We start from the raw sequence: 144,179 nt of genomic DNA on the forward strand, positions 1-144,179 counted from the left end.
TCGGATACTGTTGAGAGTAAGTGAGAGTGATAATTCGGTCGGCTGAGGGCACGTGTCAGCAGGAGAAGGGTTAGCAGACGGTTGAAAAAGAGGCGTTGTAACCGTTCGGGCGACGATTTTCAGTACCGTTTCTGAAGAGTATTTAGGGATTAAAATTTGCAACTGACAGGGCATCTTCAATCATCTTCAAATGACATCAAAGTCAAGGGATTCGGGGATCATCATTTAGATTTCCAGCATTTTAATTTTCCAGTTTATTTTCTGTACCGTACAGTGTTTAGAGATTCCTAATCCCAGGCGCTAAATATATCAAATTCGAAGATATTTCCTATTTTCGGATTTTACTTTTTGTTTGTTGAAAAAAAACATTCAACAATAACAACTTCTTCTTTATAAAAAAATGAAACAAACAAACGACTGGCGCGGCGTAGCGCGATGTATATGTATGTATGAATGTGTATGCGTGTGTATGATGATGATGATGGTTGATATTATATATATTGTTATATAGTGTGCATAATACATTTACTAGAGAAATAAGACACCAGAGCATAGAGAAAAATTGACATTACCAAATAAATAGTTTTCTACTACGGCCGGAAATTCGTAACAAAAAGCCAATTTTTGTGTAATTTGCGTATTTGCTACGCCTTAGTGACGACTTTTATCCGTAATGTGTACTCGCGTAACGAATGTTTTTTGCCACGCATATTTTCGTAACTACTACTGTTGGTCAACGTTCCTTATGGCAAGGTTTTTGTTACGATATTTGTTAAGAATATTCTCTAGTAATAAAAAGTCGAGCTTCCCACGCGTGTGCCAGGACTTTTAGTCACGATATTTGTTACAAAAGTTCCTCGCGTTACCAAAAAATTTTCTATGACCACTTGTCAGAGAACTCTTTTTGTTACGATTTTTTGTTACGTCATTGAAGCTGTAATAAACAATATATTTTCTTATGGTCACGAAACCAGCCGCAAGAAAATTATCCCTTCATATTTGTTACATCCAAAAACCACTTTTTGTTACGTCATTTCATTTTTTTGTTACGTCATTTATTTTTTTGTTATGTCATTAAACCCTTAACAAAACTATCCATTCTTATGGTCACAGAAGTGGTCATAACAACAACCATCCAAAACAACATTTTGTTACGTCATTTCTTTCTTTTGTTACGAAAAAATAGCGTCTCATAAAAAAAGTAGGTGTGGTACAGTTGAAATTGGGCGTAACAAATTAACTTGTTGTGATCTTTCTTACACCAAAGAAAATTTTGTATACAACCATTCTATAAATATAACGATTGGCCATAATTGCAAACAATAAACACTATAAAGGAATCCCAACATAAGATATTAACATAACAATATTTACTAGTCGATTTCCACCACCAAACAACAAAATTAAGTAACCCATCAAACAAGCCTAGCAACATTTTCACTTCGACATTATGTTCCACAAAACGCAAGCATTTTAAACATCCAACCTAGTAATAAGCAAGTGGGGAAATCCATCAATCCATAGCAAAAATTCTCACAGCACAAAAGATAACTCCAAATGTCTATGCATCTATTCCATAGGTATTTCACATAGCTGTAACAACCTACCATCCAAACACATCTACGACATCCAATCCATAAGGCAACCAGGGGCGAAACATTAAGGAATCGGTTGATATGCTTCAGGGGTGACGCATGAGCTGCAATTACCAACAAAAGGAGGTTTAGTTTAAGTAATATTTCTTTTAAGTTTTGGAATTAAATAAATGAAAGGTATTAAAGTATATCTGAACATCCTTGTAGTTCCACTCAATAGGATCTTCACCGACAACGTCGCGAATGGTAGTCGCCCCAGCAATTGTCGAAAAAATAAGTGATGTGTCCGGGACTGAGGCGAATGTAATGAAGACCTTGACAAGGAAAAATGTGTCACCTACAACATTCACAAGTACAATTGTTGAGTATGTAGTCCACCGTAAATATCAACACACAATCAAACTGTATATATAACATGCCATAACACATTTGAAGTATAAAATTCCCAACTCATACAACATGAGTATGTACATTCAGACATGTACTACAATACATGGTATTCGACCCGTGAATTAGGCACCAAAACACGCTACTTTCTAATTTCCTGTGTGATTGCAACTCAAACTGTAAACAACTCATCCACCAATAAAACCTAAGTAAAGCAGCAGATCATGTACAACATTAAAATAATAATTTCAATAAGTAATAACTCCATATGGTTACCCCCAAATGGGACTACTCCATATATGCGTCGTATTATCATGTCCCATGGAGATTAATTACCATTTATGCATTAAATATGAGCATACCCGCTGATGAGTTCAAGTTTAGAGTACTGATGACTAATAAATCAAGTTATATGTTAGTGATCCTCATCACATAAATAGCTGTTGTAGGCAGCTCAGAACTACAAGATACTCAATAATAAGGCCAACATTTAACAATTTTGGCACTGCAATGTGCACTTAAATAGTGTAATAGGAACATAGCCATAAACAATGTCATGTGAACGATAAAAAATATAAGATCAGCACATAATTGGCATAATACCAACATAGCCACTGCCCCTATATTAACAGCCTACGTATAGATAATATTCTAACTACCACGTATGTCAAACTGAATATGCGCAGACTCAATAAAACCATGATCATCTTCACTATGAGACCTGAATGGCCACAACATCGACGATGCGGTATGAACATCATATTAAAGGATTTAAAAGAAAAAACTCAAGGCACAATGCCACGAACCAGGCACGGGAGGCAGAGCACAAGTCCCTTAGCAAAAAATTTCTTTTATCTGGTACAAGATAATATAAGCACACGGGTACCGACCTACAATAGACATTACAAATGAGTTAGAAACATAGTTGGCCAAGAGAATTGGCCTAAAGTTGACACTGCACGGATTACTAGTTAACTTCAGGTTTAGAAGACATCAGACCGTCATAGGTGATTCGGAAACAGGTCTGAGAAGCTCAGAGACCGTATCAATACGAGTTGTGGCCTATCAAGTATAAGCAGATCATAGTGAATTTCTTAGCCATCCAAAGCACATAGGATACAATTATGCAAAGTACGGATATTATGACTACTTCAAATGGGCCAGTAACTGCTATAGAGTTTTCGTGCATGAATGGATACACATCAGCCTTGATATTTTTGAACTCAGTCATTGTTGTCATCAACTCTGCAATTCCATTATGCATTTTTTCCCACCCTTGCTGGAATGCTACAATATCTATTAAACTAGTTGCTTCATTGAGGGGTGACCTGAACTCGTAGCACTGTCAACCTTTGAGCGCTTCTTGCTTTTCCCCCAAGAGCCCGTCGGTATAGAGTCTCCCGAACAGCCGGAGTCTGCCCTTCATGGGGAATCTCGTTTAGCTCATTTTGTAAATATGTCTACAGCAAAGGAATCAAGTGAGGCCAACCTTGCACATATTGTTATAGAGGTACTTAATGTCTAAATTGTATCAACATAGGGAATAAACTCAAATCTGGTTATCGTGGATTCACACAGCACGCCTTCGTTGACACGCGGCCACTTCCTATAAAAAAAAAAACATTACTTAAACTCAAATATGGTTATCCTGAATTCACAGAGCATGCCTTCATTGACACACAGCCACTTCCTATCAAAGAAACATAAGTTAAACATGCACTAATTTTCCATAAAAATAGGGCAAACTTCTACATAAGTTAAACGCGCACTAGTTCACAATATGCACTCTATTTTAGGATTGAATTAGAAGCATATATATCACTTTTAGTATTATATGATGATGGAGGGACTGAAACTGTTGAACAAACCTTTGAATTGGTTCCTTCATAAATTTATCATAAGTGGTTGTCGTTGACACTATACAGTACAAGCATAAGAAGCTTTCAACTAACATTAATGAATCACCCCAGACTTTTAAGCATTTTCTTGAAAAGAAATTTACAACCACACTATAAGACGAGAATATTGACGTGCCTAGTTGATAAATTTTGGCACACTATTGCACCACACAAACACCCAAATTCTGAATTTCTCTTGAAACTGCACCTTGGGGATCAGCCATGACTTCTGGTATTCCACCATCACCAGAAGCTGAAAAAAAGGAAAAAAGTTGTTTTATATTTGGTTAACGCATAAAATTTTCTTGTCTTGGTTGTCATCAATCATCTTTTGTTATTTTATTTCCGTTTGTCCTTATCAATTCTTATTCTTGTTCTTAAATCACATGTATTGTAATACACTATCAAAATTTTGATCACATGAAAATTGATAGTTGAAAAAAAACTCGAACTGTGTAAGGGTTTCACATAACTAGCTTGAAGACAAAGAAGAACTTTAGACATAACTTAACTAATAAAAAAAATGCAGACCTATCCTTATAGCCATTGATTAAAGACCTGTAAAAACAAGTAAAATCAGACCCAAGAGCTGATGATGAGCAGAGATAAAGTCCAAATGCGTAAAAGTGAAATCCATCAGATTTTTCATTCTTCACGTGGTATGGCTTTTGCAGGAAACAAAATTTAATTGCAAATGGAACAGTACATCAATAGCATGAAGAACATGCAGAAACTTGACATTGGACTTAAAACTGTGCAGAAAATCTGGATGTTGGTAACTTTTATTCTTTATCACTAACATACGATCTCGAAGGAAAGCATAACAAATCATGTTGACCTCTCTTCACAGGGGAGAAACTGTGAACTTCAAATTAAAGTAAAAACACCAAAAAAAAGGGATGCAACATGAAAAATTTAAAACGGAATGCTGCAAAAAAACAACTCAAAGTACAATAGTACTAGAAAAATGAGGAATTGGCGCGGAATGAACTGCGCCAAAACCGCAACTTTTATGCTCAAATGGCACGGCATGTGTCACGGTTTTACTCCGGTACAGAATTACAATTCCAATTTCCTTTGCGCCTGATTTTCGGACCAAAAATAAAACTCTTGGTGCTATTATAGGAACCATAAATAAGGAAAAAGAAAAGGCATCGAAGCTGGTGCCACAACTAAGTAAAAAAAAATAAATTATTGATGTCGAAAGTGAACCAAAATAAAATAAAAATAAAAATAAAATATGTGTTGGCGCCACCTTTAGCGTCACACCATATACATATATTTTTTTATTTTCTGGCGTCGACTTCCGCCCAAAATATCATAATAATATTTTATATTTTTGCAATATTTTGTTCAAATAATAATAACAAATAGTGATTAATTAATACAAAAAAATTCATTCAATTTATTTCATTAGTCACAAAATGTCATAATCTTTAACAAGCAAAACACATATTGATATTTTCCAAATTAATCCTTCAAACTGACTGGAGACTAAATAGGCTCAAACAAGTGTAGCAGCCTAAGAGCAGATGGTTAGTTACTTAAAAGATATAATTGAGGATATATTTTCACCTAATTTTGCAAACTAATTTAACAATCATTACCTTATTTCATCTATGCTCCACAAACTAATTTAACAATCATTACCTTATTAGCCACCAGATCCAAAAATGCACCAAACTGAGTAAGCAATTTCATCTGTAAAAGGAAGTTTATAATGTAACATTGACATTATGTTAACGGTAATTTTTATTTTTTAAAAAATATTAGGCAAGAAAAAAGAAAAATGAATATACTGAAAAGCTCCCGAGAGCAAGTTATTCATCAGGCCAATTTTTTGCAGCAACTGATCCCCACCAGCTCTCAAGATTAAAAGCTGGTCACAATATATTCACGTCAATTTCATCATTCTAAAGGCTCCAATCTTAGAAACGTCCAATAGAACATACAAGTGTGATGAAAGCATTGAAATAAATAGAAGGATCTCAAACACTAACAAGTTTTTTTTAAGAAAGCATTGAATAAAAAGGGAGAGATTGGAGCACCGGCGATGGAGACCACCCAGATACTGCATAAATAAATAAATAAATAATATCATCTCAACCTCTATTTTTGAATATACACACAGACGATTAATTATAACTCTTCCTCATCATCTAATTAATATTTATACACATATATATATACACATTCAAACTCATCAGCATCCGTCCATCCATCACCAACCTCATTGAATATAACCTACAAATTACCTCACTGATCTCCAATACTTTAAATAATTGAAATCTTGTGATGTTTGTCTCCTTAATTGGATACCTGGCACTATTCTTTTTTTGGCCATATTTAATTTAAGCTACAACACCCAAAATGTGATATCTATATTAATTACAACAACACTATAAACATGCACTAAGTCACAATATGCATTCTCACTTTTGGGATTGAATTAGAACCAACCTTCTGTAATAAATACCTTATAAAAGGGCAATCACAACATAGCATAACCTATTGAAAACATACTAGCAACTCTCATCCTGACTTGAAAATATATTGGGGTAACCACAACAAAACAATTTCAAATCTAAATCACTTAATTCCCATGTCGGTATGGGAATAAGCCTAAGACATCAGCCTCCATGTATCCCAATTTTATTTTAATGAAAAGGTATTTTGAAGATGCACTAGACAAAAATGTTTGATGCAACCTTGATTTCGCCATAAGTTTGGATATCAATTATTTTCAATTTTTTTTTCTATTTTCTCGCAACAAGTGAACCACCTAAAATGAGGACAAAAACTAGAAGCAACATACACCCACTCATTTTCACTACCATACCAGTAAAACATTGACATTTATATAAATATATAAAAATATTTATAGAGCTGGGTTTAGCAAATCCCTAATTCTCCTCATCTACTGCTACTTAAACAACCAACAACAAGATCGATTAAGAAGAAATTGAAAAACTATATACCCACTTACATAATAGCCTTTACAATCATAGAAATGAACCCGTAAGCCAATCTTCTTTCAAACCGGATTTCCTAGCAATAAATGAGTAAAGAATTAGTTTTGTTTGACCCAAAAACTACTAAATCACCGAAGCCCTAGTGGCTCGATAGAAGAATCATTTTCTTACACAAACCCGAAGATCGAATGGGCCTTTGAGAACCAGAACATACACACGGTTTTAGATAGGGGAAATCATCAAAATTCTTACCTAAACGCCGGCGCCGGAGTAGCTTGTCACCGATAGAAGGATGAGGCGATGTTGGCCCTCTCGAACGGCGGAAGAAGGGAACGAGACGAAAAAGGGAGAAAATTTATTTGCCCTAACGTTTTGTAGTGTTGAAAGTGATCCATCGCAATGGTGTCTAAGGATATAAAAAACGCTCCCAACCCATTATGTTGAAAGCTTAAAAATGCGTTCAACAATTTATTTTTTTTTTGTTATTTAAGAGGAAAAAAAATATACTTAATTGAAAATATTACGAAAATTAATTGTAACTAATGTTATTTTTATGAAATGTTACCATATTTGTAATTGTTACGGAAAATTTTGCGTAACAATTGAAACTCAGGCGTTGACCAGAAAAAATCTTTTTGTCACGGATAAGATTGTAACAAAAATAGTCATTTGTATCGATGTTATTGTTACGCCCCCTCGTACCGTAAGGATAGCCCCTTTGTTTGGTAGTGTGATTAATGTAGGAAATGAATGAAGTATGTTTATTTCATTTAATTCAACTTTATATTTATATAGAAGAAAACCTCAATACGAAAGAAAATAAAATTATACAAATGACTATGTTGTGCTTTTGTGTATGCAACGTGTATAATACTATTATAATTTTATCATAGTCTTTTATTAAAGTTTTATTATAATACATTTTCAATTAATTTTCAATCAATCTCTTATTGTAAGCAATTTCATAATTATGATTGCAAATAAAACACTCTGTTACAGATCTTACTTTAAATGATAGTAGACACAAAAACAATAATATCGTACCGATCCAACATAAAATAGTTAACACAAAACTACTAGTGAGTCTTGCAATTCGAAAAGACCTAGCTACCAACAAGAATGCCAACAATCTGTGTATCTTCTTATTACTCCCTCTGTCCAATTGATTATGTCACATTCTTTTTGGCATAGTAATTAACACTACTAAAAAAATTGTTTTCTACTACGGCCGAAAAATCGTAACAACAAGCCATTTTTCGTGCAATTTGCGTATTTGCTACGCCTTTGTTACGACTTTTTTCCGTAATGTGTACTCGCGTAACGAATGTTTTTTGCCACGCAGTTTTTCGTAACTATTACTGTCGGTCAACGCTCCCTAATGCAGGGTTTTTGTTACAATATTTGGTACGAATTTCCTCTCGTAACCAAAGGTCGATCCTTCCACGCATGTGTCAGAGCTTTTTGTTACGATATTTTTTACGAAAGGTCGGCGCGTTACAAAAACGTTCCAGTAATCGCTTGTCAGATTTCGTTTTTGTTACGAATATTTGTAACGACATTGAACCCGTAATTAAAAATATACTTATCATTAGCCACGGAACAACAAACATCCAATGACCACTTTTTGTCACGGTATTTCATCCTTTTGTTACGCAGAAATATCATGGTACGAAAAATAGGTGATACACGGCAATTGAAATTGTGCGTAACAAAAAGACCTGCTGTGACCTCCCCAATACCGAAAGAAATTTCGTTTACACATAATGCTATAAACATCATCATTGGCAATACTTGCAAACATTAATTCATAGTATGCATAAGAATCCCGACATTAAGGGACATGGACACCACAATTTTTACTCGACAATCTCCATACCTAGCAACGAAGTAAAACAACCCATAAAACAAGCCTAGCAATCACAACACAACAACAACCTGTTCCGGAAAATCAGCTTAACAGTTCAAACACCAAACCTAACAATAAGCAAGTACGGATATCCATCAATCGATAACCACATCGTTCACCACACGAATTAAAACTCCAATGGTCTATGCATGCATTCCATATATTGTTCACACAGCCTCAACACAATCCAACGAAAAACAGGTACGACATACATTTCATAAGACAAACGGGGCAACTAACACGGGTGAATCGGTAGATACGCTTCAGGGGCGGCGCATGAGCTGCAATAGCCAACACAACAATTAGTTTAAGTCGTATCTCTTATAAAATTCGGAAGGCAATACAAGAAAGGTATGAAAGTAGATCCGTACGTCCTTGTAGTTCCACTCAATAGGATCTTCACCAACGACATTGCGAAGGGTAGTCACCCCAGCAATGGTCGGCAAAATAAGGGGTGTGTCCGGGACTGAGGCGGATGTCACGAAGACCTTGACCAGGGAAAGTGTGTCACCTACAGCATGCACAAGTGCAATTTTTGAGTATATTGAGCCATATATATCAACAGACGTTCAAACTGTATGTATAACATGCCACAACACAGACATTAGAAGTGTAAAGCTTTGCAACTAGAACAATACGAGTATGTATATCCAGACATGTCGTACAATACATGGTATTATATCCACGAATTAGGTACCAAAGTACATTATATCCTAATTTCCTATGTGATTGCAGCTCGATCTATAAACCAATCATCCTCCAATAAACAAATGTAAACCAGCAATATCATGTACAATATCCAAATAAAAATTAGTATTTCGAATTTCTATATCCATATGGCAACCCCCAAATGGGATGGCTCCATGTATGTTTCGTAGTACTATGCCTCAATGAGAATAACTACCATTTATACACTACATACGAGCAGACATCCGCAGATGCAGTTCCAAGTTTAGAGTACCGACCACTGATATATCATGTTTTATGTACCAAACTCATGACTAACACGAGGTACACCTTGGCAGCAAGGGACTACATAGGATTTCAATAATAAAGTCAACTTCCAACATCTTTGGGGAAAGTCATAGTGTACCCAAATGGTGTAATATCATCGTAGCCATAAACAATGTGATGTAAAAGATAAAAAAGACCAGACCAACACAGGAGTCGGCTTAATACCACTGAGTTTACTGCCCCTATAAAAACAGTGTACATAACACAAGCAAATCCACATATCGTAACATTGTATATGTCTAGGCTCAAGAAAACCATGATCATTAGCAATATGAGGCCCGAACGGTCACAAAACCTACGATCCCATAGCCGAGGCATAATAAAAGTTCCCAAAAAAACCTTAAAGACAATGGCACAAACCTGGCGCAGGGGGGCAGAGCAGAAGTCCCTCCGCAACAACTTTTTTCTCACCGGTGCGGGATAATAGAAGCACACGCGTGCCGACCTACAACAAAATATTACAGATGAGTTGGAAACGTAGTAGACTATCAAGAGTAGCCTAAAATAGGCATTGCACTGATTACTAAGAAACTTCAAGGTTTGACGGAATCATACCGTCAGACCTGGCTCGGACACAAGCCTGGGAAGCTCAGATACTGAATAAATACGAGATGTGCCCTGTCATTTATGCGCATATCATGGTAAATTCCCATATTAGCCATCCCAATCTCATGGGATACTCATATGAAATGTACAGATATTATGAATACTTACTGCCTGGCCAGTAACTGTTCCGGAGTTTCTGTGCATGAATGCATACACATCAGACTTGATAGTTTTGAACTCAACCATCATTGCCCTCAACTCTGCAACTCCATTCTGTATTTGTTCCCACCCTTGCTCGAATGCTACACTATCTGTTAAACTAGTTGCATCACTGCGGGGATGGGCTGAACTTGTCGCACTATCGACCTTTGACCGCTTCTTAATCTTTCCCCCAAGGGCCCGTCGGTACAGAGTCTCCCGAACAGAGGGAGTCCGCCCTTCAGGGGGAATCTTGTTTAGCACATTCTGTAAATATGTCTACAAGAAAAGATTTAAGTGAGGCCGAACTCGCTTTTATTGTCAGAGAGGTACAGAATGTCTGAATTGTCACTTAATTGGTACAATAAATTTATTATACCCAAATCTCCTCGGTTTTTTGGTCGTCCTTCCCCTTCCCTTGTGTCCGACTGGATATCAAAATCTCCAAATTGTCGGGGTCCTTCCCCTTTGCTTTGATCTGCAGCAACACAAGGCCTTATGTCATTGCAAAACACAAGCAACTATGTTTCGAGGAATGTAGGGATGAAGCATAGCATGACTAATTACTTAAACATAATGAAAGGTACCTCCTCGGCGAGAGTAGTGAAGGACTTTCGCCCCGTACAATGCGAAATCTAAGAAAGCCCTGACCCCATCCAAATATTGAGCCGAGATATGGTTCGCATTGTCTATCCAACTCCTATCCATCTAACAAGGTAATGCATGCGATTGTATTAACGTAACATGCAACCAAAAACCTAATATTTAAGTCCTATCACGGACGTAGACCCCAAATTTAAAAGAATAAATTTATCTTATTGGTTTGCATAAAATGCATTTACGTCTCTAGAAGTCCATGTTCTCTACATATAAACATAAAATAACCTTCACCAATATACTAGGAAACACGGATGCTATATATGACACTAGCATTATACTTTATCGTAGCATTAAGCCACATGGTTTAAGATAAGCAGTCCTCCCCACTTCAAACCCTTATATGGATGCCCCCTAAATAGTAATAAATGGATTTCGACTCCCCATCATAATTTCTGATCAGCCATTTGTAGACACAAGACAAATTTCTCACTATTCTAACTTTATTACAGTGAAACTAAGAAGAAAAAACAACGATGTCGATGCTAGAGATGAAGGATATGTAATGCTAGTACGTCAAATTTAATATAATTAAGAAAATAATTACTTAATTATGAACAAATAAGAGATTACATGCAGTTCTTGCCTTATGTCCACAAAAATATTAGAAGTGGCAAGCATATGTTTTACCATTGTAATTGTGAAAGGCAAAGCTCATGCAAAGTCATTAAGCATGCAATTTGAGTAAATTGTCAATGCATAGATGTGTTATGAAATGATGAAATTGAATATGTTATTCAGCTGGTGCACATCGATGATCATCTGTAGGATAGAATTCATGGTGATGATGATTTTCAATCTTGCCCACAAGGATCATGGGTCCTTTATATGTTGGTTACGCCCCATGTAGAAACCCTTTAAAAAACAAATATGAAATAATTCTGAAATCTGATGGGAAAAAATGTTTCAGAGTAATGGGAATGCACTTAACACTTCATGGCACCACCCACCCAATAAACAAACATCACAGAAAAGTTTCTGCACAGTGGCATAGCGTCAAAAAGAAAGCAGACCTTTCGGTAAACTCAAGGCTGCGTATCCTGGATGAGCACAGCACGCCTGCGTTGACACACGGTCACTTCCTATAAAAAAACAGAAGTTAAAGATGCACTAATTTTCAATGAAAACAGAACAAGTACTACATTAGTTAAACATGCACTAATTCACATTCTGCATTTTCTCTTTTAGGACTGAATTAGAACCATATATACCAGTTTTAGGATTCCATAGAAGCTTTCATAGAACCAGTAAGTGGCGGTGATGCAAGTATTGACAATTTAACAGATCAAATCGGTGCTATCAAATTTCTCATAAGTCAATCGTTCACATAGTAAGCAAAGATAACAAGTATGCAAACAACACCTACTTATGAATATTCTGCAGGTTTCAACAAAACTCTACTGTTGTTTATGCAACTCTAGATTGAATAAAATAAGGGAGATGGGATCAATTATATTCTGAGGCATCGAGAGTATTTAAAGAACCCACAGACAGGGCCATTAATAAGTATAGAGAACCAACAATTATCCACAACAGCACGGATGTGGTTCATGGATGAATCCCTAAACCCCATCTTGGAAAGCACATCGCGTAGGAAACTTCAATTAACTCTGTCATAAGCCTTTTCCATGTCAAGTTTCATGATGAGGCTATGTGCTTTTTGGCGTCTGATTGTTGCTGCTCAAAAGTTCTTTCACTTTTGAGAACATCCTGCTCAGCCTTGATCAACAAGTGGAAAACAATGGCAAAGATGTTCTTATTCCACCATTTTAGACGTTGTTTCAAGCTGATAAGTTTCTGTTGGAACTTGATAAGGTCGTGAGTTCCAGATCAACTTCTATTCTTTTATGTTGCCTTCAGATCAACTTCTATTCTTTTCCCTTTCTTTTATGTATTTAAGAGGTGCCGAAGATCCCGTTTTTTAAACCCATTGGAGCAGTTTGAGTCTTCATTAGTATCAACATTGTCCTGAACCCAAGTAGGGTTGACCTTATCCATTCAAGTAAGGTCCTCCTCAGTGAAGCCTTCCTTATGTTGGGATTTATCTCTTGGAATCTGATCTTCTTTTTTTCATTGCAAGAAGCTTCTTAGATCCTTTTGTTTATGTCCAAAATTCTCCTTATTACTTGGATTAGAGACAAAATTAGTCGATGAAGCAAGACATCCTTCCAAATTATGTCCCAGATGCTTACAAGAGACAATATTTCGGCACTTTCTCATTTTCCACTTGCTGTTCCATTTCAACACCATTAATGAGCAAATAGATTTTGTCGATCAGAGGGCGAGAAACATCAATTTCAATACAGCCTCGGGCAGCTGAAATTCTAGCCTTGGGAGTTGTTGGTGTATCCACTTTCAGAGGGTACCAATCAGTGAGGCAATGGAAAAAAGAGCATCCCTCTGGCATAATTGGGCAGGAAGCACTGGGGACTGAACCCAAAATGGTACTGCTGCAGATTCGATTCCAGATTTAAAAGAAGGATTCCATTTCAAAACTCTCATAGGGAAGCCTCTGCTGAACCAAATTACTCGAGTCCAAATTCGAGTGTAATCCTCCTCATTGGCAAGGCGAATCAAAATATGTTTAAAAATGATTTGTAATAACTTGAATTCCCCAACTAACTTGAGATGATTGAACGTATCCCAACAATGCTTTCCATGAGGAATATCCTTGAGTGTATTTTCCCACCAATGAGAACTTGAAATCAATTGCCGGAAGAGCAGTCTCCTCATTTGAAAATTCCAGCGCAGGGCCATTGTTGTGTTCAGTAGTAGAACCAATGGTTTTCGGGTAGGGAATGGAAAAGAAAAGAATTGGTTGAAGGGGATGTTCTTTGTCCAGAGGGTTCGGAGGATGGTTGGCAACGACTCCAGCGAAGGAGTGACGAGCAGGAGGCTCATCACCCATCTTAAACAACAAGCCAGAAACACATACACCTCAACCCATACTGATCCCAGGGTAGAGTCGAACATGTGCAGGTTGAGATTCTTCCATTTCCAACCAGCAGACCAAAACCGAATTTCCAGAACCAAAATAATCATGTGATAAAATCACACCATTAATAAATCAAACTTCACAGGGCACTTAAACAATCTGCCTACTCGTTCTCTAACACAAGAATATGTTATCCTACCAACTAATCAAGTTCTGTTTATCACACACAAGACATACAATTCCCAATACCACCTGAGAAAGAAGAAGAATATTACGACGCCCCCTATTTCGATTTCTCCTTACAGAGGACGCGATGAAGAACCGTGGATCGATCCTCATACTACTCGAGATAACTTAAAAACATTACCTGGATGCCGGTGCCGATTAACCTCCTCGATCCCACCTTCGCCCAGTACGTCGCGTAAGCCCCTCCGAATCGCGTCGAAGGATGAGGTCTGCCCTAGCTTTCTGAAATTCGCTAAGTGTGGAATGGATTTGCCACCGAGGAGGGGAAGAAGAAAGCCCGCGCCCTAAAATCGTTCTTACAATTTTCCAAAAGCGCTATAGCGTTTTTACCCTTTTTAAAATCCAAAATATCTTTTAAATTTTAAAAATAAATTTAAACGCCATTTGTTACGAAGCACAATCGTAACTAATGTTATTTTGAACAAATTATACCAACTTCGTTTTTGTTACGGCTTATTTTGTGTAATTAAAGAACCTGAAACGTTGACCAAAAAAATATTTTTTGGTCACGGAACTTGTCGTAACAATAACCATTATTTGTTACGATGTTATTGTAACGAACCGTCGAGCCGTGGTGAAAGACCATTTTTTTGGTAGTGTAAAATAAAAGTGTATTAAAAAATTAATTGTTTTGAGTTTAACTGATATGATAATTATAATAGAAGTATATATGTTTGTTTATTTATTTAATATTTTATAAATAAAATAGATATAAATTAATTTTAACTTAATATTAAGATAAATTATTTGTGTAAGTATTTGTAATAATACAAAAAATAAAAAATATAGATGTAAATTTGAATAATTTATAATAAATTATTATCGTAATTATTTAAATATAAATTAAATATTTTGGTATTTGGTTAATATTTTTTTCCCAAATTTTTTACTATGTATCAATTTTTTTTTCTTACCAATATTAAATCAAACTTCTATTTTTTTATTTTTATATTATACGATTAATTATACATTCAAAACGTCAATATTTAGTTATAGAGAAAATTGCAAAAAATACCCGGTGTGTAGGTCCAATAATCATTTGTGAACATTTTTTTCCACTTTCGCAATTTAAGACATTATGTGTACTCAGGACATTATGTTTGCCCTCCGGTGCCAGAAAAACGCACGTGACTATCACATGCGTCTTCGTGGCATGGCCGGTGCATACGTGGATGTCGCCATTGTTGTGTTGTCGTCCACGTGGTCATCGGACATTACGTGGAATTATTTTTTTTCACTTTCATAATTTAGGACATTATGTGTACTCTAAATATTATTTTTGTCCTTCGGCGTCGCAAAAACAATTTGTTCTAAGATTTTATTTTATTTCAATTTGGTCCAATTCGACCAAATTGCAAATATGTTATTTATACCAAATTAAAATTTTCAAAAATATATATATTTTTAAAATAATTCCACGTCACCTGTCCGACGACCCTAGAACAAATTATTTTTTTGGCAGAGGGCAAAAACAATACTTGAGGTACATATAATGTCCTAAATTGTGAAAGTGAAAAAATATAATAATTCCACGTCACCTGTTCGACGACCACATGGACGACAACACAGCAACGGAGACGTCCACATATGCGCCGCCATGCCATGAAGGCATACGTGACATTCACGTGCATTTTTTCAGCGCCGGAGGGAAAAAATAATGCCCAGAGTACACATAATGTCTTAAATTGCGAAAGTAGAAAAAAAAATATTCGAAAATGATTATTGGACCTACATAAAGGGCATTTTTTGCGATGTTCCCTTATTTATATTGCACTCTCAAATAACTACTCAACATTCAAACTCAAAATCCAAACTTTGAACCAAACACATTGTTAGGGTTTATTAATTATGAAATATTATTTAAATGTTCAAAATTAAAGTTATTTTTATTTTAAAAAGAATTTGCTTGGCCCAACCCCACTTGAGTCTTATTTTTCATATTTTGTTTTTGTTTGATTCGAATTTTTGAATCATACTCACTTTTATCTATTCTAATTAAATATAACTAAAAGTATGGATGGTTCAGTATGACGTAATGAAAATACCGAGTCATATTGTATACTTTTTTGAAACTTTTTTATATTAAAAAATATACCGAAATTGTATCGAAAAAGCAGTATGCTAAAAATTCGGCACCAAATATATACTTTACCATACAATAATTCAGTATACTGAAAGTATCGGTATATACTATTTCGAAATATCAAAATTCAAAATAATTTTATAATTTAGAAAAAATAAAAAAAAAACAATAACTTTTGTATCAATATACCGAATTATCGATATATACCGATAAATCGAATGCCAAAATATAAACACAATATATGGTAATTTCACTATATATCGAAGTAATTTTGGTATTTTGATATATATATATCGATAATATCAAACTATAATATGTTGATATTGTATTGTAAAAATTCGATACAATATCATAACACATTAAAAAATTTTGGTACACCGAAAGTTTGAAATTTTTTATATTTTTTTGGTACGATATGCTTTGATATTTTGAACATTTGATATTTTTTACCTCCTATTAAAAATAAATTGTTGAAATAATTATGGGTACACTACAAAAAAATTGCATTTTACTTACGGAAATTATTCATGGAATTAATTCCGTGAGTAATTACGGATGAGTACTCACAAAATTACTCACGAAATCGATTCTGCGTGTAATTATTCATAGAATACCCACTGTTGATGTAGTTTTTAACAATAAAAAGTAAAATCCGAAAATAGGAAATTATTTTTGAATTTGTATATTTAGCGCATGAGATTAGGAATCTCTAAACACTGTATGGTACAGAAAATAAACTGGAAAATAAAAGACTGAAAATTTAAATGATGATCCCCGAATCACTGACTTTGCTTTCGTTTGAAGATGATTGAAGATGTCCTAGTCAGTTGAAAATCCCAATCCTTAAATATTCTTCAGAAACAGTACTTGTAACCGTCGCCCGAACGGTTACAACGCCTCATCTCAACCGTCTGCTAACTCCACTTTTGCTGACACGTGTTCTCAACCGACCAAGCTATTACTCTCACTCGCTCCTCACAGCATCCGACCTCCACAACAACCAACAATTCGCTCATCCAACTGTGGATCAACCGACTTGTTGGTCCGACCGCAGACCTTTCGACTTGTTGGTCCAGCCGCAAACCTCCCGACTTGCAGACCATCCGACTTGTTGGTCCGACCATAGAGCTTCCGACTCATTGGTCCGACAGCAAACCTCCCGACTTGCAGACCATCCGACTTGTTGGTCCGATCACAGACCTTCCGACTCATTGGTCCGACCGCAAACCTCCCGACTTGCAAACCATCTGACTTGTTGGTCCGACCACAGACCTGCGGACCGTCCGACCTGTAGACTGTCCGACCTGTAGACCGTCCGACCTGCGGACTTTCCGACCTGCGGACCTTCCAACCTGCAGACTGTCCGACCTGTGGACTTTCCGACCTGTCTATTTCCTTAGAAATACGTCTAGTTCACTCGATTATCTCGAAACACTCCTTGATCAATCTAACAGACCCAATTATAGGCCCATCTCTTTTTCTAACTTAGGCTTTTTAACCTAATTATAAATTTCATATGTAACAACTTGTCCGCCACCATCGGACTTTCAAACGCTATTCCTCAATCGCCGTTTGGAAGTTCGTAATCTATATATAGCAATACCCCTTCTGTGGAACTGTTTTCTGCAACTACGGCCAGTTACTGCAACACATTGTGTGCCACAAAACTCTTCATCTTCCCTATTGGCTTTCGTTGTTTCTCAATCTTTGCAACTCCAAAATCATGGTGAATCAATACATACCTGCACTCCCCTTCGACGGATCAGTTCCTGAAACAGCTTTTGTGGCAACGAAAATGCTCATTCCAACCATTCGTCCATACTGCACTACTCCCGAAGACTCCAATCATATGAGAGAGGTCTTGGAGGCAGGAAATCCACTAGCCGTCAACAATCCCAACTACAACGCTATCCGTCTCCTTGATAGCATCATAACCCATCTGACGGATCCCAAAGATCCCTACCGCACCCGGTACAAAAGGGTAGCAAAACACTTTCATGATCAATGGAAAAGCCAACAAATTGACCAGGCCATACTTCTGTCTACTCTCCCATATCATTTACATGAGAAAGTCCTTTTAGGAATGTTGGCGTTCTGGCACCCTGAGATTTGTGCCTTCCTTCTTCCTACAGCCCCCATCGGCCCCACACTCATGGATGTGGCCATGATTGCACATCTACCAATTGAGGGAGAAGACCCTGTAATGGGTGCCCTAGATGGGCAAGAGCCCAATGCAGACCATTTGGGCTGGTCTCTGGCTGGCGTTAAGGAATGGGGATGGACCAAATTTTTAAACGATCAGCAAGGAGCAGACGGGACCCCTATGACCGACTGTGAGCATACTGCCTTCCTGCTCTTTTGGCTCTGTAGGTATGTCATCATTTCTCCTTCGAAATGCGTCATTCCCTCTCATCTTGACTTGGCCACACATATAGCCTCTGGCCGTTTCTTTTCTCTGGGTACACTTTTCCTTGCCAATCTTTTTGAAGGGTTATCCATGGTTAGCACCCGCCTTACAGATAAGGACGGTAAAAAATTAGATACCGCCGCGTCAGGCCCTTTTTGGTTCTTGGAATTATGGTTCCGTCTCTATTTTCCCGACGCATTTCAACTTGGTCACCCCCTGTTGCTCCAACACCTGATAAATCTCTGGGAATAGCCCTCAACCGACTCTGCTTAGGTCGTAATAACCTCCAAGCATCCGACCCTATCATCACTGCTATTCTAGCCGATGACCGTAGTAACTCCCGATTTTACATGTACAGAAAGTACATTGGTTACGCGTCCAGCCTTTTTTGGCCATTCCCTGTATCTTCACCTTTGTCTGAACCAGACCCACTCCCTCATCCAACTTACTCTTTTCCTTGGGATGCTGCTCTTAAACCAAGGTCTTTATTTATTAGTAAGAAAATTGATAAGAAAGGCCCAAAAGCATTTTATACCTCCAGCTACCAGCCTCAGTTTTTGGCACGCCAATTCGGATGCCATCAAGTCTTACCTGGCCCCATCGCCTGTCCACATTTAATAATTCAAAGTCCAGATGGGAGAGTCATTCCTGAATTGATCGCTCCTTATGTATCCCAGCTTACCAATTACATAACCTCCAACTCCTACATTCCTTTCCGAGCTTCTTCAGCTTCAAACGAATCCTTTCGCGAATGGTGGTCGGTCACATGGGCCTTAATTGCTCCCGACAAGGATCGCCTGCTGGGCATTCTCCTACCCCAACCTGCGTTGATATTAGGGATGACCCCATTAACCAACACCCGGAGGAAATTAGTCACCCACGGCACTGGATCGGGCGCTCCACAGAGGAAAAGAAGAGCTTCTCAAGCTATCCCCTTCTCTGGAGACGATCAACAGACTTTGAGAAACCGCTCATCAGGTCGGGCACCCGTAATGACCCGACATCATCCAGGTATGTTTCAATAATCCTGATTTAATATGACTTTTGTCCTTAACATTTTATTAATCATCATTCTTATATTCAGGTCCGACCCCGGCTAGGGTGATCGTCCAGGCTGCTTCTAACCCAAACACATCACCAGAGTCACCAACCGACCAACTTCACAAACCTGAACCCCCGACCAAACGACGGACCTCAATGAGAGCGCCTTCATCAGCCGAATTGGCAATAGCAAGGACTTCATCCAACAGTGAGGCGACTGCTTCAGAGATGGGTAGGTTACCTTATGTCGCTTCAGACCCATCTCTTCCTAATATGGCACCAATGGCCATGCCTGCATCCGCCTCTGCTGCAGTTGCCTCTGGTGACAGAAATGTCTCTGATGCGGCCGTCCATGTCGCTCCCGACAAACCGGCCGCAGCTGCCCCAGATGTATCAGACCAAAGAGCAGCTGACCTGAGGGCAGCCGACTTAAGGGCAGCCGACCTAGGAGTAGCAAACCCTCCTCCAGAAGTAGACAGACGGGTAGAAGAACCCACAGCTGCTCAACCTAAGGGTCTTTTACAAGAGTTACGAGAAATCCCCTCCTTTGATTCAGAGACCTCTGTTAACCTGGTAGACGCTTGAAACTCTCTTTTCCAAACTACCAGCTAGTGTTTACATGATATTAAATATAGTATATTCCCATCATTCAGAAACCCAGATCCAAACCACAACGTCCTTTTGAAGAAGCCGATGAGTCGGCCATTGAAATACCAGTCGCCCATCCTTCCAGACCTATGGCAATCCTGGCACCTTCAGCTACCACGTCCATCCAGAGGTAAGTACAATCTTCACAACTAATTCTCGATATTTGTGCTTCATGTAATCTGAAATAAACATCCATTCTCCCAGGGATATCCTGATTTAGCCCCTTCGTCGGCTGTTCCACTTCCGACAGACGTCCGAACCAAAATTGTACAGGCTGTTGATCGATCTTTCCCCGACTTGGGATCAGACTTGCTTGACAGTCTCCTTCAAGCCATTGGTGGCCTTCTATTTCAAATTTCTCCAGAATCAGCTGCTACCCCCATTCTTCATCGGCTGATGGAGCGACTGTCTGAACTTCGAAATGACATCTTATTCGCTCAAATACTGTCAGTCGAGTTGCCCTTACCCGACTTGGAACAAATAAGCCTGGAGGCTTCTTTGACTAAAACTACGGAATCAATTCAATAGGCGACTGGAAGACTGGAAGGCCTCTCTAACGCCAAAACACAAATAGAATAATCAATTCAACAGAAGGAGGCAGAATTGAGAGCACTTCATCAAGAAAAATCTATCCTGGAAGGCCACATAAGCGACGAACAACGCCTGATTGAGCGGTACAAAAAAAATGAAGCCGACTTGGACCAAGAATTAAAGATTCACGCCCGATCCCAACTTATAAGGCGATATCAGTCGGCTGCTAACAACAGACGACTCTCCAGGACAGAAGATAAATGGTCCCAGATTAAAATTGCTTTAGGATCTCTTCTGTAAAATTTTGGAAACCTTGACTTAGTGAAAAAAATTTTCTCCTATTGTTAAGGATCACTTTCCAAAATTCCGACCCTACAGGGCACAAATCCAACTCATCTCCTTTTTAAACACTTGTAGTCCCTTGAAAATCAACAAACAAACGCTTAACCACAAACTGAAATTTGAGCACGCCTGCAAATATTTATTAAAATGCCACACGATCGTCCTCATGTTCCTGTAAACAACTGGCAAGGCGTTATTCAACCCTTCTTCGTGGGTAACCATCCAGTTGGGGGCCATGCCGAGGACTTGCTATGCATACTTAAGCAATTAGATTTCAAATTCAGATTTTCCCAACGAGGCAGAAAAACCATTCATCGTGTTATTCGTCTGATGGAAAATGTACTTGAAGGATATGAGACTTTTCGGGATATACAGAATCGCCTTCCTGACATTGATCATCATATGGATCTGATTGAACACCATGTGACAGCCATACTCCCAAACCTCGGCTGGGATCATACATTCTCCAATCAACGTGCAGTCTTTTCAAGATTACGCACTCTTGTTGATCGTGAGCGTCAAGCCGTGACAGACATGAAAGCTCGCACCGAGTATGATATAGAGAAGATGCAAGATCAATGGGAAAAGTACCGACCCAATTTAGAAGACCTTATTGATGAAGAACCGGAACTAATCCCTAATCACTGGAATGAAGATTCTGACTCAGAAGAAAGTAATCCTCTGCACGACTTACATTCGATAATGAGTGAACCCTTGGTAATCGGGTTCTGCATAAAATTACTGTTTCATGCTTTCTTGTTATCTGAAAAGGCAGGAAAATACCTCTTCAGATATTTAGCATTAATACAGTCGTGTACCCTTTTACCTTCTTGATTTATAATAATAAATGCACCATTTCCGATCTCCTTCTGAACTATGAATGGTCCATCCCAATTCGGAGACCACTTCCTTAATTGATCAATCTTCTTATATGTAAGAAGGATAGTTTCCAGACCAGGTCTTCTTCTTTGAATGTTCTATTAAAAACTTTCTTTCCATAAGTCTTAGCCCTGATTTCACTCTGCTTCACATTTGATCAATTGCATGAAGTCGATTGACATCCAAATCTTTTAATTGCTGTAACATACTTTGTTGATATTCCTCAGTAAAATCATCAGTAGTGAGGCTCGTACGTCCAGATAAAACTTGAACTTCGGCTGGCAACACACCATCTTGTCCAAAGGTTAGCTGATATGGTGAAAACCCTGTGGCAGAATTTATGTTATTCCTATGCGCCCATAAGGCTCGAGATAACAACAAATGCCATTTTCTTGGGTTCCTTTCAATCGTTTTCTTTATTATCCCAATGATAATCTTATTAGCTGCCTCTACCTGCCCATTAGCTTGGGGATAATAAGGTGAAGAATGATTCAAATGAATAGCAAATTCTTCCAGAAAGCTTAGAAACTTCTCCCCAGTAAAGACCAGACCTTGGTCGGTTGTTATTGAATGAGGAATACCATACCTATAGATGATCTGATTCAGCACAAAGTCTATCACCTCTTTCTGATCCATGTTTTTCAAAGCAACCGCCTCGACCCATTTGGTAAAATAATCTGTTGCAACCAGAATGAATCAATGATTTTTAGATGATGGAGGATGAATTTTACCAATGATATCCATAGCCCAAGATTTAAAGGGCCATGGTTTTACCATAGCTTGCAATTCTGTGACTGGCAAGTGATTCAACTGCCCATGCTTTTGACATTCTTGGCAACCTTTGGCGAATTGTATGCAATCTTCAAAAATCTTTGGCCAAAAGAAACCCAAACGATGAATAGCCCATCTCATATTTAAACTTGTCCAATGAGCTCCACAAATTCCACTGTGCACTTCTATCATCACCTCCAAAGCCTGCTCGGAACCCAAACATTTCAGGAGTAATCCTTCGAATGTTCTTTTGTATAATACTCCTTCTAACAATTGAAATTGCAACGCTTTCAACCGTATTCCAATCGGTACATTCGCTTATGGATCTTGTAGATACATGATAATTTCCGTCCTCCAGTCGGTTCCACTTTTTGTTTCAGGGCCGACCTCTGCACACATATCTTTTGGGATTCCCTTACAAGCTTTTTGAGCTAATTCATCTGCAAATTGATTTTCCTTTCTAGGGATGAACTCAATTATCACTTCGGAGATCTTTAATAGCAACCGACCTACCACATCTCTGTATCTGCGTAGATGGGGATAATTGCAAACATATTGTTTGTTTACTTGGTTGATTACCAATTGAGAATCCCCTCTTATGATCACCAATTGAACTTTCCTGGCTATCAAGGCTTTCAATCCCAAGATTAAAGCCTCATATTTTGCTGAATTATAGGTCATGGGTTATAATTGCAACTGCAACTTGACCCTTTGACCATCTGGTCCTTTCAACAAAACACCTACACCCGATCTGTTTCCTGAGGTAGAACCATAAAAAAACATTAACCAATTCCGAGTACTTACATAAGACACACATTCGGTCGGTTCCTTAAAGGAGAATGACATAAATCAAAAGGAGTAATGGCCCACTTCATAAGTCTGCCCTGCATGGTAGGTCTTTGCACAATTAATTTGATGAGATCAATCTTTGAAATAACCTCAATTCTCCTGGGCAACATGTAATGTTCAAGTTAGGTGCATGCAAACACCAATGAATAACACATCTTCTCTGGCATAGAATAATTTAATTCTAGTCCTGTAAGAGTCTTGATCAAGTAGTAAATTGCCCTCTCCTTTCCATCATTTCCATCTTGTGCTAATAAACAACTGACCACTTCATACGTATTTTCCAAATAAAGTTTGAGGGGCCGACCTTCTTTGGGAGGCATCAACACAGGTGGTTGAGCCAATGATTTCTTTATAGCCTCTAAAGTTGTCTGTTGGTTTGGTCCCCACTCAAAAAAACTTCCTCCTGCCTTCAATAATTTAGTTGATTGGTCTGACCTTGCCAGCAGCATTGGAAATAAATCGTCTGAGATAATTTACTTTCCCCAAAAGACTTTGTATTTCCTTAACCGTCTTGGGTGATCGGCTGGCAAGAATTGCTTTGGCTTTATTAGCATCGATCTCAATTCCCCTCTCATGTACCAAAAATCCCAAGAAGCTCCCGGCTGAGATACCGAAAGCACACTTAGTTGGATTCATCTTCAACTTGTACTTCTTCATCCGACTGAAAGCATCTTTAAGATCCCTCAAATGTTCCTCAAAACTGGAGGATTTGACTATAACATCATCTATATACATTTCCATGGATTTACCAATGAGATCATAAAAAATTGAATTCCTGGCCCACTGATAATTCGCCCTTGCATTCTTCAAACCAAAAGGCATAACAGTCCACTCATATACGCCTAAAGCTCCCAGACATCTGAATGTTGTCTTGTGAATGTCTTCTTCCGCCAAAAAGATTTGGTTATATCCTGCATAACCATCCATCAAACTGAGAATTTTGTGTCCTGCTGCTGAGTTATTTAGCATGTCAGCCATAGGCATCACACATTCATCCTTAGGAGTGGCCATATTAAGATATCTGAAATCCATGCATATCCTGATCTTACCATTCTTTTTAACCACTAGTACAATATTGGCCAACCAATCTGCATAACGGCAAGGCCGGATGAAACCTACTTTAAGAAGTTTCTGAATTTTCTCTTTAATTTGAGGCATCAAATCAGGACTCATACGCCTTGGAGGCTGCTTGTAGGGCTTAAAACCTTCTTTAATAGGTAACCGATGCTCTATCAGATGTCTCTCTAAACCAGGAATTTCCAAATAATCCCAAGCTAAACAATCAATATTGTTTCTTATAACTTCGAGCAACAATATATGTTGCTCTTCAGACAAGTAACCACTCATCCTGATTATTTTTGGAACCAGGTCGGTTCCCAAGTAAAATTCCAGTAAAGGATCTTGTGCTGAAAAAGCTGGCTTTGTTTTCTCTAATAAATCAGGCCAACGGAATTGCTCATCTTCTTGAAAATGAACATCATGAGTCTTTTTGATTTTTTTCTACTTTTTTCAAAAGCTGATCTAAATGAAACTGATAAATAAGTACACTACAATCTTGTAAATTTGCACCTTCCATAAACGATATATTATAAAAAGTAGGTTTGGCTTCCTCAAGAGCCATACAGTACAACTGTTCTTTTAAAAGAATATTGAATTCTGGCCGATGAATTTAAAATCCTTCTTTGGGTATTCATTACCCATAAAAAACTGAGATATTGGAGGTACATGACCGGAATAAAAAACTGATTCTTCAACTTGTTCTGATGCTTCAAACGGGTTGTCATTTGCTTCCATTTTGAAGACCTGATTGCCTTCCCAGAACATTAATTGTTGATGCAGTGTTGATGGTACACATGTAGATGCATGAATCTAGTCTCGTCCCAGTAAGATTGAGTATGTAGTATCTGCATCCACCACAAAGAAAACAGAAGAGATCTTTTTAGGACCGACTTCAATTGAGGCAGCCACATGAGATAAATCATGAATCCCCTTCCCTAACTTCTTGAGAGTTTTTAATGGCATCACATTGAAGACGGCTCCGTTGTCTATAAAAACCTTTGTGATTGGTTTTCCGCAAATATGAGCATTAACATACAGAGGCTTTAAATGAGACGCCGTGCCTTCTGGAATGGGAGGGAAGACTATTGGAGGAACCTCTGACTGAAAATCAGGATCTGAAATCTTTGTCCATTCTGGCTCTTCTATATAATTATCCACCAGACTTGCCCACAAGGGTTCTTCTTCAATCCAATTAATTCCTGTCATTCTGCAGGGAACTCGTGGCCCAAGTCGAGACTTGACAGACCTTGAATCAGCTTCTGTAATTTCGTCCCTGGTATCAGTTTCAGGTTGAACTGTTAGAGATTCCAAACGAAACTCTTCTTTAATCCGCTCACAATACTGACATCTGAAACCTTCAATTCCTTCATCTGATCCCCCTTTACCTCTTTTTTGTATGGACCGACCTCCATCATCGCACTCAAAGACGCCTTGCACATATTTAAGCTGCCTTGACGAGGAGACTTTTATAGATCGACCTCCCTCATGATAATTAGCAGCACTTCGCAAGCTGGTCGGCTGCTTTGACGAGGCGACCCCTATGGACCGACCTCCTTCCGGAGAATCAATAGCACCTTGCGCATCATTCAGCTGCTCAAATGCGACAACCCTGATGGACCGACCTCCTTCATTATATTTAGTAGCGCCTCGGATTTCGTTCGGCTGCTTCGATGAGGCGACCCGTATGGACCGACCTCCTTCGGGTGAATTAATAGCACCATGCATATCATTCGGCTGTTTCGATGAAGAGACCTTATCCCTGTATCTCGCAGCATACCTGCGCTTGGCATTCCGAATCTGAGTACGATTCATGCCTGGAAAATGAGGATCCACATCAATTGGTAAAGGTTTTTTATTTCGAGTCCATTTGCTTCCGACCAAGCCCGTCCTTCTAGTCGGGTGGTCCCGAACCAAAACTTGCTCCTTTAATTCCACATTAAAATAACCATCTTGGTTATCCTATTTTTTAGCCACTGTTTTTTCACAGACCTTGAGTTTTTCTTCTGGTCGGCCACTGTTTGATGAGTTTCTTTTTCATGATCTAGGACTTGCATGTATTTTGGAAAAGGTTGCTGCTCTACACCCAAAGTAATATATTTGAGCCGACCTGCCTTAATGGTCTTCTGGATCTCATTTGGAAAATGAGTGCATTGCCTTGTATTGTGTGTGAAAGAGTTATGCCACTTACAATATGGTCTTCTTTTGATTTCTTCTTTAGTAGCCAACCTTTGCCCCTTTGAAATTCGAATCTGGCCGTCAGTTAGCAAAATATCAAAAATTTCACCAGTCTTTGAATTGTCAAACGTAGGTTGCTCTTTTCCTTCAGTTCCTGGCACTGGCTTTAACTTAGAGCACACATAAGGCTTTCCTGAAATGATTTCGGCCGCCATTTCTTCTGTCTGATCATAATCAAAGTCGTATGCTTCTGTTTCCATACTCGCCATATGCTGAACTTTATTGCGCCTAAAATTCAGATCCTTTTCTCTAAAAAGAGACTCTAAATGTCCAGCCTTGGAAGCAAGACTTGCCAAATCTTCCACATCATGAGCAGTGAGTGCCTCTCTTAGGCGGCCATGCATATTCCTGACCACTAAATTGGTCATTTCTTTTTCATTGATTATAGTAGGACAACGTCCTTTCATCAAGCGCACCCTTTCAATAAACTGTGAGGCTGACTCTTCTGGATATTGCTTCAATTCCAATAAATCGGTAAGAGAAATAGTTGGTAAAGGATTGAAGAATCTAGCATGAACGCCATTTCCAACCCTTCCCAAGTTTGTATTTGCCCAGGTGGCAGGTTTACAAACCATGAGAAAGCTGTTATGGTGAGAGATAATCCAAATAATTGCATTTTATAAAAAGGATTATTTCCAACTTCCCCTAACTGTGCTGTAAAGCGACCCACATGCTCCATGGTGAAGGATCCATCTTTCCCTGAAAAAGCATGGAAATCAGGTGGTTGATAATTCCTTGGCAGTGGATAGTCGTTAATGATCCTTTCGGGGAAAGGCCTTTGATAAGCAGGGCGATTGGCCATTTGAGGATTCAGGCCGAAATGCACTCTTAACACTTGCGCAATCTCTTCAGGATTCACCCGAGGGTGTTGATGATCAGGGATGAATATGGGATCTTGCACATGTGCTCATTGCCTCTCTTCCCTGACAACGTTTGGCTGCAGATTGTCAACTCTTGGTCCCAAAGGAACATTATTATGGAAAGTTAGAGGAGTCTTTCCCCTATCTGTTCGGTTGAACGTTGTGGCGTTTGGATGTGTGTTGTCAACGTATGATGGCCCTGCAAAATTTGCTTGCATTCTTGATGGTGATATTCCTGGCGGCGTCTGAGTGGGTTGAAGAGTAACCGTTGATAAAGCTTGATCTAACATGTTCTGCATGAGATTTTGTTGCTCGCGCAACATATTCTGCATCGCCGAAGCTTGCTGATTGTTCAATTGTTGAACATAAGACAACCAATCGGTAGGTGGTTGGGGAATCTCCCCTGGATTTGGCATGACGGGTGGTGAAATATTTTCTCCCACCGGTGCTGATGATGATTGAGGTTGTGAGCCTGCCATACTGATTTTTCTGATGATTCGGCCAGACCTAAGTCATATAAAATTCTCTGTTGATGTAGGATCAACAATCTTGCCTTTCTCCCACTATGGTCGCCAATTTGTTGATGTATTTCTTCAACAATAAAAAAGTAAAATCTGAAAATAGGAAATTATCTTCGAATTTGATATATTTAGCGCCTGAGATTAGGAATCTCTAAACACTGTATGGTACAGAAAATAAACTGGAAAATAAAAGACTGAAAACTTAAATGATGATCCCTGAATCACTGACTTTGCTGTCATTTGAAGATGATTGAAGATGTCCTAGTCAGTTGCAAATCTCAATCCTTAAATATTCTTCAGAAACAGTACTTGAAACCGTCTCCCGAACGGTTACAACGCGTCCTCTCAACCGTCTGCTAACTCCTCTTTTGCTGACACGTGTTCTCAACCGACCAAGCTATCACTCTCACTCGCTCCCCGCAACATCCGACCTCCACAACAACCAACAATTCGCTCATCCAACTGTGGATCAACCGACTTGTTGGTCCGACCGCAGACCTTCCGACTTGTTGATCCAGCCGCAAACCTCCCGACTTGCAGACCATCCGACTGGTTGGTCCGACCATAGACCTTCCGACTCATTGGTCCGACCGCAAACCTCTCGACTTGCAGACCATCCGATTTGTTGGTCCGACCACAGACCTTCCTACTCATTGGTCCGACCGCAAACCTCTCGACTTGCAGACCATCCGACTTGTTGGTCCAACCACAGACCTGCGGACCGTCCGACCTGTAGACTGTCCGACCTGCGGACCGTCCAACCTGCAAACCGTCCGAACTGCGGACTTTCCGACCTGCGGACCTTCCGACCTGCAGACTTTCCGACTTGCGGACTTTCCGACCTGTCTATTTCCTTAGAAATACGTCTAGTTCACTCGATTATCTCGAAACACTCCTTGATCAATCTAACAGACCCAATTATAGGTCCACCTCTTTTTCTAACTTGTGTTTTTCAACCTAATTATAAATTTCATACGTAACACCCACAAAATTACTCATAGAATTAATATCATAAGTAATTACTCAAAAAATTGAAATTTACTCACAAAATTCCTTCCAAATTTAATTCCATGAGCAATTCCTAAAAAATTAAAATTTACTCACGAAATTACTCATGGAATTAAATTAGGTGATAAATTCGAAAATTAAAAGCACAAATTTTTCGATTTGAACTGTCAATTTATATATATATATATTCATTTTTAATTTTTTTAATTTTTTCTAAGTTTGAATTTTATTCAAAAATAAATAATTTTAATTTTAATTTTATTGAGATATATTTATTATTTATGTGTCTAATAAATGAGAGAATTAGTGACTACTTAATAATATGACTCCCCGAATTTCTTTTATAATTCTATTTCTACATCTTCTATCTCCAAAACCCTAGCACCCGTTCATTTTGTTATTTTGTAAATTATTTTTAATTATTTTTATTTAAAAAAATAAAATAGATTTCAACCCTTATCTAATATTGCAAATTGATTTACCATATCAAAAAATGCCAAATATAACAAAAAATTTTTGTACAATTTTAGTAATGTACATTCTTTTTATTATTAGAGTTCAATATATTCCTTTAAAACTTTAAATATTTTTATCTTATATTTACTGATCATATTTTATAAATAATTTATTTATTAAAAATAAATAATTAAAATTGTTTTTTTTTTAATTTTATATTAAACTAAACTAAAGTTACTAGCCCTAAATCTTAATTGCAACCCGCTTCACAACAAACACGATTCTCATATCATCACTTCGATTTCAATCCTCTGAGATTGTCGCCAGCCAGGCTTCTTCATCAATATATCGAAAAATGCCCTCCCTCACCAACATCTCGACTGTGACCGCCGCTAGTCATAAATGGGAGCTGGCCGTAAGAAGCCATGGATTGTGGGAAGCTCTGGCCGAGAGTGTCCGGGCTGAAGGTTTGGATCCACTCCAGACGCTTGGGTGGATGAAAACTGGTAAAAAATGATTTCGATTCGATTTTTCCAAATTCTTCAATCGATTTTTGCACTGTCTCAAATACGCTAATGGAACGGTGATACAAATTTGGTGTGCTTTTCATGTAATCATTGTGCTTTAGGGTGTTCTATGATTTGGAGATTTTATTCACTAAAATTTGATGCTTAACTTGCTATTTTGTATAGTCAACTTTGTTTATGAATCTTATAGGATTCTCTGAGATTCCAAAGGTGTTGCATAACATTGTCTTATACCTTTCATTAGGAAGATTCTTCGTTGAATTCTCTATTTGTGACGGCTTCGATACCACTTGTTTATGACAAATTCGATATGAAAGTAATCAAGGATAACATAAATCTGCAAACTCTATGAGAACACCCCTCAAGTGTTTTATATCTTTACAACTAATGGTAGATAGAGACCAATAGTCAAATCCGATTGAAATTTACTTTGAAAAAGCTTCGGATTTTAACTAAGACTCGTAAAACCTTTTAACAGGAAGCATGTTGGTTGGTAGAACTTCAGATGATTGTGCTGATTTCAAGAAGACGGTGTATAAGCTAGTAGAGTTTGGTGTGAGTGCAATTTATTTAAATTGTGATGATTTGGGAATACTACTTAACTTGGTAGTTAATGTTGTTGTTTACTTTGCCAAAAAGCTCCTAATTTGAGTCGGTTGTTTAACGCTCAAGTAATTATAATGTTATCTGCAAGAGAAAATAAAATTGTTGGCATCTCATTGTTTCTAGATATGTTGAATTTTACAGTATTTTTGTTAATCTTCATCTAATTTGCTACATTATGGTGGCGGTCACGCCATTCAAAACAATTATTATGCATCTTTATGCTTAAAAGTAGTAAATATAAACATAAGTGGATCTTGGAATATATACATAAATCAATTCCACCATTTAGTAAGAACGCAATTAGTTTTACTATTAGTTTTATACTTTTTTTTATTACAATAAACATATTAGTTTGTAAGTGTGTGTACATATAAATTAACGTACATTGAACATGTGTGATAAAATTTAATCGTAGCCATAACTGTAAGACTTACATAAAGTTAGAGCAGATTGCCTGTAGATCATAAGTCAATAAATGATTGTGGAACATAGATAAAAGTTTAATATTTCAGTTGTTGTATATGGATAATTTGGGGAAGGAATTCTAAATGAGCATTATATCGATCTTTTTTTTTTCTATCTTTATCTTGTTATTACATCTTGTTTTATTTGTATCACATCAATTATTAGAAGTAAACTAGACTGCAATAAGTAATTATAGGTTCTTTTTGTCTAGATATATTATGTATGGTATTTATTTATATAAAACCTAATATTAGAACTCATCATTTTTGTCTTGAAGTTAATAATGTAATTAGTTCGATATTGTTGTTTTAATGATCCAGCATAGAAACTTTCTTTGGTGGGATTGATTCTATTCAGTTGCTGGCAATGATTGGAGAGCAATTTCATCATAGAGATCAGATATGTAGAGCCGTTGTCAATGTACGAAATAGGCAAGATAAAAGTTCACTTGTCTGAGGAATGACTTGAACGATTCACTATCCACATTTTATAGCCTCACACTATGTCAATTCATGTTGTTATTATGAAATCAACATTTTTAGGTGAGCATTGGAAAACAATGGAAAGAGTTACTGAATTACAATGACAATATCGGTTTAATATTCCATGTAAGTTTCTTGTCAATCATGTTTAGTACCTCTTTCATTCTACATATTTACTAAGAGATAATTTACCTACTCTTCTAACACAAGAGGATGCGAAGAAGCTTGACAAGTGTGCCAAGAACCAATACAATGTGTAACTTCTTCATCTGCCGAATGCTGTAGAGGTCTTGTTAGCTTCACATATATCTGTGATATGTCCATCACAATTAACAAACTAAATTTCCTTTCTTGAATCCAACTAACTTGTGATTATCACCATCCCTGCTTTATGATCTTCAGACAGCTCGACGTAGTTGAATTGAATATTAAAATTTTGTTTTGCAGTCATGGCATAATTTTAGGCTAGTACCAAGTCTCTTCAAACTTTTCAGTATCTAAAATTCTCTTCTGCCTTAGTCTTGCATACATTAAAAGTTGAGATTGGGTTATTAGAGCAGTATTTCATAATTCATAAACACATGCTTCTTCTTGTTCATGTCTTAGGTCGAACACATCATATTACTTCAACATGTGAGCATAGGGGCAGAAGCTCCTATCGTCCGGGTCTTACATCAAGCAATGTCTCCGGAAAGTTATATATTGTAATTACAATCTCGAAAACAATTGTCTGGGTCTTACATCGAGCAATGTCTCAGGAAAGTTATATGTTGTAATTACAATCTCAAAAACAATGAGCGATGTATTTTATATATCAATTCTAGAGTTGGTGCAAACTTGATTTTTCATGAATCGATACCTCTGATCAATAATTTAAAAGTAATTGTTCTTTACTGTAGGGCTAACCAATGGAATGGCAACACATTGGCATGCGAAGAGACTCCAAAAGTTGTTAATAAAGGGGAAGAATGCATTATTTGGTTAAAGGATACGACAATGGTGCTTTACTGACACTAGGGTTCATCTCAGCTCACCTTAATGATTTGTGTTAATTTAAAAATTGTCTTCTATCTGTAAATAGGTGAACTCTATACTCGGGCGTTTCTTAAAGAGGGAGAGCCACATCCAGTGGAACCCGTGATCGATAGCAACAGGTTGGAATGTCCATTGTGAATTGATATATCTTGTTTCTTTTTTATATATACTTTAAGATCCAGACACATATATGTACACACACATGCATATACCTTAGTATTATCACATCCTTTATCCACATTTAATTCTTTTACGAATTTGTTATCATAATTTTCAAGATTTATACTATTGGCGGTAAGTTTGTAAATAACTAGTAGTCTATTTGCCCATGACAACTTTCTTTTTGGAAGTGCGGAAGTGCGAAAGTCTTGGTCTGCATTACCTTTTTTTACAGTCGAACCTGCATTTAAGCAATTTAAGTATTTAATAATTATATTCTGTTTCTTTGCCAGGTCAAACAAGAGACCAATATATCTTATATCTGCTCCAGCTATTATAGAGCTCCTGAGCTGATTTTCGCAGCCACATAATATACTACTAGCATCGGGATTTGGTCGGTTGGATGTGTGTTTGCTGAGTCACTTTTTGAACAGGTAGTTAATGTTATTGTTGTAGGTTTTTTTTACCATTTTCAGAGCATTACACCTTTGCACAGAAAGCTATACAGACTTTATATTGCTTATATATGTTTTCTTGCCGTTAGCCTTTGCGTTTGCCTTTGCAGCCTTTGTACGGTTATGTTTCTATTTTTTGTGGTATCTATCGATTACGGAATTATGCTTATAAATATCGTGTGATTCGCTCGTATTTTGTTTATTAGATATTTGGTTTGGTGGAATTTACTTTATAGTTTGGATTTGTGTAGTCGTAATATATGGTTTGAGACAGGTATAGATAAATCGAAATATAAATTATTTTGGGGGTCGGGAAAATTATTCATGGAAATTAGTCCATTTCAAACATCATGTTGACATGTTGCAAGGGAAAATTATGTGAGTAATTCTGTGAGTAAATTATTCATGAAATTACTCATGGAATCATTCCGTCGCAAATGAAAAAAGTTTGTTAATTTTTACTCACGGAATTACTCACATAATTTGTTATGTGAGCAAATTTACTTACGGACAAAGTTCGTGAGTAATTACGTGAGTAAATTACTCATGGACAGAATTTCGCGAATAATGTCGTGAGTAATTTATTTACAAAATTATTCATAGATTTTTCTTGTGAGAAATTACTTACGAGGTATTTACTAACAGAACAAAATTTCATGAGTAATTCTGTGAGTAATCAATTTACTAATGGATTTTCATGATTACTCACAGAATTCCGTGAGTAATTTTCATGAGTAAAACACTGTTTTTTTTGTAGTGGTAAAAAAACTTAATGTGTTCACCCAAAAAAAAAAAAAACGTCTAATGCGTTTCACAATTAATATTATAGAAAAAAATAATATGGCACACATTCACGTAATATATAATATCTATTTTACACACTTATAAAAAATAACAATTCAACACAAAATATTATTATTTATCTTATTGATATATTTTTATATATCTAACATAAAAATACTTTAAACTAAAAAAATAATAATAATAAACAAATACACCTCAATAGATAATTTTAATTGGTTAAGATTTAATTGTTATTAAATTTGTTAAATTTTTCTTTTTATAGAAAGTTGTATAATTGGGTGGGGACCAAAAAAAGGTTGGCATACTTTGGTCGGACAGGGGGAGTATTATTTTATATATACATATGTATATATATTTCTCACAACATGAAGAATTAAGGAGATATCAAAGGTATTATGTAGGATCATCAGGGCATATGACCAAATGGAAAATACAACCTTCCTACTAGATTAGTCTATACAAACTTGTGTGCATTGTGCATGCAGAGTGTGTGTAAATTTATTTTCAAAAAATTTTAATTAATTAATTTTTTTTGTTTATTTATTTATTTTTATTATTGTAATTTGTAACTTATAAGTTGTAAGTGAGTTGATTGTTGATTTGATAATGATTTTAACTTTTGATTATATATTGTTGATTTGTTTCATGTTTGTAGAAGAAGTCGTTAATTATACATGGAAAATTGCAGCTGAGCTATTCTTCTACTTCTTGGCTTCTTCTAAGGTATTTAAATCTTATGAATATTAAGGTGATATTGTTATTTATTTGTTTTTATATATATCTCATTATTTGTTTTCTAAAATTGTTGTTTGATAAGATGTTGTCTATAAAATATTTATCGGATAGTGAAAAAAAAAAAGAAGCAAGAGAAACAATTTATAGAATAACAAATAGGAGCTATTGATAGATTTTTAAATAAGAACATAGATTATTCTAGAAATTTAGATCAATTAGATACAAATAGTATTGAACAACTTGAACACAATAAAAACTTAAATGAAGAAAATAATGCCAATAAATATGTTAACAATTTAAATGAAGATAATCAATCATGCATATAAATCTAATACATCAAATTTAAGAATTAATGATACTATAGTTTCTCCATTAGATATTTATGATCCAAAAAATTGGAATAATCTTACAAATAAAGAAAAATGTATTTTAATTGAAAAATAACCAGCAAGAGAATTAGATGTTACTTTTCCATTAGATAACACTTATAGGCACTTCTCATATGCTTATTATTCTAGAAAATTAAATAATTGATAAAATAGTGATTGACAATAATTAGTTTATTCTAAAAATATCGATAAAGTATTTTATTTTTGTTGCAATTTATTTAAGACTAGCATTAACAAAAAAAATTATTGACAAATGATGGATTTAATGATTGGAAACATTTAGAAGAAAGACTTAAACAACATGATGAGAATAGTATTGAACATATAACACACATGAATACTTGGAATGAATTAAAAGTTAGATTAAAAAATAAATCAAACAATTGATAGAGATATGCAACAAGAAATTACAAAGAAAAAGAACGTTGGAGACAAATTTTAATGAATATAATCTCTGTTATAAAATATCTTTCTAAGAATAATTTATCTTTTCGATGATGCAATAAAATTTTCATCAAGATAGTAATAGTAACTTTTTGGAAATTATTGAAATGATTGTCGAATTTGATTTAATAATGTAATATCATTTTAAACGTATTCAAAATCATGAAATTTATTATTATTATCTCAGACAGAAAATTCAAAATGAGTTGATTTATTTATTGGCTAATAGTGTTAGAAATTCAAATGTAAATATTATTAAAAATTCAATTGATAATTCTTTATTATACTCCAAATGTTAGTCATCGAGAACAAATGACATTGATTGTATGGCGTGTAAATACATCAATTAACAAAATTAAAATAGAACAGTATTTCTTAGAATTTTTAAAAGTGAATGATACAAGTGGATTAAGATTTTTTAATGAATTAGTATGTGCACTCTAAGTTTTTTATTTTAATATTGATCATATAAGGGGTCAAGGCTATATATGGCAATGGTTCTAATATGAAAGGTAAACATCTAAGAATTCAAAAAAGATTGCTAGATATCATAGAGCATTCTATATGCCTTGTACTTATCATAATCTTAATCTCACTTTTGTGATATGACACATTCTTGTGTAAAAATAATATCATTTTTTGGGGTTATGCAACGCATATATACATTATTTTCAAGTTATACGAAAAGATGGAAAGTTTTACTTGATAATATTTAAAATTTAATTTTAAAATCTTTATTAAATGCTCGTTGGAAAAGTCAAATTGAAAGTGTTAAATTTATTACATTTCAAGGTCCTCTGACACAGCTCTGAATTACCCGAACCCGACCTTAGATGGACCAATGCAACCCGGACGCGGTCGAAGTTACTTGTTTGCTTGGAAGTTATGATCCTGTGATCTTAATTAAGATGTATGACTTAAATTAACTTGTCACTCAAAATATGTGGTTAGATTAACTTGCCACTCAGTATATATAGTGTCTTGTATTTTCTTCTTCAGCACACAAGCTAGAATTGAGAGATAATTAGAGAGGGTTTTCTCTATCTTACTACGGAAAAATTTTTTAGGGTTTGAGTGATTCCAGCAGTTGAGAGGGCAAATTGATTATTTAAACTTTCGATGCAATTTTGTGAGAGATGGAAGATGCATCGACAACCTCAAACAGTTTGTGGGTTCTCGACAGTGTTTTCTTGAGAGGAGTGATTGCTTTTGGAAATCGATTTACTCTATTTTTCATTCGATTATTTAATTGTAAGTTTGATTTACTATTTTCTAAATATATTAGATATTTTATTTCGAGTTTGATTTATGGAGATGATCCTAATCCATGTCATAAATTGGTATCAGAGCGATTGCTGATTTTTTTCATAAGATTTGAAGTATTCTATTCACAACATATTCGATCATATATCTCTATGTCTTGTTTGATCCAATTTGTGTTGAAAGATAGGTTGAATTCATATTGTTTGGAGATAGTTCATCATAGTTACTGGACAAAGCCAATTTTTTTTTGCAAAATTTCCTCTCTAGTGTCAGTCCATTGTTAGTTGTTAAATATGAGTTGTGCTGTTGAATTTGTCTCTCAAGAAAACACAAATAGTAGTAGTGATTTTTGGCCAGCATTAACAAGCCTTGTTCGTAATTTTCTAAGCTTTCTTAGATCTTAATTGAATAATATAGTTGATTTTGAGTCTAAAAACATCAAATGATCAAGAAATCGAGTGAATTGGGGGATCGGAAGAGTGAAATTGTGCATTTTGTCGGTAAATCGTAGTTTGGCCATAACTTTTGCGTCCGAACTCCAATTTGATATTTTGAGGAGGTTTTGGAATTTGAATCAATTGATCCATGCAATTTGCACATATTTTTTGATACTATGATCTCAGAATCTTTAGAAAAAGGCCGGGAGATAGTTTTTGGTGAGTTTGAAAATTTATGGTCTAACATTCTATTTTCTATTTTGAGCAGTTTGTTTGTTCGAATAATTGCTCTTAACTGGTTGAAAATTTTTAAGTAATTCTTTTTTTTCCCAATTAGGTAACTCCTTGAGGTTGATTTCAGTGCTTGGAATGAGATTTGAAGTTGAATAGCCCTCTGGAACTGCATTTAAAATTGACTACTGTGCACTAAGTTCTATTTTGAGGAGTGTGGCAGAAGTGCAGTAAAAGAGCTAAGATAGCAATGTGATTTTGAAAAAGGTGAGCTCTAATAATTAAGTAAAAATCTAGAGAATCAAAATAAATAAAAATATTGATTGAACAAAAGAAAAACGAATATTGAGCAACACATTTCATCTTTCTGTTATAATGCATATTTCGATATTTTGGGTAGTCACATTTTGGAGTAGTTCTATACTTCTTAGAGGTTTATTAAGTTTTGAGAGATTTTCATGATCAAATGATGTGCTAAGGATTTGTTTCTAGCTTTTTGATTAATTTTGGAATAAGCACTTGTGTCAAACTTTCTTTTACATTTTGCGATTATACTTTGGCATCGAATCCTCTAGTTTATTTTCTAGTTGATGTGTCTTACTTTTGTTTGATATTAATTATCCTTGAGTATTGAATTTGAAGGAATATTTATGTACTATTTGAGATAATTGCAAAATGCTTCTTCTCTTTTGATCGTAGTTGCTTCTTATTTTCCCTTTTTGAGAGTTGTGAGAGAGTGTGAGAGAACTTACCTTTCGATATACATATATATAGTTTGTCTTTTATTGAAAGGTGACCATTTTTGAATAATTGAAGGAGTTGTTAGAATCAAGTTTGCAACAGTTGTAGGCCAAAATACAACAAAGGGCAACTTGCAATCATGTTTAGTACGTCATGAATAAAAATACAGAGGACCTCAATCATAGGTTTTCATCGTTGGAGACGGCACGAATTGAGGTTTCTTCTGGAGTAGCTGATATTAGGGGTAGATATGATGCAGCTGAGGCTTTTCATCATCGTGATGTGAGTTCTTCAATGAGGTCAGACGCACACAATAGTCTTAACTCAAAGCGCTCCTTCCATGAACGAGACCAAACTTACCATCGACGTGGCGAAGTGGATGATGATCTTTCTACCATTAGGATTAACCTTCCTAACTTTGGAGGATTAGGAGGGGCAGAGGAATTTTTGGATTGGACAGCAAAGTGCAATATGACATTTGACTACCGTAATTACTTGGATGGCAAGAAATTCCGAATTGCAATTTTTGAATTCAGGGGTTATGCATTAACTTGGTGGGAGAAGGAAATGCGTTATAGAGAGTGGCATTAAAAAAATCCAATTAATACCTAGCCCCAGCTGAAGGAGATTATGGAGTTGTTTTGTCCCGGAAAGTTATAAACGAGTTATGAATATCAAGTTGCAGTACTTGGTGCAAGGTTTGAAATCGGTGTAAGAATATTTTAAAGAATTAGAGATTTTGATGATGCGTCTGGATATTGATGAGTGCGAGTCATTGACAGAAGCTCGATTTATTAAAATTTTAAGGCGTGAGATAGTTGATACGGTTGAGCTGCATTGTTTTTGTTCTCTTCGGGAAGCTATGAGTTTGGCTATCAAACAAGAGGAGCAGCTCAAGAGACTAGCCTCAACCGGATTTTTGTATCAAAAGTTCCTAATGAGTTTTGTAGCTCCGGTCGTGTCTTCCGCTGGATCTGGGGAAGTTGTTTTCGTAAGTCTTTTGATAAAAATATGGATAAAAACAAATCTAAAGTAGTTGATAAGAATTATAAGGCTGCAAAGTTCAAAGGAAAGAAGTTTGGGAAATGAAAGGAAAAAATTGTTACATGTTATAAGTGTCATGGACAGGGATACTATGTCGGTCAATGCCCCAATAAACGAACCATTATGATTTTAGAGAATGGCGAATGTGGGTATGTCAATGATGGTGATGGTGATGGTGATGAGGTAGTAGAGGATGAAGAAGAGGCTGGAAACGGTGATAACGTTGAAGAAGTTTGCGATGAGGACCCATTAAGTTTAGTAGTAATGCGTGCCTTAACACCTATGCCACATGGAGATACACACCATAAGGATGAAGAACAATGAGAAAATTTGTTCTATTGTCATTGCAAAGTAGAAGGGCACACCATATCCATGATAATGGATTCAGGAACTGCACCGGCATTATAAGTTCATATATGGTAGAGAAACTATGTCTAAACACTACCCCTTATCTAAAGCCATATAATTACATTGGATGAGTGACAAAGGGGTTGTTTGTGTTGATAAACGAGCAAGAGTCACCTTACCATTGGTGGGTTCAACGATGATATGCTTTGTGATGTGTGTCCAATGGCTGCATGCCATCTTCTCTTCAGACGTCCTTGGCAATTTGATCGGCGTGTCTTGTACAATGGGTATAAGAATCAAATATTGTTTACTAAGGATGGTAAAAAGTTGAACATTTCATCTCTACCACCTGAGGCCGTACGTCGTGATTCTGAACACTTGCGTAGGTCTATGCATGATATAGTGAAAACAAATGGTTGCCACTACAATTTTGGCAAAGTCTTCGGGAGAAGACAAAGTCAACCTAATGCTTAGTCTCAAAGATTTCAATAAAGAAATTCGCCAAAATAGTATCCAAGATGAGGAAAACTACTTTTATATTATTTTACTTGAAGATATATTTGTTATAGATGTTGATTCTTTTTCTCACTTGTATTCTCCTTTTATAGACTTTCTTAAGGAGTTTGAGGATGTCTTTCCGGATGATATACCATCTGAATTACCACCGTTGTGAGGCATTGAACATCGTGTTAATTTTGTACTGGGTGCACCAGCTTATAAGTGTAGTGTAATCCAAAGAAAAGTGAGAAAATTCAAAGACAAGTCCAAAAGCTTCTTACTAAGTGATGGGTTCGAGAATTCTTATCTCTTTGTACGGTACCTGTTATACTTGTCCCTAAAAAAGATCACTCATAGAATATGTGTGTTAATTACAAGGTTATCAATGCAATTACTGTAAAGTACCAACATCCAATTCCTATATGATATGCTTGAAGAATTACATAGAGCACAGATGTTCACGAATATTGACTTAAGAAGTGGTTATCACCAGATTTGTATGCAGCCGGGAGGCGAATGGAAAACAACATTTAAAATCAAGTTTAGGTTGTACGAGTGGCTAGTTATGCCATTCGGGTTAACAAACGCACCCAACACTTTTGTGCGATTGATGAACTACGTGTTAAGAGAATTTATTAAAAAGTTTGTGGTAGTTTATTTTGATGACATATTCATTTATAGTAGGTGTTTGGAGGATCATTTTGAACATATTGAGCAAATTTTTTATGCTTTAAGAAATGCTAAATTGTATGGTACTTTAAAGAAATACATATTTTTCACTAAACAAATTATTTTCTTGGTTTTTTTGTAGGTACAGATGGACTTAAAATTGATAAAGCTAAAATTGCTACAATTTGGGAATGAAAAAAAATGTACAAGTGCAGCCGAAGTTTGGAGGTTCCTTGGAATATGTAGATTTTTTAGGAAATTTATACCATATTTTAGTGTGATAGCAACCCCATTGACCTCTATTTTGAGGAAGAATGTTTTATTTAAGTGAGAGGCAAGTCACGTAACAGCCTTTGAGAAGCTTCAGAATAGTTTGACGCATGCTCCAGTTTTGGCACTACCTGTTTTGATCGAGCTTTCTAAGTCCGATATGATACTAGTGGAGCTGGTATAAGCGCAATACTATTGCAAGAAGGGCAACCAATTGCTTATTATAGTGAGAAGTTCTATGGAGCAGCCCTGAACTATATAATGTATGATAAAGAATTATATGTGGTGGTGCAAGCTTGAGAGTGTGGCAACACTACTTGCTACCAAAGGAGTTCGTAATTCATTCAAATCATGAGACTCTCAAGTATTTGTGCGGGCAATAGCAGCTCAGTCAGGTTTATGCTCGGTGAATAAGTTTTATTGAGCAATTTCCTTTTGAGATTAAATATAAATAAGGCAATGAGAACGTAGTTGCCGATGCACTTTCACAAAGGTATACTTTACTTAATCATACTCGTATGCATTTAGTTGGTTTTTCTCATATTTTTTAATTGCATAATCATGATGTAGACTTTGGTGATATATTTAGGAGTTGTGAGAAGCGTAGTTTTGATGATTACTATAAGCATTATGGGTATTTGTTTCGTGGTGATAAATTGTGCATTCTTAGATGTAGCATTAGAGATGTTTGATTGAGGAGAATCATGATAGTTATATGATTGTGCATTTTGGTAGACATGCTACTCTTGATGTGTTTAGCATTCACTTTTATTGGCCTTATGTGTGTAAACATATTGATAAGTGTCTTGCATGTAGAGTGACGAAGAGTACTTTGAAGCGTCATGGTATTATACTCCTCTTCCCATTTCGAAAGGCCCTTGGTTGTTCTTGGTTTTTTTTTCCTTTTTTTTTGTGGTCAAATAGTTAGAAATCGGGTGAAGGTTTAGGAAAATGGTTTGTGTGTTGTTTTTAAGGAATATTGTTGCTTTGTAGATCGTACTAATTTTGCAGAATTCGAATGAGAGGGCACAATCTCTATCGAATTTGGATTTTTACATTTATCGGGAATCCCTTTCTTGTGTGGACATCGGTGCATTTGTATGTGGTGAGAAGCAATTATTTTTGTTGCCCAATATGTTTTGGGTGGACATATTCTTGGTTGGTTGACTTCTCTTGTGCACGTGGTGGTATTGCGTCCAAAACGCTAAACAAGATTCCGAACATGAACATATACATGCGGGTGGGTGGGTACATAGAGTACAAGGGTCCTTGTATGCGATACAAATTTAGACAATGTGTGTTATTTCCGAATTTCGATAAGGATCGTGTTTATTATGAAACTTTTCTCCAGATGTACGGGATGGCAGGGGCCGAGCACCGGTCGTGCAATTGTACTACACCTGATAAGTCCGGCTCATTAACACTCATGGATAGGAGCTGCCGATATTAGAGGCTGACGAGGACATAGTGGCTATGTTTAGGGGTTGGTCCATCAAAATGAACCGTTCTAGTAGTATGGTGATATATTAGGTATTAAATTGCTTTTGGCAGCTACTTGCATGTTAATCTATTGAAACTATTGTGTGGTTTATCAATAGTATGTTGCATGTCGCAGCCGCAAGTCAATGGGGGGAATATAACTTTTTTTTTTTTTTTTGGTGATAATCTCAAAGCTTATGAACCTGCATTATGTGATGTGGTGGCGAATTTTTTTGTTAATGTACACTGCGTGCAATTTGCTAATGAACAAGTTAATTCATTTTTTTGTTGATTGCTCATATTCCTTATATTCATATTTGTGTTCATTGCTCATTGTGTATTTGGTATTATGTTCATTTCTGTATAATCATGTTTGCGGCTCCTCGTACATAATTGTACCCAAATAGGTTAATTCATATTTATGTTGATTGTTTCTTTGTTTCATTATAGATTAATTCTTATTTAGATTATTGTTTGTGCTTTCTGTCAAATACCCATACACGTCGGGAACGATGAATTCCTACAAAGAGACACAAAATTTCATAACAAACGAAGTTTCTAGACACACTTCGTCAATACAACTTCATCAAATAGACATAACAACTACAATAAGTAGATTTTAAATTTCAAAGTTAACACATTACGTCAATATGACTACATCAAATAGACATTAAAACTAATGGTGGGACTATTAGGGTTTTATAAAATAATGTCCTAAGTCAAAACTATTTAAAAAAGTAGACCTCAAAGTATTTCTAAAAACTACTTAATTTTGATAAATTGAGAAGTTTTGAAGTAAAGGAGTTCTCGTAACTCCTTGGATGTCAATTTAAGGAGTTTTGGGAACTCCTTAATTCATTTAACTAATTACCTTCTTCTTTCCTTCATCCATTATATCACAATATATATATTTTCACACGATAAGTATTTTCTCAACAACTTCACCCTCCTCGGTAAGTTTTCTTTTTCTTTTTTTTTATTTTTATTTTCTTGAATATTTATTATATGTATTCATGTAAAGTTTACGTATTATTAAAATAAATTTTTTGATAGATTTATAATATTTTGTTAGTTTTATAAAATGTTAGAAAATTTTCCATATATTTATACAATATTATGCATTATATATTTATTGTATTTTATTATTTTCTATTTATTTATTTTAATATTGATAATTTTAATATGAAATTTATATTTTTTTTATTTTTATATAATTTTATGTGTTTGTTTATGAATGTAGCATTAATATTTTATTATTATTATTTTTGAACAGATGTCTGGTGCCAATAGTAATATTGATATTTTATTATATTGGGATGATAATATTATTCGAAATTCTAAAGTAATAGAAAATGACTATGATCCCAAATATATGACTTTTATTGGACGTAATAGTATGCTTGAAGATTTAGAAGGTATTATTTTTTATGCGACCGGAAAAGATTGACATCAATATTCTATTATTTTGAAAATGCCATTTAGTTGGACACATGGCTATGGTATTTAAAAATCGAGGTTAATTACGATCACTATGGTTAATCTCGAGCATTTCTTGAATTCAACTATTGATTACAAGTGTTTAGAATTATTTGTTAAATTCCAAAGAAATTCTGAAAATGCAATTGTTGATGCTCCTAGTGTGGATTACAACAGAATACATGATCCAACAAGTGATGATTTAGTAATATTAGATGATGATTGTGAGGGAATCGGTGAAGATGAATTTAGTGAACCAGAATCACTGTCAGAATTAGATGATAAAATAGTAAGGGAAAAAAATATGATAGAGAAAATGCTGTGGCCAAATCTAGGGTCATCGAGATGTCAAAAAACACGCACCATACCACTTTCAAATTATAACCGATTTGTATTCCTTATCCATTCTGTAAATAAATATCATTAGTTCACATTACCCAAATCTCGAATTTATTTAAAAGTTTATCAGAATCCATCAGGAGTACATAACAACACATTTTGAGTACACAGTAATCCCCTAAATGTATATTACTTAGCAAACTAGACCTAAAAAATGCAACTCGATGTACCTAACAATACTACATTTGCAAACCCACAAGCATGACTAATTACCGAACAATCAAACATAAAACTAAAATATAAAACTCTGGGTAATTATACAAAATGGATATTTGCAAAATTTAAAAAAAAATCACAGATTAAACAAATAAAATTATCCAAAATTGGTGCCAAGATAAAACACCCAACTCGGTCTACGTGGGCAAATATACAAACAATTTCAAACACAGTTAACAAACACAAATACATCGATCACCCAAGGCTCCTCAACACCGAACCTATCGAGGCATACAAACACGGGACCAAGACTTATATCCCAAACAATAGAACAAACTACAATATAAAATACAATAACGTCAACAAAAAAAATAAAAAAATGTCTTACTTTTTCGAGCTTGTCCTAGGAGATGGGAGTAGGTCAGCTATTTTCTTCAGTAGTTTTGCACAGATCTTTCGCTACTTGATTGCCGGAGGTTGGAGAACGTCGATTCACCTGAAGATGGAAGAGGTAGGGTTTAAAATCGGGGTGAGGGGAGTTGTGGGTGGTTTTCCTACCTCAACTCCTGGTAAATCGTGAGTAACTATTTTTTTTTTACTATTTTTTTAATTCACAAAAAAGGTACGCGATATTTAACAGTATATAAGGTTATAATGGGAGTAGAGCGGGAAGTATTGTAGGTATATATTACAACATTAGAAGAATTAATCAACCTATTTCGAGTATCTTTTGCATATACAACGGTGAATGAGAGAGAAATGCAAATTGGGGAGCTATAATAAACCTAATCCATAAATTAGGGACTGCAGTCTAATTGATTTTTAATAGGGACTTAATTACAATTGGGTTTCTCTGACAGAGATTTTAATACAACTTTCCCATTAATATTATTATTATTATTATTATTATTATTATTATTATTATTATTATTATTATTATTATTATTATTATTGTCACCCCATCCTCTTTATTCTTCAAGAACAATCGGCCAATTTGATAATGGATGCAAAACCAGCAAATAAGAAAATAAAAACAATGAAAAAATCTATGCCTTCTGACACAAATAGAAACTTGAAACCATAGACAATACGTGTACATATTATTATGCCCATAACACCAAACTACATTCTCCTCTGATAATAAAATCTCCAACTAAATTAAACAACATTCCTAATAAAATCTCCAAGAACATCTGGAACTATTGCATCAGAAGAGAAACCTAAACCGTTTTCATTCTCATCATTCCTAATAAAATCAATACAAGAGTACTTATACAAACAAACATTCCTGATAATAACAATACAGTATGTACAAATGTAATATCCAACTAAATTAAACAACATTCCAACTAGAAATATAATATCCAACTACATTAAACAAATATCCAAGCCTGTCTGCATTCACATACTAATCAAGACACACATACAGACAAATATTTACATTCATGTCAATGTCCTTTGTGGCATCCAGTACCACAATTTGGCAGGTGACTTTCACGAGTGCTTCTACGAAGTACTCATTGAATTTCACTACAAAAAAAGTAGTATATTTGTAATGGAATTCCGTTCCTAAAGTTCACGTAGCTAACGTAATTCCATCTCTAATTCCGTCTCTAATATCATTAGTAACGAAAAAAGTGAATTTAGGAACGAAAAAATCTCGTTACAAAATTGATAATGTCTTGTAGTGTTTGAGGACATAGAGATTCAACAATATTACATTCAATATGTGAGTTATCAAGTACACATCCTTGATATTACACACGGTGACATTGCAAAAGTGGTGATGGTGGTGAATGATCAAAATTAGCCATCTTACCCACAAAGTTCAATAGAACAAATGGATTAAGAATATGTATAAAAGAAAAGAGAAGGAAGAAGAAAGATAGTGCGGAGAATGTGAATTAGTATAGATGATAACCAAGCACGAGAATAAGTCTCGGACCTAAAATCAATCCATAGGTAAAACACAAACAATAGGCTAAATCCCACTGCAAAGGATTGGAAGCCACGAACCGATGGAATCACTCCAAAGACCCGATTTGAGATTCTAAATGCGAGGAAATCACTCCCTAACACTAGAAAATTATAAAAGTGAAATTCAATTCAAGATGTAAAAAAAAAAGTTCCTATTACAATGATAGGCAAGGACCTTATATAGAGGTCCTTGAGGAAAATAAAAGGCAACAAATAATAAAGGAAACAAACCAAAATGTAAATCTAACTATAAGGAAATAAATAATTAGGGAAGTTTTAGATATGGAATTATACTATATGGAAACTTATAATAAAAGGAAATATATATTAAGGTACTTCTAAAAGCCTCCATAATAAGTGATGATTCCCTTGATATACTTCCATGATTAGTGATTCTCTCCATAAGTGATGATTTCCTTTATATACTTCCATAATTAGTGATTCTCTCCATAAGTGATGATTCCCTTGATAATCTTCCATGATTAGCGATTCTCTTGATCTTTCAATTGGGATTCTTGCAGGTCCCATTGAAGTAGCGTCAGGTGAGGGCTAAGTGGTCTCCAAGCATCATCCTTAAATTAATTCTCCATAAAAAATCGTCTGATCAATGCAGTGACGGATTTTTGAAACTGACGAGCTCGGCTTCGAGTGATGGGTCCCACGGGCATTTTAATGCTTGAAGCTTGGACGTCCTCGTCATTCCCTCCTTCTTGAAAAGCTTTCTTGTTCTTCCGAACAAGATATTCATCCGCTGCATCAAAAAGGCTTAAGTCAGAAACATTAAAAGTAGCTTGAACTTGGTACTCACCTGGGAGTTCAAGTTTGTAGGCATTATCATTAATACGTTCCAACACTCGAAAAGGCCCATCGCCACGGGGGGGGGGGGGGGGGGGGGTAAGTTTTGACTTTCGCAATTCTGGAAATCTTTCCTTCCTTAAGTGTAGCCAAACCGAATCTCCTATCTCAAATACAACTTTCTTGCGCCCACGGTTAGCTTGTTTTGCGTAATTGTCAACTGCCTTTCATAGGTTATCCCGAACTTGAGAATGAAGTTGTTGTACAAATTCCGCCCTTTTTCTGCCATCAAAACTAACGTGCTCATATCGTGGCAATGGCATAAGATCAAGAGGAGTTAATGGGTTAAAACTGTAAACAACCTCAAATGGAGAACAATTTGTAAAGCTATGAACCGTACGGTTATATGCAAATTCAGCATGAGCTAAACATTCTTCCCAACTCTTCAAATTCTCATTAACTAAGGCACGTAACAAGCTACCCACAGTTCAATTAACAACTTCTGTTTGACCATCAGTTTGTGGGTGGTGTGATGTGGAAAACATTAATTTTGTACCTAATTTAGCCCAAAATGTTTTCCAAAAATAACTTAAAAATCGAGAAACCCTATCAGAAACAATGGATCTTGGAACACCATGCAATCCAAGAACCTCTTTGAAAGATAATGAAGTAACATACGAAGCATCAGTGGTTTTTGTGCATGGAATAAAATGTGCCATATTTTAAAATTGATCAACCACAAAAAATATTGAATCTTTATACCTACTCCTAGGCAAACCTAATATGAAATCCATAGAAATATCAAGCCAAAGGGATTCAGGAATAGGTAGCGGAATATACAAACCATGTGGATGAACAGTAGACTTCGACGAGAGGCACGTTGTACACCGACGAATTGAGGCTTCAACTTCAGCTTTCATTCGTGGCCAAAAAAAATGTCCCTTACTTTGGGATTCGATATGGTTGAGGGACTCATGATCAGTGTACACAACAAACTCACAATGATGTAAGTAATGTTGCCATGTTTGTAGGGCCCGCACTAAGGAGTACAATTCCTTATCGTAGGTTGAGTAATTCAACGCAACGCCATGTAGCTTTTCACTAAAAAATGCAACGGGTCTCTTTTCTTGCGAGAGGACGGCGCCAATACCTACACCAGAGGCATCACAATCAAGTTCAAACGGTTTAGAGAAATCACGTAAAGCAAGTACGGGTGCACATGTAAGTTTTGATTTCAAAGTATCAAAAGCATTTTGTTGTTCACTTTCCCACTCAAACTTATCTTCTTTTTTGGTAATTGCTGTTAAGGGTGCTGCAATAGTGCTGAAATTCCGCACAAATCGACGGTAGAAACTTGCAAGGCCATGGAAACTGCGGACATCACGTACGTTAGTAGGTGTAGGCCACTCTTGGATGGCTGCAACCTTCATAGGATCTACACATACTCCATCTTTTCCTACAATAAAACCCAAAAAGTTGCACTTGTCGACACAAAAGTTGCATTTTTTCAAGTTAGCATATAACTTCTCAGCCCGTAAAACATCTAAAACTACTTGCAAATGTTCAACATGTGTTTCAAAAGAAGTACTATAAACAAGTATGTCATCAAAGTATACTACAACAAACTTATTTATAAAATTCCTTAAAACATGATTCATCAATCGCATGAATGTGCTTGGGGCATTAGTACGTCCAAATGGCATATCTAACCACTCATATAGACCAAAAGAAGTCTTGAAGGCAGTTTTCCATTCATCACCTTGATTCATCCGAATTTGGTGATAACCACTTTTTAAATCAATTTTTGAAAAAATTACAGAACCACACAAATTATCAAGCATGTCATCTAATCTAGGAAAAGGATGACGATACTTAACTGTTATAGCGTTTAAGGCTCGGCAATCTACACACATGCGCTAACCTCTATCTTTTTTTGGCACCAATAGGACAGGTATAGCACAAGGACTTAGACTTTCACGAATCCAACCTTTGCTCAGTAGATCCTCCACTTGCCTTTGTATTTCTTTTACCTCATCCAGGTTGGCTCGATAGGCTGGCCTATTAGGAATTGATGCTCCCGAGACAAAATCAATTTGGTGCTCAATTCCACGAGTGGGTGGTAAACCACGGGGTACTTCATCAGAAAAAATATCATTATACGCCTGCAATAAGTTAGAAAAACTAGATGGAAGTTTGTTAGAGTCATTCATGGAAAAATAAGAAGGTTTAGAAAGTAATAGTAGACAATGAACTCCATGTTCTGAGCGTAAAGCTTCCTTCCTACACATAAAAAGATTAGACCTCTCACTCTCGTGTTTAAGATTCCAGTTGGTTTCACCCTGAATCACTACACTCGTGTTTGATTTTTTAGTAGAAGGGTAGAGTATTTGAGAGTGGCTCGGGGCAGGTGTATTTATTGGTGAGGATGAAGATTTGAGAGGTTATGGAGTAGTTAGGCTATATGAAAGAGTAGATGCACTTATATGCACAGTACCTTTTGCTGCGGGTGATTCTAAGGAGGGCTTCAAATTGGACTCCTCTTTTCCTTTGTTGATATGTTGTGGAAGCGGCGCTTTAGGTAACCCTACAATTGGAGCAAGTTTAAACGGATTACCTTGCATCCTCTTTGATTTTAGTTGCTTCTCCACCTTTATGGCCAAGTGTACCATCTCCTTGAGGTCCACGTATTGGTACATCTCTACCGCATCAGCAATATCCCTTTGAAGCCCATTCAAAAATCTAGACATCGTTTGCTCCTGCTCTTCATGGATATCGGCTTGTAGAAGAAGTGTTTCAAGCTCCTCATAGTACTCCTTCACAGACCGAGACCCTTGTTGTATGCTCTGTAATCTCCGCAATACTTCACGATGGTAATGAGGAGGAACAAACCTCTTTCGCATGAGTGTACGAAGTTCTGTCCAAGTACACACTGTAGCCTCCCTATTTCTGCGGCAGTTGATGCTCAATTGGTCCCACCATGCAAGGGCATAATTTGAAAACTCCATTACGGCCACACGGAGTTTTTGTTGGTCAGTTAATTGTTGAACATCAAAGATTAGTTCTAACCTTCGTTCCCATTGCAAAAATACTTCAGGGTTGGATTTTCCTTAGAACGGTGGCACTTGAAACTTGATCGAGTTGATAGCCTCATCTCCATCCCGTGGGTGATAGTTATTATGATGCCTACGTCGTTCCCAATTTTCTTCAAACTCTTCATCATTGGGTTCGTCAAAGTTGTGTGGGGTGGGGACCAGATGTTGCGTCTTGGCCTCAAATGCGGTTGAACATCATTTCACCTCTGAGCTTCCGGTAACAGTCGGATATTCTCCCGTAACTTTTGTTGATTCTCTTCCAGTTCATCCATCCTATTATTCATCAATTCCAATCTAGAATAGTGAACAATTTTGAACTCTTTTAGAATAGTATTGAGAAGACCTTGTACATCAACTTGTTGAGAATTGGATCCTACATCCCCTGCCATTAGAAGAAGAAAGAAAAAAAAAATAAAAAAATAACCTCACTAGAACTCTCGTGTATCACTCCACACCTTATGTACCTCTCCGTCTCGCAAAAAGGACTCAAATCAAATCGATAGAATTCTCCCAAAGACGATAGCCAAAAAATCCAAAACAGTAGGGAAACCAAAAGAAATATAAGTTCAGAATGAATGTAGAAGACAAATAATCTAACACTAGAAAATTATAAAAGTGAAATTCAATTCAAGATGTAAAAAAAAAAATTTCTTATTACAATGATAGGCAAGGACCTTATATAGAGGTCCTTGAGGAAAATAAAAGGCAACAAATAATAAAGGAAACAAACCAAAATGTAAGTCTAACTATAAGGAAATAAATAATTAGGGAAGTTTTAGATATGGAATTATACTATATGGAAACTTATAATAAAAGGAAATATATATTAAGGTACTTCTAAAAGCCTCCATAATAAGTGATGATTCCCTTGATATACTTCCATGATTAGTGATTTTCTCCATAAGTGATGATTCCTTTGATATACTTCCATGATTAGTGATTCTCTCCATAAGTGATGATTCCCTTGATAATCTTCCATGATTAGCGATTCTCTTGATCTTTCAATTGGGATTCTTGCGGGTCCCATTGAAGTAGCGTCAGGTGAGGGCTAAGTGGTCTTCAAGCATCATCCTTAAATTGATTCTCCATAAAAAATCATCTGATCAATGCAGTGACGGATTTTTGAAACTGACGAGCTCGGCTTCGAGTGATGGGTCCCACGGGCATTTGAATGCTTGAAGATTGGACGTCCTCGTCAAAGTACACTATCTAAGTGAAGATGCTTGATGCAGCGGTCGTAAACTAAAGGTCCTTTGTACCGAAACAAGGTTGAAGGACAAGAATGCGGTAAGGAATTGTCCAAGTTAGGTTCATAAGGCCGCCAATTAAACTGTATGGAAAATAAATACAACATTACATAAATATATTGATTAAAATGATTATACCATAAAAAAAAAGTTTGCACTATTAATAAAAATACATGTCCATCTCCTTCATGATCAAGAATATCTCGAATAGCATATACACAATTATGCACAGTTAGTGAAAAATTATGTTTACTCCATCTACAAAAAAAAATGGATATTATACATTATATTAAGAACTACACACATAATAAAATTTCAATATAATGATGAGCGTAATAAAATATAAATAATTTACATACTTAGCTCCATAAGGAGCAGCCGATAGTACTAGACCATTAGAAAGTATCGGAGGGTCAAGATCAATAGATTTAACAGATTTAATTCAAGGAACTAGCATGTATAATCTAGACCATGCCCAAACCTGAAATAAAAAAGTATATCGTGAGTAAAATACTTAACATGTTATAATAATATATTTAAACATATAGTCATAACATTTTTTTTTAACATATTATACCTGCAATAATGTGAGTGGGTCACTAAGTTTCCTTCTATCTTGTCCAATACAGCCGAACAAAGATTATGATATAAGCATACAAGACAAGCGATGCCCCAACTATATTTCTCAGAGAGGTCAAGTGTTCGTATACATGATAAGTAAGTTAATTAGTTTAACCTTAGTACCATCTGAAGAGGGAAGTATGCTACCCATAATCATAAGTGGCATAAACCCACGAGTCCAACACTCTGCTACCTTTTCAGGACTATCATTATCAATTTGAAAATTTTTCAAATGATTTTTTAAAGTAGAATGTAAAATCCAAGCTCCATGTTTGAAGTATTCCGGTGTAAGAGGCAAGTGTAACAACTCTATACATAGGGCAGAAGCTTCTTCTCTAGTTTGCCGAGACGTGGCAGCACTAACAACGGGTTTACCATATCAATGGGTAATTGATATATCATAGCAACATCCTCTAATGCAATTGTAGCCTCACCGAATGTAAAATAAAAAGTGTGTATTTCAGGATGCTAACACTCGACTAATGTTGTAAGAACATCAAGATCGTGCTTGACATGTGCAACTCTATATACCCCATAAAATCCAATTCGATGCAATATTTCAAGAACCTTAGGATGACATAATGATGATATACTAGTCCAATATCTTTCAGGACAAACAAGACTAAACTTATGATCGATCAACTCACCATTTCAAATACGTCCAGAACGATGTGTCGATTGACGATGAAGCTATCGATCATTAGTAGGGCTGGACAATCCATCTCGATATGAAAACATGATATGAAAATAATATAATTGAAATGGAAAAAATAACAATACACAAATTTATTATCCTTATAAAACCATAATATTTATGCAGCAAATCGAGATCTTTTTATGTGGGAGGAGTTAATTGTAGATTCTTAAACAAGTTCAACTAGATATAATATATGGTAGTTCTCAATACCAACTACATATTTTAGCATGATGATATTACATACAAATTTTCAAATATTAAAGAGAAAAAAAATGAAAAATTAATATGCTGGCAGCATTATCTTCCAACCGCCAATAATATTATAAAACTAATCCTATAATGTTAGAATTTTAAATTTTCTCTGACAATTGAACCAATATAGCAGATTACAGAATAAACTAATCAAATAAACATGCATATAAAATAGAAATAATGATTTGTATTTTCTTAACCCTACATCTATTACCCACAAAAAATCAAATGACATCAACAGTGAAGAAATTAGAACCCTAACAAAAAAAATCAAAATCAAAGAAATTATCTCAAATACTTTTTTAGGAATGAAAGGAAGAAGAAAGGGGAGGAAGAAGGGGATCGACACGGCGGCAGAGTAGCATAAATTTTAGAAGCAGCGGCGGCAGTATTCGGGCTGGGCTTGGATGCGAAGCTGTCAATAATGGCTGACCACGGCGGTCGACGGCGGTGGGAAGGCAGTGACAGAGTGAAAAAAAAAGAAGTGTGATTCGCTTCATCGGTAAAGAAAATGGGGAAATTAGGAATTATGGTAGAATTTTTCTATTTCAATTCTTACTAAAATATTACAATCAGCGGGAGAACTCCTTGATTGTAGATTTATCAAAATTAAGTAGTTTTTAAAACTACTTTGAGGTTTATTTTTTTAACAATAGTTTTGACTTAGGACAATTATTTAAAAACCCCGACTATTAGAATATAACTATCAAGACTCTGATAACGTCTAATGCAAATAGTAGAGTATTTATTTTTAGAGGCCTCACCTTTTGATGCAATGCATGAATGTCCTTCACGGTGTCATCCTAACTAGCATTAAACTCCTTCAATATCTTAACATATGGCATGCTTGAATCATATTCTTCGTCGAAGTTTTCCTTTATTGATTTTATCGGCTTAGCACAGTGCACACTCACAAGGACTAACCAACGGAAGAAATTACAAACACCGGTACGAAAATTATAGACCAACTTTCCTTTTGTTTTTTTTATCGGTACGACAATGTGTATTACTGCCAGAGTTCAACACTTGCACCGTGGGCATTTGTACTACAAATCAAATTTCTTTTTTCTCGTATTCTTCGTCATGCTACCAGTGGATGACAGCTTCACAAACCATATTTTCTACACAACACACATCAATATCTAAAAATAGGATTCACCCAACAAAATGTAAATATTATTCAATTAACCACACATGGAACTAAGCTCTAAATTTCGGATCAAGTTATAATGAAATAAATGAGTGAAACAAATTCTTCATGGATTTGGATATAAACTTCATAAATTCATAAGTACCTCACCAAGTATTGATGACTACAGGATCTGAAAATAAAATTCATAAATTCATAAGAAAAAGCTAGTAGAGTGAGACTTGGATTTGGAGTAAAACCACAAAAACAATGAATAGAAAATTCCACCGAACATCAAGGACTATAAGATTCTCAAATAAAATTCATAAATTAACACCTCGAAGAGTTTTGGAACATCAAAAGTTATTGAATACATGTTTATCAACGGACGCTTTTCTTCATCGCCAATAAACCATTGAATCGAAGCCGGCGTTTGTTCGTTTTTGGACATGAGTTAATTGGGATTTGGTGGAATAAATGTATATCAATGTAATAGAAAGGTAGAATTAATATGTACATTATTTGGTTAATATTTCATTTTTCCACTGAAAATCATACTTACTGGTGGATGTTTTGCACGGCCTGTTAAGTATATATAATGGGGATATTAATGCAACGTCTTCGAAAACATATGAGGGAGTGTCACATAATTCTCGCCCTAAAGTATTTTTTTAATTTTAATAAAAATAATAATATATTAATACTAAAATATCATAACTTTTGCTCAGTATAAAATAAAAAATCAAAAGGACAAAAATATAAAATCTAAAACACATTTGTCACACATTTCTAGTTGAGTAATAAAATATTATTATGTTTTAATTTAATACAAAAGTTATTTGAAGACCCGTGGGTCTAATGAAATACATCTAAATTTTAAAACTCAACAATACCATCCCTGCCTATCCCAGACCCGTAACTGAGGATGTCCCTGAGTCCCTAACCAGACCAATAGATAAAACTAAAATAAGCCAATATTCAAAACATAGTTTCACCGAAGCGACGACGTCTGTCTCGCCGGCTGCAGCAAAGTAAACCGCCAACAAGCAATCGCTGGCAATGGAGCCGGGGCAAACTCCAAAGCTATCGTCTTTGCGATGGCAAATTCTTCGTCGTGCCCTCCGCCAACGCCCCTCCTCTGCACCCGGTCAGCGCGCTACAAACATGCAACTGTTGTATCTCATCAGTATATTTCTATTTACAAGTTCATTATTTGCAGATAATCAGTGTGATGGATTCCGTTTGGAATCAATTTCTCGAAGAGCGAGATATGGATTTGATTTGATACCGTGGCATGTGGTGGGTGAAGGCAGGGGTGTTTCAGATTCATTCTCTGACAGGGAAGCTTGTTTGTGCTACACTTTACCCCTCCCTAATTCACCCATGCTTTTCCTACGGTTAGGGCTCTGGCTATTGATTCCGAGTAGATATATATGTATATGTATATATATGTTTATTTCCTTCTCATGGGCTAGGTTTCTCTCTTCATTCTCTTGTTTTAAATTTGTAGCATTTGAGATTAGTTCTGGAATTTAAAGCTTGATTTGATATAAATGGTAGATGTGGTGATAAGTCAGGATTTCAGATCAATACATTAAACAGAAAACTATTACCAATTTGTCTTCTTACATATACAAATTTGATTCATTTTTCTTCTCTTTGTTCAGATTTATTTGATTAATCAAGCACCACAAAACCACCGCCATTTTTCATTCTCAATCACCTAGGTTTTCTCCAATAAACTAGAGATCTATATTTTTTCTGCAAGGAGTGTTGGATCATGAGGAACTTATTTGTGTTTTAAGTCTATATTGGTTTATATACATACCTTTTTTACTGTTACATATTTCTTCAGTCAGACGTTCAGGCTTTTCAAGTAATGCTGCATTTTTGGTTAACTTTTCTATTCAGCAAGATAAGTATGGATGCATAGCAGCGATAACATTTCAAAAACATTAATTTTGTTTCAAACTGCACTAGAATGATTTTAGGCTTTCCACCTAAACATGGGTTCATTCTGGGTAAAATAATATAGTTATTGCTCATGTTCTTTTAATGTGCCTGTTTTCTCATTACATACAGTTATAACATCAGTATTGTACGATATTCTGTGTTTTAATTGTCTCTTTCTTTTTCGGAAAATTTTATTTTGGAAGGATGTTGCATTAAGCCGAAGTTTGTGTTTTGATTTGTCCATATCGCGAAATTGTAGCTTATTTTTTAAGTGTAACAATGTGTGGAACTCATGCAGCCAAAGATGGGAGGCTTCTGTTGATCTCCATGATTTTGAAGTCTGTAATCAATATGACATTGACAACACAGGACTTGTCTGTAAGTAGAGACTTATTCCATGATGAATTTGTTGATATGTTAATATGGTAATCTGACCAGAATTTTTCAATGTGACAATTTTATTTCCTATGATGTTTTGAGCATTATGGTTATCATTGGTGTTACAATATGTTATTAAGTGCATTAAGTTCTTCACAATATTAGTGTAACTCCAATATGCATTCATCTACATGGGTACGTGTTATCATTAATCTCACGTAAACTATCTTGGCATCATGTGATATTTACACACTGTGTAGGTTCAGTGCTGAACTCTTGCATGATGACAATTGTTAAATATGGCACGTGGCATAGTTTAAAGCATATCTAATACTAATTAATTTCTTATGAATGTTGAGTATCCCACATTGGATTTTGATGTTGGGACTCCCCTATCTTATAAGGGGTGAAGAGCTACTTCACTTACAACCAATTGATTTTAAGTTGGAATCCCGGATCCCCTCTTAACATAGTATCAGAACCATAGTGCCCGTATTGGGTATTGATCATGTTTAGATTTTTCAGATTATCATATGGAGGGGGAGTGTAAATGTAAACAAATTTTCTTTATCTTTCTAAGTTAGATGCATTTGACATTTACTAAAGAAATAAAAGAAATTTCTTGCAATAAGTTAACTAATTCAAAATCAAATAGGTAAACAGAAGAAAACCATGAAGAAACTTACCTGGTGTTGCAAAGGAGACAAATATAAAGAAGAGAAGAAATCCCTGTAGTGAGAGGCGAGAATAGAGAATAAGAAGTAACCGAATAGGGAAGGACAGGGAGAGTAAAAAGTAAGAAACCACATATTATTAATTCAATGAGAAAAGAAAAGAACTAAGGAAAAGATGAACACACTTTTCTTAACCCCGCACCTAAAGAAAAAAAAAAAACACAAGAATAAGCTGTAGCCTGTAACATAATAATACTACAAAGAACTCATAGCATAGATTAGAAGTGTGCTTAATAAAGTTGACTCCTATGTATTATAAATGGTCTTAGGCACCTTTTCATGCCATCAACAGCTCTGCTCCAAGACTTGCGTAGGAAATGTTTTCTCTTTTTCTTTCTTTTTAAATCAAATTGTTCAATATCTGAAATTGTTGCTAGTTAGAACAAAGTTCTTACTACTATCTATTTTCATAATATGGACAGAAGTCCAATTTTTCTTCTTCAAGAATAGCCTGATATTACATTGTCCATTATTGTGGTGGGAACTTTCAAATATTAAGAATTTTAGTGTTCCCTTTTGAACAGGTCAGTGGCCTTCCGAGGAAATACTTGCTTATTATTCCATGTCACATCTGAGTAGCTTCAGGTTTGTTAAACCTTGTGATTCAATTTCATTTCCATATGGCATTTCTTCTAATTTATTTCTCATTTAATTCTGAATGTTTTAGGGGTAAAAAAATAATTGAACTTGGATCAGGCTATGGGTTGGCTGGTCTTGTTATTGCAATGGCTACTGAAGCTTCAGAAGTTGTGATATCTGATGGAAATCCTCAAGTTGTTGATTGTATCCTTTCAGCTTGCCTTTCCAAATATGATAACTTCCAAAACTAAGGTTGTGTTTATTTGTGTTTTTATTTTCAATTTTTTTATTTACTATTTAATCTCTCATTTTTCTCCAAAAATATCACATCTAACACCCATGTTACATACAAAACATCATCTCTAACAACTATTTTCACCTCATAAATATCAAAACAAAAACAAAAACACAAGCGAAAACACCCTAAGTGCTTTCATTCTTGCAGTGTGCGTGAGTTGCATTAAGGATATTGTAGCGAAGTGATAGAACCCAGCAAAATTTGAAAAACAGGAAAGTGTTTTGCTTGAGGCATTAGAGTCTCATGATTAAGACACTGCCCTACTTGTTTAGTCTATTTCATTTCTGCCTATGATGAAAGCTCTTAACAATCAGATATACAGCGAAACATAGACGCCAACTCGGCCTCATTTAATGGTACAACGGTGAAGTCGATGATACTGCATTGGGATCAGCATGAAATTGCTGATATGGTTGGTACCTTTGATGTCATTGTTGCAAGTGACTGGTAAATAGTTCATTTTTTCCTCTAAAATATTTCTTTCCCGAATGCATTTCCATAATCTGTTATTCTGTTTCTGTGAAAATTGAGACATGTTGACGTGCTTTAGCACTATGCACTATCATGTTATTTTATAGAACATTAGAGAGAGAAAGAGAGAGAGAGAGAGAGAGTGTTTTGAACAATTCATATTTCTCAATGAAATAATTTTTAATTTAACCATCATTTATAAAGACTAGCAAATGTTGAAAGTCTATCATAGATTCACATGCATCATCATCTGCCTAGCTAATAATTGGTTTGTTACAACTGTTGCTATTCAATATTTGAGCTTTATGAACAATTCTCCTACTGGCAATGTATTAGCGTCATATGGAAGTTTCTTACATGAGTTCTTTTCCCCACTCTGCATAGACTTCTTATTCAAATTTTCTTGTCATTTTGCAGCACATTTTTTAAGAAATTTCACAAAAGCCTTGCTCAAATTATCAAGCACTTGCTGAAAGAGAATGGTCCTGCCAAAGCCATACTTTTCAACCCAAAAAGAGGTGACTCATTGGATATGTTTCTTGCTGCAGTTAAGGATACTGGGTTGCAATTCAACCTCAATGAGACCTATGATATGGAAGTGTGGAAGCGACACATGAAATTTATCAGTGGTGATCCGTCCTGGCCCAATTACGAGCCAGATCACTGCTACCCTCTATTGATCAGCATTACCCGATGAACATTATACTCTGCCTACGACGTTTCTCTTCTGGTAATGCATTGATTTATCTTCACTTGATTAATGTGAATAGCTTCTTCCTCGGCCCAACATATTTCCTTGGCATTTTTGAATTAATTATGCAATACTTAAGTTCTTGTAATGAAATGTTTTTAAGTTTTGAATTCCCTACCTAGTCTTCCATTACTGAAATTCTCTATATTTGATGGCAAAGCATTATTTGGATATCATTCTGATTGTATTAATAATATGGTAGCAATATAAAGATGTAGTTTACTTGTGTTGAGATGTTTTAGTTTTAATTAGATTTAGTTGTTTTATATTTGGCTTTATCTATCAAGTTAGGTTGTTATTATTTGAATCTATCAAGTCAAATACCACATCTATATATAATGCCCCTATCTTAATTATGAATATAATGTGATTTTTGAGTCATCTACAAAAAAATTTGTCACATATTGCAAAAGATTCTTCAATTGTCCTTAATGTGCTGAGTGAAAATTAACTATTTCTACACCCTGCCCAGACATGATGCAGTAAAGAAAGATTCTGATCAGGATGATATTCCTTTTGGATCAAATGATTCGTTTGGTGTATTGGTTATTATTGAATTCATATTTTGAGAAATAGCACATTTTATGATACTTTGCATTATCTATATTTTATTTATGTGAGTTAACAAGAAGCACAGAAGAGGGCACCCGGATTACAAGAAAGCAGCCGCCAATATAGGATTGAGGTATATTTATGTGAGTTAACAACTTAACATGATGTGGGATGTTTTGACAACATGTTGCCCTGTTTTGTCGTGCGATAAGAGGATTGGCTTACATTGCCATGGGAAGGTTTAGAAAAGCATTTTGAGCATTAGCCAGGCCAAGTGTGTGAATAATATCACCAAGTTGAGAATAAATTTCAGCACGAAAATAACCAAAAATGGAGAATATTTTATAACGACCTTTCAATAAGATTAGCAGGGGCATTGGGGAGATATCAGCAACAAAATGAACACAATATTTGAGCCTTAATTTAGACTTGATTTAACTAGGCCCTTAAGATATATGTGTGTTCAAGCTTAAATGGTATGTCAGCTCTTTTATGGATGCGCGGATGGAAAGAAATATAATGATGTTTGTCAAACTGACATAATTCACAGTCCAAAGTAGAAGTTGTTTTGAAATGTAGCAACACCAGTTTTCAGGTTCTCGATGACCAAGATGACAATGTTTACCAAGAGCATAGATGGAGGAACATAAGTGATTGGAGATTAAAAAATTACCAACATATTATATTCCCTACATATCTAACTCAAATCATCTTCTGGGTCTTTGAATCCCATACAATAACCTGATTAGGAAAGAATAATTTAGTTAATGAGTTAGATTAACTAATCCGATAACAATGGATGATCTAACAATCCTAATATAAGTAGGTTCACTATGGGACACTTTAATAGGTTCTTAAACTTGCAAAGACTTGTTTGGAAGTTTGAGGGTTCGTAATAGTAAAAATTGAAATTGAAATAGAAATATATTTATTTGATGTGCAGTATGTATGTATTTAATTTGATTATTATTTTTTTCTAATGGAATGTGAGTTTTAAATTTAATAGTATGACCACAAATATTAGGCAAACACCTGATTAATTTTTCGTATCATTTGCTCAGCTGGAAGACCACAAATAGTATCTTGTTACTACTGCACCTTTGTTCCGATATTGATACAGCATAGAGCCTAGAGGCTTAAAATGTGTAGTACTTATGCATGGATGTTCCTTCCCAATTTCGTTCTAATAGGGCAAAATAAACTCCGATCGAAAGTTTGAATTTGAGGTATAATAATAATAAGAATAATAATACCAGTTTAGAATTGACTTGGGATATTTAGAGATGTATCAACTACAAGAAAGCCAAGTTTGCTCTAACATTTTGGAATTTCGGCTTATAGCATAAATAGTCCCAACTAATTTGTATATATTATCGCATTCTAACTAATTTCAACTTAGGAGAAGGCCTGACCTGAAACTCTAAACCTGGGATCATAGGAGCTTGACATTAGAAATGAACTTAGGATATATATGGATTTCAAGTTTCAACTCCAAAAAAGAATTCTCTACTTATAAATTTGGAATTTTTGTTGTATACGTAGATCAAGTCCGCCACGCCACACCGGAAGGCTCGTTCATCAACCAACGAACCCTACGTTGTGGCGCTAAGGCTAAAACAATAAATACAAACAACTAAATAGGAATTTAAAATTAAAGCGCACCGGTTTATCATTTAAATAAATAAGGTTCGAGTCAAAAGCATAAGTTGGAAATAGTTCAAAAGACATTAGTTCTTAACATTAATAATGGATTTCAAAAACATTTTAGAAAATAAAGTAGTTCTAGTTCCCCTTATGGATCATATGACGTGAATGCATCATTTAGGTATAACGGAAGCACCATTACCTACAAAAAGGTTTGTAGAAAGAGGGTCAATACAACGGTTGAGTAAGCGCAATTAATCGAAGATAAATTAATACAATATAATGCCACAAAATCATCTCACACACGCAAGTCTTTTAGTGTCTCCGTTATATCTCCTTTTCATTCTCAAATAATAGTGATGAGCACATCACAAAGAAAACTCCACTAGGCCTTAATCAGGGCCGGCTCGACCCGATTTTCCAACCTTATTACTTTGTATGACACGTCACATAGTTACACATAACAAGCATAGGGTCACAACCCTCAAGGAAAGCTCCACAATGTGTACAAAAGGGTTCGAAACCCAAAGTACACGTAAGTTAATTTATTTATTAGTTTGCGAGGGGCACCAAATGGCCCACAACCTTCTAGTTTCCAATATAACATACCAAGAGGGGATTGTACGTAATTCATCCCTCCATCACGGATGACGGTCCAAAGACCTTTTCATCGTGAATGACGGGCACCTCGGAATCACCCAAAAAGGGAACCCGCCTTCTCGATCCCTCGACCTAGCCCATTCTGGTTCTAGTTCAAGGTTAACTAGTTATCTTAAAAAACTGGTATACCCTCACGTGTTTGCAAGGCACAGATGTGGAAGGCTATGCCTTATCATCCAAACAATCGACGAGTTGATCGGACTCGACAGGTAGTTTCAATTACCAATTTGACCAAATACTCAACTCTTAGGCAAATTTCAAAAAGAGTGAGTTTTAAACTCAAAACATTTCAATTCTCAACATATAACCAACCAAAAAGTGGAATATTAAAACCCAACAAGTTCGTTATAATCTCACTTTATTTTATCAAATAAACATTCAAAAAATATGTCAATCACAATAGGCATGGTCTAACTCCAAAAATCATAATATTTAAATATAATCGTGAATTTTTTTTCCAAATACCATAACTAGGTTAGGGCAAAACTAGGGTTTCAAACCCATTCCATAAATTCTACGATTTTCAATTTAAAATACAATAATAATCTTCACATAAGCCTTAAATGACATTATAATCAACTTTCTAGAAGAAATTGGCAAAACGTAACACTTTTAGGGCAAACCCATTTGACAATAATTTTGAAAAAACATCAATAGTAGAGGTCTGGGGATTAGAACATATCATCTATCTAAGATTAATCTCACTTACCTTAAGAGAAAGAGACCTAAAGTGACATGGATAGGATCAAATCCATGACATCTAATCTCAAATCAAGAGAAGAATCAACTACGAAATCGAATAAACGAACTGACGGATAATTTGGAATCAATCGACGAATACTCCTCTCGAGCAAACACCTTCATGAATCCACACGAACTGTTTGAGGCTTGTGAATGCTTTTTTCATCTCTCACGTAAGTTGCATTCCGAAGGCTAAAAAATTAACCCTCTCGGTTGATTGGAATCACTCTAATGGATGGGTGGAATCTCTACGAAAAGAAGGAAACTTTTGTGGAATCCCTTCAAAGTGCAATGCGGTAGGCATTGTCGTTATTATGCTCCAATACACGATATGGTCCAGCTCTATGAGGGGAAAGTTTCCCACGCCGCAGCCCCGAGAAACGTTCTTTATGCAAGTGCACCCATACCTAATCGCCGGGTTCAAATATCACATGCTTCCTCCCTCGATTAGCATATCGGGCATATGTTGCGGCCGTCTTGCCAATATTCTCCCGTACTTTGGCATACAGCTCCTTAATTGATGTAGCACGATCCCTGCTACTAAAATTCAAATGCTCACTACTAGGTAGTGGCAGTAAATCCGTAGGAGTTAAGGGGTTAAAACCATAAACAAACTCAAATGGAGACAAATGAGTAGTAGAGCTAACATGTCTATTATAAGAAAATTCAACATGGGAAATGCATTCATCCCATGTCCGCCCACTATCATTTACCATAGCACGTAACAAATTACCTAACGTGCGATTCACAGCTTCCGTTTGGCCATCCGTTTGGGGGTGACATGTGGTAGAGAAAAGTAAGCGCGTCCCAATTTCATGCCAAAGACTCTTCTAGAAATAGGATAAAAACTTCACATCCCGATCCGAAACAATGGTTTTTGGAACCCATGCAATCTCACAATCGTTCGGAAGAACAACTTCGCCACATGACTCGCATCCGTTGTCTAAAGTGCGCCATTTTGGAAAACCTATCAACCACTACAAAAATTGAATCTTTAGGACGTGGTGTCCGAGGTAAACCAAGAATAAAATCCATAGAAATGTCCAACCAAGGTCCATCCTAAGTGGGAAGAGGAGTATACATACCATGTGGCTTCAAAGTACTCTTTGCCACTCTACAAGCAAGACACTTATCCACAAAAGAATCAACATGTTTACGCATATGCGGCCAATAAAAATGAACACTAAGAACATCAAAAGTAGCATGTCTTCCAAAATGTCCAAGGATATGACTACCATGACTCTCCTCAATCAAAACATCTCTAATGCTACATATAGGAATGCACAACTTATCACCACGAAACAAATAGCCATCATGCATATAATAATCATCAAAACCATGTTTTTCACATCTCCTAAATATATCACCAAAATCTACATCATGCTCATACAACTCACGGATATGGGCAAATCCAACCAAATGTGCACGAGTTTGATTAAGTAAAACATACCTCCGAGAGAGTGCATCAGCAACTACGTTCTCCTACCCTTGTTTATACTTAATAACATGCGGAAATTGTTCAATAAAGCTTACCCACGGCGCATGACGCTTACTGAGTTGTTGCTGCCTGCGCAAATGCTTAAGGGTCTCATAATCCGTGTGAATTACAAACTCCTTTGGCAGCAAGTAATGTTGCCAAACTCTCAAGGCTTGCACAACCGCATATAGTTCTTTGTCGTATGTCGAATAGTTAAGAGCTGCCCCGTGGAACTTCTCACTATAGTATGCAATTGGGCGTCCTTCTTGCAACAACACGACACCTATGCCAACTCCACTAGCATCACACTGTACTTCAAAAGCCCGCTCAAAGTTTGGTAATGCTAAAACTGGAGCATGTATCAAGCTGTCCCAAAGCTTCTTAAAAGCAGCCATATGACTTGCCTCCCACTTAAACGGAACATTCTTCTTCAAAAGGGAGGTTATTGGGGCTGCTATCATACTAAAATGTGGGACAAAACGCCTAAAGAATCCGCACATTCCAAGAAATCTCCGAACTTCAGCCACACTAGTGCATTTTTCCCATTCTTGAATCGCCGCAACCTTAGCTTCATCAACCTTAAGACCATCTTCACCTACAAAAAAACCAAGGAAAACAATTTCATTAGTGCAGAATATGCATTTCTTTAATGTACCATACGATTTAGTATTTTTTAATGCATCAAAAACTTGCCTAACATGTCCAAGATGATCCTCCAAACACATACTATAGACAAGTATGTCATCAAAGTATACCACAACAAACTTTCCAATAACTTCTCTCAACACATGGTTCATCAATCGCATGAAAGTGATGGGCACATTTGTCAATCCGAATGGCATGAATAGCCTCTCGTATAATCCACACTTGGTTTTAAAAGCTATTTCCACTTATCTCCCGGATGCAAATGAATTTGGTGGTAGCCACTTTTTAAATCAATCTTTGTGAACACCTGTACTCCATGTAATTCATCAAGCATATTATCCAATCGAGGGATTGGATGCCGGTATTTTACGGTAATCGCATTTACAGCCATGCAATCAACACACATACTCCATGAGTTATCCTTTTTAGGAACAAGAAGAATATGGACAGCACAAGGAGATAAAGACTCTCGAACCCATCCCTTATCAAGAAGCCCTTGGACTTGTCTCCGAATTTCTTCACTTTCTTTCGGGTTACACCTATAAGTTGGCCTATTAGGAATTGATGCACCCAGTACAAAATCAACACGATGTTCGATGCCTCACAATGGTGGTAATCCAGGCGGTATATCATCCGGAAAGACATCGTCAAACTCCTTAAGCAACTCTGCAAAAGGGGGAGACTAGTGAGCAAATGAATCAAAATTTATCATAAGTATATCTTTTAGTAAAAGAATATAAAAGTAACTTCCCTCATCTTGGTTACTATTTTGGCGAATTTCCTTGTTGAACTCTTTGAGACTAAGTAATATTTTGCCGTCGTCTTCCCTCAAAGATTCGGCCGAAATTATAGTGGCAGCCCCTTTTGTTTCACCACATCACGCATAGATCTACGCAAGTATTCAGCATCACGACGTACGGCCTCGGGTGGTAGGGAAGAAATACTCAACTTCTTACCATCCTTAGAAAAGGATATTTGATTTTTATACCCATTGTACAAGACACACGATCAAATTGCCAAGGACGTCCCAAGAGAAGATGACATGCGGTTATGGGACACACGTCACAAAACAAATCATCGCTGAATCCACCAATGGAAAACGTCACTCTTGCTTGCTTATCCACATGAACAACCCCTTTGTCACTCATCCAATGTAAACTATATGGCTTCGGATGCGTGGTAGTAGATAAACACAACTTCTCTACCATATACGAACTAACAATATTAGTGCAGTTGCCCGAATCAACTATCATGGATATGGTACGCCCTGCTACCTTGCAATGACAATGGAACAAATTTTCTCGTTGTTCGTCTTCCCTACGGTTTGCATCTTCACGTGGTAGAGATGTCAAGGCTCGCATCACCACTAAACTTAAAGGATCTTCATCACAAACTTCCTTAACAACATCATCATTATCTTCAATAACTACTACGTCATCACCATCTCCATCACCATCGCCATCATCTATATTAACCCCATTCGCCATTCTCTAAAATCATAACAGTCCGCTTATTGGGACATTGGCCTGCATAGTGCTCTTGCCCATGGCACTTATAACACGTCACAATCTTCTTTTTCCTATGCCCCAACTCTTTTCCCTTGAACCTTACAGCAGCATCATCCTTTTTGTCTACTATTTTTGCCTTGTCTTTATCCACATTTTTATCAAAAGGCTTTGTGGAAACTACTCCCTTAGAACCGGTGGAAGAGATGAACGAAGTTACAGAAATGGTTGGAAACTTCCTTTGATAATAATGCCCGGTTGATGTTGGTCTCTTGAGCTGCTCATCCCGTTTGATTGCCAAATCCACAGCTTCCCGAAGAGAACGAAAATGGTGCAGCTCAACCGTATCGGCTATCTCACGCCTCAAACCCTTAATAAATCGAGCCTATGTCAAGGATTCACTCTCATCAATGTCCAACCTCATCATCAAAATTTCCAACTCCTTAAAATACTCTTCTACCGACTTCGAACCTTGTACCAAGGATTGCATCTTAATATTCATATCCCGCTCATAACTATCCGGCACAAAGCGTCTCCTCATGATCTCCTTCAGTCGCGTCCAAGTATCAATTGGATTTCTTTGATGTCGCTCTCTATAACGTCTCTCCTTCTCCTACCAAGTCAAGGTATAATCTCTGAACTCATAGATTTGCATGCGGAATTTCTTGCCTTCCGAATAATTGTGACAGTCGAACGTCATATCACACTTGGTTACCCAATCAAGGAACTCCTCCGCCCAGCCTAATCCTCCAAAAGTGGGCAAGGTAATCTTAATGGTGGAGAGATCGTCATCCAACCCACTGCTCCAATGATGAGTTCCATCATTGAACAAGTAATCCGAACGGTTGCTATGGTATGCGACCGACCTCATCGAAGGGTTCAAATCGCGGTGATGTGAAGATTCAACAGCGGCTAGTTTTTCCCGAACAACAGCAGCTACTCCAGAAGGGATCCTTGCTCGAGCATTCTCCAAAGATGACAGTCTATGATTGATATCATCCAACTTTTTATTCATGGTATACTCTACATTATCCCAAGTCATTTTTTGTTGCATGGACAATGTTTTCTCCATATTAGCTTCCAATTGATGAATATTAGACTCTAATAGTTCTTCATTTGTTCAAAAGAAGCCATCCTGCAGTCAAAAGACAAACTATATATGTATATCGAAATGTTAGTATCCTCACCCTCCCTCACAACACTCAGAAGGAACAACCACGATCATGAAAGGGAAGAAACGAGCGCAATTACCTCAAAACAGAACGTAGGAATCCTTCAAATACAATACTCAAGAGAAGAGACGCATCAACTAGGGGAACAAAACTAGAAGATTCGACCCCAAACTATAAGCGCAGAATGTCAAATAAAGGTAGATACAAATTCTTTTCCTCAATTAAGCAACTAGTCGAAATCAAAATCCTAACGCACCAGGTAAATAAGAATCATCAACAACCTCTCAACACACTCAAGAGACAAACCCAGTGAAACAACTCCCACAACATGTACTAGGAACCCTCAAAATACAACATGGCTACTACAAGAATATTAATCGATGCACTGTAATAGAATACTAAGATATGCTGCCCAATTTTTTTTTTGTTTATGTTTTTATATATATATATATTATGCTCTAGGCTTTTATTTGATGTTTAGAGCATGCCTTTTTCAAAATTGGATTGCCATATTGGCTCTTTCAATGCAATTTTGCCACACCTTTTAACAAAACAGAAGACAGTGCATAGCAATCAACTTCAAACGCAATTTTAGAGGGCTATTCACGTCCAAATGCGATGATTCCAAAACTTACAATCAAATTCAAGGAGTTATCTAACAGCAAAAACAAGAATCACTCAGAAACTCCCAGCCAATCAAGAGCAGTTAATAAAACAAACCGACTGCTCAAAACAGAAAACAGAAAGTTCAACCCCAAAACTTTGTACTGACCGATCTCTGTATTTCAGGAATTTTTTTGACGATTTTGAGATCAAAGCACTGCAAAGAAGTGTTCACTGTATATAAAATTCGATGCCGATTCCGAAACCTCCTCACAATCTAGAATCAGAGTTCGTATGCAAAAGTTACGGCCAAAATACAATCTACTAACAAAACTCACAAATTTCACTCGATTCACCCCCAAATCACTCAATTCCTTGATCACCTTGATGCGATTAGACTCTAATTCAACTATATTGATTAATCAAGGCCTAAGAACGCTTAGAAAACTACGAACAAGGCTTGCTAATGCCGGCCAAAAATTACTACTATTTGTGTTTTTTAGATCAAATTCAAGAACACTACTCACATTTGACAACTAGGAATGGATTGGAACTAGCATTCATTTCCAACAATTATCAACTATTTCCAATAAAAAAAAATTCAAAAAATCTTCATCACGGACTGGAATTTATAGATTTCCAAACAAAATATGATATCCAAAACAGATTGGGAAAAAAAAACGGATTGGATCAAAAACGATTGGATCAAAAAAGGCATTGAGACATATGATCGAACACATTGAGATCAACTCGAAGCAAGTATGATAACCGCTCTGATACCAAATTTTTATGACATGGATATGATCAAATCCATGATATCTAATCTCAAATCAAGAGAAGAATCAACTATGAAATCGAATAAACGAACAACGGATAATTTGGAATCAATCGACGAATACTCTTCTCAAGCAAACACCTTCCTGAATCCACACGAACTGTTTGATGCTTGTGAATGCTTATTCCATCTCTCACGTAAGTTGCATTCCGAAGGCTAAAAAATTAACCCTCTCGGTTGATTGGAATCACTCCAATGGATGGGTGGAATCTCTCCGAAAAGAAGGAAACTTGGTAGTTACTTTCTCTGAAATGTTTGGAATGAATATTTTACAAGTATAATATAAGGAATATATGCTAAGAAGACCTATTCTAATATGGGCTATACATCTAATCTAAAAATCAACGGCTCACAACCTTTAAACAAAGTAATGTCTTTGATCAGGTACGGGTCGCGATTGGTCCGGCGATATTCGGGTTTGGGTCACCCGATACCATGTCATAAAGGAAGAGTTTTAGGGAAAAAAAATTCTAAGGAAGAAGAAGGGGGGCTGGACGGCGTCTCTGCCGGCTGGCTGCTTCTTCTTTTATTTTATTTTATTTTATATTTTACTAAATATAAAAAGATTTGGACTCATCTTCTATATATACATGCACTCTAACCTGGCTACGTTTAACAAACTATGGATATGCTATATCTTATCAAATCCACACTTGGATATGATATAACTTAACAAACTACGGATAAAGATATCTAAATCAAGAGATACGGATAAACTAAATCTAGTATATTATTTCTTTTACCCCAAACTCAATTTTACTCCTAATTTAAAGCCAATTTCTTAATTTCTTACACCAAAAGTCCAAAATAAATTAGGCCCAAAATAATATTGTCCGACTCTGACGTCAAACTCCGGCAAGTTCCGGCGAACTTCCGGAGAGTATTTTTATGGGGTATTACATCAAGAATCCCAACTAGAACTTTCTATGACATTCTAACTAATTCGTGTTCGATGGTGTTATACTTTTTGAAAGATGAACTTGCGGCATCATTAGTTAGATTAATAGTCTGCTTAATATTATTCTAGAATATCAACTGCACTAAATTATCGGATCGTTCTTGTCAAACTTCTTTTCCATATAAATTTCAGGTCATTTCAGACGAAGAAAATATCTTGATTCAGTTTCAATGAATTGAAAAGGGACATTTCTCTCTAATTATTAACACTTTTGAAGGGTCATTAATTTGAATGCAAGAAAGATGGGAGCCCCATTAGTCCAGTTGGTCAAGCCCCTTTCAAATGCCTCATGATTAATTGACAATAAGACAAAAATTGTTTAGATTATTATATTTGTAGCATCAAGAATGTATTCGTTAGGGCAAGAATCATCATCACATGAAAGAATGAGTTATCACTCCACTACTTTGGCAATGAGTGCTTCTTTTTGCTTAAAGCTAAATGTTGTTAGTTTTTATTACCATAAGGTTGAAAAAAATAAAGATTTAAAGTTAAGTAAATGTTAAACTATTGTTGCCAAACAGGAGCTGATGATCCTCATAAAAGTGCTTTTATATATGCAGCCACAAGAAGTTTTGGCTTGGTTAATTTGGACTAACATTGTGCCCAAAAAGGTGGTTGGTCATGCGCTGTAGAGCTCGTACAGTCGGTCTCAAATAACAATTTTCAAGATAGTTGATGATCGATTCGCTTATGTTAAATAATACTGTCGGAGTCAGGGTCAGAGCCAGAGCCGGAGCAATACTCTCCATCAATCTTGCGCAGCAGCAGTTATTAGGTAAATCATCCAAAGATTTGTGGACTTTTGTAATATAACTTGTTTTTGATATAGTACTTTAGGAAATGTGAAGTTCTATGCCGACAAACAACAACAGTTAGGCCCTGTAAAAGATAGTCTAGTAATGTGGATGTAAACTTATGACTATGGATTCTAATCCGGACGCATGTAGGTCTTGTTTTTTTACATATGGTTCGCTTAGTGATTTATTTTGCTGATATAATTTGCAAGTTCTCACATCATTAAACAAGATAATAATAATAATAATAATAATAATAATAATAATAAAATTTAAAAACTAGATAAGAAAAAGCTAGGTGCATTATGTGAGCCAGTGTTACCATAAGCCAACACTGTAAACCTCTGTTTTATGTCATGTGTTGATGAATAATTAGATCATACAAAATGCCAGAGGTTGAGATACTACGTATGTATGTAGGTTGGTTTGTTTGTTTGTTGCCAATTTTGCCTGTTAAGAATAACACTTGCACTTGTACGGGGCACCCAATTCACTTGTCTCCATTTATTTATCTTCAATCTTTCCTCCATGAATTTTTTCTCTACTTTGGCCTCCTTCCTTAATATTGATTGATGTTGAAATGAAAACATCAGAGAGCCGTTAATCAATGCTAGAAAAATCTAAAAGGTTGTCCTGAAGCGAGATGTACAAGTAGACTAAGGAGTACCAATGCCCGAGCAGCAGCATCAATGCTGTTCGTTCTAGTGGAGGCCCCAGTAGCCAAATTTGCTAGCCACGACCCGTCTGCCAACATAGCCTCCTGACCCGACCCTGACCCGGATTCGGGCACGGCTCCTCCTGACCCGGTCTCATCTGGTGCGCCGTCGTCCGGCTCCGATGATTTTTGGCTGCGAATTGGGTTCGGGGGGTTAATTAGGGGAATGGAGATCGGAATTGTACGTTTTGGGTGTGAATACAAGAAAGAGTTGTAGATACCTCGGAAGGGACGGGCAGAAGGTGACGACGTAATCGGCGGCGGTGCAGGTGAAGGTGCTGGTGGCGTCGTCGAAGGCGTAGCTGTAGGACTTGGGGCAGGCGCCCTTGAACACCTGCGAGTACGCCGACGGCTTGCACAACGCCGGCGACGCGTACTCGTCCTTGCAGCAGTACTCTGCCGTCCCGAACGTGTCGCACGCGCTGCGGCACGCGCCGCCTCCCTCTGCCCTCAGCTCCACCGGGCACCTCCGGTTTATGTCCTCCACACAACCCGTGGACGCGCACTGTCCCGATCCGCCGCTCGCCTCGACCATCACGGGCAAGTTGTACCCGTCGACGAGGCTGACGTCGTAGAAGTCCATGGAGCCCGACCCCAGGGTGAACTCCACCAAAGTGGCGGCCTTGGCGCCGGCGCCGTTGCACTCTAGCTGGCCGGAGCCGCAGTCGCCGGTCGCGCAGGACCCCCGGCCCGATTGGTCGTAGTTGCAGCCGGTTCTTCCCCAGAACCGGCCGGACCAGCCGGTCGGAGCCTGGAACGCTCGGGAGGCGCCACTCCGGAGCTCGAATCCGGTGGTGTCGAGACGCGGACTTCCCAAAACTGCGGGCCAAATTGTCTCTTCACATTTGTTAACAAATGTGAACTTGGCAGCTCCAACTGCAATCACACACACCGTTAGTTAGCAATTGAAGTACAAAATTCAACCAAAAATCAATCATGTAACAGTAGTAGTAACACTTACTTACCATGGAGGCGAATATGGAAGAGGAGAATGGTGAATGCCATGGTATAGAATGAAGCCATGAATGAATACAATACAATTGCTTAATTAATTCCTATATCTATCTATCTATCTATATATGTGGATTCGGATTAATGGGGAAGAGTATCTGGTGAATCTTGCAATGGACTGATAATATGGATGGATCATTGATTGAATCGGAGTTAATGAAGAGGCGGCGGATCGGAGGAATGGCCGCCGGAGATGTAGGAGAGAGAAAAAAGTGAGGAATTGATGAATTTGAGAGTGGATGGAAAGGGAATCTTCATCATCTGCACTCCACTCATAAATACTATATAGATAGAGATACAACTTCATGCTTAATCAATCAATTAGGGTTTTACAGTGAAATTCTTTACCTTTAACTTTCTGCTCTATATATTGGAAAATAATAGTAATGCTGTTTAAGATATGATTAATAATAATAATAATAATAATAATAATAATAAAAAAGCAAGGTTGCCCCACAGTTAGGTGTGGATGTGACGCGACTGCGATGCAGCAGTGCTTTGCGGGAATCTGAGAAATAGTAGTAGTAATTAGTGATTAGTGATTAGTTGCAAGAAGATTAAAAACCTGGCAGAAGCACAAATGGGGTGGGGTACTGTTCATTATTATTATTAAGCATGCACCACCACCACCACTCACTCCCTCACTCTTATCTTTCATTAAAGCCTCGGATGAAGTAAAATACATATCCATCCCTTTTCATATATTAATGTCGTCGTGTATACGTTGGATTCTCACCAGCACCAAAATTAAAGAAAGCACTTGAAGCCTGGTTCAGCATCACGAATCGACTCTTTTCGTTCCAGATATATGTATTAACGTATCGGTCAAACACCCATCTATATATTTCTTTTATATATAAAAAAATATAATAAGCAATTAAAGTACACCAAATTATAAATATACCAGATATATGTATTAACGTATCGGTCAAACACCCATCTATATATTTCTTTTATATATAAAAAAATATAATAAGCAATTAAAGTACACCAAATTATAAATATAATAAATTTTAAAAATATATAATATTAAGAAAAATATATTATAGTTTTTCGTAAATTAAAATTTAAAATTAAATAATATTTCAATTCAAGTAGTATATATCAACACCATATATATGAATATATATGAATAGTGGTACGGATGATTACATGACTTACCATTTTACCCCTTTCTTGTTTCTAATTGTGCATGCTTCTTTGTTGTGTTAATTGTATAGAATAGTAAAATCTGAATTTTCCATGTCCAAAAGTGTTATTTTTTTATTATTGAGGTTTGGGGTTTTCTCACCGATTCAGTTCGTTTTTTGTCCGAGTTAGAAGGTCTTTTTTTTTTAAGCATGTACAACAAAAATGCAAATAAAAATATGACATTTTCTTTTGTATTAAACTCAAGATGTTTGCCCATAAAAAATTTTACCAAAATATATCAATATGATATTATTTTGTAAAGAATATAATTTCTTATTATATAAAAAATTAATAAGGAAAAATAATTAAAAAATAAATAAACTTCTGACATAATTAAGAGAAAATTTGGTGTAATTGTTAGGCACAACAATCAAGAAAGTAATTGTTTTTTTATCCTGGATACTATGATACCACGTGTTGAAAGTTGTCTCAAACTCAAACATTAAACTCATAAAGATATTAAGATCACCGATGCGCCTAAAAATGACCATCCTCTTAGCAGCAAGACTCGCAGACGAAAACATGACAGTGTGAGTCAGTAACGAAAGGATTACCGATGGAGGATAAGTAATTGAACACCGATGGACTAGCTATATATATAAATCGAGACGTTCCGCATGTTCAGGAAAGGAAAGGGTTGCCGATGGAGGAGAAAAAATTGATCATCGATGGACTAACTACTTATATAAATTGAGGGGGTTGTCCATGAAAAATCTCAATAAAATCTTTTAATGTGCATATCACACTACAAAACTTTTGAGAATTAGCTACGAAAATAATTTGTAGAAAAATGTATAATTTTGTAGCAAAAAAACTTTCGTGACAAAATGAGTTTCGTCACATGTTTTATCGCCTATACCGCGTAGCTATAGGTTTTCTGCGACACATTTTCCTTTCATAGAGAAAGGTAAAGTTTTTGCAATGAAAGTGTGCTTATGAGATTTAGCTACAAAAATATAATTTTGTAGCTAAAATTCTTTTGTTATGAAAATAAAATTCCGTAGAAAAAGTGTTTTAGCACTGGAATATGATTTTCATAACCAAAGGTTTTATCTATGAAAATTGGATTTTGTAGAAAAAAGCTTATATCTACAAATATAATTTTCATAACAAAATCATTTTAGCTACAACAAAAAACATTTTATAAGAAAATTGTTTTCACTACAAAATTCTATTTTTGTAGTAAAAAAAGTGTTAGCTACGAAGAAAGATTTTATAGCAAAATGACATTAGATGGGATTCTTGCATTAGAACATGAATTATAAAAATAGATTTTCATATTGAAAACTAGAAAAATAATTATACTCCCTCCATCCCAAGAACTATAGTCTGGATTGTATTTGGCACGAGATTTAAGAAATATTGATATTATATTGATACTGGGTAAAAAGTATGAGTAAAAGACTTTTTTGCCTTTGTGAGTGTATTAGTATACAAAGTAGTGACAATTGTGTAATAATAATGAAAAACTAAAGGTAATTTTATAGTGATATAATTATTTATGGAAATGAAAATTGTTTTAGGACGGACAAAAATGGTAAACAAGACTATTGTATTGGGACGGAAAGAGTATCAATAATGCTAGAAAAAGTCTATGATTATATTAAAAATAAATGGCAAAGTCAAAAAATTATCATAGTCATACCAATCAATCCAAACATAACCATTGCAAACTCAAAATTAAAATATTTACTTCTACTATGATCCAGTATATCTAACTGAAAGTTCAAATAAATATTTTTGCCACAATCCTTGAGGCTCACGTTTTTAAAGCATGAACAAGTAATCCATAGAAATCCATTAGGAATCTGCATAATATAATATAAGTAAATATTAGGAATCTGCATAATATAATATAAGTAAATAGTTAATATTATATGTAAATAAGCATACTACAAACATTTTTGTTAATATAAATATATAGTGCCACAAATATTTCTACTATTATACAAAATAAACCACTTTTCATTATATCCCATAAAGTAACACCAAAATTATAAGCAACCTCAACCACAAACTCACACAAAGATTATGAACAAGAGATTTATTTGCGGCTGCGGTTCCTACTTCATAAAAAAAAAAATTATGAACAAAGCATCCAACTAAGGGGAACTGCAATGATCCGCCCAACAAAAAGCATCTATCTGATTAAAAAAACTGATGTATTAAAGTATATGATAAATTTGGAGGTTTGGTATTATTTATTACACGCAATGGTTCATTAGGCTTTAGGGCTCACCAAGAGAGGAGGAGAATAAAAGGCTGTGTCAGATAAATGAAAAACATGAGAGAGAAAGAGAGGTGAAAAATATGAGAGAGAAAGGAGTGCATCGATGCAGACATCGCTTGCACCAAGTCATCTTCAAGGACGGAGAAATTTTGAACCTAGAAAAATAAGCCACTGCAAGATCAAATTTTCAAAGAATAAAAATTTTCAATCGAGTCAGCTAGGGACGCCCTCTAAACATGGGTCACTGTAATTGCTCTGAATAGTAATAAATATACATGTATGTCATTAGCACCATGTTATCAATACCCACTTTAAACCAACTAGTTATAAATACATTCTCACTAGTATACAAAATAAACTAATTCTCATCATAGCAAAATCAACACAAATCTATTTTACAGACTTTAACAAATAATATAGTAGAAAATGTCCTACAAAGATTGCATTATGTGCATATCATAGTAACTCTAAATAGAGCATATTGTAATGTTTCTTCAATAAAGATGCTATCAATAATATAAACAAACTTAAGAAAAAATTTTAAATAACCTTATTACCTACCAAGAATAATTTGCATTTCACTCTTCCAATAACATTTTCACAATATCATTCAACTCATTAATTTTTTGGTCCTGCGAATTAATTTTCTTTTGTTGGGACTGCGCTAAAGTTTTGACTGCTTCAAGCTCATGTGTTAAATGATCAGAAATTTTAGAAGATTTAGCTCTTCCAAATTTGAAATCTATTGGCCTAGGGCCAAAACCAAGGCTAGGTATGCGTCCTGACTTCTTTCCAAGAACAGTGTTAGCAATTTCATCTGCATTCATTTCTTCAGAACAATCTCTCAACTCTTGCATAGTTGACTCCAATCATTTTTTAATGTCAATAATTACAAGTATTAGTAAACAACCATTTGAAAAGTAAGAAACATTTGACCAATAAAGAAATATAATTCATATGTATTTATCCTTTTCCGACTCAGTTTTAAATGCATTTTTGTCCGGTCCACTATATGTTTTTCTAAAGAATTCAATACGATCAGGATCTCCCTATCATATATTCTAGATTAGTGTTCTTTGCATATGCTATAAAGAGAATAATCATATAGAAAAGAAAGGCTACCATTTCATGACGAGCGACAACAAATGATAGGGAACCCATATAGTGCTTCGAATCATTCTTTGCCCTATTTTTAGTATTCTGAGCAAACTTTTTCTATGTTTACAAAATAAAGAAACATTGTCATAAAATATTTTGGAGCATATTGAATAAATAGTTTTTTGTAATGACATTTGACGTTACTATTTAGAAAAAATTTTAAGAACTATAGCTTAAAATTTAGTTTGCAATTTTGAAGATAAAACCGGATATTCTGGATCTTCCCATAAATTGCAACATAGTTCCCAATCTTTTGAATCTATTTCTTTAGGAGGATTAGCACGGGCCCAATCATATAAATTTTCGTCTTTAATGCAAGTTTTACATTTTTTATGAAGCCTACATTTATGATCTCTATAATGATTGCCAAGTATGGTATTTACAAACCTTACAACTTGCGGCTCTTCATCAATCAAATCAAATCGATCATGTATTTCAGTTCAAACATATATATATTCTAAGTCAAATATACTATAAATAAAGCTAAGAAAAATGATAAAAACTTCATGAAAACTATGAAAGGGTAACCAAATGATGCATTTACATCTATTGAAAAATTAGCACAAAAAATTATAGATTACTTGAATGACGGCTAAAAGTATGAAAACAACATAAAGATTACTTGAATGACGGCTAAAAGTATTTATCAAACTGCTATTAAATTTTTCTAAATGCAATTTTATTATGAATTGAAACAAATACTATCATATTGAAGCATATAAGAATACCTTTATGCGCTCTAACATAACATCCTTGTATTTTCCATCCAACTTGCTAAAATAAGATGTTCCTTCAGGAATAGTGTTCCGAGCAATGATGCCAAGTTCATTTGAAAACATTGCTGACATTATCCTATTTGTTGGCCTTCTTTTTTCTTCAGGGATGTGTACAGGAATTTTTCCATGTGCTTTGACATATCTATCTGTACCTTATCCGTTAGCCTTTCCATGACGTTTGACTATTAAAACAAGTAGATTTATTTACGATTTACAAAAACGTACGATACTAAAAAAAAGTGTGAACTACCTTGCACTTCATTATCGGAGTTAGTAGTTGCACCTTTTGCTCCATCTTGACTCGATATGTTAGAAGGATCATTGCTTTGCTGAATTAGATCATGAATGATAGTGATCGATGATGCTGGGCGACTTTGCTTCTTGGAAACTCCTGGAGCCATTCTGAAACGCATGCATGAAAAATAAAAAATAAAAAATCAGATCATTTCAGTAGTTGGAAAAATGGCAAAGGGTAGGGCACTTGTGCGATGTATCGTTCTGAAGTTGCAATCATCATATTGAAGTGAAAAATATCTTCAGATAATAAAAACCAAACCAGTGGCATAAAACAAAATAATAATTTAAGAAGGCTCACATGACTCGCAAGCATGTATAGCAGCAAATAGGATACTACACCAGCCCAAGCGATTTCAGCAAAGACACCAGAAGTTCTTTTTAGCTCTGAAATTAGAGGTAAAATCCTCTTATGGATCTTGGGGAAACATCTGAGCTGTGTAGATATCTCCAGACAACAATCTGAAAAAAAAAAAAAAAACAGACGATGCAACATAAAGATCAACAAAGAAAATGTAATGTTACCTTTGGAATAAAGCCCCTAAACTTAAATGCAGTATAACTCGAGTGATGAACAAACAAACAATGGTGCATAATAGTTACAAAAAAAAAAAAAAAAAAAGCCACAATAGAAAGAATCTCTCCAAATATATATTTTAATATACATAAACATCAATATAATAAGGTTCTTTGCTGTGAATAAAAAGTAGCACATTGCACAATGGCTTCCCTTATACAGAAACAATACCCACACAGTCAGTTAAAAAAAATGTAATGTCCTGTTTAGAAATCATAACTACTCTTATATGATATCCTCAATTGACAAAGAACAGAATTTTCAACGTCCAACAGAAACCAATATTATATGTCACAAAATTAACAAACTAACTACATAATCACACTTCCTTCCATTTGTGATCATTTATGTATAGTAGATGATGAATGTATTAAATTCTTTGCACCAAATGCTATTTAGCAATTGAGAGGGGATAAATTTTTTGATAAGTTCATATGAGGATATAGTTATATATTGATCTTTCCTAACCCTTGACTTCTATAGGTCTTAGAAGAAAAAAAAAACAAAAAAAAAACAAAAAACTTTTGTAACCAACTATCTATAAGCTAATATGCGTACATAAGCAATTACACAAAAAGGCAATCTAATACAAATGACACTTGAGAACCTGATACCAGTATGTATACAAAATGAATATTGTACATTACACAGATGCAATATCCAACTATCTAAACATATTAAACATAATGAAATAGAATCCATCATCAATCTCTATAGGACCAATTTCTTATTACATATGACCGGTATTACACAACATAATAATAGGGAAACCATATACGAAAAATCCCCCTAGCCTTGTGCATTATAGACAGAAAATCTCAGAACTCTGAATTGCCCCCCAAACATAAGTTTCACTCAATCAATAAGGAAATGATTTGATGAGCACAAAAACAGAAAAAACAATCAAACATAAAAAAAACAACAAAGGCAATCAAATAAACGCACATTTATTTCAAAATTAAGTCTTGCATCAAGTAATCAGTAACCTTTCCAGAATATATGATATGAATATATGTTAAATCATTTAATCACAGCCTTCAGATCTAAATGTATCACATTGTTGAACAACATAAAATTTAACACCCATGCAGTGTTAAATTTAACACACATCCAATGTATTTTATAAATTTAACATCATATTATGCCTCTAGTTGAATTATTTCACAACTTCTGAGTTCTATCTAGAGATAAAAGTGCACACCCGTATTTGTTTGGTCTATATCCAAATATCCACTCACCTCTTATTAGACTAAAACTATTGTAAAAGCTTGCAACCATCTACATTATAAAGAATAAAACAGCGGAAGTTATACGTTGAGTTCAAAAAAAAAAAAGCAAAGAAATGCATCAAAAATGATAAAGCTATGACTTAAACATTAAAAAAAGATAGAATACCTAAACTGCAAAATCTGGAGGGCTTCACAGCACTGGCGGTGGGCAAATAAAACCAAAAGTACACTGGCTGGGGAATGATGATGACAATGAAAGCATTAAGACTGAAATTGAACTGTAGTTTAGAAGATTGCATTCTACTCAATCAAAAGCAACATCAAATCATCTCTGGCAGCAGATCAACACAATGACCATAATTTCATTCAATTTGCACATTATTGTTTGTTTGATTGCAAAATTTCAGAAGAGACAAACTGCTTAGATAGAAACCTCTGTCTAAACACATGTCAAATAAATTGAACTGATGCAGAAGTACCTTAACCTATGGACATGAGCGAAACTGACTTTAGAATCTTGTGGTGCAAGTATAGAATTCTAAAACACGAATTCATTTCCAACATTTAGAAACAATCAGCACTCCACCACCACAAAATAGAAATGGATGTCCTAATCAAGTTTTCCAACAGAAAAAACTCAATGATTCACTGGAAATATTATTGTACCTTCAACTTAGCTACAGGCGCTCAGGATAGCAAATACAAATTTGACGAAGAGGAGTTCGATGCCGATGAAGTTGAGAATGAGGATGAGCTGGAGCAGAGACAATAATAAGTATGAGTAAAAAGATTACGGCTGCGGCAAAGACAAAGGACGGGGATAAGCGAAACGATTGCGGCTACGACAAAGACAAGGATGGAGATGGGAACGGCTGCGGGCAAGGGCGAAGACATGGTGAACGGTGGCGGTGGACGGAAAGCACATAGACGACGGCTGCTGGGCGCATTCGAAATTAAGTTTATTTAAAAATACTATATATATTTACTATGGTGTAATATTATTATAGGATTAGTCAATTGAAATATTAATTATTTCTAAGCTAACCACTATTTTATATATTGTATATAATATCATATAATATAGTATAATATAATATATGTAATCGTATCTATATATAAATATATATGTTGTGGTGTATGGTGTGTTTGTATGTATGTATATATAATATATATTAGATAATGTATGATAATGATGTGATGGTGAAAATGAGGGGTAGATTTCATACATTTAGCACAGTCTTATTTATAGGCAATTGGGAGACAATTGAACCTACTGCATAATGCACACATATTACATACGTCAACAGTTCGTAGGAAATGTAAAATAGCATCTATATTTATACATGAATCTTTTACGTGTATACTTCGTAGCACTCCCCCTGATGCTTTTGTACAAAGAATGTGCCTCGTTAAAACCTTATTAGAAAAAAAACCTTGTGGGACAAAAAAATCATAATGAAGGAAAAAGAGTACAACATTCTTTATCAATTTGCTCCCCCTGATCCGAGCATTATTTGAGATCTCTTAACCGACGCATACCAATTTTCTTCACCAGTTTTTCAAATGTTGCAGTCGGTAATGCCTTGGTTAATATATCCGCCAAATTATTATCTGATTGAATTTCCTGCACATTATTTCACCATTCTGTTGTAGATCATGAATGAAAAAGAATTTTGGTGAAAAAATATGTTTCGTTCTATCTCCTTTAATATAACCCCCTTTCAATTGGGTTATACAGGCTGTATTATCTTCATACAATGTAGTCGGAGGAATTTTATCGTCGGGTATTAACCCACAATTTTTCAGAATATGTTAAGTCATTGACCTCAACCAAACACATTCTCGACTAGCTTCATGTATTGCCAATATTTCAACATGATTTGAAGAAGTGGCAGTTAAAGTTTGTTTCATCGATCTCCAAGAGATCACTGTTTCGTCACAGGTGAATATATAGCTAGTTTGAGACTTGGCTTTATGAGGATCCAATAGATATCCTGCATCGGCAAATCCAATTAATTCATGTCGAGAATCTTTCGAGTAAAATAACCCGAGATCAATTGTTCCTTTGAGATAGCGAAAAATGTGCTTAATCCCATTCCAATGTCGTCGAGTGTCTTGCCAATAAATTTACAGCAAATGATATATCAGGTCGGGTGCTGTTAGCAAGATATATCAATGCACCTATAGCATCATATATGGCACTTCAGGGCCAAGTGTTTCTTCGTTTTCCTCTTTTAGTCTAAAAGGATCCTTTGCTGGATCGAGTGCCCTGACGATCATTGGGGTACTTAGCGGATGTGATTTATCCATCATGAATTGTTTCAGTACCCTTTTGGTATAATTTGATTGGTGGAAGAAGATTCCACTTTCCAAGTGCTCAATTTGCAGGCCAAGGCAAATTTTAGTTTTTTCAAAATCTTTGATCTCAAACTCCCTTTTCATATATTCAACAGGAGTTCCAATTAAATTGAGATCATCGACATATACAGCGATGATTACGAATCCTGACATATTTTTCTTTATGAAAACACATGGACAAATAGGATCATTTATGTAACCTTCTTTTGTTAAGTTTTCGCTGAGACGATTGTACCACATTCGGCCCGATTGCTTGAGCCCATACAAAGATTTTTGTAATTTGATGGAATATGATTCTTTTGGCTTTGATTTGAATGATTCAGGTATGTTAATCCCTTCTGGGATTTTCATATAGACATCATTGTCTAAGGAGCCGTAAAGATAGGCAGTAACCACATCCATTAATCGCATATCAAGATTATTATGTACTGCCAGGCTTACCAGATACCTGAATGTTATTCCATCCATGACCGGCGAATATGTTTCTTCAAAGTTAATACCCGGTCTCTGGGAAAAACCTTGGGCTACAAGCCTTGCTTTGTATCTTGTGATATCATTATTTTCATTTATCTTTCTCACAAACACCCATCTGTAACCAATAGGTTTCATATTTTCCGGTGTTTGGACTATAGAGCCGAATACTTGCCGTTTTTTCAATGAGTCTAATTCAGATTTAATTGCGTCTTTCCATTTTGCCCAATCATCTATTTGCCGACATTCATCAACATATTTTCGTTCACAATCCTCGTCATCTTTCATTATATCGAGTGCTACATAATATGCAAATGCATTATCAATATTTGTTTTCTTTCTGTTCCAATATTTTTCACTGGTGGTGTAGTTAACGGAAGTTTCAATAACTTCATCATCACTTTCATCAGTATTTTTAGTATCAATCTCTTCAGGGGTTGTACTGACCTTTTCAGGTATCTGATCATTGTTGATCTCTTCACCAGTATTTACAATTTCTTCTTTCGTGAATTCTTATCCTTGGAACCTTACGGTCTGCCACGTTTTACGCAGGCAGTATGCTCATTAGCACTCGGCACTTGTTGCTGCAATATATGATTTCGTGACCCTGGCAGCATCATTAAAAGCACCAGGCAATTAATTTGCAATTTTCTGCAAAGGCACAATTCTTTGAACTTCAAGTTCACTATGTTTTGTACGAGGATCAAATTCAAGTGGTATTTTCCATGAAATTTCTTTTTTCAATTGATTACTGTCTCCCCCTAATGTCGGGAAATGTGATTCGTCAAAATGACAGTCTGCAAACCTCGCAGTGAATAAATCACCCGTTGTTGGTTCAAGATATTTTTTGATCGAGGGTGATTCATACCCGACATATATACCCAACCTTCTTTGAGGTCCCATTTTCGTGCATTGAGGTGGCGCAATTGGAACATAAACATCACACCCAAATATTCGCAGGTGAGATATATTTGGTATTTTTCCAGAGACCAATTGAGTAGGGGAATAACAGTGATAACTTGTCGGCCTTATTTTCACAAGGGCTGCTGCATGTAATATAGCATGTCCCCAACATGATACGGGAAGTTTAGACCTCATCAATAATGGTCTAGCAATTGATTGCAATATTTTGATAAGGGATTCAGCCAGGCCATTTTGCGTATGTACATAGGGAACATGATGTTCCACAGTAATCCCAATTGACATGCAGTAATCATCAAATGTATGTGATGAATACTCTCGAGCATTATCTAGACGTATTTTCTTTATCGGGTGATCTGGAAATTGTGCTCGCAATTTAATTATTTGTGCAAGTAGTCTAGCAAAAGCTAGATTCCGAGTAGATAGCAGACATACGTGTGACCATCGCGTTAACGCGTCAATTAGTACCATAAAGTATTTGAAGGGTCCACACGATGGATCTATTGGTCCACAAATATCACACTGAATTCTTTCCAGAAAAGCTGGGGATTCAAATCCAACCTTTGTTGGAGATGGCCTGATTATTAACTTCCCTTGGGAACAGGCAGCACAAGTAAATTCATTCGGACTCAAAATATTTTTCTTTTTCAATGAGTGGCCATTTGAATTTTCAACAATTCGCCTCAGCATTACATTGCCAGGATGCCCAAGTCGATCGTGCCAAGTTTTAAATTCGCTAGTAGCCATTTGGTCTACTAAGTGATATGTTTCAATGGCACTAATTTTTGAATAATATAAGCCGGAAGAAAATTATGGCAATTTTTCTTTCACAATTCTTTATCCATTTACAATATGAGTTATCAAGAGATACTCATTTTCTGCCTCATTCAATGTTTCAATGTGATACCTATTTTTCCGAATATCACTGAAGCTCAGTAAATTCCTTCGAGCTTTGCTTGAGAACAAGGCATTTTCAATTGCCATTTTTGTCCCTTTTGGGAGAAATACAGTACATTTTCCTGAGCCTTCAATCATTTTCGATGCACCACTGATAGTAACAATTGTGATCTTTCCCATATTAAGATGGGAGAAATAACTTTTGTTTTTCAAAATGTTGTGAGTCGTAGCACTGTCGATAAGGTAGATGTTGTCAACGGCTCTAAAATATTTGGCATCCATATCTTTGCAAGAAGGTAAAAATAATAAAAGACATGTATTAGTAACATAATCAAAAAAGACTTATATCATAAGGGGTAATACAAAAAGGGGGGCCAAAAAAACATCAAAATAACAAAATAGATACAACAATATTTTATCATTTAACATCATCAGCTATGTCAAGCTGATCATCGGCATCCAGGTGCATGATATTTTCAATCATCACATTGTCAAATGTGTCATCGTGGGCAGCGTTATTTGTTTCGGGGGCAATTCTTCCCTGTCTTTCTTTTGAGGCCCGATACAGTTCAGCCAAGTGACTGGCTATGCGACAAACATGGGCCCAATGGCCTTTGATTCCACACCTGGTGCATTCCTCGTCATTATTTCTGTTTCTCCCGGTGTTGATCCTCTGTTGAGGTATGTACGGCCTTTTGTCATTATAACGCCGATTTGGCACATATCAAGGCCTGTTTTGATAATTATTGTGACTGTATGTGTTTGCCCGGCCCTGTCCGCGATTCTGATTCCGATCGCGATCAATTCTTTGATTTGTGACCTGCCCACGGCCACGCACCGGATTTGCCGGTTGTATCGCATTTGCCTCTGGAAATGGATTTGCATATGTCGGCCGAGATTCGTATTTTTTAACAACAATTCGTTATTTTGTTCGGCCAGCAAAAGACATGCGATCAGCTCAGAATATTTCTGGAAGCCTCTTTCGCGATACTGCTGCTGCAAAACAATGTTAGAGGCATGAAAAGTGGAGAAAGTTTTCTCCATCATATCAGATTCAGATACATTTTTGCCACAGTGGCGCAACTGTGATGTTATTTTAAACATTGCAGAATTATATTCTTGGACTGTTTTAAAGTCTTGAAGCCGTAGGCTTTGCCATTCGCTTCGTGCCCTTGGCAACAATGTCAGCCTCAAATGATCATATCTTTCTTTCAATCTCTCCCACAATTCAAGTGTGGATTCCAGCGTGACATACTGGATTTTCAGTGCCTCATCGATGTGATGGCACAAAAAGATCATGGCCTTTGCACAATCTTGACTCAGGGAGTTTTTATCCCGGACAATGGTATTTTCCAAGCCCATTGATGCCAGATGCATTTTAACATCGCGAGCCCATGCCATATAATTTTGGCCAGAAACGAGGAGAGGGAGAAATTCCTGTTTGGCAAGGTTAGTCATAATAAACATATAAAATATAAAATATTACCTTGTGAAAATTAAAATATATAATCGTGCTGATAACGTGTTATAATATTATTATAGGATTAGCCAATAGAAATATTAATTATTCCTACCGCTAACCACTATTTTATATATTGTATATAATATAATATAATATAGTATAATATAATATATGTAATCATATCTATATATAAATATATATGCTGTGGTGTATGGTGTGTTTGTATGTATATATATATATAATATATATTAGATAATGTATGATAATGATGTAATGGTGCATGATGTATGAATTCTTTAATAGAGTAATGATAATAGAGCATGTGAGAGAAAATGAGGGGTAGATTTCATACATTTAGCACAGCCTTATTTATAGGCAATTGGGAGACAATTGAACCTACTGCATAATGCACACATATTACATATGTCGACAGTTTGTAGGAAATGTAAAATAGCATCCACTACTACAAAAATGGTAATTTGTCTCGAAGGATTGTCTGGGATTGAAACCCCGAGACAATCTTGTGTCTCGGAACCTTTATTCGAGACAAATTAGTGTCTCAACAATGATCCAAGATATTATTGGGACAATTTGTCTCAATCATAATCTCGAAAATTATTTCGTGACAATATATTATTGCATATTTGTCTCAAAATACTACTGAGAGTAGAAAATATCTTGAAATAAGTCACAAATATATTCCGAAAGTTTAAATTGTCTCGAAATAAGTTGTAAAAAAATATTATGAGTATATGGATTGTTAGAAATTATCCCGAAATAAGCTATGAAAATAATTCCGAGAGTTGAATTATCTCGAAATAAGTCGCAAAAAATATTTCGAGAGTATTAATTGTCTCAAAATGTGTCATAAAAATAATCCGAGAGTAGACGTTATCTCAAAATGAGGCATGAAATAAATTCTGAGGGTATAAATTATCTCGAAAAGTCACGAAAAATATTTCGAGAGTATGAATTTTCTCGAAATGTGTCAGAAAAATAATCCGAGAGTAAATGTTATTTCAAAATGAGTCACTAAATAAATTATGAGAGTAAAAATTATCTCAAAATAAATTACACAAATATTCCGAGAGTTTGAATTGTCTCGACATAAGTCATGAAAAATATTATGAGAATATGAGTTGTCTCGAAATAAGTCATGAAAAATACTCCGAAAATATGAATTGTCACGAATCAAGTCACACACTATGTTTTGAAAATTGAATTGTCTTGAAATAAATTACATCAAATATTTTGAGAATTTGAATTGTCTCAAAATAATTTTTTTTTAAACGATAAATAATCTCAAAACGACTCGCAAATTATATTTCAAATGTGGTCCCAAAAGATACATTTTTTTATCTTTGGAGCATGGAGTTTAAAATATATTAATTTTATATATAATTTTTAAATAAAAATAAGGGTAAACTATTTTTTTAGTCCCGTAATTGGACCCCTTTATCATTTTAGTCCCGTAAGTGGAGCATGTCGCAAACTAGTCCCATAAGAGCATCTCCAACCATGCTCTATTTATGGTGTTTCAACACCATTTTTTCCGCGATGGTGCTCCAATCCAACACCATTTCATGCACCAAATTTAGAGTTTGCTACAGTGCAACACCATTTTTGGTGTTCCACTGTAGTAAAACGCCATTTATTTATTATTATTTTTTTAATTTTTTTATTTTTTAAAATTATAAATTTAATTTTTATTTTTTTTAATTTTTAAAATTTTATTTTAAATTATAAAAATAAAAAGTTGTTTAAAATAATAGGAAAAATTGAATATTTGAAGAATAATAGTGAAAAATGGAGTTATGGTTGGAGTAAAATTACTGTAGCAACGGCATATTTGGAGTTAAAACTGGATAAATGAAGATGGGTTGGAGATGGCCTAAGTGAAAAAATTTTGTTGTTTTAGTTCTCCAGTGCCGGAGATGCCCGTGTGGCTCGTTGGAGGCTACATGTCCGCCAGCTCAACGACACGTGGATTTTATTATTTTTTCTTTCATTTTTTTTCATTTTTTTAAAAATTTATTTAAAATTTATTTTTAATTTTATTTGCCTTTTTTAATTTTTTTATTTGATTCAATTGAAAAAAAATTAAAAAAATTAAAAAATAAAATAAAATTCACGTGTCCGCCAGGTGTCACTGACCTGGCGGGACACCTGGCGGACATGTGGCTTCCGGCGAGCCACGTGGGCGTCTCCAGCGTCGGAGTACTAAAACAACGAAAATTTTTCACTTATGGGACTAGTTTGCGACAGGTTCCACTTACGAGACTAAAATGATAAGGGGTCCAATTACGGGACTTAAAAAAACAGTTTACCCTAAAAATAAATTATGTTCTATTTGATTAACTAAAATAATTAAGCTTACAAATTTATAATATTTATGTATAACTTAATATATATAAAATCAAATTGAAGAATAAATATCAGACTTATATATCAAACTTAACTTAAAATATAGTCAATAATTTTTATTAAGAATATACTATTAGAAACAATAAATACTATAAATTATTATCAATTAAATCCATTTATCTATAATAAAAAAACCATAATATAATAAAAACACAAACAAATATAAAAATAAAAAATAATAATTGTGAGCGGGATTTTTCCCACTAATTTATTTTAAATTTCACCCCACCTTTCCACTTTCTTTCACCCACATTCACATTTACTCACCCCACTTAATTTTCATCTGCAATAGCTATAAATATATTTATCTGTCCGCATTTTTTTTAAGTGAATTAGACATGCTCTTTCAATTTGAATTTGATAATTTGTTTAGGTGGGTGCTATTTTTACGAATATTTGTTTGAAGTATTGGATTAGCTTTCCTAATTAGTTAGATATTCATGTTTATCTTATTTGGATATGAATTTGTATAATTTTATTGTAACTTTTTTAATTCTTACTTCTAAGAACATAATTGTTTGGAAATAGTTTTTTTTTTTTTTTTTTTGTAAACGACTCTAATAAAGCTTGCGTAACTGCGATTGCATTGCGTAAATCATTTCATCATGCATTGCATTTAACCATTTTTCAGCATGTTTAGATTTAAAAGTTTCTTCATAGGACTTAGGTTCATTTTTATCTAATGTCTCGAACACACTAAAAGCATAGGAAGTCAAGTCGTATTCATCAAATCTAGATGGTTGCTTAGTGGTTCTCTTAGTCCTATCTTTCGTAATTTGGTAGTTTTCTATGTTCTCATATTCTGATTCAGAATTTTCAGCATTTGGTTGGACATTTTCAAGCAACTTATCATGAGAATAAGATTTGTCATGCAGTTTTTCAGAACTTTCCAATTTATTTGGCTCCACCTCATTAGAAGTCAAATCTATTTCAGTATTTAGCACATTCAGACAAGGCATCTCATTTTCATTAAAGGTGACGTCTCTACTAATTAGTACTTTGAAACCTGGTTCATCTTTTAACTATAGCCTATATCATTTTACTCCTAAAGGATAACCTAAGAAAACGCATTTCACAGTTCTAAGTTCAAGTTTATCACCTTTATATAAAGCATACGCAGTACAACCAAATACTTTCAAATTGGGAAGATCAAGTTTCTTACCCGACCATACCGATTTAGGACACTTACCCCTAAGTTGCACAGAATGAGACCTATTAATCAAATATGCGGCCGTAATCAAAGCTTCCCCCCCAAAAAACTCTTTGAAAGGCCCAAGGAGTTTAACACGCTCCTCACCCTTTCGATGAGAGTTCGATTCATTCATTCCGCCACCCCATTTTGTTAGGGTGTATAGGGAACTGTCGTATGTCACTCAAGACCATTATCTGTTCTAAAAAATTTAATATGCTTACACGTTTGGTTTTCTATTAACTTTTTCCATGCTTGAGAATTTTAAAAAACATCTGATTTTTGTTCTAATAGAAAAATCCAAACTTTTCATGAAAATTCATCAATTACCGATAAAAAGTAACGACTCTCACCTTGAGTACGAACAAGAGCTGGACCCCATAATCAACATGCAAATAGTCAAGCACATCCTTACATTTAGGCACTTTAGGAGCATGGGACAAATCAAATTTTACCCTATGTTGCTTACCATAAACGCATGTCTGATACCCGAGTTTCTCACTACTTATTGGCCAATATATATCTCATATTTTAGGTGCTGGTAAATTACTTATATGTTAAATTGTTTATAATTTGGTATATGCCTTACCCGTTTATTAATAAGAAAATATTATCATAATTTATATGAGATTCTTGTAAGATACAAATAGGTTGGGTAAATTATTTGGATATTAATGGTGTAAGGTAAATATAGATCACTTGAAAATTTATTTTAGTAGTTAAATAAAAAGTAAAATAAATAAAATAATAATAATAATAATAATAATAATAATAATAATAATGATAAAAATAATAATAATAATAATAATAATAATAATAATAATAATAATAATAATAATAATAAAAGAAAGGCGGTGGGGCGGGGTAATGATCCCCAACCCACCTCAATCAAATCTTTTCCCCTATGAATTGCAGAAGATAAGGAGAAAGGCAGAAGGCAACGCGAAGAAGAAGAAGAAAAAAAAACTTTTGACACCGAATTCGTTATAAGCCTAGTTCAGGTATTTTTCATGTTCACGAATTATTACTATTTTACTAAGTAAAGGAAGTTTTGAGTAGAAATAATTATTTAGTAAATTGGGGTAATATTTGTAATTAATTGTTATTAGATACGAGACTGGAATCGTGAAAACGGCTTTAAAAGTTAGGATTATTGACGTTTTTGGCGAACTTCAGGTAAGTAGAAACTCATTTGCAACTACAATGCATAAATATATTATTTTGTGAGTTATTTATGTTTGTTTGATAATATGTGAATATCAGAAAACTGTAATATGTGATTAATATTATGTGATTATGTGATTTGAGCCTGTGAACTCTATATTTGATGTTGAAGGAGTCCGTGAGCTCCAAAATTGATGTGATTTGAACTAGTGAGTTCAATAATATATGTATATTGTGAAATATGTTGCATTGCATTTTCATTAAGCATGCATATCATGCATTGAAATGAAATAAGATGGTTTTACTATGTTAGACCGCTGGTTATACACCGAGGGCGGGAGAGGCGACCTAGGAAGAAGCGACCTGGGGAAACCTGGTGTAGGCTACCTGGTGTAGGTCACCGTCTATTGTGACTTTACATACAATGCATAAACAATGCATTCGGAAGAGGCAACCTGGGAAGAAGCGACCCGGGGAAACCTTACGAGGAAACCCGGTGTAGGCCACCGTTTGATTTGAATATATGGATATTGAGCTCTTCCGGTGTATAACAGTGTGTCTAGGGGCCCTGAAGAATATTTCATAAATAAATTGGTGATTTCAAACAAGAGCACATTCTTCATAGTGAGAAGTTTAAGATAAACTTCACATCATGCATAATTTCTACTTACGGAGATTTATAAATCTCACTCAGTTTATGGATTGTAGGTAATCCTGATGATATATGACTTGGTGGACAGACTGGAGTAGCCATGGCGCTTTTACAGACATTTTGAGTTACTGTGTACATAGATGACGACCTGCGGGCAGGACCGTGGCTTGTTTTGCTTCCGTTGTGCTATATTACGTCTGTTTTAGAAGTTGTATGGTATTGTTATAAATAGTATGTCGATTGTGTAGTTTTTTATATGGTTTGAGATCTTTTTGATAAATGTTAATAGGTTACTGTTGAGTTATGTTATGTTTTGCTGAAAACAAAAATTTATAGCAGGTGTTCAGGTTGTTATAGATGTAAGTCATTAAAAGGGATTATAGCATGTTTATCGTTTACGTATATGTAAATTGGTGTTAGTAGTATAGTGTAAGTGTAGTCGTGTCAGCATGAATCACAAAAAGGCACAGTAGTAATCTTATCATTTCCAAGAAAACTATTTTTCTTTAAGATTTCAAGACCTTTATCACTAAGGTGACCTAATTTTCTATGACATAATTCAGTTTTATCATTAACAACAGAATTCACATTTGGCATGCAATTTGGTTCAGCATAAGCAACGTATAAATTATTTTGTCTAACAGCCTTAAACGCAACAAATGAATCCTTTAAGACTTTCATAACACCATTTCTCCATTTTCCTATTAATCCACTTTCATCTAGTGCAGCACATGAAATCAACTTATTGCACAAATCAGGAACATGTCTAACATTCCTTAAGGTTAACACATAGCCAGAGTCAAACTTTAGACAAATATCACCTATACCAACAAATTTACAAAGTTTTTCATTTGCCATTTAAACACACGCATGCAAAATAGACCATAGTTTGAAAACAAGTTTTTCAAATGAGACATGTGAGAAGTACACGCAGAATCAAGTAACCACTTGTTAGCATATATAGTATTAACGCAGCACAATTTCCTTTAACCATGAAAACATCGCCTACATATTCATTTCCTATAGTCATATTAGCATGTTCGTTTTGTTGGTTTCTAAAGTTCTTAGGATGCGGATATTGCTTAGCATAATGATTTGGTTCCACACAGTTGTAACACTTTCTATTCTTAGGCCTAGACTTAGACCTAGATCTATCATTGCTCTTTCCCATATTCTTTTGGTTTTCTGTGTTTTTCCTAACTTGTGACCTACCCCTAACAAACATCACTTCATCACTGGAATTTTTATTACTATTATTTGCTTGCAAGTCAAGTTCTTTTCTTTTTAATCCATTCATGACAGTTTTTAAGATTTATACTATCTCTGTCATATTTAATAGTAGACTTAACATCTGAATAAGAATCATGAATTGCATTCAAAAGAACAATAGGGGTATATTCATCAATATTCTTATCGCCTGTTTTTTTTATATCTTGAACTAACTTTGTAAAGACATCTAAATTTTCATCAATGTTTTTATTCAAATCAAGTTTAAAAGGGAAAAACTTTTCAAGTAAAAACAATTTGTTTGGCAAAGATTTTTCCATGTAAAGCTCTTCTAATCTTTCCCATAATTCTTTCGTAGAATCAAGTTTTCATACCTTTCTAATCACAGAATCATATAAGTTCAAGATAATCAAAGAATAAGCACATTCGTCTATTTCAGCCTTTCTTTCATCAGTCAGTAACGCATTATAATCACCATCAATTGCTTTGGAAACTTTTTGAGTTACTAAAAATCCTCTCATTTTTTGTTTCCAAATTAATAAATCAATTTTTCCATCGAATGTTGCAATATTGAATGAAGATACAGACGACATATTGACAAATATTTAACACAGTCACATAGAATGACTATTAGTTGTCAACTACCTACTCTTTTGGGAGCAGCTTGGTACGTAATAGCCAACTCACGCACACTACCAAGTATTTCAAACAGGATTTCACTAACTATCAATGGTCAACTACTTACTCGTTCTTGGAGCAGCCAGTTACATGATAGTAGTATCCACACATCAAACAGGATCAAGCAAGAATATCAAGTATTAATCACCAAGATGTATCGCACAACAATCACAAAAATCACAAAGATTTAGGGGTAGCCTTTCGTTACCAAATTTGATTTTTTACAGTGTTGAACCCGTGTCCAATCTCAACATGTGCTCTGATACCAATGTTGAGTTTCTTTTGTACGAATTGGACTTCGGGAATCCTGTAAACATAATAAAACTCACACAAAAAACTTGATTAGCGGATAACGATATATATTAAACAAAATCATAATATAAAGAAGATATATAGATAATCGATCAGGTAGGCTCAGATTCACAACCACTCTCTTCACCACCCCAAGTCATCCAATGTTGCCGACTTCACACATGATCGATTGTTGGTACGCGAACTAGATCATCCGTCCAGGCAGAATGATACACAAAGACAGAACCAGAAAAAAAGAAGGGATTGTAGCAAGAACCCAGCAACCGTATCATCCAAAGTACCCAATCACAAGTTTCTCTCTATTTATCACTCCCCGTAACACACTGAACAACCCTATATTTATAGGTGTGAAGATATTGGATAAACTACTCCAAACTAGGGGGAAGCCAAACTTACCTGATGAAGAGGCGAAGAGGTTGGAACAACCAAGTTTAAATTTAGGCCAAAGAAGATAAGATATCATCCGACGACTTCGGACCCAATTCAGAGAAGTGGGAGGAATGGGTTCGACTGATTTGGGTCAGATTTGTTTAGAAAATCTGTTTTTATCGGTTAGATAAAACGGTTAGGGTTTGGGTCGGTTCGGGTCAGAAATGGGTAGGGCAGAAAACATACCAACATAGGCGAGTAAGTTTGGACGCTGGCATTCCTTATCCGGTATAAATTGGAGTTTAGTCGGCGGGTGTGGGTGATCGAATGACAAGGCGGCGTTGGAGCGGATCTGTCCGGGAGGATAATCGAACTGAATGATTTCCACATGGTTGGATCGCACTTCGAGGAAGCTTCCAATGGCGAGTCGGTACTTTCTGTCCTGCTAAAACGAATTTTGTAAATATATATATTTAAATGATATTTTTAATGTTAAATATTTTTTTATTCTAACAAAAAAAAAAAGGAAAAATACACATTTGTGTTGATTGTGAAAATGAATAAAAAGTAGTAATATTCTAACTCCATACGCTAATATGATTTTTATAACTTAAGTAAAATGGTAATCCTGAAAAATACTTTGAAATAATTTGTGTGATCGAAGATGTTTTACCAACTTTGATTGTTAGTATTGATTATCTACACAAAAATTACTCTAATTGTAGGAATTGATTATGTTGATTACATGCACGGAGGTAGAGTCATTTAAATGATGTTAGTAAGCGTCGAGTTAGTAATGGTACTTAATTGATGTTTTGTTTGGAATATGATGTATTGATAATTGGGCAATGGTGTGTATAATTTGATGGTGCTGGAATAACTCTGTTGCAAACTTCTCTGGTATATTAGTAATTACGACATCTACTACAAAGGTTTGTTTGGCTTGTGTTTGAGCATCTTAATATCAGTCTTGCAAGTGTACAACATAATAGATAATCGTTGTATAAATAAATAAATATAAAAATAGATATTTTGAAACAAAAAGGAAGTGACGGATTGAATTGGTCGGATGGAAAGAAGAGAAAAATAAAGAGAATGAATTATATATGTGCACAAACAAATTGTGTTATTTTTACTAAACACAAAATTTGTACAAATTATATTTGATTTGAATTTAAAGCGGGTCTTATTCTCTAAATGGGTCCTTTGATTCTCCTTCCGGGTCGATTTATTTTCCAACTTGATTTTCGATGGCTTCTTTGATCCGAAGAGGTTTGGTCTTCAGTTTGACTTTGCCGGCTTTTGGAGAGCCTTGGTCTCCGTGCAGGCTATTTGATCGTCGGCTTTGGATTTGATATCTTTTTTAGACGATCTGAGGCTTTGATCTTTGATTTGGCTTTGCCGCCTTTTGGAGATTTGGTCTCCGCGTTGGCGATTTGATCATCGTCTTTGGATTTGTTGTCTTCTTTGGACGATCCGCAATTTTGACATTTGTTTTGGCTTTGCCGCTTTTGGAGGACTTTGGTCTCCTCGTTGGCGATTTGATCATCGTCTTTGGATTTGTTGTCTTCTTTAGACGATCCGCGACTTTGACATTTGTTTTGGCTTTGCCGCTTTTGGAGGACTTTGGTCTCCGAGTTGGCGATTTGATCATCATCTTTGGATTTGTTGTCTTCTTTAGACGATTCGCGACTTTGATCTTTAGTTTGCCTTTTCCGCCTTTTGGAGAGCTTCGGTCTCCGTGTGGGCGATTTAATCCTCAACTTTGGATTTGATGTCTTCTTTGGACGATCCGCAGCTTTGATCTTTGATTTGTCTTTGCCGCTTTTGGAGGGCTTTGGTCTGCGAGCGGGTGATTTGATCCTAAGCTTTAGATTTGAAGCCCTCTTTAAACGATATGCAGCTTTGATCTTTGAGAAGGTGGATTTGGTGCTCCATAACGCTTTTGTCGATGTGTCCCTTTGACTTTTGGATCGAAGAGGGCCGAATTGTTGCTTTGGTGAAGAATGCGATGAACACCTCGGAGCTTTGGAATGAACTTTGGATGCTTTTCCTTGGCTTTGATGAACTCTTCAATGACTTTTGGAGCTTTGATCCTTGAAGATGTGGATTTGGTGCTCCATAACGCTTTTGGCGGTGTGTCCTTTTGAATTTTGGATCGAAGAGGGCCTGGTTTGCGCCTTTCATGAAGAACGCGACGAACATCTTGAAGCTTTGAGAGCAGCTTTGGAGGCTCTTCCTTGGCTTTGATGGATTCCTCGATAGCTTTGAGAGCTTTGATCCTTCCTCCGGCTCGGACATACGACGAAGAACACTAACTTCATCGATTCGCCAACCAATATTGGATCATTTGTCCACATCGGTGACTTTTTGACGAAGAACGCTTCGAATGACACGAAGAACAATGAAGAACATTGCAGTGAGTCTAAAGAGACTTAGCCCTGCGCTAGTCTTCAAATGAACTTCGGTGTCTCAAATGAACTGACCGTGGCTCCTATTTATAGGGGAGGGTGGCCTTGGCTTCCTTTTCGGATGGTGCCACGTTGATGGAAAGATTTTATAATCTTTTATTTTCCATCAGATGTTGTTTTCCATTCTTGACGGATTTGATTGCGCACATTCCTTTTTCGCCAAAATCTTTATATCATTGTCCTTTTTTAGAAGATATTAATGTATATACTTCCTTTATTGACAAGATTAATTTATTTTGCTGTCAAATTTATTATGGCTCTATTTATGCACGTAATATTTGTACGATATCTTCCATTTTAAGCATATTTTTGTATTAATAGTTGATATTTATTGTACAAAAATTAACATATGTGCATAATTAAATATCATATATTTATTTTATTGGAATTTTATTTTCTTCCAAAATATATGATATCTAATTGATTTTGGATATATATTTTTAGTGTCTACAATATATATAAATATATTTTTTACATACGTGCAACCAACAAATTTTTAAAAATCTAATTTTTTATTTCAAAATACTTTTTTATATCATACTTTTTTTAGTTTTTTATGTATTTTATTAGAAAAATAATTCTCTACAAGAAGTGGCAAACCGAATTGGTCGGATGAAAGGATGAGAGGAATAAAAAAAATAAAAAAAAGAGTGGATGACCGAATTGATCGGATGATGAAAAAAAGAAAGAAAATGAATTATATAAATATATTTTAGGGAAAAATGAGAAAAAAAAAAAAAAGTGTTGACCGAATGAGAGAGAATGAGAGAAGAGATAAAATAAAAATAAAAAAAAGTGGCTAACCGAATTGGTTGGATGGAAGAACTAGAGAAAGAAAGAAAATAATGAAAGAAGTGACAGACCGAATTGATCGGATGAAATTAAGAGAGAAAGAAAGAGAATGAATTATATAAATATATTTTAAAGAGTCAACACTGGGGAGTCGGTTGGCCTCACATGGGAAGGATTAAAGACAATTGTCCAGCGGAAAGCTGATTAGTGATATGTATTTATTGTATTTTGTGTGTAAAATATTAATTTATTAATTTTTAAGTATATTTTATAATTATTTTGGTGTATAAATTAAATTAATTGATGTGTTTCTTAAATTATATTTTTAGGCATTATTTATGTGTTATTTAAATATTTAATTTTAGCTAAATTAAATATTATTAAAAAATATAATTTAAATATTTAATATTGGCGTAATAAATATTTTTTAAAAAATAATATATTATTTTTTATTAAATATTTATTGTGTAATTTTTAATAAATGTTAATTTTGTATTAATTAGTGCAAAAATTCATGTACAATAATTATTAATTGAATGACTGTTGTATTAATTCCGCACAGAAACCAGCGGAAATATTTATAGTTGGCCGACTGCATTTACTCAACGCTAGAAACTTCTGCATAAAGGTAATCGAAGTCGGCTACTGTGCAAAATTCAAGCGACGGCCAGTCGGCTACTGTGTGGAATTCAAGCGACGGCTGGTCAACTGCCATTAAATCTGCTAGACTTCCCAGCTTCTGCATTTACTCATGCTTTCTCCCAGTTGCTCCCATCAATTCTTGCACTATTAAGTTATTAATTTTAAGTATATTTTCTAATTATTTTGGTGTATAAATTAAATGAATTTATGTGTTTTTTAATTATATTTTTAGACATTATTTACGTATTATTTAAATATTTAATTTTAGCTAAATTAAATATTTAATTCTTGTACAAAATGATATATATTGATCAACCGTCCAATTGGACTCAAATATTTTTTGTTTTGCGTGCTCAACAAACTCGAAAACCCCTGCATTAGTTTAAAATGTATTTCTTAATATTTTATATCATTAAAATATTGTAACTAAGTTATTGTATTAATGCAAGGGGAGTGTATTTAATATAGATTTTATTGGATTTCATTGGACTCTTAAAAATCTGGATGTATTCAATCCAAAATTTAAAAAGTCTTTTAAAAGTTTGATGTATTCAATCCAAACTTTTAAAAGTATTTTAAAATCCAGGTGTATTCAATTTAAAATTTAAAAAGTCTTTTCAAATTTTGGTGTATTCAACCAATGTACTTTAAAAATCCATGGATTTTGTTGGATTCTTTAATAAAATTGTTAACTAATTACACTATATAAAATCTCTTGTTATGAGGTGATATTTCAATGGATTCTCAAAATTAGTAAAAAATTACATATTATTTTATTTATAGCATTAATAACTAGTTATTATTTTATATGTATTTATTAATTTTATTATAATATCAATAAGATAAGAAAATTTAAATGTTTAATATAAAATTTATAAATATTTAAAGTTTTATATATTTGAAATAATATTAAAAATTATATATATTGAAAATAAGAAATAAATTTGCTCCAATGGTTCAAATCAAAATTATCAATTTTTATTTTTGGAAAGGTCAAATCAAAATTAAACATTCCATAATTTTAATTTATATTTCCTCATTTCGATTCAGTTCCGTCGGTTCAAAAACCACCAATTATATTTGACAATATTAGTTTATGGTTATTCTTTTTTAATTATTTTATTTTTAATTTTAGTTAATAAAAATTGCAATTTTAATGTGATTTTATTTATAAATATATTTTATTGTATAAAAATTCATATAAATAATAATAATAACAATTAAATAGTTTGTTACAAAATAAAAATGAATTATATAATATAATAAATTCGATCAAAATAATAATATAACAAAAACTATAAATTTAAAATAATAATAATAATAATAATAATAATAATAATAATAATTAAAATGATATAAAAATGAGACTAATAATAAATATATATTTTTTAGAACTAATTTACTTTTAATATTTTTGTTAAATATTTGAAAATTTTTTATATACGTACTTTTGAAATTATATAAATTAATAAAAATATTATTTAATCCACAAATTTATAAACTCTAATGAAGTTTAGTAAAACCAATAAATAATTCAATTAAATCTATCAAAATTCATATAAATCAATAAACAAAATCCATTAAACTCTGCATAGATTGTATAGAATTTATAAATCGGACTTTTTAAAATCCAAACAAATAATTAAAATCCTAATTGAATACACCCTCTAAATGTTACAATCTAGAAAATGATATCCATATCAATATATTTTTTACAAGTAAACCACTACAAAATAACAAATGAAATTGGAAAAACACTACCACAACAACATCCTCAATATAACTTATAACGCGGGGATTAATTGACAAATTTAGTCGTACTTGTCTATAATATTACTATTTTCGTAAAACTGCTCAAAATAATAAATATTACATTATTAAAAACATTTAAGCAATAATAAGTAGTCATCCTACAACTTTTCATATATATATATATATATACATATATGGTTAAGGATATATCACCGGTTTGGTCTGTCCGTTAATTAATTAAGAATTAGTGCAGGACGATCACTTTAATTTGTTGATGGACAAAAGTGTCAAAAAAGGATAAGGTTTCTATAGCTTTTCCTTTACAAAATACTCTCTGTACTGTATATTTCATTTTTGGAGAGAGAAGCATCTCTCAGGCATCTTTTCCCCATTCTGCATTTTGCTTCCCATTCATTAATGAAAAAGGATTTCATCGTCCAACTATGTACATACTTTAAAAACATTCCCTCCCTTAAATTATATAACGGACCTCTATCAATAAAAATGTATAAAATATTCTTTATTTTTTTTTATTTTTTTTTTTGTGAAATTTATTTATGTTAATATAAAATTTATATAAAACACTCTCCTTATCTTTATTTAAAATTAATTATTTTTTATCTAAAATTAATGTTTGATTCTAAATAAAAATTTAAATTAGCGCAAGTTTTATAAAAATAAAAAAATAAAAAATATGTAAATAATTTTTTTTAATAAAATAAATATCTAAATAAATCAATACTTTAATTTATAGTTTTTATAAAAATCAGATAACAATTTGTCTTAAAAAACGATAAAACGAATGATTAATCAATTATTTATTTATGTATTTTATTAAAAAATTGTTTAAAATATTTTGTATTTTTTATATGAATTTAATTTAAATTTATATTTAGAACCAAATATTAATTTTGAACAAAGAGAATATTTCGTACAAATTTTATATTAAGAGATTTCATGTAATAAATAAAATATAGAATATTTTGTGTATTTTTACTAAACAGACAATAGGATATTATATAATTTACCCTAAATATAATATCCTACCAATATATATATATATATATATATATATATGGTGTGTGTTTGAGTGCTAGCCGCCATGATAATGTATAAAATGATAGATACAACAAAAAGAATAAAAAGGGAGAATACGAATAATTAAAAGTACTGCTGGACGTGATTCCGGAAGAAACCCTAAAACTGATGAGAAAAAAAAAGTCAAATCAGTAAATTGAGGAAGACTATGAACTATGAAGGAGAATTTTGTTTTTTCTTTTTTGTAAGTCTCAGAACAAGTGATTCCTTCGATTTGGACATTGATAATCACATTTAATTAGTTAATATTTCATCAATTCCACATCATTTGTGTGAGTCTTATATACTTTATTTTTTTTTTAAATATAGTTATACACTTAAATTATATTTTAAATATAATTTTTTATTTTAATTAAATTATTTAATTATTTTATTCTTAATCTATAATTATTTTTACTAATATACTTCTTAATTACTAGTAATATTTAAAACTCTGTACCTCACCTAAAGTGGATGTTTGTTGAAATTAAATAAATAAATAAAAATATTATTTAATCCACAAATTTATAAACTCTAATGAAGTCTAGGAAAATTAATAAATAATTCAATCAAATCTATCAAACTTCGTATAAATTAATAAACAAAATTCATTAGACTCTGTATAGATTCTATAGAATTTATAACTCCACTCAAGTCTACGGACTTTTTAAAATCCAAACAAATCTATTAAAATTCTAATTGAATACACCCTCCTTAGTTAGAGAATGAGGTCGGGGGAGTGAAAATTCTCTCATCCCCTTCCCACCCAGTTTTCAGTTGCTTTCTAGGCAGATTTACAGTTTTCCTTATTGCTTTGTTACAACTTTATTAATGTAGAGTTATCGCTTTTTCTAGAAGTAATTCAATATCAAAATTTCTCCATCTTCAAATTCATTCCCAAATTCAAGTTTATATTTGATTTTTTAAATCTGGAGTTTTACTCGTTGTGGAAAGTGCATCAGAATAATTGATTATGAAAGCCTAAATTGTGTCGTATTCATTAAAAGATTTTAGGTAGTTCTCCGTAATTAAATACGCGGGAGCCTTGTCGACCTGCTTAATTATTGTTCTGAATTCAATTTTGATTAAAGAGAGGTGTCAGAAGGGTAAAGCCACTAATGAAACAGATTTTCAGAATAATTAATTAGATATAGGAGCTTGTCTATCAAGTCTTAGAAATGTCTAGTGACAATAGCTTTTTTTGCTTATAATATTCTGAATCTGGGTGTCATTGAAGCCTTTTTGTAAATCCCTTAAGGACAAGTACCAGCGACTCAAGAATTTGGTTTAAATTAACAAGTGTGATCCCATTTCTTATTTATGTCATTTCACATTATATATATGATTTGCTATTTCATTTTCATCATCCGCTCATTTCAGCCATGAGAATCTAGCTATTCTATTAACATACAGATCACACACAAACACATCTTCTGATGCTTATCGTTGCTATTATCACTGCTCATTTACTCATTATCACTATCACTTACCGTTCGCCAACCATCACTCATATATGTATGCCGTTCACTGTCATCCTTACCGCTCCGCTCACCATCGCACTCGCTGCACTCGCCGCTTGTAAACCGTCACTCCGCTCGTTGTCGTTGCCGCTCACTCTTTACTGCAATTACTGTTTGTTTGGCTTGCAGGTTATATCATTTTTTCCGAATTAGCCAAACTCAGTAAAATTTCCTAATTTGGTTTCACGATTTAAAATCCTTATAGTAGCTTGAAGATGCGATTGACGGGAGATTCCATGAACCTGCTAATTAGTCCAACATCATAAGTAATATCCGGCCTCAAATATATGAGATATCGTAAGCTTTCAACAATTTGTTTGACGGCAGGCTCATTTTCACTTTTCATTAACCTCATGCCAACCTCCACTGAAGTTCGTGCAACATTGCAATCTTGCATGTTAAACCTTTCTAATATTTCAGAAAGGTACTTATGTTGTGCAACAAAGAACCCACTATTTCTTTGAGTAATTTTGATGCCAAGAAAGTTTGACATCAAACCGATGTTGGTCGTATCAAACTCGCGTTTCATGGATAATTTTAAATCCTTAATCATGCGAGGATTGCTCCCTGCAAAAATAAGATCGTCAACATATATACACAACACCAACTTATCACCAGTAGGAGTGACTTTGACATAAAGAGGATATTTACTTGGACATCTTTGAAATCCAATTTTGAAGAAGAATGAATCAATCCGAATATTTCATGCTCGCGGGGCTTGTTTGAGTCCATACAAAGCCTTCTTCAATTTATACACCTTGGGCTCACTTCCATGCGAATGAAATTCGGGAGACTGCTTCACATAAATCTCCTCTTGAAATGGGCCGTGCAAAAATGCGGATTTTACATCCATTTGATTTATATTCCAGCACAGCTAAGGCTATCAACAACCTTATCGTCTCTATTTGAGCTACAGGCACAAATACTTCTTGAAAATCGAATTCAGGCCTTTGTTCACAGCCTTTCGCCACAAGCCTCGATTTATACCTTTCTAGTTCTCCATTTTCCTTCAACTTCCTTTTTAAAAACCCATTTGACATCAATGGGTTTGCAACCATATGGAGCATCCACAAGCTCTCAAGTATGATTTTTTTCAATGGAATTCAATTTCTTCTCCATAGCTTTCACCCATTTAGTATATTTCATCGTCAACCGAGGCAAGTTCGCAATCTGCATACAGAGTCATATGCACAGTTTCTCCATCATTAGAAATGAGATCATCATAATTTACATCTATTTGATGTATATTCGAACAATTTTTCACAGCTAAGGCTATCAACAACCTTATAATCTCCATTCGAGCTACAGGCGCAAATACTTCTTGAAAGTCAAATTCAAGCCTTTTTTGTTCATAGCCTTTCGCCACAAGCCTCGCTTTATACCTTTCTACTTCTCCATTTGCCTTCAACTTCCTTTTAAAAACCTATTTGACATCAATGAGTTTTCAATTATATGGAGCATCCACAAGCTCCCAAGTATGATTTTTTTTTGAGGGAATTCAATTCCTCTTCAATAGCTTTCACTCATTTAGTATCTTTCATCGTCAACCGAGGCAGGTTTGCAATTTTCATACAGAGTCACATGCACAATTTCTCCATCATTGGAAATAAGATCATCATAAGTTACATCCATTTGATGTATATTCCAACAATTTTGCACAACATGATTTTTTTCGATGGAATTCAATTCCTCCTCCATAGCTTTCACCCATTTAGTATCTTTCATCGACAATTGAGGTAGGTTCCCAAGGCCACACGAAGCCGAGCATGTCGGAATTGTAGACTGGTCCCATAGGTCAACACGAGTCATTCCAACGCGCTTCTGTCCTCACTCACGGAATGCGCACCCTAAGATTCCCAGGGGGTCACCATACTCAAATCACTATAGAGTTAACACACTTAACTCTAGAGTTCTTTCAGCAGGCTTCCGAAAAAAAATGTGCACATTGTTGACATGAGTAGTCTACTCAATCCATTTAATATATATTCAACCTCAGATGGTCTGGCACCGGCCATCCATGGGAGTTGACCTTGCACCGGCCCAACTCCGGGGATATTACATTCTGCCCCACATAGAATGCAATATCCACGTTGCACCCCAAGGATCATCAACTGCTAGGCCCGTCACCAGTCCGGTCAATGACTGAAAACTGTCGCAAGTCGGCTCTGATATCAACTGTGACACTCCGGCCCACAAGCCCTGTGAAGTCGAGCCTGTCGAGATTGTTGATTGGCCCCACAGGTCAACACGAGTCCTTCTAACGCGCTTCTATCCTCACTCATGCACACCCTGGGAGAATTTCTAGGGGATCACCCATTCTCAAATTACTCTAGAGTAAGCACGCTTAACTTTAAAGTTTTTTCAGTAGGGCTTCCGAAAATGATTGTGCACATTATTGACATAAATAGTCTATTCAATTCATTTAACATATATTCAACCTCGGATGGCCTGACACCGGTCATCTATGGGAGTTGGCCTAGCACCGGCCTAACTCCGGGGGTATTACAATTGGCTTGTGTCGGCCTTTCACTGGAAGTATTGGCTTGTGTAGCTTCCTTCTTCAGCCAAACTATGAATTCCACCTTGAGAAGAACCTTCAAATAATTCAACAGTCCGACTTTGAGTGACTTGAGGCAAACTCCAACTCCATGTTTCATCCTCAACAAAAATGACATTTCTACTGATGATGACTTTATTTGTTGTTGTGTTAAAAACTTTGTATCCACCATACACATAACCAACAAGATAATATTTTCTCCACGATCATCAAGCTTTGTTCGAGTGGCCGCTGGAATATGTACGTAGACCATGGAACCAAATACTCTCAAATGTTGAATTTTAGGTTTGATTATGGACCATGCTTCCACTGGCACCAAGTTTCAAACAACTTTCGTTGGAGACCGATTCAACAAATACACCGAACAAGCGACAACTTCTCCCCAAAAAAATTTGGAAACCCTTTGGTTTTCGATATGCTTCTTGAAATATCAAAGATAGTTCTACTCTTCCGCTCCGCAACTCCATTATGTTGAGAGGTATAAGGTGGAGTTATCTGATGCTCGATTCCATGATCTTCTAGGAAACTATTGAACTCGGATGAAATATATTCACCGCCACCATCCGTTTGCAACCTTTTTATATAAAAACCACTTTGTTTTTCTACATGAGCTTTAAATTTCATAGAGCTTGTGACCACTTTAGATTTCTTAGGTAGCAAATAAATCCAAATCTTTCAAGAAAATTGTCAATAAATGTCAAGAAGTTGTTGTTTCCATGAGATTCAACATTCATCGGGCCACAAATATCGGAGTGAACGAGACCAAGTATGTGATTTATCAGCCAATTATTTTCAGCTTTGAATGGTCGCCTACTTTGCTTTCCTGAAATGCATGCTTCACACACTTGATTGGGGTGATCGATCGTTGGCAAGCTTTTCACTATATTCTTTTGAGCAAGCATTTTCAAACTTTGAAAATTCAAAAGACCAAAGTGAAGATGCTATAACCAAGGTTCATCTTTCACAAACATACGATTCTTTCTTAAAGTGGTCTTCAAAATAAATGGTTACTAAATAATGAAACAAGACAATTTTTCTGGAACAAACGAAAATGAAAAATAAGACAACTCTTTTGGGACGAAAGGGACGGAGGGAATATAATTATGATTTAATGGATATTGAATAATGAATTATATAATAATATATGATTGAGTGAATATTGAATAATAAATTAGTGATATTTTGTATTTATCCATCATATATATTTAAATATATATAATTGTAATAGTTTTGGAGGAAAAGAATCGAAAAATAAAGTTTATTTTTTTCTCCTCAATTACTCTATATTATGTTACTTTTCAATTAGCCATAAACCGCTTGATCTCCTTATCCGTGCCGGTTCTCGATGGAAAATATTTTAATCGATGGACTGTTCAAATAAGGGCGTTTTTCGATTTTCATGAATTACTGAATATTGTTGAAGAGGGTGTTCCAACATTACCAGAGGGTGCAACTACTGCACAATAGACAACCAATCATAAGAATAAGAAAAAAGATAAAAAAAAAACCCCTATATCTTATTCATCAAGGTGTTACCGATGAAGTGTTCGAGAAAATTGTTGGAGCCACCACATCAAAGCAAGCATGTGATACTTTGATGACGACATATAGAGGTGATGTGAAGGTTACGAAAGTGCGATTGCAAACATTGAGACGACAGTATGAGCTTCTAGAGATGAGACTATCTGAGTCGGTGGCGGAGTATGTAAGTTGTCTTTTGACTTTAACAAATCAAATGAAGACATGTGAAGATGAGTTTAGTGAACAAGCCAAGGTGGAGAAAATATTGCAAACTTTAACAGCAAAGTTCGAGCATATTGTCAAAGCCATTGAAGAGGCTCACGATTTATCCACAATGACCGTTGATAAAGTATCTGGCACACTACAAGTCCATGAGCAGCATATGAACGAAAAACAATTGGATAAGACAATTGAGCAAGCTTTCTAAAGTTCAGTGTCGTTTAATACCAAACAAAACGATGGAGCTACTAGTGGCAATTCACGTGGAAAAGGACGTGGCCGTGGTGGTCGCCATACATACAATATCGACACAAAAATGTTGGAGCAACACGGAATAATTTTGATCATTCCAATCCAAGCCATCAAAAAGGTCTAAATTACAGAAATCGTGGTCGAGGGCGTGGTCAAAGCAAAGGAAGATACAAAGGAATTGACCAAAAGACGCATTATGCACAAGAATATGACGATCAAGATGATCATGGCCATGCTCTTTCGATGGTTAATTCCACCAATGAAGTGCCGAACTCGTATACATGGTTTCTAGATACCGGATATACAAATCACATGTGCGGCAAGCCCAAGCTTTTTGTTGAACTTGATGAATCAGTCCGATCCCAAGTTAAGTTTGTCAATGATAGCACAGTGCCAATTATGGGGAAAGGGTGCATCCATATTAAGTTAAGGAATATAGAACACAGTTTTATATCAGAGGTCTTCTATGTGCCTGCTATGAAAAGTAATCTCCTAAGAATGGGCCAATTGTTGAAGAAAGGATATGAAATGCATTCTAAATTGCGTGATTTATCGATTGTCGACATAAAATGTACACTTATTTTGAAGACCACTTTAACAAAGAATCGTATGTTTGTGAAAGATGAGCCTTGGTTATAGCATCTTCACTTTGGTCACTTGAATTTTCAAAGTTTTAAAATGCTTGCTCAAAAGAATATAGTAAAAAGCTTGCCAATGATCGATCACCCCAATCAAGTGTGTGAAGCATGCATTTTAGGAAAGCAAAGTAGGCGACCATTCAAAGCTAAAAATAATTGGCAGGCAAATCACATACTTGGTCTTGTTCACTCCGATATTTGTGGCCCGATGAATGTTGAATCTCATGGAAACAACTACTTCTTGACATTTATTGACAATTTTCTCGAAAGATTTGGGTTTATTTGCTACCTAAGAAATCTGAAGTGGTCACAAGCTCTATGAAATGTAAAGCTCATGTAGAAAAACAAAGTGGTTTTTATATAAAAAGGTTGCAAACGGATGGTGGTGGTGAATATATTTCATCCGAGTTCAATAGTTTCCTAGAAGATCATGAAATCGAGCATCAGATAACTCTACCTTATACTTCTGAGCATAATGGAGTTGTGGAGCGAAAGAATAGAACTATCTTTGATATTTCAAGAAGCATAATGAAAGTAATGCTTTGTAGTCCATTTTGTTGAGATAGAATCGTGGATTTGTAAATATTGATGAATAAGAATGGTATAATAACCTTAATTAAAATCATCCAAAGGCAAAATTTCCATTCACTCTCATCAAGATTTCTGGACAATAAAAAAAAAATAAAATCACAACAACTTAATTCAGCGGTTAAATGGAATGTGAATAAGCAAATCAATTGCCCTGCGAGATACTAGGGACATATGCATACATTCAAAAGATAATGTAGAAGCTATGTGAAGCTGCAGCACACCACAAACACAATTCATGCGCCCACTTCATTGTATTCACCAATTTTTTTACTAAATGTGTAATACCCCGTAAAAATACTCGTCAGAAGTTCGCCGGAGTTCGAAGCCGGAGTCGGACAATATTACTTTGGGGCTAATTTATTTTGATATAAGATTAAGGAATTGGCTTTAAATTATGAATAAAATTGAATTTAGGGTAAAATAAATAATAAACTAGATTTAGTTTATCCATATCTCTTAATTTAGGTATCTTTATCCATAATTTGTTAAGATATATCATATCCATGTGTGAATTTGATAAGATATAGCGTATCCATAGTTTGTTAAGATATAGCGTAACCAAGTTAAAGTACCTATATATATATATAGATAGAAGATGAGTCCAAGTCTTTTATGTTTAATAAAGTATAAAATAAAATAAAATAAAAAGAAAATAACAGAGGCAGTACAGCAGAGAACGCACTGCCAGCCAACCCCTCTTCTTTCTTGGAGTTCTTCTTCTCCAAAACTCTTCCTTTTGGTCTCTTCTCTTAAGGTAAGTGTGATTAATCTTAGATAGATTGATATGTTCTAATCCCTAGACCCCTTCTATTGATATTTTTCAAAATTATTGTCAAATGGGTTTACCCTAAAAGTGTTAGATTTTGCCAATTTCTTTTAAAAAGTTGATTATAATGTCATGTAAGGCTTATGTGAAGATTATTATTGGATTTTAAATTGAAAAGCGTAGAATTTATGGGATGAGTTTGAAACCCTAGTTTTGGCATAACCTAGTTATGGGTTTTGGAAAAAAATTTACGATTATATTTAGATATTATGATTTTTGGAGTTAGACCATGCCTATTGCGATTGACATATTTTTCGAATATTTATTTGGCGAAATATAGTGAGATTATAACAACTTATTTGGTGTAATATCCTACTTTTGCATGGTTAAATATTGACAATTGGAATATTTTGAGTTTAAAACACTTTTTTTGAAATTTGCCTAAGAGCATGTTGAGTATTTGGTCAAATTGGTAATTGAAACTACCCATCGAGTCCGATCAACTCGTCGATCGTTTGGATGATAAGGCATAGCTTTCCACCTCCGTGCTTTGCAAACACGTGAGGGTATACCCGTATTTTAGGATAACTAGCTAACCTTGAACTAGATCCCGAATGGGCTAGGTCGAGGGATCGAGATGGCGGGTTCATTTTTTGGGTGATTCCGAGGTGCCCGTCATTCACGATGAAAAGGTCTTTAGACCGTCATCCGTGATGGAAGGATGGATTGCGTACAATCCCCTCTTGGTATGTTATATTGGAGACTAGAGGGTTGTGGGTCGTATGGCGTCCCTCGCAAACTAATAATAAATTGATTTACGTGTACTTTGAGTTTCGAACCCTTATGTACACATTGTGGAGTTTCCTATGCTTTTTATGTGAAACTATGTGACGTATCATACGAAGTAATAAGGTTGGAAAACCGGGTCGAGCCGGCCCTGATTAAGGCCTAGTGGAGTTTTCTTTATGATGTGTTTTTCACTGTTATTTGAGAATGAAAAGAAGATATAAGGAAGGCGCTAAAAGACTCGTGTGTGTGAGTTATCCTTATGTGATATTTGTCGTCTTATTCAAATTATCTTCTTCAAATAATTTTGTGGCATTATATTGTATTAATTTATTTTCGATTAATTGCGCTTACTTAACCGTTGTGTTGACCCTCTTCTTACAACCTTTTTGTAAGTGATCATGTTTCTATTATATCTAAATGATGCATCCACGTCATATGATCCATCGGGAGAACTATAACTACTTTATCTTTTAAAATATTTTTTAAATCCATTATTAATGTTTAAGAACTATTTTCAACTTATATTTTTTACTCGAACTTTATTTATTTAAATGATGAGTCGGTGCGCTTTAATTCTAAATTTTTAAATAATTGTTTTGTAATGGTATTTTAGCCTTAGCGCCACAACGTAGGGCTGTGGCGTGGCGATGACGCTCCGATTTGAGCCGGCCGGAGTGTCACAGAATGCATTGAATAATTGCAAGCACAATCTAGCATGACTTGGCCAAGTCAACATCTAATCAACAACACACTTTCGATCCTAAGCCACTTGCCAAAGATAAGTCAATATATAGAACAAGCTTAAGTGGATTCAGAATAAGTCCCGGTCCAAGAATCTGGTTTAATAAATAGTCCCTCGTCAAGAAGCAAAACCGAGGCTTGGTTCTGGACAACTTTGCATTCAGCCATGGCGAAGCTGTCCAATCCTCCGCGTGCTACTAATGCCGCCACGCCAGAAGACTATCCGGTCAGGCCACCGCAACAAGCAATGATCCAACAATACCAATTACCAAGTCAAAACCATGAATCATCATAATCAATATTATCCAATTACTTTAGGCGAACTCAGACATTCAAACACCAACAACAAAAAAGTAACATAAAAGTTCTATTGTACAATCCCGCACAACATGACACAACAAAAATTCAACACCAACATCAAAGCACAACTTAAGTTTAGACCAAAATACTGGTTAAGCATATGTTGAAATGAAAACCTCTCTATTGCCCTGATGAAGATTGGACTTCACTTCTTCTTTATCGGTTTATACATTCTATACATTCTGTATCTAAAGTTTAACAAAATAAAGATTGTGTATGTACACAACGATTTTGTAACCTATATAAGCTTTAAAAACAATTTTTTTTACCATAGGGTTAAAATCCTCTGAAATATAATATCTGGAAAAAATAGAAGAATAAAGATTGAGATTTTTGAACTCACACAAATACTCTTTTTGTACGAAAAAGACAAATAATGAAGCCAAATTTGAAATATAATAGTATTTGAGAAAAAGGGGGAAAGAATAACGAGATTATACTGAGATTTTCCATACGCCTAGTTTTGTTGAAGCGTGTCCGAATCGGCGACTGGTTAGGCGTCGGCGGTAGCAAAACGGGTGTTCGAAAACTCTGGTCTTGAGGAGGCGAGAGCGTGAGAGCCCGCGTCGGCGTCGGCGTCAGTGACCAGTTGCGTCTGTGTCGCGAGACTTGGAAGAAAAAGAAACGATATAAATCTAGTAATTAGGTTATATTAGGATAGAAGGACTAATGTGCAAATTAGATAAAATTTTATTTTGATATTTAATAAAAATAATAATAATAACAAATACATGTGGCGTTAGACCGGTTAGATTGAATAAGGCTTGGACCGAGGATCCAATCCCCAATTTTACCCTTTCTCGACTAATCAATCAATCCCTTCCATTTCTAAGCCAGTAGCCGCCGTTTCGCCGTCACCCCGTCGATTTCATCCGAGTTCCTAAATTTTGTTCCTCGTCTCTTTCGCCCGCCATTCAATCGCCTTCTCTTCTTCTCCTCATTTCTGCCGCGTATTCTTGTCTGCCTTCGTCGTCCTCCAAGACAGGGAATCGTATTGTTTTCTCCTTTTACGACTTTGTCGGTGGCTTTGTAAGTTCAATTCTTACACTGTTTTCGATTGTTTACTGTTATCGAATTGGCGGCTGCTATCGTGTTTAGGTTTTGAATTGTTTGATTTTAGTTGCAATTTTTTGTTGGATGGTTGAAGCCTATTAGTTTAATTTTTGTGGCATTGTGCATTCTTTTGCGGTTTGATGGGTGCAATTTTGTGTTTCATTTAGTTGAATCTTTTTGCCTCTTTTTGGAATTGGCTTCGGTGCTACCTGGATAATTTTATATTCTAGTAGTACCAGTTACTTCCTGGATTTGGTACCCATCCAAAAGAATAGTGGTGCGTGGGATCAGTAGAAACCATCTATTATCATTTGCCTTGCTTTTTCGCTGAGCCAGAGGGTTGTGCAAGTAATAAAGCTGAGTGAACATTTCTTGGATGATTTGAAATACGCTGGCTGACGTACATCAGTTTGCTCTTGTAAAATACTGTGATTGTTTTTGCTGATGCACGTCAGTTTGCTCTTCGAAACGTTAATTCACAGTAAATAGTGTTTTTCCTCTTGTGAGATGATAATTAACGTTTCTTGTATTCACGTATTCACGGTATCTAGGATCTACATCTAAGGCACTGTAGCACCTGAATGCACCTGAAGAGGCCCAGGTTTACATGCTGTGGAGCTCTGGGTTTGATGCTTACTAAATATTTCTGCAATTTTGTCCGTGAATGTTCCTAACAATTATAATTATGTCTTATTTGTTGTGCGGGTTTCACGGTGTTAACCTTGGAAGGAAATATGTGGATTAGATCAAATGAGTCTATGTGCGCGAGTGCCGTGCATAGTAATTGTCATATGTTTGCTGGCAGAGATTCCTACAAAAAGACAGTCTTTAGCTAGGTTTTGTTGAACTTTTATTTTGCAGCTAGAGCTGTTAAACGAATCGAGCCGTTCGTGAACTCGGCTCGGTTAAAACTCGTTCGCGAATGTTAATGAGTCGAGCCGAACAATTTAAACAGGCTCATTTAATTAACGAACAAGTCCGAGCTTTGTTCGTGAACGTTCGCGAGCATTCGTTTAAATAATATATTTATTATGAATATTATATATACATATAAAATTATAATTTATAAATAAATAAAATATTAATTTAAAATATATAAATAAAATAATTTTAAATTTTCTTTATAATTTATATTTAAATTTTAAAAAATAAGACAAACGAGTTCGAACGAACTCGAACGAGCTTAATCAAGCCTAAACGAACCGAACACGAACACAAGCTCAAACAACAAAAATTCTTAACAAGTCGAGCTCGAACATTATGAACGAGCTCGAAAGCTTAACGAACGAACACGAGCCTTGTTCGCGAACGTTAACGAACACTTAAAATTTGGCTCAGCTCGGATCGATAACAGCTCTAAGCCTGCAGCGTAAATTTGAATTCCCTTCTTTTGTTCTGAGATAGTAATGATGGAGAACCAGTGGTTGCATATTATATTTGCTTTCTCTATATAGCTATAGTCAAGCTATCCAATGGTTGGGTGACAGAGTTTGGTTGTTCAACCCATTAGTTCCTTCCTGTAACTTGTGTATTCTGAGTTCCGAATATTAGCATGGAGCCATGGATGCTATCTACTGCTTAGATTAAGGAGTTGTTGATTACCATTCATCACCCAACCCATTGGCTTTCATTCTGTTGCTTGATTGTACACAATGGATGTTGACATGTCTCCCAGTTTTATGAAATCACAGATATTAATTTCACTTTTTCTAATTAGTGAATATGAGGAGAGTATGAATCATGTTTAGTCAATACTTCTTTCTATAATGAGAGTGGCAAAGATTAAAATTAACTTGAATATGACTGATGCGTGATGATAGATATTGCATCTAAATAGATAGATTCTTCAGTTTCCAGTACAGAAGAATAGGTTTTGTTGCAGTGATATCCTATTTTATTATAGCCTCTAGATGGAAAGGGTTTTATCATTCACTTCCGCATGCCTTTCACTTAGATATCCAAATTTTAGATTCTTGCAATTTCTTGTCACCACACCTGATTTCATGAGTTTGATTTTCTCTTCAAAGGACAAGTCGTGATATTAATTTTTTTGAATTTCTTGTCAATGATGGTTGCTATGGGAGTATGGGCTGAATTACTCCGTGGTATTTTGATTCTCATGCATCAGTTTTCTAATAAGGAACTTTTCCATTTCCTTTTATATATGTAGCCTGTTATATAAGCTTGATCTGATACTTGCATATATATATATATATATATATATGATATATCTATTACTATAATGAAACAGTTATATTGTCCGTTAAAGTGTAGTGAAAAATTATTAGTTCTTTTTTATTGTTTAAGGTTTCCAATCTCATTGACGTTGCACCAACTTGTTCTGATTTCATTGAATAGAGGTAAGTATATTTCTTCAGATTACTAATAATTAATCACATCGTTAAAGTATGATATCACGTGCATTACACTTCTGATTGTATGTATGGTTCCAGTTTTTCCTCTGCTCATATTCACAGAAAATGCAAGCCCTTCTTCGTGCATTTACACAGCTCTCAGTCAACATCAACAATAAAACTGGATCGCTCCACAACCTTGCTCCTTTCTTTGCATTTAAAAATTCCTTTTCTACACATAATAATGATAGTGGGAGCAAAGACTCAGATTGGACTGCTGATTTTGGCGGAACTGGGTCTTCAACATCTGACCCATTGAATTGGGACTTGGGTGCCTCCTCCTGGTCTACTGGACTTACCAAGGAGCACTTTGATGGTGAAGTAATTGGGCAAAAGGTGGCTTCAGATCCACGTCAAAGCCCATCCCATGGGGGTCATTTGGGTCAATCCCGTCAGGGTGGAAGCTATTCAGATGCTAGGTGGACCGATGTAGAGATGGAAAAAGTAAGGGAATTGGAGGCAGCAAATCGCAGGGGTGCCTCATTTGTAGATAGCTGGGATAATAAAATGAATGAGATGACCGTCTTGATGAAGCAGGTAAAAGCCAGTTTTTGTCATTTTTTTTTTTTTAACTTTCTGTTTGTAAACCGTTCCTTTTGGGATGTCTATACTCTATTGTAGTATTTCTGGGCAAACTGTCTACTAGGAGTTAATTTTCTTATGTACTTGTGTATCTCCTGCATGTTCGAATGAGGTTTAAAGATATATATATACGTATATTTTCTTTGGTTTTCAGTAGTGACTTGTATATGTGATGAGATAGTTACCCTTTTTATTAAACAAAATGTATACATGTAATATTCTTGAGGAAACTTTCAATGAAGGTGAGGGAGCCTGGAGCCAGGGGGTCATACTTGATGGATTCAGAGAAGGCAGAAATGTATAAAAAGCACAAGGAAAATCCTGAGGTTTACACTGTGGAGAAGTTAGCAAAAGAATACAGGATAATGAGACAACGAGTGCATGCAATTCTATGGCTGAAGGAGCTAGAAGAGGAGGAGGAAAAGAAGCTTGGACGCCCATTAGATGACTCTATTGAGTTGTTGCTTGATAGTTTCCCCGAGTAAGTGGATTTATGCATTGATTTCTGATTTGTATTATTTTATTAATTTGGTCTGAATAATTATAACCCTCTAATGCATTGTGATAGATCACATATATTAAGTCTGTGAAAATCGTTTGTAGGATTTTGTCAAAATCCTACTATTCATCCAAATTTTTTCCCCAAAAAACATCAAATCAAACACCTATTTTTCATTTTTTATATTATACTAAAAATCAATTTTACATTCAAAATATCACATCAACACCTATTTATATCACATCATACAACTATTCAAATTCAAAATTTTTACTATTCAAATCCCAATCCATAATCCAAACCCCCAAACAAACACAAGGTTCACTATATACGTTATATATTTATATCAGCTGAAATGTTGCTCTGGGCACAGACCACAAGTGCATTTCTTTGCAGCCAAGCACCACAGAATAAGAACAACACTATATTGGTGCTAAATAGCCTTGGTGGGTACTGGGGATAACTCTCTGTGGCTGCCAATGGCTCTCTACTCTCTTATAAAAAGTATTGCAACACATAATAATTTGGTGATATAAATGTTGATTCACATATTCATATTTGTTAAACAATGTCTGGTGATTCTATTTTTTATAAGGAACTTTTCTAGTTTCTCGTATCTTGATTGTGAAAGTGATACTGTGATTCTGTTATAGTCTTGCAGGAATGTATTAGCTTCCATATTATCAATGATGATTTCTGCTTATCTTTAGATTTTGGCCCATATTTTCTGTTTGTGATTCATTTATGTTGTTTATCTCATGTCTATTAGAGATGATGGTTATAGTGCCTATGTATTTGGGATATCCTAGTCGCTCTACGGTACCAAATTCTTTTCCATATTTTTTTATGTTTTTCTCTTTGATGGAAAACCAATTTTTTTTCATTGAAAGCATACAAAAGGATAATGTGTCTCTGCAGTGATTTTCGACGCGTTTGAGAATAGAATTTTGGCGCTCAAAACTCTTGAAAGTGAACTGGTACTATTCTTGGGAAGAGTTCGAATTCTTACTTTATGGATCATAGTTTTCTGGGTTTGCATTCACTCAAAAGCTGATCACTTTGTCCGTGGCCTCATGTATCTACTGCGTTTATTTGATTGCATCACTCAGTATATTCTTTTTCATCAGAAATGTTTCAGTCATTAAGCTTATGACTTGTGCCTGCAGGTTCTTCATCTCTCACGACAGGGAGTTCCATGTTGCATCTCTGCCATATAAGCCTGATTTTAAGGTCATGCCCGAGGGTTGGGATGGCACCACTCGAGACCCGGATGAGGTGCACTATGAGATCTCTATGAAAGAGGATGAAATGCTTTACAAAGAATTTGTCGAGCGGATGAATTTCAACAAAATGAAGGTACAAATGCTTGTTCCACATGCAATCCAAAGTAGTTAGCATTATTAACCAACCAGATTCATGTTAAGGGCTGCTGACATGATTATTCCACTGCAATATAGATGGCCAAGCAGGTGAAATGCCACAAATACAGCCGGAGACGTCCTTCCGAAGGATGGAATTTCATGGTGGAGAAACTTGGTCCGCGCGGAAAACGTGGCAATGGAGGCGGGTTCAAGTTTATCAGCAATCCAGATGGCTCGAGCAGACCTCTCAATGAGTTTGAAAAGATGTTTGTCAAAAGAGAGACTCCTCGTAGGCGCCGCAAGATTCTCCCTTAGGTTAGTTATCCTACAATTATACACTGATCTACAATTTTCTGAGTTTTGGTAGCTTATGTCGCCAACTAAGGTGTGGTACCAATTAATTGTCTGCTTGCTAGTTCTAGTGAGTTCTTAATTGTCTGTTATACAGCAATTTCATCGATTTTCATCAAATATTCGTAACTTGTTTGGACGTATTTGCTGCATAAATGATACGAGGAGTTTCACAAATTTGTGCCTATACTTTGTTTGTTACCCGGAAATCATGACCATTTCGGGTTTGTTTGACTATAGTTTGAAATTGATATGATGTGATATTTTATAAGATAAAATAATATATTTTTATTAGAAATCGTACGAGGTGAATAGTGATGATTTTTGTTTGAAATTGTAATCAAACAAACCCGAATCGATGCCCTAGTAGCTCTAATTAATTACGTGGTAAATTGCATGATATTATTTTGCTTCTTTTATACGTATATTGTAAATTTATATCAACACTGCTGCCTATTTTGTTATGACCGATTTAGACATTCTTTTTTTCTTTATGGATATTTTCTCAAATTATTATTTTAATATATTGTATGTATATAACCATCTAAAGTAATGGTAATATGCTGATTGATAATGTAACACAGTTTAATTATAAAGTTTTTATTTAAATAAACAGTAACTCAAGATATTATTATACTCATCGAAGTACTGAATGACTCAGAAAATGAGTATCTCTTGATTACTCAGGTTGTGTGAATGATAAAAGGATTGTGAAAAAAAAAAAAATTGTTATAATTTTCTTTCGACTTATATTATTCAAAAGTCGTGGTTGAAACATATTACCTAATAGACTAAGTGGCTACTAATGAATTTATAATTTGGCACGAACAACTTGGGCATCATGATAATGTAATGTTGAGCCAAATTGTTATTCATTGAAAAAAAAAATATTTTGAATCTAAATGAATTTGTTTGTGTTTCCTGATTTAAATAGTTATTTATTGAAAAAAAAAAATATTTTGAATCTAAATGAATTTGTCTGTGTTGTCTGATTTCAATGAAGTTAATAATCAAACTATCTTCAACATATGTTAGAATTGAATATGCAGTTTTTCTGAAAGAATTAAGGGTGATATTTGTAGAGCTATAGATTCACTCTGGACCTTTACTTTATGTACTAATTGACGGGTCAAAACGACGTATGTTTGTTATCTATTCAATCCAGCTTTTGCTAGACTAGCACAAATAATCAAATTGCGAACATAGTTTTTAGATCACAAGATAAATAAAATACGTTTAGATAATACTTCAAAGTATTCATTACATATATTTGATGATTACTGCATGTCAATTTCAAAAAATTGTTGTTAATGAGATTTACGTTTTCCGCACTGTTTATGTGTCAATTGCACCATCCTAACACACTAAAATGGAACCTAAAAAAGGGTTCAGTATATATATCGGGTATGAATCAACTTCAATTGTGACTTATCTTGAACCAACAATGGTGATTTATTTACTGCAAGATTTGTAATCTGTCATTTTGATGAATCTCATTTTCTAACATTAGGGGAGACAATAATCAACTGAAAAAAGATATTTCATAAAAAATACAACTTGATTTTGGTGATCCTCGTACGAAATATAGTGAACTTGAAGTTAAAAAAATTATGCATTTGCATAAAATTGCAAATCAATTGTCTAATGTTTTTAAGACAAAATAGCAAAAAACCCCTATGTGGTTTTTCGAATTCGCTGAAGACTTCTCGTTATTCTAAAATTTCAAAAAATCTACTTGTAATTTTCAAAATGTTGCACACTCTCCTCCCTCTCTAAATTTGACTAACGTACGTTAAATTTTATCAAATTTGACCGTTATACCATTATTTATATATTTTTGAATTTATTTCTCTCTTTTTTCTTCTTCTCTTCTCCCCAACTGCACCATATTCTTCAATCTTCTTCTTCCGAAAATTCTTCTTCACACACGTACTAGGCTCTTTCTCTTGTTCTTTTTCTCATATATTTTTCTTCTTTTTCTCCAATTCTTCTTCACAACGCCGTAGCCCCACCTGGTTCTTTCTTTTTTTCTTTTTCCCAAATTTTTTTCCCTTTTTCTTCATCTCCAATTATTCTTTGAATAATGAAGAATTGGACAAGAATAAGAATGAGAAAGAAAACGACAAGCAGAAGGGGCTGGAGCAGAGAATAAAGAAGAGAAGGGAAGAAAAGAGGAAGAAGCGAGTTGGATTGGAGGAGCTACACCATATTTTTCTCTTTTTATTTTTTCCTAATTTTCTTTCTTTTTTCTCTTTCTCTTTTTCCCCAATTTTCTTTCTTATTTATTTTTCCTCCTCAATTCTTCTTTCTTCCCCAATTCTTCTTCATGCCGTCGCAACCCGCAGCACCAGGTTCTATCCCTCTTCTTTTTTCTTCTTGTTCTTCACGGTCGTTGCCGGTTTGCCATAACCGTTGGTTCAAGAACTGGCGAACTGGCGATTTGGAACTAAATGGGAAAATCTGAATGTCAAATTGATTTTTTAAATTTCTAAGTTTGGTGAAACATAGGAAAAAATAGGCAGTGAGCAATAACTTATGCATTATCGTCTCCATCTCCATGTCCGGTTGATTAATTGTGTTATAAATTTGGGATCGATTTCAAATTTGGTTGTGTTTAGCGGATTTAAAATGAAAAAAAAAAAAAACGAATTGAGATTAAATCTTAAAAGTATGCAGAAGAATAAAGAAGAAGAAGTTGATGTAAAAACTCAGTCATTGGGGTATTTTATTAATTTTATAAAGAAATATATCAGTTTATGGAAAAAAAATCGCATTTTAGGCACGTGACATACAACCGCCATTAAATCCTAACAGGGGGATTTTTTTGCTAACATTTTGGAAACCACGAGTAAGTCTTTTTGAGTTTTAGAACCACATGAGGTTTTCAGCAAATTTGAAAAATCACGGGGTGTTTTTTGCTATTTTGTCATTAATTATATTGTTAGTCACGAAATTTTACTCCATCCGTCCCACGAAATTAGTCCCCCTTTTTTTGGGCACGGAGTTTAAGAAAATTGTATTAGATAGTTAATTAGATTGATTAATTTATATAATAATTATAATTAATTGTTGTTTTAATTATTTTTATTTAGTGAAACATTAAAATAAAGTTATTATTTTTACTAATTATGCTGAATATTTTATATTTTGAAGTTAATTTTTTTTTAAAAAAAATTAATCGTATTAATTGGAAAACAGTAATAATGTAAAATGAAAAATTAATTTTATTAATCTAAATATAATTAAACAATAAAAATATGATGTGATATAAAAATTTTAATCTAAATTTTACGTAAAATTTTTATTAAGTAAATACGAGAAAAAAAAAAAAAAAAACCTTAAACCTGAATTTAGTTATTGATAGTGATAAATATGATAGATGAGTTAATAAATTTGTTCACTCTCACAAAATATTAATCACAATTTTTAGTAGTATTCTCTTCATTCATCAAATTTAATCTTATTTTTTGTAAATATACAAAGGAATGGGATTAAATATATCCGAATGAGGGAGTAATACATTATTTTTTTACATAATACAATTAAATATTTTAATAGAATTTTTAAAATTCTCAATAACAACTAATAATAAAAAAATCTAAACACTAAAAATATCTAACTTTTGTTTATTACTATTATTTTTTTAAAAAAAATAAATACAAATTCTAATCTAAAATATCAAATCAAACACCCTAATAAATTTTTTTTGAAAAAAAAATACAATATATACATATCCACACAAACTATATATTCAACAAACTTATCAAAATTTAACAATTTTTTTTTAAAAAAATATTTTTTATATTACCAACACATTTCTAATAGCTAATATAGAAAAATATCTCAAATTAAAAATACAAATAAACATTCTCTCTATCTCGCGTTAATGTATACATTTTTCTATTTTCGTCCGTAAAGCGTTAACGTATATATATTTTTTTAATGACTATAGCCCCCATTTTTTTTCAAATACCCTCGTTTTATTATTATTATTTTTACACCAAAAATCAAAAGGTAAAATTATTTTTATACTATTTTAATTATTCATTATAATTAAAATATTATTATTATAATAATTTTTAATTTTCACACTAAAAGTAAACATACACTATAATGCGGAAAGAACATAGCATATTTATTTTTTTAATATTACATTAAATAATTAATTTAATATTTAATAATATCACATTAATACATATTTATATTATATTAAACTAAAAAATTTTATTATTTAAAACTTTCAACTCTTATATATGACCAAATAAAATCTAAAGGAAAAAATACTAGTAGTTAATAGAATATAGTTAAGTTTGTGATTCAAATTATTATTTTTTAATTATTGATTTATTAGGAAATAAGACTAATAAATATCTCAGCGGATAAAGCGTCAATTGCTAATGAACATAATGTCTGCGTAAATTGTAGCAGACAGTTGGATTCCAAAGATGAAAATTCACGAAAGAAGAAAATTGTGAGTATTGGTAAAGAGATCAATAATGATCAAATACCTTAAAAGGTCTATACAATCCCTGAACATGTTGAAACTAAAAATTCTAATGAAAGTGAAAATAAAGTAATTGAAACTTCAGTTAACTATACCACTAATGAAAAATATTTATAAACCGAAAGAAAATAAATGTCGATAATACTTTTGCATATTCTGTAACACTCGATCTGATGAAAGATGACGAGAATTTTGAACCAAAATCAGTTGATAGATGTCGGCAAAAAAATGACTGGCAAAAATAGAAATATGCAATTCAGTCTGAATTGGACTAATTGAATAAATGAGAAATATTTAGCCTCAAGTCCAAATACCTACAAATGTGAAACATGTTGGCTATTGGTGGGTGTTTGTGAGAAAAAAGAGAGAAAAATAATAATATTACAATATATAAAGTATGACTTGCATTGTAGGGTTTTTTCCAGAGATCGGACATTGATTTTGAAGAAACATATCAACATTCATAGATGAAATAACATTCAGGTATTTGGTGAGCCTCACAATATACAATAATTTTAATATACGATTAATGGATGTAATTACTAATTATCTTTATAGCTCTTTAGACAAGGATGTCTCTATGAAAATCCCCATAAGGGTTTAATATCCTAAATAATCCAAATCAAAGTCAAAAGAATCATATTTCATCAAATTGCAAAAATCTTTGAATGGACTCAAGCAATCAGGCCGAATGTGGTACAATTGCCTCAACGATAACTTAACATAAAATGGTTAGATAAATGACCATATATGTCAATGTGTTTTCATAAAGAAAAATAAGTCATAATTTGTAATCATTGTTGTATATGTCAATAATCTCAATTTAATTGAAACTTCGGATGAAATTCAAAAAGTTGTTGAATACCTTAAAAAAAGGATTTGAGATAAAAGATTTTGAAAAAACTAAATTTTGTCTTGATTTGCAAATTGAGTATTTGGAAGGCGGGATCTTTATCCACCAATCAATTATAATAAAAGAGTACTGAAACAATTTCTGATAGATAAATCATATTCGCCAAGCACCCTAATGATTGTCAAAGCACTTCATTTAATAAATGATACATTTAAACCAACCGTGGAAAATGAAGAAATACTTGGTCCAGAAGTGTCATATTTGAGTACTATAGGCGCATTGATGTATCTTGTCAACAACACCCGATTTGATATATCATTGCTGTAAATTTATTAGTAAGATTTAGCTCATCGCCTACCAAACGAAATTGGAATGAATTAAGCACATTTGTTCACTATTTTCAAGGAACAACTGATATCGAGTTATTTTACTCAGAAGAATTCTCGACTAAATTGATTGGTTTTACCGATGCAAAATATTTATCTGATTCTCATAAAGAAAAATCTCAATCTAGCTATATATTTACTAGTAGTGAAACTGTGATCACATGGAGATCAATTAAACAAACTTCAACTGTCACTTCTTCAAATGATGCTCAAATATTGAAAAACTAGTCAAGAATGTGTTTGGTTGAGATGAATGGCTAACATATTCTGAAAAATTGAGATTAAATACCTGAAGATAAAATCTCTCTCACTATACTATATGAAGATAATACGACTTGTATATTCCAACTGAAAGGGGGTTACCTTAAAGGATATATAACGTCACCAAAATTTTTCTTAACTCATGATCTTCAAAAGAATAGTGAAATCGATATGCAAAAAATTCGATCTGATAATAATTTAGCAGATTTATTGACCAAGACATTACCGACCACAATATTTGAAAAATTGGTAAATAAATTAGAATGTGTAATGCTCAGAACAGGAAAGCAAATAAGCACAAGAATGTTGTGTTTATTTATTTTTTTTGCCTTCACTAAGATTTTTTTTCTTATAAAGTTTTAACGAGGTACATTATTATACAAAAAACATCTAAGGTGGAGTGTTGTACACTTAACATATATGTGTACGGAATGTGGATGCAAATTATAATTGTCATATCATCAACGTTGATGTGATGCCGTATCATTTTATATCCATGTATGTATTCATATGTTTACATATATATATGGATTTGCATCAATAGAATATGACTATCCCATCAATCACACTATCTCTCAATTTTTCTCTTGAATGTACTGAATGTTACATAATATTACCCCATCCGGCTCTAAGGGTCATATTTATTTTTTGCATGATGATCTTTAAAAATTAATTATTATACCAAAACGTAGTACAAATCAATGGAAAATGACAAAAATATTTCTATTAGTGTCTTGTAATACTAATATAATGATATTTGTACAAAAAATTATACAAATATAAAAAATATTTTTAATATTAAGTACAATGACGCAGAATGTAAATGTAATACTTAGAAGCGGGACGAACGAAGTAGTATTTAATACATATGCATACATGCTAATAACATAAATACATACACATAATAATTACACGCAATCCGTCACACACATAACATATACTCCCTCCGTCCCATTAGAGTAGGCTCATTTTAGTTTTTTCACGATATGTAAGGTAAGTTGGTTTACTTAATTAATAATAATGAGTTATAATATTATTTTATTATATAAGTAGTATTGTTAGAAGTTTTAAAATAAGAGTTAATATATATTTAAAAAAATTGAAATATGTGTTTAAATATTTTAAATATTATATCTCAACAAAATATATGCAAGATAGATATCATTTCGTAGAGAATAAAATTTTAAATAATATAAATAAATAAATATATACTCCCTCCGTCCCACCACAACTACAAGAAAATATTATTTTTGTAACGAGATTTTTTCGTCTTTAAATCCACTTTTTCCGTTACTAATGATATTAGAGACGGAATTAATGATGGAATTACATTAGCTACGTGATCTTTAGGGACGGAATTCCGTTACAAATATACTATTTTTTTGTAATGACACTTAACACATTTTCCATTTTAGTCCGTCTCACTACACTTGACACCTTTCTATTTTTATTAAATTTTATCTACCAAACACATAATTAACAATTACTCCTACAAATTAATAGAATTAAATATATTTTCCAAATATATAAAATTAAAATTTTAAAGACACTAAATATAAATAAAAATAAATAGAAATAGAAGACAGATCGTGTTGAGCTTTGTCATAGCGATTTCCTCCCAAACGCGAAGAAAACCCTAGCCGATCTCTTCCTTCTCCTCCGATGTGCGAGCCAATTTCCGATGATGAAGACAGATCTATCGCCGCCCCCGCCGCCGACGGTTTCAAACGAGGTAGGTACAGACCTCGATTTCTCATTCACGGGTACGTATTTCGCTTCGATTAATTCAGTTGAGGTTGTTTTCGATACTCTTTCCCCTGACGAATCGGCGGTGGCGGCGCTTCGTGACGACCCATTCTCCTATGTGGCTGAAACACCTATTGAAAAACAGCCCCATAGCCATGTCGATGGATATTAATTTTGTCCAATTTCACCATTGCGGTTCAAATGCCCGTTAACTATATTTGAAGAGTTTCAATTACTCTATTTTCCTTTTATCTTCACACTGTGAGATAATTAAATTTCAATTTTGTACTTATTGTTAATTTTTTTGGTATGAGATTTCTAGGCTAATTTATGTTTCTGTGTTGCCTTCCTGTGTTGAACATGATGAAAATATTGGTTAGTTCTCTTAATTTGATATGATAAATTTATTATGAATATGCCTAAATTTTTGTAGAATAAAAAACTAGTTGTGCTGCCTTTTGTTATTATAAGTATGTATGTTGTATTTGTTGTATGTGATGAAAATAATCTTTCGATGACGATGAAATGGCACTAAGTGTTTCATATGACAATGATGAGCTTTCATAAAACTAAATCTTTGTAGTATTGAATTTTGCATTACAAAAATTTCAAATTCATTCACCATGGAAGCACAATATAAACATTACAAAAACTGCATAGATTACATGGCTAATATTTGTGCATCTTTAAAGCTTGCATTACTACTAGCGTAATTGTGCATACTTGTACTTCTTACACCAAAAGGTTTTTTTTTTTTGCTCATTCAAGTGTTATCCTTGAAAAAGAAGACATGATTGCATCTTGTACCTCAATATTTAGTCCTTGCAACACAAGCATAGCGTAGTATGCTTTTTCTTGATCCATGAGATATGTAGGACAATCAATTACCAAATCTTTTATCACATTCAATTGTCTTGGTAGAGCACCTTGTGCAATTAGTGCATCATTCTTCATGTGTGGATTTTGTACATGTTGAGTCCTCTAGTCTTCATTATCTCCACCATGCAGCCTTGTAAGCTCAAGAAAACTTTGTTTAATTTTTCAGCACTCAATTCTTCAAAAGATAAGATCACTGCATTCACTAATTCATCAACATTGTTGTAGTCCTTTTCAATTTGAATGCTTTGTATGGCACAGAACCATCCTAGATCATTAACATTCAAGTCAGGAGAATTGGGGGGTTGCTGAACCAATATAATGTTAAAACCATCACTTGTGGCAGCCTGTCTAAAATCTGCATCATCATTTTTAATGTGTGGTCTTGCATTATCTTGCTGAATATAAATTTTCTTTGTCATGTTGGTTGGCCATTTCTTTTTTATTGCTGGGATGATCTATCAAAAATTAGAAAGTAGGTTCATTAACATCCAATCTTCTAACCATAGTGAATGCAAACATTGAAATAGAATAAGTTTGATTGTGCTAGTTTGAAATACTAGTACAAACAAACATAATTTATTCTAAAATTTCGATAAAATAAACTTTCATATACTTACATTGTTGATTAAGCAAGACTTTATCACATCCTTTGTGATTGCTTCAATGGGCTTAGTAACTGGTGTGCCTCTTGCACGATTTTTACTACTCCTTTTAGCAGTGTCTTGGTATGTGAATGGAAAAATCTCTATTTTTCCATCAAAAAGCAGCGAACCATCCAACCCGTATAGTGGTTTAGAAACTGCACACATGAACATGATTTTAGTAAGAAATGTTTTTTTCTGGCATGTTCTGTGTGTATCTTCCTCTTCTGGGATCATATAAAATCTATGTGATCCTCGAGTGATATAAAACCACTTTTCATCAATGTGTACAATATTATTCATGCATTTGAATTCAATAGCTTGTTGTATTGATGCAACAACAAGTTGATCAAGTGCAAACTCCAGCCTGAGCAGCTTGTTTGGAGCTGTCAAATCCGGTCTAAGAGCACTTGTGTGGGCTCTTAAGACTCCCGTTGAATACCACCTCCAAACAGTGGTTTTTGAGCATTTAATAGATGCAGCAAGACTCCGAATAGATCCTCTTTTTTTCAAGGGAACGCATGCAATAATTTCATAGTTTGGAAGCACTTTCTTACGCTTCAAAACAATCTTTTTTTTACCGCTTAATTTCACAACTCCACCATTTTCTAATTGTTTTTTGGCTTCTTTCCAATACCGACTAACTGTACTTTTAGAACATAGAAATATCTTTTGTGCTTCCAACATTTTACCAAAAGCAGGTTTACCATTTTTTAGATTTATAAGTAAAAACTGCACTATAGCATTCCTTTCTTTGTTACTAAATTCTCTACTCCTTGTCATTGTAGGCCTGAGGTAAAGGAAAGAATTGTGTTATTTGATGTCTGAGAAGGTATAATTGAAAAGATGGTAAAAAACAGTATATTTCACTACTCTACATACTTGAATGCATTAAAAATTTATTAATGTTGAATAAAGTGTACCTTTTTCAGAGAAGCTTTATGTTTCTTGTTGTTTTGACTCCATGATAATATCAGAATATTGATTGATTCTTTTATCCTACAATGCAGTGAATGAAGATGGCTTGTGCTCCTCTCAAGTGCATTTATAGCACCTCAAACATTTGAGAGGGAAATATTAGGAGGGAAATGAATTATTTTAGCATTTTAGATACTAAATGTACCTTTAATGTTGTTAGATATTGTTGTTGTTAGTTGTGTTGATATTAGAAGTAATGATTGCTTTTTTAAGGAAATATTAGGAGGGAAATGAATATTTGACAATTGTAATTATTTTTTTTATATTAGCAGTAATGATTGCGTTTTGGAGGAAATATTAGGAGATAAATAGTTTTGTTCTTTTATGAAATTGTTGGTTGTTGTTTTTATGCTAGAAGTATTAATTGATGTTGTTTATTTATTGACAGTATTAGGTTTATTGTTGGTGGGAGTATTTATATAACTGACTGCTACTTCAAAATACATAAATACATGCACATATCATATACCTATATATATATATATATAAACTCAATATGTATTCTCACCAGCTTCATCTACTGCCTTCAATGAATCCACATATTTCAGAGGCAGTTGCGGGCGATATTATTCACTACCAAAACATACGCCATTAAGAACTCCAGACAGTTTCTAATCGATTTGTAATGGTTCATTTGGTGTCTTTTGTAAATTGATCACTAATTTTTAATGAACATAATTTTTAAATGTTTAAATAAAATAAATAATTTTTTCTTCAATTTACAATTAAAATTATTGATTTTGACCATTTTAATTTAATATCTTTAAATAAAAAAATTATTTTTTATTATAAAATTTAAATAATATTTTAAAATTACTATCATCATCACTTAAATAAAAAAATACTAATAAATTAATATTATAATTCAATATCATCAACTTTTTAAATAGAACTATCTTAAATACCGTGCCAAACTCAAAGGTGTCAATTGTAAAGGGACGGAGGGAGTATATATTTATTTATTTATACTTAAAATAAATTAATTTTGTAGAAAGAGTGGAGTTTTAAATATAAATAAAAATATTTGTTTATTTGAAGAGAGAGATAGAAATAAAGAGCTTTTGAGTGGATCCTAGGTGATGTGTGATGTTATATATGAAGTATAAAGTTAATTTAAGTTGATTTATATTTGTTAAGTATGTATAAATTTAGTAAAATTTACCAAAAATAAACACGTGACAATTGAAGTGAGACATACAAAAAAGGAAATTGAGACAATTGAAATGAGACGAAATGAGTATTATATTTATATTATATATAATAATGGTTAGTGGTAGAAATAATTAATATTTTTATTGGCTAATTCTATATTAATATTAAAATAAGGTTAGTTTTTTATACTCTACATAATTCAAAAAAAATTTTACATTATTAATATAAATGAAGGTTAGAATGTTGACAAGGTCAAATTAGTATTGTATTGATTTGATCAAGTTAGCAATTCAAAGCAATTAGTAATTTGTTACAAAATAGATAACATAACATATTAACTTGAAGCAATTAGCATATTCTCACAAGACAAATAACATGTTATGTATTGTTATATATTATATTAATATTTTCTATTTTCTTTATAGATTTTTGCATATCATATTAATATTTGTTATTTTCTTTATAGATGTTTATTGATTATGTTAAATTTTTATTGTGTTTCGTTATGTATTTTACGGACAATTGGAATAAAATACCCATCACTAATTTCATGTTTTGATTCAGTCCCTACAGAGATTTGCAGTACTCTGCACTCCTTTTTTTTTTTTTCAAAGATTCTTACTATTAGCTCCCCATTTTTTTTTTTCTAATTTCCAATATTGCCCTGTTCTTCAACCCATAAATTATTTTACCCATTTTGATTTTTTCTTTCTCTTTATTAGGTTTCTTTTTGCTCGAAAGAAGTAAATTGAGTCCAGCTTTTGGTTTCATTCGCACGAAGAAAAAAGATTATCTACATCGTTCGGTTTCATTTGCATGAAGGAGTCTATAATTGGTGGTAAATTTGTGATGGATTTCGAATCCAAATCCCAATTTTCAAATTTATTTCGGGCAAGAGAGAAATGGGTAAGTTGAAGGTTCGATTCCTCAACGTGTGATGTTCTCTTGGTACGATAATTTTATTGGTTGATTATGATTGTATTGTTAGGGCTCGCGACCGATTCCGGTAAGCATTATTGTTTTGGTGATAGTTTTCCTATTCAAGTTGGTAGTTGCAGAAGTTGTTAATTAAGTTTTATTATGAACTTTTGTTAGGACAGTATGTATAGGAAAAAGTTTTGTGGGGACTGTTGCAATTTTCTGATGGTATGTGTGGGTATTTTCACAGGTACCATTTTCCAGTGTAGTGTACCTATATTTATTTATTTTATACCTTTGTTGTCTGATATTGTATATTGCATTTGTTTGAAAATACTTTGGTTTTATTGTTATATACTATGACTACTCATATATGAACTTTGATATTTATTTTATGTGCTTATATATTGGATAGTGTTAAAATTTTGTACTTATACAACACTGTTTACTGAAAATTGTGAAAATTGAGAATATTTTTGCTGGAGGTTAAGTTCTGTTATTCACGTTGATGGTCGATAATTGAAAATAATATACTTTTTTTTCGGACAGACACTCGAAACTTCTAAAGTCCTTTCCTACTGTATTTTCTAAAGTCCATCACGGATACTATCTCCGGCACCTAATGGGCAACTTCCGCACTCAGGTATGTGAAAAATATATGTATCATTTAATATGATATGTAAAACAAGATAATTACGTTTCATATAGGTAATGTGGAGATATCCGATGCACAACAAGAAATAATGGACGTCCATTTTCAACAAAGTCGGTTATGCCCCCACCCTATAGAAGAATTTTGAGCAGCATATAATGTATGTTGTACTATGCCACTTGTCCGAAACAAGAAAAGATACGGGTATGTTATATGTATGTTATAATATTTACAACAAGGTAATTACATTTCGTATAGGTAATGAAATGATATCCGATGTATAACAAGAAATGAAATATCCGTTTTCAACAAAGCAGGTTAAACTCCCTGATGGAATTTGAGTAGGATATAATGTTTTTTGTGAAGATTATGTCATTTGCCCAAAAATTCATTGCACAATCGCAGACCCAATGTTGGATGAATTTTCTATTCCAAGGAACTCGTTGGGGGATAATAAATAACAATGTAGCTGAGTCGTGGAAAAGTTGGATGCACTCAGCAAGGTCATTGACTTTTGTCTAACCAACCGGCTAAAAAAAGGTGGTTTGAATAACATCAGGTGAAACAGTCTAAAGAATATGATCGTTGTGGTCCGTCTAGGACACAACCGACAAAGTTGTAAGAAGGCTCCATCGTAAGTATTTCTGGTTTGTCGTCTCGTGGCTAAAAATTCTTTTTATTTTTGGAATATTGTACATTGAACATAAATCTGTGTATGAGACCGCTATTGAATGATTTGGATTCCCCTGTAAATCGCATTTATTTATTCGGGTATTTAATTTTTGTGACAGAGATATACAATGACAATATGAGTATGTTGTGATGTTTAGAAAGTATATTCATTAGTACCAAAGGTATAGATATCCAAATATAAGGGTACATGTTTCTGTATAGAAGTATTTATATTCGTATACAAGTATAATTATTGTAAACATAAGTATTTAAGTATCTATTCAGAATTTGATTGTAATGGGATCAAACAATTACTAATAGATTACATCACACCCATGTTCTTGAAAGTTAGCGTGCATTAGCGGATATTTCTAAAATGACTTATGAGATTACTTATTAATATATTCTAAGGTGGACGACAATGTCCCTTAAGATATATATGATATAATATATCATGCGGTGAACCATAGTAATAGATATTTTGAAGTTAGTTTATAACTGATGATGCATAATGTTCTCTATATTATGATTGTCAGTGCAAGCATTTGTGAAAGTAGGAAGAAACTCTCAACAAAAAGAAATATATTAGAAGCTATAGTAAGTAAATGTTACGTATTAGACATATTGGACCCTTTCATCCTATTGAGGAACGTATTAGTCATTGATGTGTATATAAAATTTATGCATTAGTACTTTAAGAACATTTGGTGACTACCCATCGTCTCAATATACATCAAATATGTATAAAATTATTTGTAAAGTCTATTTCTCAATATGAGTATATTCAATCAATTTAGAAGTATGTAACTTGTGAAATAAATGAACAAATATCATGATTGGGGGTATGTGGCTTCTACTTAGGAGTCTCTCGATACCCAACCATGATTGTGGGTAGCGTAGACGACTATGATTCAAATAGATCACTGCAATTTCATCGGATATTGGTGTCTATCAACTAATATTATTGAAACGATCATTGAAATCATTTTTTTCATTTATTTAAGGATGAATGAAAATGTTACATAAGATAGATTTGACCTAACATATGATATTGTGGATCATGGTAAGAGATATCGATGAGTTAGTAGATAACTTATGAAATATGTCTCGGTCCCCACACTCTTTATTATCTTTGTCTGTATCAATCCATATCAGCATTTTGTAGACTATGAAAAGCATCCACAAGAAACAAATGTGTTAGAAGGTATGAGAAGTAAATATTATATACGAGACATATTAGGACTATCCACATTATAATTAAGCATTTTTCATTTAGATCTACATTGGATGTGTTCATCGATACTTTTAGGATAGTATGGCGAGTACACATATTTTCACTATATGTCAAATATATATGTAGTTACTTACAAAGCTTATTCCTTGATAGAAGTACATACAATTGTGTTAGAAGTATATAAGTTAGTTAAATGAGTAACATATATCTTCATTGGGGGTATGTTGTTCAAATTTAGGAGTTACTCCACATCCAACCATAAATTTTTGCGTACTAAAGTATTTTTTTTTTTAATTATTTGTGTGCGTATCTCTAATACCAAGATTCATACTTATGGGGAACCATATATATCATATGTTAAATTAGAATTTATGATGATCCTTAAAATATTTGGCCAAACATAACATCAATCACTAACTACCTCAATTTGACAACAATATTTGAAAAAAAAAAAAATCGAACTCCACCCACCTCACATCGCAACCATTTTACTACAAAATTAAACATAATAAGATGAAAATAAAAACACTTCTATATACAATAAGGTTATTTATAATTTAAAACACATTAAAATAGCCTATATTTGAAACGATGGTGGGTTACGATGTCAAAAGCTTTACTAGCACGTACATGTCTTTTGACTGTAATCCATGAACTACAGAGAATTCTTCAGAATAAAAGTTTATTTCAATTTCATTGTGAATTTTAAATGATTGGGACTCGATGTCAAACATATTCATAATCGCCCACAACCGATGCCGGGGTAGCTTCATTTTCGGACACTCTAGGAAATACCCAAACGGTGGGGGTTGCAGAGCTTTCAGCTGTTTATCGTTTAGCTCAACTTTATGTTTAACCATCTTTGTATATAAGAAAGAGAATCTAGAGATAATCCCTTTGTATTCTTTTCAGGTCTGTCATCATTTCAAAATAAATGCATGTCTTCATGAGTATACTCAACATAAACACATGTTTAGGACATATAACTACGAAAGTAAGTAATTTTCTATTCGAGACATATAAATCAAAAATCAAGGTACACCAAAGGCAATGGGGGACACTTGCAAATAATATAAAAAACAAATAAATTTTTTACTAATCGACAAAATAGATACATCTATAACCAACTCCATAACAGAGACATCTTCCAACACATTAGTATTTATAAAATCATCCGACAATAACAAGTTGTCCATTGTATTCGAAGAAAACAAGGAGCACTCGCCCGCTTTACATCTCAATCATTTTACTATAACTGTAAACTTATAAATAAACAAGTGAAGGTACTTCTATAGACAACAAGATCATTTATAATTTTGAACACATAAAATAACTCATATTTGACCCGTTGGTGCGATATGATGTTGTTACGTATGAAATTTAAAATTAGGTTAAAAAGCCCAAGTTAGAAGAAAAAATGGGCCTATAATTGGAGTTGTTGGACTGATCAAGGGGTGTTTCGAGAAAAATGGGTGAAATAGACGTATTTTTAAGGAAATAGCGGGTCGGAAGGTCCGTGGGTCGGAAGGTCCGTAGGTCGGAAGGTCCATAGGTTGGAAGGTCCGTAGGTCAGACAGTTTACAGGTCGGACAGTTTGTACGTCGGGAGGTCTGCAGTCGGGTGGTCCATAAGGCGGAAAGTTTGCGAGTCGAACGGTTTACAAGTCGGATGGTCTGTAGGTCGGTAGGTCAGTGGGTCGGACGATGTGCAAGTCGGAAGGTATGTGGTCGGGCCAACAAGTCGGATGGTCTGTAAGTCAGGAGGTTTGTGGCTGGACCAACAAGTCGGGTGGTCTGCAAGTCGGGAGGTTAGCGGTTGGACCAATAAGTCGGAAGGTTTGTGGTCGAACCAACAAGGCGGAAGGTATGCAGTCGGTCCAAAAAGTAGGAAGATTCGTGGTTGTATAGGCAAAACGGTTGGTGTGGAGGTCGGATACTGCTGGGAGCGAGTGAGAATGATAGTTTGGTCGGCTGAGGGCACATGTCAGCAGAAGAAGAGTTAGCAGACGGTTGAAATAAGAGACGTTGTGACTGTTCGGGTGACGGTTCCAAGTACCGTTTCTGAGGAATATTTAAGGGTTGGGATCTGTAACTGACAAGGTATCTTCAATCATCTTCAAACGATAGCAAAGTCAGTGATTCGGGGATCATCATTTAAATTTCCAGTATTTTACTTTCCAATTATTTTTTCTGTACCGTACAGTGTTTAGAGATTCCTAATCTCATACGCTAATTATATCAAATTCGAAGATAATTTCCTATTTTTGGGTTTTACTTTTTATTGTTGAAAAAATACATCAACAATTTGGCGACCACAGTGGGAGAAAGACAAGATTGCTGATCCTACATCAACAGAGAATTTCATACGACTGAGGTCTGGCCGAATCATCAGAAAGATCAATATTGCAGGTTCAAAACCTCAATCATCATCAGTACCGGTGGGAGAAAATGTTTCACCACCCGTCATGCCAAATTCAGGGGAGATTCCCCAACCACCTACCGATTGGTTGTCTTATGTTCAACAATTGAACAATCAGCAAACTTCAGTGATGCAAAATATGTTGCGCGAGCAACAGAACATCATGTTGCGAGAGCAAAAAAATATCATGCAGAACATGTTAGATCAAGCTTTGTCAAGGGTTACTCTTCAATCCACTCAGACTCCGCCAGGAATATCACCATCAAGAATGCAAGCAAATTTCGCAGGGCCATCATATGTTGACAGTACATTGCAAAGCGCTACAACGTTCAACCGAACAGATAGGGGAAAGACTCCTCTAACTTTCCCTAATAATGTTCCTTTGGGACCAAGAGTTGACAATCTGCAACCAAACGTCGCCAGGGAAGAGAGGCAAGGAGCACATATACAAAATCCCATCTTCATCCCTGATCATCAACACCCTCGTGTGGATCCTGAAGAGATTGCGTAAGTATTGAGAGTGCATTTCGGCATGAATCCTCAGATGGCTAACCGCCCTGCTTATTAAAGGCCTTTCCCCGAAAGGATCATTAATGATTATCCACTTCCAAGGAATTATCGACCACCTGATTTCCATGCGTTTTCAGGGGAAGATGGATCCTCCACCATAGAGCATGTGGGTTGTTTTACAGCACAGTTAGGGGAAGTTGGAAATAATTTTTTTATAAACTGCAGTTATTTGGTTTAACCCTCACGAGAACAGCTTTCTCATGGTTTGTAAACCTTTCTCCTGGGCAAATACAAACTTGGGAAGGTTTGGAAATGGCGTTCCATGCTAGATTCTTCAATCCTTTTATCCACTGTTTCTCTTACCTATTTATTGGAATTGAAGCAATATCCAGAAGAGTCAGCCTAACAGTTTATTGAAAGGGTGCGTTTGATGAAAGGACGTTGTCCTACTGTAATTAATGAAAAAGAAATGATCAATTTAGTGGTCAGGAATATGCATGGCTGCTTAAGAGAGGCACTCACTGCTCATGATGTGGAAGATTTGGCAAGTGTTGCTTCTAAGGCTGGACGTTTAGAGTCTCTTTTAAGAGAAAAGGATCAGAACTTTAGGCGTAGTAAAGTTCAGCATATGGCGAGAATGGAGACAGAAGCGTATGACTTCGATTATGATCAGACATAAGAAATGGCTGCCGAAATCATTTCGGGAAAGCCTTATGTATGCTATAAGTTAAAGCCAGTACCAGGAACTGAAGGAAAAGAGCAACCTACATTTGACAATTCGAAGGCTGATGAAATTTTTGATATTTTGCCAAATGACGGACAGATTCGAATTCCAAAGGGGCAAAGGCTGGCTACTAAAGAAGAGATCAAAGAAAGACCATACTGTAAGTGGCATAACTCTTTCAAACATAATACAAGTCAATGCACTCATTTTTGAAATGAGATCCAGAAGGTTATTAAGGCAGGTCGGCTCAAATATATTACTTTGGGTGTAGAGCAACAACCTTTTCCAAAAGTAACCACAGCAATGGTTAATATACAAGCAAGTCCTAGATCGGGAAAATGAGATTCATCAAACAGTGGCCGACCAGAAGAAAAACTCAAGGCCTATGAAAAAACTGTGGCAGAAAAATGTGATAACCAAGATGGCTCTTTTAATGTGGAGCTTAAGGAACAAGCTTTGGTTCGGGACCACCCGACTAAAATGACGGGTTCAGTCGGAAGCAAATGGACTCGAAACAAAAAACCTTTACCAATTGATGTGGATCCTCGCTTTCCAGGCATGAATCGGACTCAGATCCGGAATGCCAAGCGTAGGTATCCTGCAAGATACAGGGATAAGGTCTCTTCATCGAAGCAACCGAACAATATGCAAGGTGCTGTAAATTCTCCAGAAGGGGGTCGGTCCTTACGGGTCACCTCATCGAAGCAACCAAATGACATCTGAGGCGTTGCTAAATATACTGAAGGAGGTCGGTTCATCAGGGTCGTCTCGTTTGAGCAGCCGAATGATGTGCAAGTCGCTATTGAATCTCTGGAAGGGAGTCGGCCCATAGGGGTCGCCTCGTCAAAGCAGCCGACCAGCATACGAGGTGCTGCTAAGTGCAATGAGGGAGGTCAGTCCATAAAAAAAAGGGGTAAGGCGATACGATGAAAGAGTTGAAGGTTTCAGATGTCAGCATTGCGAAAGGATTAACATTAATCCATCTCTGGAGGAATTTCGTTTGGAATCTCTAACAGTTCAACCTGAAACCGAAACCAGGGACGAAATTCCAGAAACTGGTTCAAGGTTTGTCAAATCTCGACTAGGACCACGTGTCCCCTGCCGAATGACAGGAATTAACTGGGTTGAAGAAGAACCCTTGTGGGCAAGTCTGGTGGATGAGTTTATAGAAGAGCCAGAATGGGCAAAGATTTCAGATCTTGATTTTCAGTCAGAGGTCCCTCCAATAGTCTTCCCTCCCATTCCAGAAGACACGGCGTCTCATTTGAAGCCTCTGTATGTTAATGCTTATATTTGCGGGAAACCGATCACCAAAGTTTTTATAGACAACGGAGCCGTCTTTAATGTGATGCCATTAAAGACTCTCAAGAAGTTAGGGAAGGGAATTCACGATCTATCTCATGTGGATTTTGAGATGACTAGGTTTACAGGGCAGCCGACCAGACTAAAAGGCATGATGGTTGCCTCGATTGAAGTCGGTCCTAAGAAGATTTCTTCTATTTTCTTTGTGGTGGATGCGGATACTACATACTCAATCCTACTGGGACGAGACTGGATTCATGCATCTAAATGTGTGCCATCAACACTGCATCAACAATTGATGTTCTGGGAAGACAATCAGGTATTCAAAATGGAAGCAAATGACAACCCTTTTGGAGCATCAGAACAAGTTGAAGAATCGGTTTTTTATTCCGGTCATGTACTTCCAATGTCTCAATCTTTTATGGCTAATGAATACCCAAAGAAGGGTTTTAAGTTCATCGGCCAGAACTCAATGTTCTTTTAAAAGAACAATGTTACTGTATGGCTCTTGAGAAAGCCAAACCTACTTTTTGTAATATGTCTTTTATGGAAGGTTCAAATTTACAAGATTGTAGTGCACTTATTAATCAATTTTATTTAGACCAGCTTTTGAAAAAAGTAGAAAAAAAAAAATTCGTGATGTTCATTTTCAAGAAGATGAGCATTTTTGTTGGCCTGATTTATTAGAGAAAACAGAGCCAGCTTTTTCAGCACAAGATCCTTTCCTGGAATTTAACTTAGGAACCGACCTGGTTCCAAAAATAATCAGGATGAGTGGTTATTTGTCTGAAGAGCAACAAATATTGATGCTTGAAGTTATAAGAAACAATATTGATTGTTTAGCTTGGGACTATTCGGAAATGCCTGGTTTAGAGCGAAATCTGATAGAGCATCGGTTGCCTATTAAAAAAGGTTTTAAGCCTTACAAGCAACCTCCAAGGCGTATGAGTCCTGATTTAATGCCTCAGATCAAAGAAGAAATTCAAAAGCTTCTTAAAGCAGGTTTCATCCGACCTTGCCATTATGCAGATTGGTTGGCCAATATTGTGCCAGTGGTTAAAAAGAATGGTAAGATCAGGATATGCATTTGAGGGATCTTAAAGATGCCTTCAGTCAGATGAAGAAATACAAGTTGAAGATGAATCCAACTAAGTGTGCTTTCGGTATTTCAGCTGGGAGTTTTTTGGGATTTTTGGTCCATGAGAGGGGAATTGAGATCGATGCTAATAAAGCCAAAGCAATTCTTGCCAGCCGACCACCCAAGATGGTTAAGGAAATACAAAGTCTTTTGGGGAAAGTAAATTATCTCAGACGGTTTATTTCCAATGCTGCTGGCAAGGTCAGACCAATCACAAAATTATTGAAGGAAGGAGGAAACGCCTTTGAGTGGGGACCAGACCAACAAACGACTTTAGAAGCTATAAAGCAATCATTGGCTCAACCACCTGTATTGATGCCTCCCAAAGAGGGTCGGCCCTCAAACTTTATTTGGCAAATACGTATGAAGTGGTCAGTTGCTTATTAGCACAAGATGTAGATGATGGAAAGGAAAGGGCAATTTATTATTTGAGCAAGACTCACAGGACCAGAATTAAATTATACTATATCAGAAAAAATGTGTTATTCGTTGGTGTTTGCATGCACCAAACATGAACATTATATGTTGCCAGAAGAATTGAGGTTATTTCAAAGATTGATCTCATCAAATTAATTTTGCAAAGACCGACGATGCAGGGCAGACTTATGAAGTGGGCCATTAAATTAGCGCATTTCGATTTGTATCATTCCCCTTTGAGGGCAGTCAAAGGCCAAACAATAGCAGATTTTTGGGCAGACTTCGCAGGTCCTGAGCAGGTACCGACTGAATGTATATCTTATGTAAGTACCCGAAATTGGTTAATATTTTTCGATGGTTCTACCTCAGGAAACAGATCGGGTGCAGGTGTTTTGTTAGAAGGACCAGATGGTCAAAGTGTCAATTTTCAGTTGCAATTAGAAGCCATGACCCATAATTCAGCAGAATATGAGGCTTTAATCTTAGGATTGGAAGCTTTGATAGCTAGGAAAGTTCAATCGATGATTATAAGAGGAGATTCTCAGTTGGTAATTAACCAAGTTAACAAACAATATGTTTGCAATTATCCTCATCTACGCAGATACAAGGATTTGGTAGGTCGGTTTCTATCAAAGATCTCCGAAGTGATAATTGAGTTCATCCCTAGAAAAGAAAATCAATTTGCAGATGAACTAGCTCAAAAAGCTTGCAAAGGAATCCCAAAGATATATATGCAGAGGTCGGCCTGAGGCAGAGACGGGAACCGACTGGAGGACAGAACTTGTCATGTATCTACAAGATCCAGGAGCGAATGTACCGGTTGGAATACGATTGAAAGCTTTACGATTCCAATTGGTAGAAGGAGTACTATATAAAAGGAAATTCGAGGGGTTACTCCTGAAATGGTTGGGTTCCAAACAGGCTTTGGAGGTGATGACAGAAGTGCACAGTGGGATTTTTGGAGCTCATCGGGCATGTTTGAATATGAGATGGGCTATTCATCGGTTGGGCTTCTTTTGGCCAAAGATTTTTGGAGATTGCATACAATTCGCCGAAGGTTGCCAAGAATGTCAGAGGCATGGGTAGTTAAATCACTTACCAGTCACAGAATTGCAAACTATGGTAAAACCATGGCCCTTTAAATCTTGGGCTATGGATATCATTGGTAAAATTCATCCTCCCTTGTCCAAACATCATTGTTTTATTCTGGTTGCAAAAGATTATTTCACCAAATGGGTGGAGGTGGTTGCTTGGCCCTTTAAATCTTGGGCTATGGATATCATTCGTAAAATTCATCCTCCATCGTCCAAACATCATTGTTTTATTCTGGTTGCGAAAGATTATTTCACCAAATGGGTGGAGGCGGTTGCTTTGAAAAATGTGGATCAAAAGGAGGTAATAGATTTTGTGTTGAATCAGATCGTATATATGTATGGTATTCCTCATTCAGTAACAACCGACCAAGGTTTGGTCTTTACTGGGGAGAAGTTTCTAAGTTTTTTGGCAGAGTTTGGTATTTGTCTGAATCATTCTTCGCCTTATTATTCCCAAGCTAATGGGCAAGCAGAAGCAGCTAACAAGATTATCATTGGGATTATAAAGAAAACGATTGAAGGAAACCCAAGGAAATGGCATTTGTTGTTATCTCGAGCCTTATGGGCGCATAGGAATAACAGAAATTCTGCCACAGGATTTTCACCATATCAGCTCACATTTGGACAAGATGCTGTGTTGCAAGCCGAAGTTCAAGTTTCATCTGGACGTACAAGCTTTACCACTGATGATTTTACCAAGGAATATCAACAAAATATGTTACAGCAGTTGGAAGATTTGGATGTTATTCGACTTCATGCAATTGATAAAATTGTGAGGCAGAGTGAAATCAGGGCTAAGACTTATGGAAGGAAAGTGTTTTATAGAACATTCAAAGAAGGAGACTTGGTCTGGAAAACTATCATTCCTACATATAAGAAGATTGATCAGTTAGGGAAGTGGTCTCCAAATTGGGAAGGACCATTCATAGTTCAAAAAGAGATCGGAAATAGTGCCTATATTATTATAAATCAAGAAGGTAAAAGGGTGCACGACTATATTAATGCTAAATATCTGAAGAGGTATTTTCCTGCCTTTTCAGATAGCAGGAAAGCATGAAATAGTGATTTTATTCAGAACCCGATTACCAAAGGTTCGGACCCAAAAAAGGGTTCACTCATTATCAGATGTTGAGTCGTGTGGAGGATTACTTTCTTCTGAGTCAGAATCTTCATTCCAGTGATTAGGGATTAGTTCTGGTTCCTCATCAATAAGGTCCTCTAAATCAGGTCGGTACTTGTCCCATTGGTCTTGCATTTTCTCTAGATCATAGTCGGTGCGAGCTTTCATGTCTGTCACGGCTTGACATTCACGATCAACAAGAGTGCGTAACCTCGAAAAGACTGCGCGCTGATTGGAGAATGTATGATCCCAACTAAGGTCTGGGAGTATGGCTGTCACATGGTGTTCAATCAAATCCATATGATGGTCAATGTCGGGAAGGCGATTTTGTATATCCCGAAGGGTTTGATATCCTTCCAGCACGTTTTCCATCAGGCGAATAACACGATGAATGGTTTTTCTGCCTCGTTTGGAAAATCTGAATTTGAAATCCAATTGTTTGAGTATGTATAAGAAGTCTTCGGCATGGCCTCCAACTGGATGATTACCCACGAAGAAAGGTTGAATAACACATTGTCAATTGTTTACAGGAACATGAGGACGGTTGGGTGGCATTTTAATATTTATTAGCAGACGTGCTCAAGGACCAATTTATGGTTAAACGTTTGGTCGTTGATTGGCAAGGATTGCAGGTGTTTATAAGGGAGACGAATTGGATTGGTTCCCTGGAGGGTCGGAGTTTTGGAAAGTGATCGTTAACAATAGGATAGAAATTTATTTAGCAAGTCAAAGTTTCCAATAATTTTATAGAAGAGATCCTAAAGCAATTTTAATCTGGGACCATTTATCTTCTGTCCTGGAGAGTTGTCTGTTATTGGCAGCCGACTGGTATTGCCTTATAAGTTGGGATCGGGCGTGGATCTTCAGTTCTTGGTCCAGGTCAGCTGCATTTTTCTTGTACCGATCAATCAGGCGTTGCTCGTCGCTTATGTGGCCTTCGATGACAGATTTTTCTTGATGAAGTGCTCTCAGTTCTGCCTCCTTTTGTTGGATTGATTCTTCTATTTGTGCTTTGGCGTTAGAGAGGCCTTCTAGTCTTCCAGTCGCTTGTTGAATGGATTCTTTGGTTTTAGTCAAGGAAGCTTCCAAATTTATTTGATCCAAGTCGGGTAAGGGTGTTTCAGTTTTCAGAAGTTGAGCGAACAAGATTTTATTTCGAAGTTCAGACAGTCGTTCCATCAGTTGGTGAAGAATGGGGGCGGCAGCTGATTCTGAAGGAACTTGAAATAAGAGACCACCAATGGCTTGAAGAAGACCGTCAAGTAAGTCTGATCTCAGGCCAAGGAAAGGTTGATCAACAGCCTGCGCGATTATAGTTCGGGCGTCCGTCGGAATTGGGACAGCTGACAAGAGGGCTAGATCAGGACATCCCTGGAAAAATGGATGTTTATTTCAGATTACATGAAGCACAAATATTGAGAATTGATTGTGGAAGTTTTACTTACTTTTGGACGGATCGTGGTCGCGAAAGGCGCCAGGAGTGTTATAGGTCTGGATGGTTGGGCGGTTGGTAATGCGATGGCCGACTCGTCCGCTGCTTCAAATGGACACTGTGGTATTGATCTGGGTCCCTGGATGATAGGGATATAGTGTATTAAAGATTACGTAAACACTAGCTTGTAATTTGAAAGAGGGAATCTCAGGTGTCTACCAGATTAACAGAGGTCTCTGAATCATAAGAGGGGATTTCTTGTAACTCTTGTAAAAGACCCCTCGGTTTAACAGGTGCAGGTGCTTCTTCTTGTCTGTCTGCTTCTGGAAGAGGGTTTGCTGCCCTTGGGTCGGCAGCTCTCAGGTCGGCTATCTCCAGGTCGGCTGCCCCCAAGTCGGCTGCTCCTTGGTCCGGTGCGTCTAGGGCGGCCACAGCTGGTTCGTCGGGAGCGATTTGAACGGCCGCATTAGAGATATTTCTGTCTTTTGAAGCGACCACATTGGAGGCGACTGCACTAGAGGCGACTGCAGTAGAGGCGGATGCAGGCGTGGCCATTGGCGCCATATTAGGCAGAGATTGGTCTGAAGCGACATAAAGTAATCTACCCATCTATGAAGCAGTCGCCTCACTGTGGGATGAGATCCTTGTTGTTGCCAGTTCGGCTGGTGAAGGCGTTTTCTTTGAGGCCCGGCGTTTGGTCGGGAGTTCAGGTTCGTGAAGTTGGTCGGTTGGTGGCTCTGCTGATTTGTTTGGGTTTGAAGCAGGTTGGTCGGTCGCCCTAGCCAAAGTCGGACCTGAATATAAAAATAAAGATTAATAACATGGTAAGAAAAGAATCAAGTTAAGTTGAAAATATACCTGGACGAGATCGGATCTTTACGAGGATCCGACCTGATGGGTGATCTGTCAATGTCGGTCGATTGTTTCCAGAACCACTAATATCTTACATGAATAATTAAAATTTAACTTTTATATTTAAAATATTAAATGAAATTTATATATATTATCTCAAATAATTTGAAGTAGAATCTAAACCATCAACAAACACACATCCGTTCAAGCCAAACCCAAATCCGAACCTGAACCCCAAGCGAAACCCGACCCTCATCCGGAACCTAACTGGGCGGGGGCGGGGCATAATCCAACATTCAGACATTTCACCGTCACGCAAGTCAA

The 144,179-nt window shown here is 35.0% G+C and overlaps 5 protein-coding genes and 3 long non-coding RNA genes across 34 annotated transcripts; 4 read left to right on the forward strand and 4 right to left on the reverse strand.

Annotated features, from left to right (window-relative positions):
• Positions 1 to 1,315: 1,315 nt before the first annotated feature.
• On the reverse strand, positions 1,316 to 7,267 carry LOC127242465 (uncharacterized). 11 transcript variants are annotated; one of them, XR_007836797.1, is made up of 9 exons: positions 7,105 to 7,267; positions 6,867 to 6,928; positions 5,680 to 5,759; positions 5,531 to 5,581; positions 4,089 to 4,133; positions 3,311 to 3,588; positions 2,982 to 3,227; positions 2,789 to 2,872; positions 1,316 to 1,932 (listed from the first exon to the last, which is right to left on the reverse strand). It is a non-coding gene; the product is annotated as an uncharacterized LOC127242465 (long non-coding RNA). The 11 variants fall into 11 exon arrangements; XR_007836792.1 differs by adding an exon at positions 4,412 to 4,438 and having other exon boundaries at positions 2,982 to 3,588; XR_007836793.1 differs by adding an exon at positions 4,393 to 4,438 and having other exon boundaries at positions 2,982 to 3,588.
• A 23,059-nt stretch (positions 7,268 to 30,326) lies between these two features.
• LOC127242105 (uncharacterized) lies at positions 30,327 to 43,272 on the forward strand. Of its 11 annotated transcripts, none has more exons than XR_007836688.1 (10): positions 30,327 to 30,550; positions 31,050 to 31,126; positions 31,963 to 32,062; positions 32,185 to 32,250; positions 32,731 to 33,123; positions 33,206 to 33,278; positions 33,612 to 33,752; positions 35,233 to 35,300; positions 38,183 to 38,343; positions 41,519 to 43,272. XR_007836688.1 is itself a non-coding variant. In XM_051261475.1 (10 exons), the coding sequence occupies exons 1-6, from the start codon at positions 30,400 to 30,402 to the stop codon at positions 33,263 to 33,265; spliced, it is 570 nt and encodes a 189-aa protein (XP_051117432.1). In that variant the 5' UTR covers positions 30,327 to 30,399; the 3' UTR covers positions 33,266 to 33,278; positions 33,612 to 33,752; positions 35,233 to 35,300; positions 36,938 to 37,055; positions 42,998 to 43,272. The 11 variants fall into 11 exon arrangements, 3 of the variants coding, with proteins under 3 accessions (XP_051117432.1, XP_051117430.1, XP_051117431.1); XR_007836692.1 differs by having other exon boundaries at positions 42,998 to 43,272; XM_051261475.1 differs by lacking the exons at positions 31,050 to 31,126; positions 38,183 to 38,343 and adding an exon at positions 36,938 to 37,055 and having other exon boundaries at positions 31,968 to 32,062; positions 32,731 to 32,828; positions 33,024 to 33,123; positions 42,998 to 43,272.
• Positions 43,273 to 55,859: 12,587 nt separating this feature from the next.
• Positions 55,860 to 71,883, forward strand: LOC127242104 (calmodulin-lysine N-methyltransferase). 3 transcript variants are annotated; one of them, XM_051261470.1, is made up of 8 exons: positions 55,860 to 56,113; positions 56,186 to 56,363; positions 57,218 to 57,297; positions 58,556 to 58,616; positions 58,699 to 58,814; positions 59,223 to 59,355; positions 59,797 to 60,109; positions 71,486 to 71,883. In XM_051261470.1, the coding sequence occupies exons 1-7, from the start codon at positions 56,026 to 56,028 to the stop codon at positions 60,074 to 60,076; spliced, it is 936 nt and encodes a 311-aa protein (XP_051117427.1). In that variant the 5' UTR covers positions 55,860 to 56,025; the 3' UTR covers positions 60,077 to 60,109; positions 71,486 to 71,883. The 3 variants fall into 3 exon arrangements, with proteins under 3 accessions (XP_051117427.1, XP_051117428.1, XP_051117426.1); XM_051261471.1 differs by lacking the exon at positions 71,486 to 71,883 and adding an exon at positions 60,752 to 60,771; XM_051261469.1 differs by lacking the exon at positions 71,486 to 71,883 and having other exon boundaries at positions 59,797 to 60,364.
• Positions 64,135 to 68,426, reverse strand: LOC127242377 (uncharacterized). Its single transcript, XM_051261895.1, has 11 exons — positions 68,070 to 68,426; positions 67,833 to 67,967; positions 67,416 to 67,739; positions 66,911 to 67,339; positions 66,455 to 66,531; positions 66,258 to 66,400; positions 65,261 to 65,799; positions 65,178 to 65,209; positions 64,813 to 64,994; positions 64,577 to 64,694; positions 64,135 to 64,378 (listed from the first exon to the last, which is right to left on the reverse strand). The coding sequence occupies exons 1-11, from the start codon at positions 68,424 to 68,426 to the stop codon at positions 64,135 to 64,137; spliced, it is 2,580 nt and encodes an 859-aa protein (XP_051117852.1).
• A 308-nt stretch (positions 71,884 to 72,191) lies between the features above and the next one.
• On the reverse strand, positions 72,192 to 73,727 carry LOC127242103 (thaumatin-like protein 1). Of its 3 annotated transcripts, XM_051261467.1 has the most exons (4): positions 73,400 to 73,727; positions 72,656 to 73,310; positions 72,387 to 72,567; positions 72,192 to 72,277 (listed from the first exon to the last, which is right to left on the reverse strand). In XM_051261467.1, exons 1-4 carry the CDS (start codon positions 73,455 to 73,457, stop codon positions 72,224 to 72,226), a joined length of 948 nt encoding a protein of 315 aa, XP_051117424.1. In that variant the 5' UTR covers positions 73,458 to 73,727; the 3' UTR covers positions 72,192 to 72,223. The 3 variants fall into 3 exon arrangements, with proteins under 3 accessions (XP_051117424.1, XP_051117425.1, XP_051117423.1); XM_051261468.1 differs by having other exon boundaries at positions 72,192 to 72,567; positions 73,396 to 73,727; XM_051261466.1 differs by having other exon boundaries at positions 72,192 to 72,567; positions 73,400 to 73,725.
• Positions 73,728 to 111,348: 37,621 nt separating this feature from the next.
• LOC127242207 (uncharacterized) lies at positions 111,349 to 112,352 on the reverse strand. Its single transcript, XR_007836750.1, has 2 exons — positions 112,153 to 112,352; positions 111,349 to 111,571 (listed from the first exon to the last, which is right to left on the reverse strand). It is a non-coding gene; the product is annotated as an uncharacterized LOC127242207 (long non-coding RNA).
• Positions 112,353 to 112,486: 134 nt separating this feature from the next.
• On the forward strand, positions 112,487 to 118,149 carry LOC127242190 (protein GAMETE CELL DEFECTIVE 1, mitochondrial). Of its 2 annotated transcripts, none has more exons than XM_051261634.1 (6): positions 112,487 to 112,741; positions 115,073 to 115,125; positions 115,219 to 115,716; positions 116,004 to 116,242; positions 117,427 to 117,616; positions 117,718 to 118,149. In XM_051261634.1, the coding sequence occupies exons 3-6, from the start codon at positions 115,246 to 115,248 to the stop codon at positions 117,934 to 117,936; spliced, it is 1,119 nt and encodes a 372-aa protein (XP_051117591.1). In that variant the 5' UTR covers positions 112,487 to 112,741; positions 115,073 to 115,125; positions 115,219 to 115,245; the 3' UTR covers positions 117,937 to 118,149. The 2 variants fall into 2 exon arrangements, with proteins under 2 accessions (XP_051117591.1, XP_051117592.1); XM_051261635.1 differs by having other exon boundaries at positions 115,243 to 115,716.
• A 7,417-nt stretch (positions 118,150 to 125,566) lies between these two features.
• LOC127241934 (uncharacterized) lies at positions 125,567 to 128,482 on the forward strand. Of its 2 annotated transcripts, none has more exons than XR_007836671.1 (3): positions 125,567 to 125,739; positions 128,031 to 128,074; positions 128,253 to 128,482. It is a non-coding gene; the product is annotated as an uncharacterized LOC127241934 (long non-coding RNA). The 2 variants fall into 2 exon arrangements; XR_007836670.1 differs by having other exon boundaries at positions 125,567 to 125,708.
• Positions 128,483 to 144,179: the final 15,697 nt, after the last annotated feature.

This window comes from Andrographis paniculata, unplaced genomic scaffold (assembly GCF_009805555.1).
Source record: "Andrographis paniculata isolate CXL003 unplaced genomic scaffold, ASM980555v1 Contig86END, whole genome shotgun sequence".
NCBI classification, from domain to species: domain Eukaryota; kingdom Viridiplantae; phylum Streptophyta; class Magnoliopsida; order Lamiales; family Acanthaceae; genus Andrographis; species Andrographis paniculata.

What these genes read in the sequence shown, in the direction of transcription:
- LOC127242105 (XM_051261475.1), top strand. Translation starts at nt 30,400, where the DNA reads ATGCCCTCCCTCACCAACATCTCGACTGTGACCGCCGCTAGTCATAAA. An exon ending in TATGTAGAGCCGTTGTCAAT is followed by an intron (nt 32,063 to 32,184) that starts GTACGAAATAGG and finishes CAACATTTTTAG; the next exon opens with GTGAGCATTGGAAAACAATG. An exon ending in ATATCGGTTTAATATTCCAT is followed by an intron (nt 32,251 to 32,730) that starts GTAAGTTTCTTG and finishes TTCATGTCTTAG; the next exon opens with GTCGAACACATCATATTACT.
- LOC127242104 (XM_051261470.1), top strand. Translation starts at nt 56,026, where the DNA reads ATGGAGCCGGGGCAAACTCCAAAGCTATCGTCTTTGCGATGGCAAATT. An exon ending in TGACAACACAGGACTTGTCT is followed by an intron (nt 57,298 to 58,555) that starts GTAAGTAGAGAC and finishes CCTTTTGAACAG; the next exon opens with GTCAGTGGCCTTCCGAGGAA. An exon ending in TCACATCTGAGTAGCTTCAG is followed by an intron (nt 58,617 to 58,698) that starts GTTTGTTAAACC and finishes TGAATGTTTTAG; the next exon opens with GGGTAAAAAAATAATTGAAC.
- LOC127242377 (XM_051261895.1), bottom strand. Translation starts at nt 68,426, where the DNA reads ATGGAGAAAACATTGTCCATGCAACAAAAAATGACTTGGGATAATGTA. An exon ending in GCGATGATTTGTTTTGTGAC is followed by an intron (nt 66,532 to 66,910) that starts GTGTGTCCCATA and finishes TTTGCTCACTAG; the next exon opens with TCTCCCCCTTTTGCAGAGTT. An exon ending in GTAAGCGTCATGCGCCGTGG is followed by an intron (nt 65,210 to 65,260) that starts GTAAGCTTTATT and finishes AAACAAGGGTAG; the next exon opens with GAGAACGTAGTTGCTGATGC.
- LOC127242103 (XM_051261466.1), bottom strand. Translation starts at nt 73,457, where the DNA reads ATGGCTTCATTCTATACCATGGCATTCACCATTCTCCTCTTCCATATT. An exon ending in CTTCCATATTCGCCTCCATG is followed by an intron (nt 73,311 to 73,399) that starts GTAAGTAAGTGT and finishes GTGTGATTGCAG; the next exon opens with TTGGAGCTGCCAAGTTCACA. An exon ending in TTCTGCCCGTCCCTTCCGAG is followed by an intron (nt 72,568 to 72,655) that starts GTATCTACAACT and finishes CCCAATTCGCAG; the next exon opens with CCAAAAATCATCGGAGCCGG.
- LOC127242190 (XM_051261634.1), top strand. Translation starts at nt 115,246, where the DNA reads ATGCAAGCCCTTCTTCGTGCATTTACACAGCTCTCAGTCAACATCAAC. An exon ending in TGACCGTCTTGATGAAGCAG is followed by an intron (nt 115,717 to 116,003) that starts GTAAAAGCCAGT and finishes CTTTCAATGAAG; the next exon opens with GTGAGGGAGCCTGGAGCCAG. An exon ending in TTGCTTGATAGTTTCCCCGA is followed by an intron (nt 116,243 to 117,426) that starts GTAAGTGGATTT and finishes TTGTGCCTGCAG; the next exon opens with GTTCTTCATCTCTCACGACA.